The sequence below is a fragment of the Macrosteles quadrilineatus genome, unplaced genomic scaffold (assembly GCF_028750875.1).
Source record: "Macrosteles quadrilineatus isolate MER2022 unplaced genomic scaffold, UCM_ALF_1.0 Scaffold_6__1_contigs__length_79288215, whole genome shotgun sequence".
Lineage (NCBI taxonomy): Eukaryota > Metazoa > Arthropoda > Insecta > Hemiptera > Cicadellidae > Macrosteles > Macrosteles quadrilineatus.
Window position 1 is genome coordinate 78,557,941 of NW_026542599.1, and position 134,871 is coordinate 78,692,811.

Genomic DNA, 134,871 nt, shown 5'->3' on the forward strand with positions numbered 1-134,871 from the left:
ATTGCAGATACCTTAATCTAATCGTCATAAACAGTTCCCGCACTCCGGACTACTCGCCTTGACTACTTCCTTCACCACTTCCTACGTCGCGGACCTGTTTTCCTCCCTTCCCATAGCATTTTAGGATTGCAGATACCCTAATCTAATCGTCATAAACAGTTTCCACACTCCAGACTGTTCACCTTTACTACTTCCTTAACCTCTTCATACGTCACGAACCTCAAGCTAGTGTCGTCATTTGATTATAGTACCTGGGGACCGAGCTTTGCTCGGGGAAAATCATTAGTTCACTCTGAAAGCACCGTAGTATTGGAGATACATAAATCCACACATCTACACCCTACACAATTTCCTACGTCATGGACCTGTTTCCCTCCATTCCATTGCATTTAAAGATTGCAGATACCTTAATCTAATCGTCATAAACAGTTCCCACACTCCGGACTACTCGCCTTGACTACTTCCTTCACCACTTCCTACGTCGCGGACCTGTTTCCCTCCCTTCCCATAGCATTTTAGGATTGCAAATACCTTTATCTAATCGTCATAAACAGTTCCCACACTCCGGACAGCTCACCTTGACTACTTCCTTCATCACTTCCTACGTTGCGGACCTGTTTTCCTCCCTTCCCGTAGCATTTTAGGTTTGCTGATACCATAATCTAATCGTCATAAACATTTCCAACACTCCGGACAACTCGCCTAGACTACTTCCTTCACCACTTCCTACGTCGCGGACCTATTTTCCTCCCTTTCCATAGCATTTTAGAATTGCAAATACCTTAATCTAATCGTCATAAACAGTTCCCACACTCCGGACAGCTCACCTTGACTACTTCCTTCATCACTTCCTACGTCGCGGACCTGTTTTCCTCCCTTCCCATTGCACTTAAAGATTGCAGATACCTTAATCTAATCGTCATAAACAGTTCCCGCACTCCGGACTACTCGCCTTGACTACTTCCTTCACCACTTCCTACGTCGCGGACCTGTTTTCCTCCCTTCCCATAGCATTTTAGGATTGCAGATACCCTAATCTAATCGTCATAAACAGTTTCCACACTCCAGACTGTTCACCTTTACTACTTCCTTAACCTCTTCATACGTCACGAACCTCAAGCTAGTGTCGTCATTTGATTATAGTACCTGGGGACCGAGCTTTGCTCGGGGAAAATCATTAGTTCACTCTGAAAGCACCGTAGTATTGGAGATACATAAATCCACACATCTACATCCTACACAATTTCCTACGTCATGGACCTGTTTCCCTCCATTCCATTGCATTTAAAGATTGCAGATACCTTAATCTAATCGTCATAAACAGTTCCCACACTCCGGACTACTCGCCTTGACTACTTCCTTCACCACGTCCTACGTCGCGGACCTGTTTCCCTCCCTTCCCATAGCATTTTAGGATTGCAAATACCTTTATCTAATCGTCATAAACAGTTCCCACACTCCGGACAGCTCACCTTGACTACTTCCTTCATCACTTCCTACGTTGCGGACCTGTTTTCCTCCCTTCCCGTAGCATTTTAGGTTTGCTGATACCATAATCTAATTGTCATAAACATTTCCAACACTCCGGACAACTCGCCTAGACTACTTCCTTCACCACTTCCTACGTCGCGGACCTATTTTCCTCCCTTTCCATAGCATTTTAGAATTGCAAATACCTTAATCTAATCGTCATATACAGTTCCCACACTCCGGACAGCTCACCTTGACTACTTCCTTCATCACTTCCTACGTCGCGGACCTGTTTTCCTCCCTTCCCGTAGCATTTTAGGTTTGCTGATACCTTAATCTAATTGTCATAAACATTTCCAACACTCCGGACAACTCGCCTAGACTACTTCCTTCACCACATCCTACGTCGCGGACCTATTTTCCTCCCTTTCCATAGCATTTTAGGATTGCAAATACCTTAATCTAATCATCATAAACAGTTCCCACGCTCCAGACAGCTCGCCTTGACTACTTCCTTCACCACTTCTTACGTCACGGACCTGTTTCCCTCCCTTCCCATAGCATTTTAGGATTGCCCATACCCTTATCTAATCGTCATAATAGTTCCAACACTCCGGACAGCTCGCCTTGACTACTTCCTTCACCACTTCCTACGTCGCGGACCTGTTTCCCTCCCTTCCCATTGCACTTAAAGATTGCAGATACCTTAATCTAATCGTCATAAACAGTTCCCGCACTCCGGACTACTCGCCTTGACTACTTCCTTCACCACTTCCTACGTCGCGGACCTGTTTTCCTCCCTTCCCATAGCATTTTAGGATTGCAGATACCCTAATCTTATCGTCATAAACAGTCCCCACACTCCGGACTGCTCGCATTTACTACTTCCTTCATATCACTTCCTACGTCACGGACCTGTTTCCCTCTATTCCCATAGCATTTTATGATTGCCTTTACTACTTCCTTCACTACTTTCTACGTCACGGACCTGTTTCCTTCCCTTCCCATAGCATTTTAGGATTGCAGATACCTTAATGTATTCGTAACAAAACAGATCCTAGAATTCGCACTGCTACCCTTGACTACAATGTATCGAGTAATCTTAAGTATAATCTTTGCTCAATATTAACAAGTGATGTTTTTCCTTTTGTACTGTATTTGTAATTTCCTAGTATACTGTGGGTAGTTGGCTTATTATGAACACATGCTAAAACTTCAAATCTTTTGTTTACTTTTTACTTGTTATTTAATTCAGCCAACATGGTTACCTAGCAACCCATAAGACTAATGTTAAGAAAATGTGATTTTCAGTTTCATTTTTCTACGGATTCCTGAGAGACTTTTTTAACGCCATATAGATGTTGGCACTCACCGATATGGTCTTTATCACCATGCAAAATTTGAAAACGATTGATTCAGCCGTCTAGGAGGAGTTTGCGTATTACGAAATGCATAAAAGTCGACGTATAAGAGCTTCGCTCGCTTCGCTCGCTCCGCTCAATTAAAAATTACTAGTTAACCGCCCGTGCTCCACCACGGGAATATTGTCAGCAATAAAAGAAATAATAATTAACAAATACTGTTTATCTTTGTATTTTATTTAGGGGTTGTTTAATTTTTTACATGAAATAGAACTGATAGTTTGCCTGTATAAACTATTTTATGTTAATCAAACCGATATATTATTTTAACCAAAATAATGTTTTATATTAATTCGAGTTTTATATATTCATTTGAAAAATAAATAGTATACGAACTGGGCAATGCTGATAACCTAATAAGCAGCTATTTATGATATTTAGATAATTTGCTCAAGTATATTCCTATATTCGTCGTGTTTTTTTTTTCATTACATTTGTTGTATAGAATAAAGATAGTCACTTAGCCTACATGTAAATCACGCATCAGCAGTTGGTCACATTTCACGAATCTTTGACCCATACTGTGAGTAAAAGCTGTGTTTACGACGTATATATAAAGTTGGGCATACTTTATTCAATGTTAGAGGGTATTAACGGTCCAATTTGATGGAAAAGGAGTCGTGGATTTTAAAACTATGTAGACTACCACTACCAGAAAGATGTTGATTCAAGTGAGACTTAGAACTGGCCATTTCAAATGCAGATTTGTATTATATTTTACTCAAATAGTTTTTTGTCTCTTTTGACCCTTAATACTTTCTTTATAGTCATTGTTGATAAGATTTTCCATAAACTCAAAATGTTGATAAGGAGTTCATTTTACCTTCCCCTTGTGACAACATAAGGAAAAAATATTTGTGTCCCAGTTAGTCTGTTCTGACTCAAAATTCATAGATGTGCAGTACTGACAAATCCAATCTAACGACCCCAATTCAAAAGAGTTGGTATTTTTTTGTAGGGACTTCCAGAGCACATTTAACACCATCACTGCTCTTTACCTTTTTAGTTCGATTGTTCTCTACATGTTTTTTCGTTCTGTATGTCTCTTTACGCCCGGTTAATGATTACCTTTTCTTTTTCTTTTTGTACTTTTCACATCATGGGGTTAATGATCAAGTTTTATAACGCTATAATGACCCGAGTCAACATTGCCCTTAAGCATCAAGTCAGATACTTCTTCGCCAGAACCGAAATCGTAAGTCACAGTTTCTCAAGCAACTTCCTTGTGTAGGCCCAAGATGTATATGCATCTTGGTGTAGGCCTACTCGAACAAATATAGTTAGGGTATAGTTCACTGATAAATTGTACTGTAGTTCCAAATATCCCAGCGTACTCGCCATCTCGAGAAGGTAAAATTTGGACGTCGAACACTGATCTTGAGTAAGATTAATCACTTACGATAAAATGTTTGTATGTTTACCAATCATTAGCAATTATCTGTACAACTTGTAAGCGGATTTCCCTATGATTGTTCTGATGGCTATAGAGAATAAATTATATTGATCAAAACAATAAGTTTCCGTCCCCTACTATGGGTATTATTTCACATTCCATACTCAAACTTAAACTCAATTACCACTTTCCTTCAGATCACTTTGCAGGAAAACTAAAACATTTTTGTGTCCTAGTCAGTCTGTTCTGACTCGAAATTCATAGATTTGAAGTAGTGACAAATCCAATCTAACGACCCCAATTCAAAAGAGTTGGTATTTTTTTGTAGGGACTTCCAGAGCACATTTAACACCAACACTGCTCTTTACCTTTTTAGTTCGATGGTTCTCTAAATTTTTTTTTCGTTCGGTTTGTCTCTTTACGCCCGGTTAATGATTACCTTTTCTTTTTCTTTTTGTACTTTTCACACCCTGGGGTTAATTATAAAGTTTTATAACCGCTATAATGACCCAAGTCAACATTGCCATTAAACATCAAGTCACATACTTCTTCGCCAGAACCGAATGGTAGGTCACAGTTTTTCAAGCAACTTCCCTGTGTACTTGAAAACAAATTCACTGATATATTGTAGTTCCACGTATCCCAGCGTACTCACCATCTCGAGAAGGCAAAGTTTGGTACCACTGAACGTCTAACACTGATCTTAAGAAAGATTCGTCACCTACTATAAAATGTTTGTATGTTTCCCACTCATTAGCAATTATATGTACAACTTGCAAGCTGATTTCCCCATGATTATTCTGGTGGCCGTAGAGAATAAATTATATTGATCAAAACAATAAGTTTCCGTTCCCTACTATAGATATTATTTCACATTCCAGCAAACTTAAACTCAATTACCACTTTCCTTCAGATCACTTTGCAGGAAAACTAAAACATTTGAAAAATAAGTTAACAAATACACTTTCCTTGATTAAAATCGTGTGTTTATAAACAGAAACTCCAAGTTTAATAATTGCATACTGAAAGTGAGGTTATAAAAATAATAACAAATGTCTGACAAACATTAAACAGCTGACGAATCCTATACTCTAATACGAGCAATGTTTGCTTGTATGTATGTATGTATGCATGTATGCTTGCTTGCTTGCTTGCACCAAGATATCGAAAACGGCTCCGACGATTTTCTTCAAATGTTGTATATAGTTTATTCCTGGCCTAAAAACGAGTTTACTGCAGTTACAACTGTCAACATAAATCTAATTACGTAGAAAAATGAAACTTAAAATCACATTTTTTAACATTAGTCTTATGGGTTGCTAAGTAACCATGTTGGTTGAACTAAATAACAAGGAAAAAGTAAACAAAGGACTTGCAAGTTGTCTGTCGACAGTATACTAGCAAATTAAAAATACAGTACAAAAGGAAAAAGATCAGTTGTTACTATTGAACAAAGATTATACTGAAGATTACTCGATACATTGTACATAGTCAAGGGTAGAAGTGTGGAGTATGGGATCTGTTAATGACGATTAGATTAGGGTGTCTGCAATCCTTAAATGTTTTGGGAAATGAAGGAAACAGGTCCGTGACGTAGGAAGTGATGAAGGAAGTAGTAAAGGCGAGCAGTCCGGAGTGTGGGAACTGTTTATGACGATTAGATTAAGATATATGCAATCCTAAAATGCTATGGGAAGGGGGGGAAACAGGTCCGCGACGTAGGAAGTGCCAAAGGAAGTAGTAAGGGCGTGCAGTCCAGAGTGTGGGAACTGTTTATGACAATTATATTAATGTATCTACAATCCAAAAATGTCATAGGAAGGGAGGGAAACAGGTCTGCGACGTAGGAAGTAGTGAAGGAAGTAGTAAAGGCGAGCAGTCCGGAGTGTGGGAACTGTTTATGACAATTAGATTAAGGTATCTGCAATACAAAAATGTTATGGGAAGGGAGGGAAACAGGTCCGCGACGTAGGAAGTAGTGAAGGAAGTAGTAAAGGTGAGCACTCCGGAGTGTGGAAACTGTTTATGACGATTAGATTGAGGTATCTACAATACAAAAATGTTATGGGAAGGGAGGGAAACAGGTCCGCGACGTAGGAAGTAGTAAAGGCGAGCAGTCCGGAGTGTGGGAACTGTTTATGACGATTAGATTAAGGTATCTGCAGTCCAAAAATGTTATGGGAAGGGAGGGAAACAGGTCCGCGACGTATTAAGTAGTGAAGGAAGTAGTAAAGGCAAGCACTCCGGAGTGTGGAAACTGTTTATGACGATTAGATTAAGGTATCTGCAATACAAAAATTTTATGGGAAGGGAGGGAAACAGGTCTGCGACGTAGGAAGTGGTGAAGGAAGTAGTAAAGGCGAGCACTCCGGAGTGTGGGAACTGTTTATGACGATTAGATTAAGGTATCTGCAATCTGAAAGTGTTATGGGAAGGGGGGAAACAGGTCCGCGACGTAGGAAGTGGTGAAGGAAGTAGAAAGGATGAGCACTCTGGAGTGTGGGAACTGTTAATGACTATTAGATTAAGGTGTCTACAATCATAAAATTCAGTCCGGAGTGTGGGAACTGTTTATGACAATTAGATTAAGGTATCTGCAATCCTAAAGTGCTATGGGAAGGGAGGAAAACTAGGTCCGAGACGTAGGAAGTGGTGAAGGAAGTAGTCAAGGTGAGCTTTACGGAGTGTGGGAACGGTTTATGACGATTATATTAAGGTATCTGCAATCCTAAAATGCTATGGGTTGAGAGGGAAACAGGTCCGCGACTTAGGAAGGGGTGAAGGAAGTAGGAAAGGCGAGCAGTTTGAAATGTGGGAACTGGAAACAGTTTGTAGCAGTTAGAATAATGTATCTGCAATACTGAAATTCTATGAGAAGGGATGGAAAAATGTCCACAACACAGGAAATTGTGAAAGAATTAGTAAAGGCTAGCAGTGCGGAGTGTGGGGAATGGATTCATGTATCTGCAATTCTGCTTTCAGAGTAAACTAATGATTTTCCCCGAGCAAAGCTCGGTCCCCAGGTACTAATTTATAAACTGTGTATTATATTCTTCAATAAGAATTGTATTGACTCGACCTTTAAAGGGCTGCAGGTCGTAGCCCTTAGAAAAAACGTAAATTCCAATGAAGTTCGGTAAATCTACACACTATCCCCTTTAATTTGAGACATAAATCTTGTAGATCGGTCCAGTAATTACTGAGAAAACAGTGTTACAACTGTGTATTAAATATATAGATATTTCGGAACATGTTTCCGAACGATAAAGGAATATGAAGTACATGTCAAGAAACATTATCAACTCTTCCTATCTAGGTCCCCACGGACACTGATTCGTGTCTTCGGGTGACAACGATGTTAAAATTGATTAAGTGCTTTTATTCAATAACTTCTTGGTATATAGGGCCTAGAGTGCCATATTTAGAGGGATTTGACTTCTGCACTGTTGACAAATCAAGTAGAATCCAAGGCCAAATGGTCGGTTAAACAAATTTTAATTGTGTTTTTATTCTTACATCTTGAACAGTGATGTCTGTTGTTGCAGGTTTCAAGCATTCCTGGCCTCGGCTGTGTTGTGATAGCACCAACAATAAACTGCAAACAGTGATGGAATACCTGCAAAATAACAATTAACTCTAGTGTTAATCGAAATCGAGCAATTAATTGCCAAGTATTACAGGAGTTATTAAAACAAACCACTCTCAGTGACTGTTTTTATTTATTTTTTTTAGTTTATTAGACTTGAAGGTTGTACATGTACAGGTAATGGAAATGTCTTTTTAGCCTATCTTTGCATCTATATATTTACGTAAAGCGATTCTTTGCGTCAAAACTGTAGGCGACTGGGAAAAGAACCTCGTAGAACTACAGGAGGAGGCTCAAATTGAAGGCCTCTCTCCCGTGACGGAGGGAAAAATAGTGATTCCCACAATTTTAACACAAAATTAGATTATAACGTAAAATGTTCTCCATAAGAATAGCATTTACAGCAGATTTTTGTTTACTTCAATACATCTGATCGTGATTTATCACTAAGCCAGTGCATAATGTTACCATTTGGATTACTTATTTGCCAGTCAATTCTGCAATGTACTGTATACTATATAAAACCATAAATAACGGGCCTATTGACATTGCAATAAAAACACTAATATAAATATCTTCCCTGTAGCAACAATCCTAAGTACTTAATAAAATAAATTTTAATTAAATAGGAAATAAATCGGACAATTTTTAGGGAATATTTTAGTAGAAATCCAACCAGGTAAATGGGAATTCCCTTAGTTTGCTGGTTTTCTGTGGTGGGTGTATTTTAATTTACAAACAAGTTGAATAGTTAACCGTTTCTGTCGATATTTTTAGACTCAAAAACTCTTTATTTAATTTCAGCAAAATCCTTCTTCTGTATTTTGCGATAAATGCTAAAAACCCACAAACAAACATAGCTCGTATAAGAGTATAGGATTCTAGAAACAAATGGTTAAACACTTACATGGCTCTAACAAGAAACAATATTGTGCCGTTTCAGTGTTACACTACTGCGTACTGTTCTTATCACTTCATCGTTTGTATTTAATTTGCACAGACTGGTGTGTAATATAGTTACAGTCAGGAGGGTATTACGACTTCTACTTATAGCTATAGAGACAATTATTATTGGCACCTTTAATATGATTATCCGTGGTGAAACGTTTGCAGCACAAACTCTTTAGAATTTAGTAGGTCGAAGCGTTGTTGTACGATTAAAGATTACAGAGAAAAACAATTGTTTAAAATTCTTATGCTAATTTTTATAGATAAAAACATTTTGTGGAAGTACAAGGAGTAAGTGATTATTTTAGTCAACATCCAAACTAGGGATGACAATTCACCTATGCAGGTTTGTTGTGGTGGGGGTATTTACCAAGGTGGGCTTTGAAGGCCGTGGTTCACGTAGATGTAAAACTTTGGCCGTTGATGTGGGGAACTTTATTTTGTTCAGGAAAAAAGTATACCATCGTGACAAGCATCAATCATCACGATAACAATAGTTATTTGTGTAACCAGTGCAGCAAAGTTACTTTGCGCTCGCGTTACACATTATATTTTCCCTACAGTTACTATTCAGTATAGAAATAAATCTTTAAAACACTGTACAACCATTGAAATATAGATTATAACTGGAGTCACTACTCTCTGGTTAAACGTTAGAGAAAAACGTGCCACTGTTTTGCCTGGTTTGTTTTTGGTGTTTCGTGTTGTTAGGTTGGCCGTGTGATCGGTTGGTGGGATGCTGTCAAATAATTCCAATTCATTCTAACCTAACCATACTATTTATTTGGGGTTATGTTATCCGTTATTTCAAGGACTTGTATCAAAAACTTATTTAAGTTATTGCACGTTAAAACCTCTGTATTTAAAGTTATTTTGAAACATTATACTTTGTTTTTGTTTGATAGTAAATAAATACTAACTTATTTACCTCTTTTCAAGCTATGTGGTGAAAATAGGCTCAGAGTCAAGTTTCCTGGTTTGGAGATATTGGTTTAGGCCAATAGCCCTATGGCATTTGATTAAATAACGACCATCGGTTTATGATCTTGTTAAAATGGGTTGCTCTTGCTCGTAAAATAAATCAATAAACTTATATTGCAATCATAATGTTGAGTTGGCAGATTTTTGTTTACTATCATCAACAAAACAGGATGACGCCATCTTGATTTTGCCTCTAATTTGACAAGTCCCACCAACCCGATCACCCGGCCAACCTAACGAAACGAAACTCTGAAACAAACCCAGCAAAAACAGTGGTACGTTTTTAAAACACCGAGTGGTTACTCCAGTTATTACTATAGCTCAGTGATGGCAACTAAGGGACCTGCAGTTGCGCTCAATATTGAAAGCAGACAACTTCATTGTACACCTAGTTATAGTACACGTTAGGTTGTGCAAATTAAATACAAACGAAGACGAAGTGATAAGAAAAACAGTACGGACGGCAGTGTAACATTAAAGCAGCCATTCTATTCTATTCTTTCTAGGATGCAGCCATGTAAGTGTTAAACCTTTTGTTTCTATAATCCTACACTCTATCGAATTTATAATTAATTCAAACAAACAATTTTAATCAGCTGATTAACCAGCTAACTATCAAAATCAACGTTAATACAAAAAGGCTATAATACAGGGTGTTTCGGAATTCGTGTCGGATATTTAAGGGTATATTCCTGGGTAAGAAACATAAATCCAAATATCATATTTAAATTGTCCGGAAGTCCTTAATTACTCACACAGCCGCCATTTTTTCACTTATTAATTGTTTTCTTTAAAGTGGTAAGAGATACGAAATTAAAAATTTGCACAAAAAGTTTTGAGAACTAGACAAAAAAATACTCAACAAAATTATGACAATTTTTTAAATTCATAAAAGGGTGGCCATTTAAAAAAGTTGTTTCTTAAATAACTCAAATACCGTTGATTATACAAACAATTTTCGAGAATAACAACTTAATTAAAATCGATTGACACCTTAGTTTTTAAGATTAAGCGAATATTAACAAAGTGTCTTTATGATCAATTATCTATTCTTCACCAGTTCCTAATTTACAAACACTGAGGGAGAGAATTAGAAATGCTAAGGCGTCTGTAACCCAGGATATGCTGGCAAAAAAAAAGGCTAAAACCTGGGACGAACTAAAATGTCGTCTAAAAGATCTGAAGGCCACTAAAGGTGCACACGTAGGGGTGTATTACGTTTGTACTTAGCTATAAACCTTATGAAGTTGCCGGTTATTTCTGTAAATAGATCTTTATACTACTATCACTCGTTTTCATACTACAGTATACGGTTTCCTTATCAGGCCAAGACTTTGTGGACACCCTGTATTTCCATCAGATGCATAATCTTCGAGGTAAGTCTAAGGTCTAATAAACCCATAGAAAATTATAATTGAGAGGTTTAAAATAACTCCTGTAATACTTGGCAATTAATTGCTCGATTTCGAGTTACAGGTAATTGTTATTTTGCAGGAATTCCGTCACTATTTACATTTTACTGTTGGGTTTGTTATCACAACACAGCCGAGGGCAGGAATGCTTGAAACCTGCAACAACCGACATCACCGTACAAGAGGTAAGAACAAACTAGATGCAGCTATTGGTTGTTCAACCCTTTTAGAATAGTAAATTAGTTTCAACCATAGATTCGTAATTTTTAGACGACAACGGTGTCAAAAAAGACAAAACGCTTTTATTAACCGAAATTTTGGCTTTAGTTTCCACTTGGTTTGTTAACTGTGCAGAAGTCAAGTCATCGACTAAAGAACACACACGACGGGACGTTGACGAGCTACAAGGGCGTAGACCTGCAAACGACAGAATGTATAAACTTGAGGAAAAGCGGCGCAAGACGCCGCAGTCAACATGGACTGGACTGGAGTCTCTCGATGACAGTCCATAAGACCGAAAAGTTAGTGAATTAAAGTCAAAGAAAACAAATCTTCAAGCCGTGGTAACCTACGCAGAAAGAATAACTGTAATGATTCTTGGAATGTACTTTATATTTCTTCAACTTTCGGAAACATGTTCCCAAATTATTATTTACAATTTCACTGACATTCGCATGCATGAGTGTTTACCATGCATTTAGTTCTTTCAATCCAATGCTAATTCACAAGTAGGTAGATGACTATTTTGCAAGCGAACCACTTGAAGTCCACCAATCAAATTACAAAGATATTTCGGACAGTTATAAAACCGAAATATACCAAACGTGTTTGTGTTTGTGAAATTTCATTCTCAAACAGTGTAACCTTATAAAAATTTCCAAACACATTTTTTAAACTGAAAATATACTTTGCCAATATTAAGAGACACAATTGGTTATGATTTTGATTGCAGTTTCTGTGCAGTCAACCGTACTTCTTCAGCTTTGCACCAAAGGACGAAAACAACGTTTTATTGGACAATGTTTGTATAACGTTTTTTCCTCTGCCGGACGATCCTGATACTGTTGTGGAGTACGACTCTTTTGTCTAGTGAGTAGAAGAAATATTTTTACTCGTAAACGGTATCAGCAATTTGACACTTACTCCCATAAGCTTGTCAACAACCTTTATCATGGGTAAGCGGTGGGAGTAACTATGATAGGGGGAAATCACATAAGTTACAATAACTTTTTAATCGCAATCTTTTACGGAAATGGGATTTACACAATTTTGTTCATAATTCAAAGGACCATACCATGCTAATTTATTTTAATCAAACCCGGGGAATTTATTTTAGGGTAGAATAGACCCATCTAAAAATATTCTTAGGTCTCCTCTACTTAAAACCACCGGTTAGAAGAATTAAAATTAAAAGGACTGGGACGGGTGGCGTCGTCCTGTAATCAAGCTACTTGGAGGTCACGAATTGTGGATATTTATAGGCATGCACTGTGGATGCGATACTCCCTGGTGTGGTGAACGTCCGCAGTAGTGAGTACTACGCCTATCCGCAGTGCTATCCTGATGATTAGACCAATTCGTTAATTACAAGGCAAAATATGGTTCGGATTCCACTAAGGTCGATTCACACATATCAGTCCAGTTGCGTTACAGTCCAGTCACAGTTGCATCCGCAATTCCTCAGTCAACTTCCAGTCATTTGGTTTCAGTCATTCTTCAGTCTCTAATATTTACAGTCAAAAGATTTCAATTAAAACCCTATGTTCTATCAAATTTACATCGTCCATCTTGTTGATTGCTACAAACAGTGCTCAAAATATAAATGCAATAATTTGAATAACAAAAACGCTATTTTACAACCTCAAACACGTCCATCACGCGTCCGAACAATCCAAAAATATCGCTAGAAATAAATCTGAAATGACTGATGGACGCCAACAGAGCGACTGACGGACCTGCGCCGGAAGAGTGTAGAAAACGCAATAGAAATTCATTAATTCATTAAAGAATATATTGGTTGACTTTGACGTGACTGATATGTCTGAACTGTGAATTGTGACGTGCCGTAACTGATGTGTGTGAGTGAATCGAACTTAAACTGTAGTTCCCTTAGTTGACATTGACTGTATGGGCTATTAATTTGGCTTGAATGGGCTGCGTCTAAGGAACATGTCAACATTAGTCACTAACAAGACTACTAGATCGCGCCACTCATCCTACACTAATCTCCATTCATACTTGGCAAATACCTACATTCGTATGGTCGCCATTTCAAAATAAAGTATTAAGGTATTAAAAGAACAAATGTTAAAAAATCGTGGATATCTAGTGAACGAAGTGAGTTTGGAGTCGAATGCTTGATAATTCCATTGTATTCTTCATTTCCTTTTTATTTTGAGCCATAGATCCATATTCCGAATTTTGGTTGATAACTTGCGAGCCACCCTGTAGTTACAAGCTATATTTACTCTTCGATGCTGCCAAGGTTTAAACATTTCAATCATTTTATTGTTAATATTAATTCCTAGTTAATACGTAGTTACCAACTGGGCTTTTATGCTTAATTCTATAATGTTTAGCTTATTATTTAACATTTCGATGTCTTCATGACTTGTTTTAGCTGTGACGGTTCGAACTACGTGGAATCTTTCATCGCAACTGCTGCTGCTAAAGGAACATTCATCACAGCTAGTAAGTGGTCAAACCATCAATTTTATACCACAATCAAATGTTCTACGATCATTCCCAATTCAGTTTAGAATGGTTATACCCCATTAAGGAATTACTAGCGGAATATTTCTAGCGGGGTCTTAAAAGTGAACATCTCAGATATTTTTCCTGTATTTTGATCAAACGAGTCTTAAATCTGTAGCTTATACCATTGACTATTGGATACAGAAGAAGACATCCCATCTAAATGGATCAGCTGTCGCCAACGTTTTACTAAAAAGTAATGTAGCTTCTCAGCATATTTTTGCTATGCAATCTCATTGGCAAATCCATATAAATCCCAAAGTACCCATGAACTTTTGAGAAAACTAAAAGTCACGCCCCCATAAAACATATATTCAAAGTGTTCGTCATGACAAGAAACCTTGCGCAAAACTATGCATTATTTCATAAATTGCCATTTAGGGTCGTAATTCCTTTCTAAAGGTAACTTTCCATATACGTAATGTTAAAAATACCTCAGCTGTACTTTTTTGTTTTCCTACAGTTACCTAACAATGTACATGTTCTCTCACTGATTTGAGAAAGCAAAGTGGCCAATTCGCTCACCAGTGAGACAATGTTAACATTGTCTCACTCTAATTACTTTGTCTCACTCCAGATTTGCAACGTGAAGGCACGAAATAGTGAGCGCGTAACATGCAGGCAACGTCGTATGCGCGCGAAATACGTTGGCAGCACTGGCTGTAAATCAGCTGGTCAGCTGTTGTACTGTTGTATTTGTCACTTCACATTAAATGTTATATTAAAAGTTCACTTCTGTGTAAAAATAGGTTATGTTTCTTCATGTTTCTTCACAAATGTTTTTGTTTTATGGTAACTGCAGGAAAAGTATAATGTGCAACTCGAGTTCAAAGTACAATTGCCTCACTCGAGAAACCATTCCTCACTCGCCTACGGCTCGTGAGTAAGGATTTCTCTCGAGTGAGTCAATTGCTCACTTTTCTCACTAGTTGCACAAATAACTATTGTTATTCTTTCAATTTATTACCTTATTAAAATCAGGTGTGATTATTTGTTTGTATTACTGTATTATGTTTTGTTTATTTCAGCTTAACTTAACCAATCAATAGTTTTATTAATACCATAGACAAATAAAATTTTGTCTATGTTAATACTTATGATGTCAAAACAGTGAAGCCCCGTGGGTAACAGCTAGTTGTACTAACAATTTTTATAAATAAGAGGTTAATTTACCTAGTTTTCGTCTAGAGGAGGTCAAATTGAGCGGAGCGAGCGAAGCTCTGAGAGACCGGTCAGACCTTATGCAAACTAAGTAATCAATTAAACTCATTAACGGCTGAACATATTTAATCCAAACATTCCATGGTTATTTTGACAAACAGTGTTCATGTTATCAAACAAACAAATTTCAATTTGATAATGTCTCTACAATTTAAAACCAACATAATGTTTTTAGCATTAGCCTTATGAGTTGCCATGATGGTTACGAGATAACAACGTGTATGTAAACAAAGAATCATAGCATAAGCTTGTTAGGTTTTTGTTGTTCAAATTGAAAGTTCATTGTTGGTGATGGTGAGTTAATGTTGTTCAAAGGTTTATTGCGCACATTTTCCATTACGATTGTAAAAACCATACACAACGTTTTGGGATCTGGAATCTGGTCACGCCCTCAGGTGAAAACCTTTACTAACACATTACAAGTAACAATACACAATCGTCCAACATAAGTTGGAATACACTACAGAGAGTAGCAGTAAAAAAACATGCACTGTATAGCAGTCAAGCTGATACAACATGCAAATATACGATTTAAATACAGCACAAAGGAAAAACCACTCAGCTGACAACCTTTGATCAAATAATTCAGAGAAAGTAAAGTATTACAGGTTATTTGGAAACTACCACTGTATTTCAGAGGTAAGAGGATCTGCGACAATTCTAAAATGCTATGGGAAGGGAGGGAAACAGGTCCACGAAGGAAGTGGTGAAGGATGTAGTAAAGGCTGGCAGTGTGGAGTGTGGGATATTTGAAGGATATTTCGTTTTCATAAATGTATAATCCTATACTTTTATATTAGCAATGTTATATTGTATTGATCATTGAACGTTTTTGTTAGTATATTTTTAAATTAATTTATTTAGAATATAATATTATTTGTTAACTATTTTGTTCACTTCGCTCAATTGGCAGACCCATGGTGGAAGTAAATATTTACTTCCACCATGGGCAGACCTGAGAACGCACACCTAGTAATCTCTAGATTAAATCAAGGTAATTCAACCTCCAATTATTAATTAACTGATAGTATTAATAATTAATACTAATTACTTAAGTAATTTAATACTATTTTGACTACATTTTCAGACCCCAGGGTAATTTATCGGGACTACATCGTAGGATACGCTGGGTGTGACATCCAAGTTGTGTACAGATGTCCCCAATTCGGAGGTATGACGTTTTTATAAGTACCTAAACCTACTTATAAGTACCTTAAGTTTCTTCCTAAACCAATATAGTATTTAAGTTCAAAGCTGTTTTGACGTAAATCCCAACTGCCTGGTGGCATGCCATGGCTTTTAAACGCTACTTGGAAGAATTCACCTCACTAAAAAAGGAAACCGGAATGACCCTCCTCCCTAAAAAGGTAAATCACCTATTTGTCTATTTTACATATCAATGGACACCTCATTTGTACGAACATGATATATTAATAGCATTTTCTGAAATGGCTGTAATATTAAAAACATCCAATAAATACCACCTCTATACAAATTAAAAGCAGGATTCATTCACAACGCTAAGAAGGGAAATCAGGAGGGATTTATCTTCCCAAATAGGGAAAGAAAGAAGGATTTCTTTCCTAAAAAGGAAAATCTGGAAGGAGGAGGGGTTTAGCCTCCTAAAAAGGGAAAGCAGGAAGGATTAACCTTCCTGAAAAGGGAAATCTGGAGGGATTTACCTTCCTAAAGAGGGAAATCAGGAAGGATTAACCTTCCTAAAAAGGGAAATCTGGAGGGATTAACCTTTCTAAAGAGGGAAATCAGGAAGGATATAACTTCCTAAAAAGGAAAAGCAGGAGAGGTTTAGATTCCTAAAAAGGGAAATCTGGATGGATTAACCTTCCTAAAGAGGGTAATCAGGAAGGATTTACCTTCCTAAAAAGGGAAAGCAGGAAGGATTTACCTTCCTAAAAAGGGAAGTCGGGAAGGGAACTCCCCCCCCCCCCCGATTGTTCTTATTTCTTAATAGTTCAATAATGGTTTTGTATAATAAGGGGCAGTTGTGTATTATTTATATTATTTTTAACGTGGTGTTTTGTATATTTCAACCATGTTTATGTGTTTGTACAGATACGACACCCCCGTATACATTTGGACTTACCACAAACTGTGCTTCTATGGGATTATCATGCATGCGGAAGGTTGAAGAGGTAAACTTAAACATTTCAATCTCTTCATAAGAGTAAAAATATAAGTTTCCATCCCTAGGTGCGAAAGTGGCTCTTTTTGGTTCGCAACTGCGCGAAAATACGATTAAATGCCAAAAAGACACTTTCACTCCGAGTGATGAACAAATCTGTAAAAGTCGTCATCAATGTTTACATTTCTGTTATTTACAAATATATCTCTAAACATCGTGTAATCAGCAGAGTTTTCATAATGCACTGATACAATTTTGAGGTTAGAGAACTGAAAAATTACCATATTATTTTTTTGGTTTCCTATTTGAAGTTACCCCAAAACGATGAATTGGCAGACGGTTTAGAGAACTAAATACGTCTGCTTTCCGGGCAGTTCGATGAAAAATGAATAATAGGCCTAAGACCGATGTAGTGATGCATTGTTAAAGTAAGGTGAAATATTTTATAACACGCTTATAATCATAGTAAGCACAACAAACGAGAATTAATTTATGTCTTACTTAGAACTACTTGATCATGATTAATAAGTATACTAAATTTTAATTCTAAAATACTTAGCAATGCATTTGGTAGGCATTGAAATTCTCAAAGACGTTTTACAGACAGCTGAACTTACAACTACTTAAATGCTTATATCAACGATTAAGTAGTAGTTCTATTCTTTGCTAACTTTTAAAACAAGCTTGATAACATTGTGTATATGCAGTTCGATTTTTTTAACACCGAGAATAATAATAGTCAGATAAATTCAATGATAAATGCATATGCTTGGAAGAAAATGTTTAAAGAATGGTGACAATCTAAATGTAAATCACTTTCGTTTGATCAGAATATTTGGAGGCATTCAATTTGTGTCTAGTGATTTTAAACTGGAGAATGCACGAACAAACGGCCATACTACCCAGGGATTCAATTAAGAATGTGTTTGGGGTATGTTTAAACTCTGCGTACAAAATTTGAGTACTAAATTGACAAATGATTAAAAACAATATGTATTTCCAGGTGATCGCCAACGCTGGTCTACCTAAGGACGAATATTACATACTTCCCAACAAACTACCTAACCGTTGTGTTACTAGAGCTGCATGTACGATCCATCCCAACCCATTCTTCAACAAACTGGAGCCCACTGTGGGATTGGTGTATTGAAATGGAATACAACCATAGTAAAAATAATGATTTATTAGAGGTTAAACCTTCTTTATGTTCTCAAGTTTAAATATTTTATGATAATCCAAACAATACTAGACAAATATAATTAAACAAAGATGGACAGTAGTGCTGTAGTTAGCATAATTTCTAGCATCCACCGCTAGGAGCACCATGTAAAACATGGTAAAACATGTAGCATTTATTTTTTAAACTTCTTATTAAATAATTAATCAATTATTGTTAAAATGTGTTTCACAATGTTTTATACTTAAATCCAACAAAGGCCCAATTTTGAGGCCCAACGATTCTTTCCTTTGTAGGGCCAAAAAAACATTTCCCAACGTTGGGCCAATGGAGGGTGCTGCTTAGGAGCCAACCATAGACAAATAAAAACGTTGGCCCAATAAGTAAAGTAAGTACAATTAGTAATAAGTTTTAACAGTAACGAAAATTGTGGGTGGAATATCACGACAATTCCCCGACAATGGCCCAACGAAACTACAATGTGTTGGGCGAACAACACAAATACTGCGCTTGGGCCAATGTTGGCAGTTTGTTGGCCAACCCACCCACCATCTGCCAACCACGCCAAAAAATTCCCAACGTTGGCCCAACTAACCTTGTTGATAGGGTTGAGTCTATAAATCGTATCTGCGTTTTCAGCAAGTTCATTGCTAAATAATTCGGATGAGATTCTAATTTTCAAACCCATCTCTCACTTAAGGTCATGATTTCATCATTGACTGTATCTTAAGGACTTTTAAGGGGTATTTAAGTGACAGAAAGATTTCAAACAACAACACTTTATTGAGGAAATTGAGTATTTACATTAAGCAACAACAGTTTACACCTTGACACCCTCAGCCTCCGCCAGACTCTTGTACTTGTTACGGTAGATACCCTCAGGGTCGTACTTCTTCTCCAGCTTGGCGAAGTGGTCTGGCTTCTTCTCGTAGATGAACTTGAGCACCTTCTTGGCACCGGCCTTCTGCTTGTCCGAGCACTTGGCGCAGTCAGTCTGAAGTGCGTCGGGAAGTGCCTCTGAAATGCAGGAATGAATAAATAAAAATACACTGAATTATCGGCCTTTTAGCAAAATCTGCGTCAAGGTATATACACCAAAACACTGTGTACAGCACCAAACGTGTCGCCCTATATCGCAAGCTGAAGTGGAATTAGATCTGTTCGCGAAGAATGCTGAAGTGTGTGGGGTAAATCTTTGGTAAATTGTGGGTGGTAAAAAAGTGATTGTAAGAATGATTAACAAGAAACAAATAGATAAAGACGGAATGGATAAGACATGTTTGTTTTATTACACTATTAGAACAAAATAATATAGACACAAATATTTTTACAAGTTGATTTCTTATTTTCAATGATAGATTGAAAATCTACTCCCAAATAACATTTATGATTCCCAAGAGTCAATTAAAAATCCATCAAAATGCCAAAGAATAAATACATTTTTATGTACTGTATTCTGTATTTCCAAACGCAAGAAATATTTGAAAACTAGTGTTTTTCTTCTGATAACCTAAGGCAACACCGTAAAACTAATTAAACAAGGACAATCACAAGGTCGACATCTGTTCACTAAAACTTAACCAGACACAAAACACAAATCAAAGGTGAATTGGAGTCAACTAATTGACATCTTAATATTTCATTAAGTTTTTAACGTAAAAACAATAAACTAGATTAAATTCAAATGCTTTGATTTTGTCTAATTGAACAACATTAACGGGCGTGGCACAAACAAGGTAATAAATTGTAATGTGATTTACATAACGAGTAAATTACCAATGCAATAGCATGAAACTACTTGGTCCATGACAGTAATACTAGTATAAACGTAAATTTATAAAGGTAAGAAGGAATAATATCAAAATAAATTTAAAACATTTTTAAGAGCTTTCGTGGTCGAAACAAAATTGATTTCACTTATTATTTTTCCCATAGAATGCTAGGCTCTCTGTCCCAGGATATTTTTCACTTTACTTTAGGATAGGACCAAAGGTTGTGGCATCACAACTTCGATAAAATCCATTGGTGATTGGCGGGACTTAAACCCGGGACCTCAGGGACCGAAGTCCCGTACTCTACCACTAGACCAGTTGGCTCTGCATCACTTATTATATCAGAGTTGTTATCGTGAAACAATTTAACATGGAGTAATTTTTAGCCACGCTGCAATAAAGAGATGTTAAATATTTTCGAGAGTGTTATCGATAAAAGTTATAGAATCTTGTCTAACTTCTTGAAAGCAAATATAGTTGAATAATTTAACCATTTATTTGTATAGCTTTCAAGACCACCTTGCAGTTTAAGCCCTTGTTCTAAAAATCACATTAATTCTTTTTGTTAACAGAAGTCTGCCGTTAATTTATAATTCAGTCCTACCTTTCCACTGCAAAAAATTAAGATTTAAAATATTATATTTCATCATTGAAGTGGATTTTATCGTTTTTGACTTTAACGGTCGTACTTTGAGATAATATTATTTTTGTGAAGTATTGAGAAGGAGAATTTATTTTAAAAGAATTGTCAGTGATGAACACACAAGGAAGACTATAAAATTTGACGATTGATTAAATACGTCGAACCATAGACAAGAAGTTGTCAGGAACAAGTCCAGCTAGGCAATAAGGTAGTAACACAACAGTGTAAACGAAAACATTACATTAAGTGACCAAGACCTTGAGATATGCATCTGGTCCTGTTTATCAGGTACTGTACAACCTCTCTCTCTCTCTTTCTAAGAACTGGTTCCACCGCCACGGTTGCAACTGGTTACGTAATTTCACAATGTTAAGGTCACCTAAAACTGTCCGGTCATTCAACTTCCAACCAGAATTTACAAACATTATTTAATTGTAACCTAAGGGATTTTATTGAATACCTTTTACCATAACATAAACCACAGAAATGCCTTGCTAACCCATTATTTATTCCAGAACAAATTCTGGCCTCGATTATTCACACCTTGTGGTTGAAATGGTTGAACATTTGGCTGAAGGAAATTCATTCAAGCTTGGAACAGCTGTTAAATTGCAATTCCATTACTTAATACAATAAGGGGGTTCCCTGTAACATCCCCTTTACAGCTATTCTACTTAACTGGACGTTGCAATTGAAGATTTAGCGTATCTACGAATGGTAATTAAAAAGGCAATTCTCTTAGGGCTTAGCTTCCCTCATGTTTAATTTATTGCTAGAGTCTATTTTCAAAGATTCTATAGCGATATTCATTCTGTGTGAAATAATTACAAACGAATGAAGAAAATCATGACATAGTCAAAACTAAACATTTTAACAAAACTTCTGCATTTGTTTGTAAATAAAACCATAGATAAAACATAATCCCTTAGTATATTTCCCATCCTTATGGAATAGCTAAAGCAAATTTTACTGTTAGTTCTGTCCGTTGTACTGTAGAGTCTTGTTTTGTTTACAATTCGTTTCTTGCTATTTCAGTAATTTACAACCTCGTAAATAACCAAATAAAACTGTCTAATCATAAACAACAACTTGTCCACTAGCTATATAACCAAACAGTGGGGCAAACATCATGAGAAACGAACCCTAAAATAATAGAAACACAGTGTAAACAAAACACGACATCTACAGTACACCAGACAGAACTAACAACAAAATTGGCTTCAGCTGTTCCATAAGGATGGAAAATCTACTAAGAAGTATGTTTTATCATAGATAAAACATACTCGTTTTATCTGTGATGAAACGTTATCAACATATTAGTTCATGTAGTGGTGCAATTATTTCATACAGATTAAACTTAGCCACAGCTGTGATGCCTTTGGTCTATACTTTATTTCAATATTTATTATGTAACAGCTGTTGCTAGTTTTGTAGAAATCGCAACAGCTGTTACATAATAAATATTAAAATAAAGTATAGACCAATGGCATCACAGCTGTGGCTAAGTTAACGCCACAATTCTGTTATGCTGACCATTTTTTTTATAACAGTTTAAACGTGAACTGCAAGACTTACTCTTGAGCTCAGCGATGTCCGGGGTGCAGCCTGATTCGTCCATCAGGCAACTGAACGCCTTCTTCAGCAGTCGCTCGTTGTTGAGGATGTCGTCCAGATCGACATTGTCGTACTTGGTCGTGTATTTCTCCTCAGGGTAGGCGATGGTGACCGCCAGGACAGCGGCAAGAAACAGGACGAAACGCATCTGGAGAAAACGTTCTTGGGTTAGAAATGTTTATTTTGTATCTTATCTTTATGTTCTAGGACACTAGGCTGAACTGTTGTACACATTTCTAGAGGTCTAGAGGGTCGGGGAATTTATACTGTTACATAGCTATTGGCGAATGGTGGGATTTGAACCAGGGACTTTGGGTACCTAAACACCACGCTCTACAATTTGTTTGCTTCCCACCCTTACATTCCAGAAGCACACAACACATTATTTTACACATTTTGAGGCTAGACCCTGAGGGTCGTGGAATTATCAAGCAGAAGCCTTTTGGTATTGGTGTGATTTGAACCCGGCATCTCGGGAACCAAATCTCCACACTCTATCAAGTAAAACAATCTCATACCCCCACATTACAGGAAGATCACATTACAGAACAGTTTTACAAATTACTTGAAGTTAGCCATGAGGGTCTTAGTTCCGAGCAACATACCCTTGGTTTAGCTTAGTGTGAGGGGGTTAGTGATCCGACAGCTAAGTTGGTTGAACAGATTTGAACCCGAGACGTTGGGAACCGAAGCTTTGCGCTCTAAAACTACCCTTCGAATTGGTTCACCCTGGGTTAGAACTGTCTATAGAAATTATGTACAAAATACGCCTTCATTTGTAACCTTTGAGCTTGTGACAACACAACAATTGACACCTCTCAAATTCCTCCCAAACTCTCCCAATAACCTCGCATAATTTCTTTGATCCCTACGATCTAAAACGCACTATGCAATTAATCTTATAATTTCCACACCCTGATACAACCAGTTCTTTAATTACTAAACTCTGTTTTGTTTGCGAGGTAAAACAGAAGTAAAAGTATTTTGTAAGCAATTCCCGAAGACAAAATAAATTCACATTTTCTGATATATTAGACCTACTTAACTCACTAACAATGAAACGGTTATGTCAACTGAATATTCTTAACACATCTCGAATTTCATTGGTCAGTGCAGTACAGTGTACATAGGTATCCTATTACAATATTATAACATAAATTCGATTTCCCCTCTTTCAAAGCATGAAACTTTAAAAAAATCATATATTTTAGATACTATTGTGGATTAGTAAAAAAACTCAAATTTCCCCTTTTTGGGGTTTATTTTGTGATTATTTACCCATACATGGGTTTGTGTACTAACCCTCTTATGCTATATTAGTTACATTATAACCTAAACCTCTTGACTTCCTCTCTTTCAAAATTGTCTAAAATGTTTTACAAATCGTGATGAAAGATACGCACAGTAGTCACATAAATATCACCAACTCGCAACTACCAAAAACGAACTTCAAACAAAAAACCTGACATAAGCTCTCACTGGCATTACTAGGCATCACGTATAGCATTCTTACACAGCTAGAAAGAAAAATGAACCAAAATATTCACACCTACCTTGGCAACAGAGAACTCTTGCACTGCCCAGACAGCTGATCGTCCTGGTCTTATACCCCCCAGCAACGTCATAAACCGCTTTGCAATTACAAATCCATTGCCACCTCCTGATGATTGGGCGGACATTTTGTTTTATTCATCAGCTGTCAAATCATCAGCGATTGCGTGGGTCAGGTGTTAAGAGGATTCAAGTTCTAGTTAGACCGGTTGCTTCTGGGAACTTTTCAGACGTCAGATTTTGACGTATTGCAACGGATTTGGTCTTGTGGCGTTCATTTCTTTTTTTTTAACGGACACACAATTTTTAAAATAGTAAAAAACTAAAATAGTTACTCATCCTTCACTCATATTTGGGTTAAAATACGCACCTAGGTGGTGTATCCATCTTAATTAATTGATAATTGATAACAGCTTTTGGGATTATTTTCATTTGTAAAGTTCAAATTATTTTAAATTAAAGTGAGTTTAAAATACATAGTTAACAAATCCATGAAAAGTATAGGACCAGCTGACTAAGAAACAGCTGTTTTTGGCAACAATGCTTCACAAAGCTACTGTATCAAGTTTTAAATTAAGAATATTAATAACACTTGTTCAGCATTCTTTGGATGGCCAGCTGATCATTTGTGAGAGAGAGAGAGAGAGAGAGAGAGCATATTACAAAATCCCCACATGGCCATAACAATACAATTATACAAATTTATAAATTGTAAACATTCCCTTTTTTAAAACGTTTTTATTAGCTCGCTTTCTTGTCCGGTACAAATTTTGCAATCAATTTTAAACTAACTTCCCGATTAGCTAGAGACTTGAAACTTGAAACATAGCTCACAGATGGAAGACAATGCAATATTATATGATTTGATTTTCATATTTCCCTTGGGCTACGCCCCATGGGCTTGTTTTTATTAACTCGCTTTCTTGCAAATTTTGATACTTCCCGATGAGCTAGAGACTTGAAACTTGAAACATAGCTCACAAATGGAAGACAATGCAATATTATATCATTTGATTTTAATATTTCCCTTGGGCTACGCCCCATAGGCTTGTTTTTATTAGCTCGCTTTCCTAAAAATTTTGATATCAATTTTAAACGAAGTTCCTGGTGAGCTGGAGACTTGAAATTTGAAACATAGCTCACAAATGGATGACAATGCAATATTATATAATTTATTTTCATATTTCCCCTGTGCTACGCCCCATGGGCTTCCAAATTTTTCATGTTTACATTTTGAAAGAATGTAAATATATCAATTAATTTAAGTCAGCTGTAAATACTTAAATTTGACAGTTCGAAGAGCAGAGGTTAAGATGTACAGGTTATGCTCCCAAGAAATTATTTATACAAACAAACATTTCAAAATAAAGATAAACAATCTGATTACATATATAATGGTGTTTGTTAATAATGTTAATTGCTATTTATTTAGTATTCTATAAAGTAAACAATAAATTAAATAGATTGATATATTTATAGTTAGTAGGTAGGCCATACATTCAATGTAATACATAATTATATATTAAAAGAAACTCAAATAAGCCTTAGATTTCCCTCATGCCTCTGTGTTAATCTGATATAGATGCTTGAAATAGATTTAACAACCACACACATTAAAAACTAAAAATTAGAAAATAATTTATAAATAAAAAACTTTTTTAAACAAAACGTTTTTAAACGCACTAAAAAGTATAAAATAATTTATAAATATGTGGAGAGTATAAATTCTTTTAAGATTTAAAACGAAAAACGTGGGGTGCATGCAGCTGATAATAATACATTAGTTCAATAGGTGAAGGTAATTGTAAATTATCTATTGCATGCACCCCACGTTTTTCGTTTTAAATCTTAAAAGTATTTATACTCTCCACATATTTATAAATTATTTTATACTTCTTAGTGCGTTTAAAAACGTTTTGTTTAAAAAAGTTTTTCATTTATAAATGATTTAAAACTGTGCTTTTACCTTATTCGTATTGTTTTTGTGTAACAATATAATTCTTTTCTCCTCTTATCAATTCAATTAACTCTTTCTTTTGTTCTTGTCTAACCTACATTTAAAATATATCACGGATTTTGAAGTCACGAAGTGACGCAGGCTGCTAGTCTTCAGTCATCCCAAGTAAGTATTTTGACTTTCATTAGTCTCAACAAAAATACTATTGAGTAATTAGTGAAAATATCTTATAATCAACAAAAAAATTTACCCTCTTTAAGGAATCATAAGAAACAAACCTTACTCAAATTCTAACAGGATTTCGTGCATATACACATCTTAATGCATTTCGTTATTAATGATGCAACCGGGCAAGGTCGAATGTAGGTGAATTAATTAATGACATGTTATAAAGACTGAGCCATTTGGTGTGAGCGTAACGTAATCCATGACTCACTCTACCATGCCATTACCATTAGCCTTTACCAGTGCTATTATACCATTAAGCATTGTATTCGGCTAATGCCTTTACCAAGGTGGGCTTTGAAGGCCGTTGCTCACGTAGATGTAAAACTTTGGCCATTGATGTGGGGAACTTTATTTTGTTCAGGAAACTTTAAAAAAGTATACCATCGTGACAAGCATAAATTATTACGATGACAATAGCTGTGTAACCAGTGCAGCAAAGTTACTTTGCGATCGCGTTACACATTATATTTTCCCTACAGTTACTATAAAGCATGGAAATAAGTATTTCAAACACTGTGCAAGACGTTTTAGGTTAGGTTAATCCAAGCGTTGAACGAAGATAGAATGTTAATACGAAATAACAGGCTGTAGTATCGACATTCAAAAGGCTGTGAAACGCTGCACCAGCTGATCGTAGTCGTAGTATCTTTAAGTGTTGCCAACTTATTTCCAAGCGTACACATATTACGTTCCTAATAAAAGCACTCTGTTTTGTGTTGTTGTTGAAATACTGGAGTATGGAAAAAAATGAGTGCGGCAAAAGTAATTAAAATCAGCAATTGGCTACTTTGCGTGCTATAATCAGTGCAAGAAAGCCTGCTTTGTCAGGTAACTGTATAAAGAAAGGTTGAAGCTTGTAAAATAAAAATGTTATGTTAAATTATCTGTCCAGCAGAAGAATTAACTAAAATGGAAAAAGGTGCAATCTTAAATTAAATGAGCCAAGATGACAGAATATTTTTAACTTTACACCACACCAGCTGTTAGGCTTAGACACTTCCAAAATGTTAAGAGAATCCCATAATAATTATAATTAAAATCTAGCGAAATTCATCATGAAATCTTTCTTCTAGCCTACATCAAATCATGATTAAATACTAAGCTGAAAATATGTGTATTCAAGAAACTTGACCTGATATATCTAAAAATGTCTTGTATATAGTATAAATATTTTTGAAAACTAAAAGATATAGTACAGGTACAATTATTTTAGTTTCCTGTCGTTTTAAAATTATTCAATAGCTAAACTACTTCATTTTTAGAGGTTTGATTTTTTTCTAGCTCATTTTATTTTAGATTAAACACAACTAAAATTAAAATTCGAATGAACTGTTGAATTGGTAAAGTGCTACTGCATTTATAGAGGGTTAATTTCCCTTTTCCTGAGATAACAAAGAAATTACACTACTAATGACTGAGAAACTACTATTTTCGTCCTATGATTCACGTGATATATAAGATTGCTGGATAATCGACCAACCTTGGAAGGCGTTTGTCCAACACCAACAACAGTTTATTATCTCAAATTAAGCGAGATTTAATTGAGGAGCTTTCATTCATGAAGTTTTGCAATTACAAAAACATAAAAATTTGCAATTAGTTAGAACGTGGTATTCAGTACTAAATGTGTCTTCATTATCAGTAGTGGAAGCTACGCGCAAATTTGATCATAGTCCTAACTCAAAAACTAGATCATTATCTACTCAACAAAACATTTATCAACATTTATACCATATGCATTTACTGTATGCGAAAAAAGAAGGAATGCTGAATAGTCAATAACATGTTAAAGTACGTACCTTATATACTATATTCCAAAATGAGTAGGGGGTTGAATGAACGTACTTATGTATGCTTGTTCAATTATTTAAAAAACATCTCCATAATTTACATATAAACTGTAGATAATATCTTAGGTTTGGGATAAAAATAATATCTATACTAGACTCGGTTTAAGAGTAGTCTTTCGTTAAACTATTTGATTTTTTATACATTGGCGGAGTTTTATAGATAATAAGCTATCACCGTAGGTCTCATGGTAAGACTTACTCCCGGGACTAAATTATTCACCAGAGGCAAAAACACAATCCGTTTTAATTAGTGTAAAGGACCCTTTTGCACGTAGGGTTTAGAGAGAAATCCTTTTTATTGTCAAAAATAAAAAAAACCCTAGTTTTTACCCCAAAAAACCCCGTTCCTATGGGCTGATCATGTTGTTTCGAGATCTCGTTCGAATAAACGTAGTTTTACAATCTTTTTACATTGAAGCACTATTTTACAATTATTAAATAAAGGTAGAAATATAGAAAGTTTTAAAATAATGTACATGCCAAAATCCCATGTTATTCTTCTGGAAAAAGGATAGGGCTGTTGAGGTTTTAGTTTACTTGTTTATGAATTTATTTTGTTCAAATTTGACAAATTTATTTATTTTATACTATACTATTATTGTTCTATAAGAAAATTCCTTCCTTGTAGCAGCAAAACTAAGTACTAATGACCTGGAAATAAAAACTTTAGCTTTTTATGGAAATATTTGTAAAAATCGATCAAGCATTCTATTGTATTAATATTTGTTTACACACTACTCTTTCTTTAAAAGTGTAATTTTGAGTATTTCACAAGAAGTACCTAGTATATAACACCATGCATATAAATTAACAGCTTTAAGGTTGGTAGTTGGTACTACTGAGGACATCCACCTTCCCAAGGTCTGCAAGCAGTGTTGCCAACCAATCAGCTAACTTCCTGGTAGATGCGTGTCTGCGATTTCCACGAGACAATTTGTAGCACATGTCATTGTTTTACATATCTTGTAACACCCAACGTTTTTGTTGTTATTAAGCTTAGACAGTTTGTTATTGTCGAATTGCTGTGATAATCATAGTCGTCTGTGATATCACGAAACTTGATTGAATCACTCGCAAATCTAATACCCATTGAATATAAAACAAAAGTGATTCAAATATCTTCTATCTATCTATATGTTAATAGGCAAGCATGTTTCTTTAAAAACTTTTTTTCAGCTCGTGTACATCGAAGGGAAAATCTACGGATATTGTTAGAAATATATTTTCCTGTAGATGTGGAGGATATCATTAAAATTTAAAATAGACTCAAAATAAGCACAAAAATGAATTTTAAATTGGAAAAAAATAACATGGGCCTCATTGGTGACAAAATAACAATGCAATACAAACAGAAAATAAAAAAATTGAAGAAATTCCAATCACATGTTTTATTTACAGTGTGGGGTGAAAATAGGGAAGTCTGTACATTACATATTTTTGGTCGAGTTTTCGGCCACTGGATGACCTCTAGTATGTATTATTTGGCTAAACCCCATGGTATTAGGAAACATTGAATTATATTATGACGAAAACATAATAAATATTATATTATTTAAAGAAGAAAGAAGACTACAGTGGTTGGATGTAGATCAGTCCAATTCCTTGAGATTGTCATATAGAACAACTTGTATTCAGCAAAACTTGTATTTGTTTCAGTTTAAACAGTAAAAATGTCTTTAGTGTTCAAAACAGTAAAACAAACATAAGCAGATCTAAACATCAATAGCATATCGTTGGAAAGCTTATAAAATGGCGCAGTTTAAAACATATTTTGCTACCTTCTTGTTTACAGGGTGTAGAAAAATACAATAGACTTATGTTTTTTTTATCTTAGACATAAATTGTTATCTCTTGAACTATTTACAATGGAGTTTTTAGTATTGATTCTCCATCATTTTCTATTATTCTTATTCAAAATTTAATGTAGAATACGAAAATGACATCATCTACTCAAATCCATTTACAGCTGATTGAGAAATTGCTGTATTGTGTTTAAAAACATTGTTTTTGAAAAACTTAAAATAATTCTTTGGTAAGCTAATTTTTAGACTTGGAACCTCTTATAAGCATCATCACACTTCATTTAATTTGTACTTACACCAACAAACTTTTGTAACACTGATGACCAGACACCCTATTTTAACATAGTCATCAAAATTTTATCAAGGGGGAAATATTCAACATAGAGCCAGAGTTAAGTGATACGGATCTAAACATACTGTAACTGATCACTATTCCAACAAAAAGCAGAAGATTCTAAACAAGGTGAAATAAAACAACAATAAACGCCAGAAATTTGATTTAATCAGCCTTTCATACAACATCGCCACCCTTATAGATCAAAAGAACATTAACTAAAAAAAAAAAATAAAGTAACAATTCGTTAGTGTAGAATTAATTTTAAATCTTTAAAGATGATGAATCACTCACAAATTCGGTTCCTTGCAAGACTTTTAATGGGTTGATAGATTTTGACATAAATAGGTAAAACTGTGAAAATCGTTACATTTTTACAAAATAAATTACAAACTGAGTTTCTTCTCTATCTTGCACCAGCTGTGCGGTCCTTGTATTTTATCCGGTAAGCTCCTTCGGTGTCGTATTTCCGCTCCAGCTGTTTAAACAAATCCTGCCTCTTCTCAAACAAATAGCGCATAACCTTATCAACAGTGGCTTTCTGCTTCGGCGTACATTTAGCGCAGTCGTTTCCTAGAGCTTCTGGGATATTTTCTGGAAACAAGAAAAACAATATTAAAAAGTGGCCAGTTTGCCAAAAGTTTACATAAAAACAGCTGGGAAACTGAGTCGTTATCAATCACAAGGTAGCTGGTTCGATCCTGAAAAGTCAGTAGCATTTTGATAGATGGAAATCGGCGCTGTTCTTGATCATTGGGATTTCAATAAATGGTTGCTTGAACCAGCTGATCATTGTCAGTTAGAGCTGGCATCTTATCCATTAAATACCCATCCTTCACAAAATCCTGAAGGATGATAGCTTTGTGTGTTAGATTTGTACAATTAATGAAAAAAAACAGCAAACTTTTTTAAATGTTTTCAATGCTTAACGTTTTAGTTTAAAACAATATACTGTAGGATGGCCCATCTAGACAAAACATAATTTTTTTACAAACAACCATGCTTGAAAGTATTTTAGTATGAGATGGTCATCATAGACTGGTAGAGTAACTTGTAGACTTCTGAAGTGAATTACTTTTTCAAGATATTAAGACTTGAAGCCAAAGAGTAAAATCTTTTGCACATTAAATTTCTTATTAAAATATATATAACCTTATATTCTTTATAGATGTATAATTGTGAGTAATTCATACCGTATTTGTCCTGAGTCTGAGAAATCATCAAGATATAGGCTAATCAAGATCGTAAACACAATTTACAGCAAAATATAAAATATCTGACTATGCTAAATATACATACATTGCTAAATGTAAATCTAATTGTTAAATTTAGGAGAAAAATATCCTTCCTTATATGAATTTGATTATAACTGTACAAAATATTATAACAGAAAGTGAGATGACTTTTTTTAGATTTTTTAAAATCTTATAACCAGTTGGGTAGCTTAAAATTAATACGAAAATATTTGGACATTATAACAATTGTATTGCACTTTTAATCTATTGAATTATTAAATGTCTTAAAACTCTTCCTAAAATAGCCACATTTCGCACAACTACATATATATTACTAACGGGTAGGATAGCTTTTGTGTAGTGAAAATACAAAATTTGATTTCAAGATCAGAAATAAATTTATATGTTAAATATTTTGTAATTTTATTTGGACTAATTAATTATTGAAATTTATTCCCCCACTATTTATACACCGTTTGCCGAGCAGCTAAAGTACACAATCCTTGGAAACGTTTGTTGGTATATAGTACGTTATAATAGGTATCAAATACTAACTGTTCCAATAAGATGGCTACATTCATGAAGGGTTTTCAATCACCAATACTTATAGTCTGTTTAAATGGCTGATTTTTATTGTAAAGCCACAATAACACAGTTATTTGTGAGTATTTTAAAATTATTCAAGTCGCCGATAAAAGTTTATAAATTAGTGAACTACAATATGAATCTACCACGTCTGTCATCAAGAAACATATTTGATCAAAACTCAAATAGTACCAATTTCTGCCTTTGTCATAGCAGCAAATAATTGGTCAACCATGGGTTAGGGAATCTCTTCCAGGAAGTTTTTTTTACCAAGGGAGTAAATCTTTCTCAGAGTATGGACAGAAGTACGAGCCCAAGTTAAAGGGTGGCAAAGACATAAGGAGGAAGGTGTTAAGTTCATGGATTTCGAAAGATTTTACCTCAAAACCTTTTTATGTACCAAACAACAGATTTATGTGGATTCACTAGATACGTTGCGACATTTACTTTTGACTATTGATTAAATTACTACTAAGTATACTTTCAATTCCCATTCTAAATCTATATAAATAATCTCTAAATATTTTTACAACAAAAATCTACGTTATCGAGTCAACAATAGAGTAGGCTAAGGAGAAATTATCTACAGATTTCTGCTGAGTAGCCAAACAATTTAACTAATCCTAAATATATAAACAATAATATGTCACATAAATTGTATCAAAAACTAAAGAACATCAAGTTGTTTCAGCACTTCCTGTGAATGGCTGATCCAACTATTTAAAATTTAAATAAAAAATTAGCTACAGCTAGTCAATTTTGGCGAACTATCCTCTTCAGTACTTAAAAACTTCTACTAATAATAGAACTAGAAATCTTTCCCATGTTAAAGCAGTTGCAAGTTTCATATCAAAATTGTTGTAGTTCAAGTGAGCCATCGGCAGACTGCGCTGATGTAGATTACTGATTTATGGCGAACATGCAGACTTTTTCACCAAGTCAGGCTGATAGGACGATTTTTTTTAAGCCATAGCATCTTTCAAGTCAATTTTCTCAGTAGCTTTTGCAGGTAAATGATACAACTTTGGGCACTAGTACAAACTATGACTGGCTCACAGAACTTCAAACAGCTAGTTCAAGATGGGTTGTTCAAATACACAAACGTTAACAGTACACTTATATACTTACTCTTTAGTTCAGCAGCATCCGGAGAACATTTCCCCTGGTCCATGACACACCGGAAGTACGATCTGAGAAGACGTTCGTTCTTCAATATCCGGTCCACGTCCACATTGTCCCAGCGGTTGGTGTACGTCTCTTCTGCGGATGTCGAAGACATCACCACGACGGCGACCAAGAAGATCATCGACATTCGTGACATTGTCTGACAGATCTTCGTCACAGACTAAGCTAGGCTTTCACCACATGTCACACCTAATCATTCTGGCCTTAGACCTTCGTATTGACTTGCTGATCAAACTGGTTGTGTGATGTAATGCTCTATTTCTTGAGGAAAATATTGAATATTAATGGATAAAAACTATGTCCACGTGCTAGTCTTGCTAGCTTCAGTTCCACTCTTTCAACTATTTGTCTCTAGCTTCACATCAAGAATCTTGGCGTTTATTATGATTTCTTCACAAACGTTTTTAAAAAACTTCTGAACATATGATCATTCAATTAGGGAATACATCTGGTATGTTTAAGGAAATGTTTTAAAGGGTCAGAAGAGATCAGGCAAATGGAAATTCGCTTAGTCTACAGATATGCTGTGTCGGGGGTAGGCACATATGTTACTGAATACTGAAACCAGTGAAATTGGTTGAATAAATAAAGGGGTAGCTATTATCAGAAATTACCCGAAGGATCAAAAAAATACTTAGACATATTAGGACTACATTTTTTAGAAAATCCCTTAGAAAGGCATAATGTAGTTTTTTTTAGGAAATCCCTTTAAAATAAGGACCTGTTTAGGCAAGTCAATTAATCAATTTGGGCTTAAAAACACTATCATGTAGGTCGACAAACCTGTTCAAACAGAAAAGATTTAAGGGAATAAGTTCTAATAGTTTTAAAAACTCCTTTATCATATCTGAATTGAAGAACGCCACCTAGACGCAATCAGCCATTGAAAACCGAACAATTGACTTAACTGATTACATTACTATTATTATGTATCTATTATGTTAAAAATAACTGTAGACAGAAAAATCTAGTTATTCTTGTAATTATTTACAAACTGTTTTAGTGTCTTTTTAAGCTTAAAATCTGTATATTTAAACAAAACTGAGTCCAATTCCCACAAAAGTTCAATTGAATCCTGCGTATTTGTTTGAAGCTGATTTTAGTATTAAAACAAAAAAAAATATGAACACACATTGAAAAATGTAAGGAAATAACGTACAACTTGATTAAATTGTATCTATTAGGCAATCTTTCATGGTTTAGAAAGTGGTTAAGACTACATCGACTCACAAATATAGCTCATGAATCTAATACCATATCATATATTGTAGTACTAGAGATTTTTAATTTCTATGGACCAGCCTTGAACACTTTTAGGTTATCCCATGTTATTTATCGATAGAGACTGTTCATGTTTACAGTTGAATGTTGAATGAATCGATGTCAACTATCAATCGATTCGTAAACTTAAACCATTCCTCCAGTACAGAGAGAAAAGAGGACAATGTAACATATTGTCTAAAATTAGGTTGAAACTTCTACATCAACTCTAAGCGTCACTGACAATGATACAAAAAATAGTGACACTCGAACCATTGTAAATATGTAATGTCAATGTTAACATGTTTTTATGATTTGTAAATCTATATTATTAATAGTTATTTGTGTAACTAGTGGTGAAAGTGGCACTTTGCTGCACACGAGAGCAATGTTTACGCACGAGCCGCAGGCGAGTGTGGAATGATCTCGAGTGCAGCAAAGGCCTTTTTTCACTCGTGTTACACATTATATTTTTCCTATAAGTATAAAGCATATAAATAATTAGTCTTTCAAACACTATGCAACACGTTTTTAGGTTCAGCTGGCAACACAAATGGTGCCCTAGAGAAAGTAGTACCCGCGGTCCATATCACTCCGCTATTTTTCCTCGGCAAGAAATGTGCTCCGCGTTTTGAGAATATAGTTCCGTATGTTTTTGTAATTTGAAGTGGTTTCCGCGCCTAAAAAAAATGCTTAAAAGGTATTTTCTTGTTTATTAAGATCGTAGGAAGGTTTTAAAAACGTTTAAAAGAAAAGTCCAGAAAGTTCAGAAATACCGAAACTATAAACACGAAATGACAGGTTAAATCGTAGTTATAATAGTCAATCAGCTGTTCATAGTATAATTATCTTTAAGTGTTGCCAACCTATTTCCAAGCGTACACGGATTACGTGCATAATGGAACCACGCTGTTTTGTGTTGTTTCGTTGGAATCCTGATGTGCGGCAAAGTATAAACCGTACGGCAAAGTATAAACCGTACGGCAAAGTATAAATATGCAGCAATTAGCAGCTTTCTGTACTATAAACAGAACAGTACAAGGAAGCCAACTTTGTCGGGTGACTGTAGGAAAAAGAATTTGTTGGATTTTTGTGTGCAGCAAATCGACCCCTGAATATTTATTTGTATTTATTTGTCCTCTAGATGTGCCTTTTGCGGGTTTGGATTATATATCGTGAAAGCCCTTAGTCATACTATATAGGCTTTTAAAATTTCAGAGTTTGTTCTTAATCATGTGACCTGTTTTAAGTTTACATTTGTTTACATCAAAACGGATGGCCATAATACAATTTTGTTTACATCCATATGAAAATGGGGCTATCTGTAGTTTCAGTTTCAGTGAATTGAAGTAAAATGTTGTAATGCTAATTTGTATAAAATGTAAAGAAGGAAATTACTTACGTTGGATTGTGTTGTGATAGGATTTTGTGTTTTCATAGTATGTTTCATTAGCATTTGTAATTTTACTGAGATGCCTTGAAGTAATCGCGGACGCAATGTAAATAATAGGGATATGATGGGAAACGTTTTCACCCTTATAAGTTACACTATAACGTGTATAACGGATTTTAAAGTCACGAAGTGACGCAGGCTTATTCTGAAACAAAAGACTTTTGTTTAGCTGCTTAAAAAAGAGCTTTCATGACTTTATTCAGCAGACGTTAGGCAGACATATCCTTGCACGAAGACTGCGTCCTGTAGCCTTGGGCCAGATGACTCCCTTTGGAACAGACCTCTCCTCCGGGACCATCGACCTTCCGAGGGTCGTTACACTGTGGAATACTGTTAAATCCTCTCCCATGGATCAACAAGACTTTATATGGAGTGTCGTCGAAAGAGCTATAAACTGAGGAGTGTGCTTTTCCTAAGTCATACATTTTTACAATATTAGCGCAGTATGAGTTCAATGCTAGCAATATCTGACATGAAATTTCTTTTCATAAGTATTATAGCATTGACTATTGGATACTGAAGTAGACTTCCCATCTATATGGGCTGTAGCCAATTTTTTAGAACGTAGTTGTGTGAGCCAGTCACAGAATGCGCTAGTGTGTAAAACTTCGATTTTATACCTTATTTTTGGTTGTTGACCAGGTTGATGAGTCATAACCGGTGCTTTAACTCATCATAAGTCATCCTCTAAGTTTGACTTATTAAAAAGTTTGTGTATTTGACATAATTTAGATCAGCGCAATCTGTAGGTGGCTCACATCAACTACGAAGATTTTGATAAAAAATCTGGCTACAAATTTAACATGGGGATGGAATGGCTAAGTACGGAGTGTTACAGGTATCTCTAAGCCTGTCAATGTCCTTATAGGATAGTATGAAGATGTGCCCATCAAGAAACTTAAGTTTAATTGATAGTCTTGCTCACATAGTGAATTTCCTCCGGGTTTAATGCTACGCATTCGTTTCTTGGTTGGTAGGAGATTGTGCTTAGAGGGTTTTGTACAAATTGGATAGTCAGCAACTTCACAAAGAGCCATTTTATGAACTTTGCTTGTTAAATTCGGAGATAATTAAGCTTAAACTAACTAAATCCAAACTTTGCAATTCATGAGCGCAAAAACACCGGATCCCCGCAAATTAGGAGCTAGCGCCCTCAAGCGCTCATCCATGACTTCCGAGACTTCACTTTAGTTTTTTCCCGCATTAACTTCTAGTGTTAACCACGCAAGGCCACATTGCGCCACGCCGGGTATAAAACAGCTGACAACCAAACAGAATACGAGAAGTTACATAGAGTAAGCAACGATGTACGCGATCGTGTTTTCAGTTGTGGTAGCTTTGGCGGCGTTGGCGGCTGCCGATGATGGGTATACTACGAAGTTCGACAATGTGGATATTGACAACATACTGCAGAATGACCGTCTTCTCAAGAACTACTTCCACTGTTTGATGGACAAGGGACCCTGCACAGCTGACGGCAAGGAGCTGAAGAGTGAGTACAATAAAAATTTAAGAAGGGTTTTTCATTTATTCGACTTTTCGATAGATTTACATGATCACATCTTATGAATGTTATAGCATTGAGTGTATACTTTGTAGACATCCCATCTATATAGACTAAGAGTTGGGAACATTTTCTTAAAAAAAAGGGACATTGTTTAGGTAGAGTTGTGTTATTATTTTGCATTATCACGCTGCCCATGATTTAATGTTTTAATTCAACTAACTTCTGTTCGTATTAAACTGGCTGGAACCTTAAAATAGTAATATAAAGGTTCTAAAGTCTACTAAAGTCTACAGTATTAAAAGGCTGAGAATAAAGAAATACAGTATTGTCAGCTGGGTAGATAGGATTGTTGCTCAAATCAGCTGTTTCCAGGAATAGATTCAAACTGTTCGTGACGTAATCTTTGTAATTTTGACATAATCAGCTTCTTCAATGGATTTCTAACTGAACTTACAGTATACAGTTTAAAGCTATATTTGATTTGTGATTGTTAACACTAGTTTATTCTTAAATGCAGTACTTTTTGTCGGTCTAAATTACAATTCAATCTTCGATGGGGACTGTAGCTAAAAGATTTGGTGTACTCAATTTCTGTAGTGTAAGCAAAATAAATTAAGGTCATTATATAACATTATTTGTTAGTAAACTAAACAGGGAAAATATATTTCAAGTGATTTGAACAATAAATGTCCTAAAAATATTGTATAACTTTCCAAACCTCAAACCTTAATAAATAACGCAATGTTTACCTGTAGGCCTATGTATTCCGGCAACATTTTAATTAACATTCAAATTCGTTTGACACCCAGTATTTTTCATGCAGTAAGCTATTTTTTATGATAAACCATGATTTATTGTTTTAATCTAATCTCCATTACCACATTTTAACATTTTACAAACTTCTTTAACTCAAACTAAAATTTGTAAAAGCTCGAAAGCCTAATAAAGTTTAATACAGTAGTAACTAGTCATATTTGTCCAACCACCCGTATTCGTAAACGAGAAATTCATAATTTTTCAGCGTTGGGTCTCCTAAAATTTAAAAGGATATTTGGAAATTAGTTTTTTCTAGAAATGTTCCAAAAATCTTTTTTCTTTCTGAGCACATTCTATCTTATTGATTTCAGCCATCATTTTCAAATTATGATTATTACTACAACCATTATTGTTTCATTAACGGTCTAAGCCCAAAGGAGCTTTACAAACTTTATTTTAAATGTAACATTATATAGATTACGGTAAAAAAATATATCGTTGGTTGTTTTTCAAGTTAGTTATTGTTTAAATATTGTTGACTTATTTGTTACGATATTCGTACTATAATAGTGTTGAGTACTAATAGTAATTTTTAAGTCTAATGTAAAATTGCAGCTCAATTATAGACAATTATAATTTTTTTATTTAGTCTACGTATTCTTTGTGTCAATGATTTTTATGGTACCGAAATATATTCGTTTAGAGATGAAACAAAATAGTGCAGAAGGTTTTGAAATTTTGCAAACTGGACTACCAGAGACCGGATTAAACCCTACTAATTCAGTTGCAAAAAAGACAAATAGACAATGGGTAATGAAGAGGTTTATATTTTATACAAATCAGATAGCTTAGGTCATCATAATAGTATTTACCATCTATAGCTTTCACTAACCTCACAGCTGACTATTGAAATAAAATGCCAACTGGTAAATTGTGTTATTTGTGCAACTGTAACCTTCACAAGACAATTTAAGGACTCTAAGTCTATAAGGACTTCAAGTCACTAAGGACTTTAATTCTCTAAAAACTCTTAAGTCTCTAAAGACTCTAAGTCTATAAGCACTCTAAGGAAATAATTGTACTAGGATTTTAAAAGATTGTAAAAGATGAGACACCCAAAAATTTCGATAATGTTAATTAATGGTAATGTTAATTGGATGACCATCTAAAATTTCAAATTACTATCATAGTGTCTTTAGTTAAAAAATATATTAAACTTTTAGAGAAGAATCAATATTAGACTATTTAAATTATCTGTAAAGACAAACTCTCTTTAAAGAAATAAATTCTTACGGGTTTTGACCTTGTTTAGTAATGTATATTGTGAAACCTCTTTTAAAAATAAATGTACAGATATTACCTTAAAAAAATTCCAAAAAAAGCTATCGCGTACAGGTAAATAGCAGTTAAACTTTTAAACAATAAGAATTATCTTTTCATCAGAATACTCAAAGCCAAAAGACACTTCACCATAAAATAACCATGATTGCAGAGAATCTGCCAGAAGCGTTGGAGAATGAATGTTCAAAGTGTTCAGAAAAGCAGAGTGTGAACGCTGAGAAGGTTCTTAAGTTCATATACGAGAAGAAGCAAGACATGTTCAAGGAGCTGGAGGCTAAATACGACCCCGACAACAAGTACAGGTAATTATAAAAATATTGTTGTATCACTAACTGATCAATTAGCTTTGATATATAAAATAACGTCCTAACTAATAATTATAATGAAAATTAACAATTATAATACTCAAGCTTTGCGTTTGCAATGGGGGAGGACACAGTTTGATAAAATTTGCTTTTTTAAATTTACAGTATTCTATAGTTATTACACATCTACCAGAGCCATAATATTCTACCACTTCACCTAAACAATAGAGAAAAATAAATTATCAACAATTCGCAAAATATCACAAATTATTCATGAAATTAAAAACATAAACATAACTGTAAACAATCCTACTTTGACAGTTCTCATTGCGAATCACAGTTTTTATTTGCTGCTTAGTTCAAATTATCTGTTTTCATAAATGCAAAAAATATAGTGCTGCTCCCTGTTGGTAAATCTTATAACTTTTTTATGCTTTTCCATATCATAGAACCAACTTTTTTAGTTGAAACAGCTGACTAAATTCTTTAATTCTCTTTAAATATGAATACTCATAAGGTTAACATGGGTATTACAGAGCCACTGGGGCGGAGCCCGAAAGGATTTTTGAGATAAGAATATGCCTATATGTTAATCGGGAATGTAAGCTATCATCATGCCAAATTTCAGCCCAATCCGTCCAGTGGTTTATGCGTGATTGAACTTCAAACAAACAAACAAACAAACAAACAAACACACAAACTTTCACATTTATAATATTAGTAAGATAAGATAAGATTAATGCAATTAGGCTGTATGAGTTGTTGACAAAAGGCATTGATTCTAAAAAAAACGTCAGAGTCAACAATTAACTTATCATTTGTGGAAAATGTGCATTACTTATATCATCAATACCTCCCAAGTAAGGTGTCACTCCATGGAAGTTGACTTAATTAGAGTTGCACCAAAATACCATAATTGTTTTCAAAGACTTGTTTGTAATATTGGTTATAAATATTTCTTGTGTCTTCTTTTCAAATTATCACTTTAATTCAATGTAAATATTTTTGAAATTAAGATACATACATGTTTAGTATTCCTTACAAATTCTTCGAATTATTATTTCAGTTTAAATAGGTCCAAGTATAATTTGGAGTCCTCCAGATCAAACCCTATTTTGATGTAATGGGCAAAGCAACTGAATATAATCTTCTTTTTTTGTTTCAGGATGAAGTACAAGAAGAGGATTGAGGCCGCTGGTGTCAAGGTTTGATTTCGATTTCCTCGCCAAAATATTGTGAAACAAAAATGAAAAAAAACCAAATATTTCCAGTGACGTCACTGTAACTCTTCTAAAACCAAATAAAGCTGCTTCATACCTAAACCCGAGTGACTTTTAATATTCTTAATGCTTGATGCTTAATTTCTAATATGAATCAAGTTGAAAAAATGTGGCTTGATGTGAAGTCTAAATTTTAAAATATATCTTAAAATAGTGTAGTGCTTTGCAGTCTTACTTATTTATTTGTCCATGAAAGAACTGGTTGAAACCATTTTGTAGATGAGGTGTTTTGAATATTTTTGGTATAAAAAGAAAAACGCTAATCCAAGATGTAATATGTTAACACTGATTCAAGTCTATTATAGCTTCGTTTGTGAAATGTACACATTCTTTGAAAAAAGTAAAAAAGTAAGGCTAATTATATCAATAACAATAAACCTTATAACATTAGTTCGTTGATCAATTCAAGCCACAAAGATAATTTGTAAATCTTAAAATCATGAAGAGTATTTTTATCTGCTACCTGTATGGTTTTCTGACTGAGAAAATAAGTTTAATGTTGGTTGACTTGTATTGTTTCAAACAGCCATAAAATATTATTAAAGGTTTAAAAATTATAAGTGTAAATTATTAAACTCAAAAGCAAGGTACTAGTCTCTGAAATTTTGCTGAAACCTTTCCGATAAGTAGGCCTACAATTTAGCTTAAATTGGTTGAACTTCATTTCCTTAATTATAATGTGTTTCTTCATAGCTGGGTTGCTGAGTGAATATAGTAAATAACCCAGTAATATTAAGTTAATACAGTAATAAACCTAGTGGTCGAAAGGTTGCCAGCGGCACTGAGAGAAGTCAGAAGTTTTGTCATAGTTCAAAACATTGGGCTTTTAGAAGATCGTTCTGTAATGAAACAGCTGATTTGGTCAGTAACAAAGCTACGATCACATTCAACTGTCATTTTTCACACATCCTAACCTCAAAATACACATCTTGATTTGTTGCGTCGTAAACTAACCTAGTCTTAGAATACGTTCAATTCCTAATGAAAAGTAGTTGAGTGGTTATAGTGCTCGCCTGGTAATAAAAAGGTTGCCGGTTCGATCCTGAAAAAAGTCAGTAGCTTTTTTATGGTTCGAAACTGGACTCAGCTGTTCCTGATCATTGTGATGAAAATAAATGACCCTGGCTAATGAAACAGCTGATCTTATTGAGTCACAAAGCTACACAGATCATCTCACACCATTCTACACTCATATTTTGGGTTAAAATACGCACCTAGGTGGCGTCCCCATCTCAATGATTGATAATTGATAATAGATTTAAAGTTGGACCAGTGAGTAGTATGGTTGATATTTTATTATTAATACTGGCTACTGGACTAATTCAGCGAGGGCAAGACTTCTTGACTTCATTTGGCTAATTAAACTTTTCCAATGTCCAAGATACTACATAATTCCGATAGCACCGAGTTACAAGAAATATGAAGGGATGATTCGATTCTATAAAATTTCAAATACAAAGTGATATTTAGTTATAAAATAAGGCTAAGCAAGTCACAGTGGATCTCTTCGAATCCTAAATAAAAATGTTCTTTACTTTTCATAAAATCTGTAATTTCTTAGTAACTTTAAGTTAAAAATAAATGGCCCCCATTTTTGAAATTTTAAATTGGGCCAAGTTATTTTTTCCTAGCATAGGTCTTCTACCTAGACCTTCTTCCTTAACATACAAACCAAGTTTCATAGAGATCGATTGGAATCCAAAGATTAAAATGTTTAATATGTAAAAAATACAAAATGTTGGATGTCTAAGAGTCTGGCTGTTTCCTTACAGGACACTCTGTATGTCTTTAACTTATGATAACTCTCAAAAGCATTCTATGAGAGTATGTCTTGTATCTTCACAATAATTGCGTTTTGATCCATTTTAAATGGTACCTTAAAGGAGGTTGGTTTCAGTTAAGCCCATCCTAGTTTGTAAGTAATTGCTTTAGTTGCATTATGGACGTAATTGAAACCGTTACGGTTTGGAATGAATACAGTTTATCCAACTCGTATTCTTTCATTGACAATAAATTCAATTTAGGCAATAACCTTAGGAAACTATTGCAATACTGTACACACACAGAAGTGATCTACAAATGTTCCATAGTAGGTTCAGACTCTTTCATACTTTACTAGTTTATATACAAAGTACTACTAGTTCTGAACTTAGTTATCACAACCTTACTAATGACAAGGAAACTAAGAAAATATTTTAAATCATCCTCGTAGATACTAATACAGTATTGTATATAAATGTATTTAGACCGTACTAAAAAAGATAATATATAAGAGTAAATAAGTATTAATAAAGTGTCAAAATTTGAAAATTCCCATGTATGATTAGTGTATTAAGTGGGTCAAAGTAAGTGCCAAAATATACTTTACTTACATTGCAGGATTTAAAAATCTATTTTAATACTCTATTTATTTATTTTTTTATAACAAAATCGATTTGTAATAATTTTAAAACAAGCAATTTAGAATAAAGGGGGAATGCGGTACACATTTTTACTTTTGGATACTAAATTAGACACCCCATTTACGTGGACCAGCCGAAGATTTTTTTATTAAAAAGAACATAATTCAACCGCTCTCATCGGTCAAAACTCAGTTGTGTATGTTAGATTTTGATACATTGATGTTTTACGTGAAGTAAAATATGCGTTAACAATGAGGTGTCCTTTGGGATTGGCTTGGTTGAAAAGTTGACATATTTAAAAAAAACCCGTAATTTACAGTATCGAATAAATCATGTTGGAAGCCCAATTCAGCAAATGTTATCGCAGTAGCTGTAACAGCAGCAGCAGCTGTTTTTTCATTATTGTGTATCGCGATTTTTAGCTGTTCAGCAGCTGTTGAAAATCTGATTGTATCATAATATTTCAATTGCAATATTGTCTAATGTTACATTTGTAATTTGAGATATGTCTGCGAACACTATGTAGTCACCTTAATAATAAAGAAAATAGTTTTAAGTGGACAAACAGTATTATCAACGGATTAAAATACAGTTAATCATTGGTTTTATTTACATCTTTTGTATATACAATTTACACTCTTACTCCAGCCGCTTCAATTCTCTTCTTGTACTTAGCCCTGTATTTGCCGTCAGGGTCGAATTTGCTCTCCAGCTCCTGAAACATGTTAAAACAGTTTGAATTGTATACAACACTCAGATAAAGTATTAAATCACTCAAACATTGGGTTTACAAGAACTGATTTCTAACACTTTTAACACTTTCCAACACTTGTATTTTCCCAATTGGGCCTACTGTATGTGTATGTTTAGGTTGGATTGGAAATATGTTAGAGCATTTTACAGCAGCAAGTTGAGATAAAGTGGGTGTGCAGATTTAGTGAGCCATAGGTTCGATTTTAACTCCATATCGAAACTTTTTTTAAAAATAAAAGCTAGTGGATGATTTAGATGCTTTTATTAGAAAATTCATCCTAACTCTAGGTTAGGTTATAGACCTATATCTCACAAGGAGTAGGGAACTTTACAGGGTGGCTAGAAACAAATTCCGAGCAGCCTTAAGCCTGTCCTCTAAAACTGGAGTAAAATATCTGAATAAATTCACTAAAGAGATAAGAGAACAGAGAGATGAAAAAATATTCAAGTCACTTCCCAAAAGGTTTTTGGTTGCTTATGTTGTAGTGTCCTAATATTTGAGACGGATGCCATGCAATATGTTAAATTGTTTTTTGATGAAAGATATTCTTATTTTTGGTACAAATATGATCAAATTATGAAGGATTATCAACTTTGAATGTTCAAAGGTAGCAACAGGGAATTTAATACAGAAGAGGACAGTTTTATAGTTGAAAGATGATGTATTAAGTTTTCTTTGAAGTATAATTAAAAGGATTTTAAATATTCCAACCCTTCTTCCATGCCTTTGGTACGGATAGGTAAGATTATTATTCTATAGAAAATATACTGATCGTGATAGGTTATAATTATATGCATATATAAAACTGTTATTTTCACTAGGTTAGCTAACCTGACCAAACATAGAGGATAAAATATGTGGGGTTAAGATAACAGCAAACCATCTTGAAAAATTAACACTTTTCATCCAAAATTATGTGTATCTAACCTACACCACTTTATACGACTAACATTTTGGTGATACTTACAATACTACATAAAAAAATCTAAATGAAATAGCTTTGAAAATAAATTAATTGATCAAACCATAATTTACAGTTATTGAAAAAAAATTCAACGAGTCAGGGAAGTAAACAAACCTTAAACATCTGTGGTTTCTTCTCATACAAAAACTTCAGCACCTTCTCAGCCCCTTGTTTCTGTTTTTCTGAACACTTGGCGCACTCGCTGTCCAGAGCCTCGGGAAGGTTTTCTAAAATAATAGTTAAAGTTAGCCACCAGGTTAGCTATCTAGAGTCTAGACCTTACCATAGAATTCAAATATACTAGCTGCTATACCACGCTTCGATATGGAAAGAGAACGCGGAAGAGAATATTGGGTTATATGTTGTATGAAATAGTTACACAACCACAATTCACAATAATTCGTAAAAAAATTGTTTAAATGTAAATCGTCAATAATAATTCATACAACAATCCTTCTAATCCAAGATATGGTTTGACATTTCCAGCACTATAATACTCCGTTCACTAAATTAAGGCGGTTTTAAGGGAAACGATTCTATTCCCCCGCCAGTACTTTGAAACTACAGACGACAGCTGATCAGCTGATATATAGATTAAGCTAAAAAAAAACGTGGTGGTGGAACCCAGGAAACCATCCCCTAAACCATCTAAATTTTGTGCGCGGTCTATATACAGGGTTAGTAAAAAGTGTGGAGACGGTATTTTTTTAACGGCCCATACTAGAAAAACTAAACTCGGCACACCATTATGGCATGTTATGAAGTACTTTTTGGGCATAACCGCCACTTGGTGTTCATCCCCAAAATGGGGGATTTTGGGGAAAACTAAAATATTTCAAACACAAAGACCCATCGAGTGACCCATCATTTTGAAGGTCCTGGTAAAAGAAAACCAACAACGCAAACTAGAGGTCTCTATCTCAGTGCAGTACAAAATGGCAGCCAATTGAAATTCTCATAAGTTCCCAAACCCAAAATGGGGGATTTTGGGGGGAAACTCAAAAATTTTAAATGATAAGCCCCATCGAATGACCCCTCATTTTGAAGGTCCTGGTAAAAGAAAACTAACAACGCAAACTATATCTTAACACAGTAAAATATGGCAGCCAATTGAATATAAAATTGCAAGTTATTTCCGATTTCTAAAGATTTCAATCAGCTTCCATTTTTTACTGGATTGAGATAGAAACCTCTAGTTTACGTTGTTAGTTTTCTTTTACCAGGACCTTCAAAATGAGGGGTGACTTGATGGGGCTTATCATTTAAAACTTTTGAGTTTCCCCCAAAATCTCCCATTTTGGGTTTGGTAAGCAAGTGGCTATTAGGCTTAAAAAGTACTTCATAACATGAGAAAAAGGTGTGTAGAGTTTAGTTTTCCTAGTGTGAGCCGCTACAAAATTTACAGGGGGTCTCCAGACTTGGAAAGCTGCAAGTTAAATTCAACTTCTGAGAATTTCAATTGGCTGCCATTTTTTACTGGATTGAGATAAGGACCTCTAGTTTGCGTTTTTGGTTTTCTTTTACCAGGACCTTCAAAATGAGGGGTCACTCGATAGGTCTTTGTATTTGAGTTTCCCCCAAAATCCCCCATTTTGGGGAAGTACACCAAGTGACGGTTATGCCCAAAAAGTACTTCATAACATGCCATTAAGGTGTGCCGAGTTTAGTTTTTCTAGTATGGGCCGTTAAAAAATAACAGGGGGTCTCCACACTTTTTACTAACCCTGTATATTAAGGTAAGTGGAGCACTGTAACTGTATAACTTAGTTTGAAAAAAATACTCCTACTTGGAAGGTTCTTACTTTTAAAATCCCCTTTTACATTTTAAGTCAATATATACAAAAGAATCAACCAACAATGTTTGACCCGGACTATATTTGTACATCTTTTCGTCTCCAGATCACTTTTTTACAAAAATGTAAATATCTCTTGTACTGTAAATGATCTAACTACCATTATGACTATTCTCTCAATCATATGTTCTCTGTATCATATTCCGTTTCCTTCTCTTGGATCATACAACCATAGACTATGTGTTATCCATGATAAAGTTATTTATCATATTTCTCATTATCCTCTTAACCTCCAACTCTTCATCGCATCAGTCCATCCCTATTTCTAACCCATTTTACTTATTTTATCTCCTTTATACTACACACCATCATTCCTCCTCAATCTTTATTGCTAGTTTTTATTAAGTCTGGAACTGGTTTTACACAACTTCAGGCTATACCTGGAGGATTTTAGCATCATCACATAGCAACACTTCAGAAGTGCCCATTTTCTTCTTCACTACCTCAGCCTAATTCCTCAGCCTATACTCCCTAACTATCCACTACTCTCTATCCTCTACTTACTCACACCATATCGTCCATTCCCTACCCTCTACTTCTTCACTATCGTCTGGTCCCTTACTATCATCTACTTATTCACATTCTCTACTTACTACCCTCCACTTCACCACCCTCTACTTCCTCTTAGCCTATACTTCCTAACTATCCACTACTCTCTATCCTCTACTAACTCACACTGTATCGTCTATTCCTCTTCTTCCCTACCCTCTACTCACTCTTCAGTTCCTGAGCGTCGGGCGTGCACGGCCCCTTGTCCATGATGCAGTTGTGGTAGTTCCTCAGCAGACGGTTGTTCCTCAGCACGTTGTCCAGGTCGACGTCGTCATACTTTGTCGTGTACTGGTCGTCGGCCGCCACCACGGCCAACCCACAGACGACTAACACTGCTAAGTACATTGTCATCACTTGCACGTAGGTTAGACTGGTCTTGTTATATAGTGTGGACTGTCGCAATCGGCCTTGCTCGCTTATTGCAATTATTGATGACAAACCAGCATTTTTCAAGTTGTTGTAAATAATTGTCAATACTCGGAAGATTTTTTGCATCTTGGAGCCAATGAAAAAATTTTGTTTGTAGTGTTTAGAATCATTTACGTTTTTTATTGGAAAGGCATAAGGTGTTTTATTATTACTATATGACGTCGAACATTGATGTAATTTTGTTTGACTTTTCGTGATTAGGGAGATTTTGAATGTCGCTTTTAAGGGGTGTTGGATAATGGTTATGTGCAGGAAATATGTTCAGTATGGTGTTGAATATATTATTTGAATCATGGTCAACATTTTGCTACAGTTAGTTTATGGGGAACTATCTAGTCTAGTGGTATAGCACGATCATTAGGTTCTCGAGTTCCCGGGTTCAAATTCCGACAATCACCAATGACAAATCTGCTACTCTCTAAGCATAGCTTGGAGAAATTAATAAATCGAGTCCGAGATAGAGCAAAGAGTCCTAGGATGTGAAGGGGGAACAAAATATACAAATTTTGTTGTATTCACAGTTGTATGCCTAGTAGTGCTACCCAAATTAGTAATTGGCCAAATAGTGCTGTATATATGTGGGTGATATAGCTGGTTTTAGTTAAATTTAATGATGTGTGAATTTTTTCTTGCGAAATTCTTAACACATAAACTGGATTTACTAAACTTTTATCATTGATAAGACTTGTTTTTTCATCAACGTCAACCTTAATATAGTCATGCTTTTGTTATATTCAATTTGATTATGTGGTTTTTAATGTTCTTTCTTGATGAAATAAACTAAGTATTCTCAGTAAACTATCCAATCGAATCTTTCAAATTTGTTTAGTTTTTGTAGAATATACGAATTTTCGTGTTATCTGGTTCAGGAATCAGACATATACTTAACACCATAATCATTTTCGAGCTCCACAACATTTAAATATACAATTACGTCACCTCTTGAATGTTTATCGGTTCTAACCAACCATAGCACAATGCTACCATGATCGTGACGAAAACGTTTTGAAATTTCGGGGAAATAACTTACTTTATCACCAAACAAAACCCACTTATCACCATGGAAAATTACGGGTATCACCGCAAATCTATCATACCACTTATTTGCATGTTGACTTGCCAATAAAACTCCGCTATATAGAAATAGTTAAATTAATACGTGTGCTCAAACTCTAAACAGTTTCGGCGCATTTAAATGTACTATTACACTTTACTCATTGTTTCTAACCAACCAACTATTGTATAAATCTTTTCACTTCGGAGAAGTAACTTTGTTTATGTTCCTACGAGACAAAACCTATCACGGAAAATTACAAGTCATCTCTGACAAATAAATCTGTTCATAATTTGCATTTACAAACTTGATCCTGCAACCGGTCCTCGAGGTCGCTAACCGTTTTATCCTGCTTAACTCTTCAGAGTCGTCGAGTCCTTTGGCCACCATGCATCCCAGCCTCCTTGTGGTCCTGGTATGTCTACCCGCGGTTCTTCTTCTTCCCGCCTCCACCTACACGACGAGGTTTGACAACGTCAACATCGACCAGATACTGAAGAATGACCGGCTTCTCAGGAACTACTTCAACTGTCTCATGGACCGTGGCAAGTGTACGCCTGAGGGGGAGGAACTTAAGAGTGAGTTTTTGAACTTTACTTACTTAATCCTAAGGCCATGGATATATAAATATATTTGGCCGTACCAAATCCTCCCCCCTCTCTCTTCTGCATCTTCCTCTGACGCTCTTATCCGCTCTATATCTCAATTCACTTGTTTCCACCATTTTTGTGGGATCCTTCTTGGTTTTCAGGGTTCCTCACTACTTATTATTTTAAACTATTATCATATCCTTCTCAAAACGTGCCTAGTCATGTAATAAATACATTTATTTACATTAACAAAGTACATCCGGATGTTATACAATTGACATGTTTTGGACATGAGACCATTTTCAAATTAAAAATTGAAATCGTATAGTTTACTTAAACACTGCCTGTCATACTTAAAATTGAAGTCGTAATTAATAGGCAAGCATGTTTCTTGAAAACATGTTTTATTTACAACGTTGGGTGAAAATAGATAAGTCTGTACATTACATATTTTAGTCGAGTTTTTGACCACTGGCAACCTTTACTCAACCTGTGTTTACGTTGTTTGTTTTGTGTAAATATCATTTGAATTATACAGATCATTTATAAGGTTGGACAGGATTTGGAAAATTTGTTGCGGCTTAAATTTTGTATTTCATAGACATTCTGTTGTTACTCTTAATATTCCAGTGATTTTAGGTACAAATACCCCTCTACCTGGAAATAATTCGCTAAGTGGTGAAACTTTGCACATATAAAAAAGTCCTGTCCAATGTAGAATTGTTCACAAACAGTGCAGTTAATTTTTTTATTTATTTATTTATTTTGTTATTTTTTCGTAGATATGTATATGTGCTTTATTTACGGTATTGATCGTTATCATATTGAAAGCGTTATTTTTTTTTTAAAGCCAATTTTGTATTCAACATATTGAAAAGAATTTCTTGTTGTTCTCTTGATCGGTTTACTAATGAATTTTTCTTTTTTTCTTTGTTGTGTTCTTGATTTAGATTTTAGTTCTATTATATTATATTTTAGTAATTTATAGTGTAGGTCATGGTTATTTATGTTTTGAAAGGGAACGGTCCATACCCTGGTCTTGTTTTCTAACGTCGACCTTGTTGTTAGATAGCATCATTAATTCATAGCCCAATAACAAATAATGACATCTATGTCTGGAAACGATCTCGCATGGTTTTGAACCAGCGACCTTCAGATTGAAAGGTGAGAACTACAACCACTCGGCTACCCAGATAATTACCGGGATTGACTAAGCCAATTGTTTATACAAAAACAATATTCATTACAAATATATCTTTATACTTTTCAGAGGCAGTCCCTGACGCACTGAAGACGGCGTGCGCGAAGTGTACCCCTAAACAGAAAGGAGGGACCGAGAAGGTGACCAGGTTCCTGATCTCCAAGAGACCTAATCTTTACCAGGAGCTGGAAAAGAAGTATGATCCTCAGGGAGTGTATCGTCAGAGGTATCGAGCCGAAGCAGCACAACATGGCATCAAGGTTTGAGCGAATCAAATGAACAATTCATCAAGAACAGTTCTTCAAGAACAGTTCTTCAACAGTTCATTTGTTACTCAACATCCGCGTATACAGTTTTAGGGTAGACTTCCGTATCTGTTAGCACAAAAACCGAATGAAAATATTGATTGATATATCGATTATTCGATATATCGAACGAAACAATCGAACGATCGATATTTTCGTTCGGTTGTTTGTGCCAACAGATACGGAAGTCTATCCCAATTTTATGCAAGAACTTATGATTGAGATTATGATCTAATTATGATATGAAAAATTCATTTAGGAAGTAGTTCTTGAACTCTTTTTTTTATTAACGGTTGTGATGAGTTAATGAACGATTCAGAAGAAAACATCGCTGAAGATTTTTTGATCAACAACATTAGTCAATTTAATAAATTTAAAATAAGTTGTTTCTTCTATATTTGCTATCGAGAGACATTTTCCCTTTGTACAACTATTAAAAGGGTTTTCTAACAACATTAATAAGTTCAGGAGTTTTTTTAGAACATTTAGTGATTAAATGTGGCGTCCATACAGTTCTTTATTGTATCCTTTTCACTTATAAAATGCCAAAATAAATTACTTTTAATCACCTACTTGTGTTTATTTTCTTAATAGTAAATACACTTTATAACTAAATCCACTATTTATTATTGCCGGTTTTTTAGTTTAATGAAAACACGAACAATTGATTACACACATAAATAAATACATAATGTAAGATATTTTATTTTGAACGTTTACTTAAGACCGTTGATTTGTTTTTGCCAGGACCATTTAATTAAACCCCAATGATCAAATGTAGCTGAGACCTTAAGCATTTACTGACTTTTCTCAGGCTCGAACCTGCAACCCTATGTCTATAATGTGAGCACTTTGTTCACTAAGTTGTCCCAGCAAATATGATGAGCTATGTTTTCAACTAAGGTTATTGTTTTCCAAATCCATACGGAAGAGCAATTTGTCTTACACAGTCATGTGTGTCGCGCCAAATACGGCCAGTGGCACTGAACGTCCTCGGGAAAAAAGATGAACTAGGAACCAGGAGCAGCCAAGGTCACTCGGATTCCAACAGCTGATTGTCAAGTGTAAAACCTCTAGTAATTGCATTTGAGTGTGATAATTGTCATGTTAGGTCAGAATCAATAACACGTGGACATTCTTTGTCTGGAACAATTAGTAAAGCTCTTCAAAGAGCTCACAGCTGAAAGATTCCAGAAATAGCAAAGTAATCAGAAGGTCGTCGATTCGATCCGGACATAAGTCAGTAGCTTTTTGGTGGATCAAAATAAAATTGGACCCAGCTGTTCTTGATAAGTGTTTGGAATAATTAGTGCATTTTGTTCATTTAATCTATTTTTGCTTTGCCAGTGGCATTTTTATAATTAGGTAAATCAATGGAAACACTTTTAGGGGAAAGCGGTCCAAACTCATTAAACCTAACGTGACCTCTAACCTATCCTAACCTAACCTGACCTAACATAACCTAACCTAACCTATTCAATTATACAGTCAAAGATGACCACCACTTGCGGCCCAGATAATGAACTTATGGGGTTCCTCCCTGGAGTAGTTGGCGCAATTCAGGAATACCCGACTATCGGTTGGCGCAATTAATGCCCACCCGTATAAAATATTTAGTTCAATCACTATGCAATCCCAAAAACAACACCAATAAACTCACTTATTTACTAACACATAACATTTAAGTCTTCGTGCGATAGTGCACTCTCTACTGGCTTGAGAAAAACATGGTTAAAGGACAATGGTGGGTTAATGCAGCTTGGAAAACCCTAGTGGTAAAAACTATTGTTTAGAATAATAACAGTCTATATAATTAGTACCACTTCCTGATGCATGTAATAATCTCATAAACTGCTGACTTTTCGCCAACATATCGTACACTTAATATAAATTTAGAAACAATAGAAATAGAATTGTATACATCCTCAATCATTGACTTTTGGTTGCTGAAGTTTTTATACGGACCAACCACTTTTTCATTAAAGAAAACAGTTAAATGAGACACTCACCAGAGTGTGCTAAAGTCTAAAATTTTACTTCCCCAAGTTTTTGTTAGGGTTACAATTTATGTGACATAAAAGATCAACAAAAATACTGTTCGTTCCAAATTGTTTTACTTTCTCCCCCTATACTACGGTATATGGAGAAAGTATTGTTTTCGTCAAAATGTTCGAGTTTGAGTTTTGAGTGGATGTATCCGTTTTTGCCCCACTGGACCAGGCCATGCTGCAGGATCCATGACGTCACACTAGTGGATAGATTTCATTGATAAATTCACTACCATCACCATTCCCATATGTTTTAGGTAAATAAACAAGCTGGCTGTTTGTAAGATTTTAATGGTAAGAGTTTAGTACAACTATCCACCACTGTGACGTAGTGTTGCACTGCCCGCGCTGCAGCATAGCCTGTATTTTCTATTGGGGCCTTGCCTGGACCCAAAAAAGTGGTTTTCGAAGTGATGTTCTAACTAATAAAACAGCTGATTTTAGTAAGTAAGAAAGCTACACAAATATTCTCACTCCATTCCTCACCTACCATGCTTACATATTCAGCTTAAAGTAAGCTCTCAAGCGTGTAGTGCTGTCTCAAAGAATTGCTAATTAAAAATCATTGATAATCAATAATTCTGGACCAGGAACAGATCAAAAACTTCAAAGAAGTTTTCATACGAAGCTCTTGATATCGCTATGTTCTAGCGGTTCCAGATATAAATCAGAAAGGTATTAACATTGACTATATAACCCAATGGTATTAACCAGATGTTCACTCACTCTAGGAACACGCCGTGGGTTCTTGGGAGGAAATGATCCTCATCCGACATGCTAGTTTATTCCACTGGAGACCTTGAGAATTATTCATTAGAATTAGAAGTTAAGCCTAATAACAAACCAGAGGTCGCCAATTATTGTTGTTTGGTGTTTTCTTCTGACACGCCATGTAGTTGTAAAACATCAAATGAAGATTTACTACGAAAGCTGAACAACACATGTCGGCCTAGACGGTCGAAATTATTAAATGTAATCAAACTTGATTGTTTAAGAAGCTATCATAGTTTAAGACTTTAACGTTTCCACAGGAGTTTCATAACATTTAATTGTAGAACCCTCAAGGATGGATCTTCTCTAAAGCTTACCTACCATTTGGGATGAATATATTATGCACTAAAATAAACTGTTTAACTAAATAATACCGACATAGTAAACCCAAGGATGTAAATAAACTTTAAATCATTTTTCAAACAATATTATATATTTAAAACTTTAATTCGTATGTACACAATACAAATTGATAAATAAACATTTGACAGCTTCATAAATCATTTGTTGGTTGACTAAGATCATGACTATTAACTAGTATAAATCTCATACCAATGTCAAATTGGGTCGTCAGATTGAGAACAAAAATTGACCTAGCCATAGAGAAGTAAGATGGGATTATATTGTATGTAAACTATTGTATAGAGAAGTGTTTCTTTCTTACTTCTCTGTGACGTAGCCTGTTTCAGTATAAGCCACAATCATGTGTATTGATAAAAAATTACTGATTTCTATCTATTACGCCAACTTTTAACCAAGCTAAATTGAAAGGACGAATTATCATAAACTATAGTATCATTTGTTACATCAAAATATCACATTACCGAAATCTAAAGAGAAAATCGAATGTTGACAATAGCACACACTAACCTATTTGAACAAAAAAATGACTAACGGGTCCTTATAGAGGAATTCAAATTTAGGATCAAAAGTAAAAGATATAGAGACTGATGCTTATGCTACTGTCACCAAAAAGTTGATAAATTAAAGTGTACTAGAATCCAATCAAATTCTATAGAGGAAAGAAATAATTTCTAATTGGTAGATACAAAAATGTATTTTATGGTGAAGCATTTCGCCTCAAACAAAAATCAAGTAATCGAGGAAGGAAAAGTAAAAACTTCAAATGCAATTGACCAAACAGCAAACTATAATTTCAAATTCGTTCCACACTATCAAAAACCTTGGATATGTTTCGTTAAATGACCAAGCACCGATTATGAGCAGTGGGAAGCTGTCTGGCCACGGGAGGTGTTTCCCCACCCTGCCATCCAACACCCTGACCCCGTCTCTTGTACTTGCTCATGAACCTGCCTCGGGGATCGAACTTCTTCTCCAGCTCCTGGAACTGCGCTGGCCTACACTCCATGGCCAACTTGAGCATGTCCACGGCGGAGCGCCGCTGGGAGGCCGTGCATCTTGCACAATCATTCTGCAATGCCTCCTGTATCACATCTGTAACAGATATGTGTTCAGTGCCTCCTATATTACGAAACAGATATGTTTTCAGTGCTTCCTATATTACATCTGCAACAGATATGTTTACAGTGCCTCCTATATTACATCTGAAAAAGATATGTTTTCAGCGCCTCCTATATTACAACTACAACAAATGGGTTTTCAGTGCCTCCTATATTACAGCTGCAACAGATAGGTTTTCAGTGCCTCCTGTATTGGGACCTTAATTACTTCATGTTAGTAGATGAGGTATTAGTTTTAAAAGGAAATCAGCTGTACATTTTATAGTTACGAAATTCATCCTTTCATTTTGACGAATGAAATAATCTCGTTTAACAGATATATAATTATATCATTATTACTTACCTTTTTGTTTTTATCGTATTATTAAATTATATATTTCAATACAAACACAGATTCAGATTTAGAAAAGTTAAAATACAAAATAATTTCACTGGTAGTTTGTATTTATTATTGTGTTAGTGTATTTGCGAAATATTACTTTTAAATACCATGGAAAGTAAAAAGAATAGTCCAATAAGACTTGAAACACGTTTACACTTATATTGTTCTAACAAGACGGTAAATACATATAAAAGGTGGTAGTGGATATCAAATCTGATTGGACACTCCAATCATCATCAGACCCAATAGACGATCATCAAAATCAAAAAGCACCACCATAATTTGATATACATTTATGTCTCTTGTTAAAACAGTATTAGTGTAAATATGTGTTTCAAGTGCTATAAGACGTATTTTCGTTTACTTTCCGTAAACATAATAACACGTAATATGATGATTAAGAAATAACTTCAAAATAACAATAACAAAACAAGAAGAAAATCATATTGGGAACTAGTCAATGCAGAATGCAGATAAACAATGTATTATATTTACGTCTAGTGAATTATCCAGCTTGAACATTGTGCAGCGACGTAAAATATAGGGTATTTTCGACCCTCACTCATTATTCGACCTCGGCTTTGTGTTGGTCGTTAGACAAAATAATTACACTTGATACTTTAGGGTACTTTAAGAATTTAAACTTTAGGCCCTGGTGACTAACCTTTAAACTGTAAATGTACTGAATGTATAACTTACTGCCCCTTGCAAATAAATAATTATGAAGTAATGTTAGGTGAAATTTTGGTTATCACACGACTTTTTGAATAGTGAAAGATTACCTAATTTTCTCCAGATTTGGCTCTAAGCTGGAAATGTGTTAAATGTTTGATCTATTCGACCCACCCAGATTCTCCCTCGACCCACCCAGATTCTCCCTCGACCCACCCAGATTCTACCTCGACCCACCCAGATTCTACCTCGACCCACCCAGATTCTCCCTCGACCCACCCAGATTCTCCCTCGACCCACCCAGATTCTACCTCGACCCACCCAGATTCTCCCTCGACCCACCCAGATTCTACCTCGACCCACCCAGATTCTACCTCGACCCACCCAGATTCTCCCTCGACCCACCCAGATTCTCCCTCGACCCACCCAGATTCTACCTCGACCCACCCAGATTCTACCTCAACCCACCCAGATTCTCCCTCGACCCACCCAGATTCTCCCTCGACCCACGCAGATTCTCCCTCGACCCACCCAGATTCTCCCTCGACCCACCCAGATTCTACCTCGACCCACCCAGATTCTCCCTCGACCCACCCAGATTCTCCCTCGACCCACCCATATTCTCCCTCGACCCACCCAGATTCTACCTCGACCTACCCAGATTCTCCCTCGACCCACCCAGATTCTCCCTCGACCCACCCAGATTCTCCCTCGACCCACCCAGATTCTCCCTCGACCCACCCAGATTCTACCTCGACCTACCCAGATTCTCCCTCGACCCACCCAGATTCTACCTCGACCCACCCAGATTCTCCCTCGACCCACCCAGATTCTACCTCGACCCACCCAGATTCTACCTCGACCCACCCAGATTCTCCCTCTACCCACCCAGATTCTCCCTCGACCCACCCAGATTCTACCTCGACCCACCCAGATTCTCCCTCGACCCACCCAGATTCTCCCTCAACCCACCCAGATTCTCCCTCGACCCACCCAGATTCTACCTTGACCTACCCAGATTCTCCCTCGACCCACCCAGATTCTCCCTCGACCCACCCAGATTCTACCTCGACCTACCCAGATTCTCCCTCGACCCACCCAGATTCTCCCTCGACCCACCCAGATTCTACCTCGACCTACCCAGATTCTCCCTCGATCCACCCAGATTCTCCCTCGACCCACCCAGATTCTCACTCGACCCACCCAGATCCTCCCTCGACCCTGCCTACAAATATTGCTATGCTTGTCTGTGCTAACACCGTAGTAAGCGTCCATTCAAGCAGAACACCGTCTATTTGGGCTCCTCAAATCATTTCTTCTTCTTCGAGACGTTCCAGTCCAGTGAGCTGAAACCCTCTTGGACTGAGGCTGTTTTAGGACTTTGTCCTCTTCAGCCAGGGAAAGGATAACAGCTAGCCTTTAACCAAGCTTAATATGTTTTGCACACGTTTAAGGAGTCTGCCCGTTCTTATCCTAACCTAACTTAACATAATTATTACCTAATTTACGTAACCTCAATTTACACAGTGCAAGATATAGTAGTGGTCCCTACTTCAAAACACCCTTTAGTATCTAACGGTAAAACTACAAACACTACCTTTCAACCTCTTCGTATCCTGGGTACAAGGGCCGCCCACAAGGCACTGGTAGTACTGGTCGAATAGTCCTTCGTTATCCTGGATCCTCTTGACGTCTTTGCTGATGTCCTGAAGACCGTCCTCGGGGGGCGAAGTCCCCAGACCATGGAGTCCGCCCAGGGAGATATACAGGATCACAACCGACCAAGACATTGTAAAACACTATAGTGTTTCGATGACACACACTTGACCTTCAAGAGGAATTTCAATATTTGGGAAATGTTGCTGTGCGTAGTCATGAAACTTGGATAAAAACGTGACCTGTGTACGCTTGTTTATTTAGTTTATCTAGTAGTATGTTTATCTAGTCAGCTGTTTTGTTGGAACAATCAGCTGTTAAGGTAAAATAAATGGTTTTCCGTTATACTGCAGCAAAAGCAGCCGTTTTAAATTCGTTGAAAGTCTAAGGTAGCATTTTGATTTTACCCCTTAGGGAAAAGCGTTTTAGCCCCTAGGGAGTAAAAATCAGTTGTGAACTCAATTGAAAATTTCTATTATAAACAATTGAAAGTATGTATAGATTGTTTAATCGCTTTTAGCTTAATGTTGCCTTCTAGTAAAAAGTTCTACATATTGATAGTATAATGTAGACTAACACAATCGTAATAGACGAAACGATTGAATCACTTACACATTGATAAACAGCTGCTTGTTTGCATTAGAAAATTTATTAAGAACACGTTAGAAGTAGATTTGAGAGGTTATCTTTGAATTAAAACTATTTTAGTATTTAAATTAGTTTGCTGAAATAATGGTGCAATGGGTGCAATGGGACTAAAAATATAGTTCGTCACAAGGGGAGAAAGTGACTTTTCAACCCTCGCTCATTTTCCGGTGGCAAAGAGACACTTTTTTTTACGCCCTAGTGATGAAATACAGTACTATCGCGACTTTTTGTCCTTTATTATTTCCCTTCTCGTTGAGTATGTATCTACGGTATTATCACTATTCATAAGATTAGTACTTGTATATTTATCACCTTCACATTTTGTTCAGCTTATCCATTATGATGATAGCGGATAGCCTGAAGAAAATTTTAAGGTTGCTTCGTCCGGTTTAAAGCGGAACATTGTTTACAACTTGTTTGAACATTAAAATGTGGCTAAATAACATATCACTACATGAATAAATGATCACCAGTAAATACAAAATTAATAAAATTAGAAGGAAAATTTGTCCACATAGTCTTATAACCAAAACAAATCGTAAAACTTCACTCAAAAAGAAAAGAAAAACGGTTTGCCAATATATTTACAGTTACCAACATGAACACACAAATCAAATAAATCTTTAGTTTTCACAACAGAATGAGAAATGTACTTGTACTAACTAAAATCAATGGCATAACAAATTGCTCATTAATTTTTACGACCAATAAGTCTTCATTGTGTTGAGCAATACCTTTGTTCATATTGTTGTTTCCTTAACTGAAACTTAATTTTTGGACTCTCACGAAATATTTTCATGGTTTCTTTAGACATCAAGATAGTTTTTACAAACGCCTATCAAACGTAGTTTGGAACTTTAAACTACGAACTGTGAAATTCTATGAAAAAATATTCGGAAAAGTAAGATCGATTACAAGACAAGACAAGATAATTCAGCTAAAGCTCAAATAGTAATTGGCTTCTTAGTATTTAGTGAAGAACCCGTCACTAAATCACGAATAGACAAGCCGTCTTCTTACAAAAAACTATACACTTCTGATGTTAATATTCTACAGACTAAAGATGCAGCTATTTGCTAAGGTAAGCCGTTTTACTTGCTTACATATCTACTATCTACTACCTTTGACTGCTGACATAACTGGACATTCCCAGGTTAGAGTTGTAGCCAATTTCATAAAAAAAACATTATTGAACAGTTGATCCGCCGCCATTCTGTCGAATCTGCCAAATTAATCAAGGTCCGAGACCCAAGACAAAAAGAAAACTCAATTTAAAGTGAGCTGTAGCTTCTTCCATGTCCGATCAACTAACATAACAAAACGTTGGGAAGAAAACAAAATGTTATACTAAGGTATACTCTTTGAGTGGCCTAAGTAACTAAGTTCTAAAAAAGTATTCTTAGTTGCTCTATTAGGCTGTTAGAAAATTAATTGTCTACAACAGTATTCAAAAGTCAATACTACTATTTTCAAAAAACAACACTAAAAACACAAAACAACCCAACAAACTCCTATCTGAAAGTATAATTCAGTCTATGATTACATTATTGATATAACTCTTAGCCGTTGTCTAATCTGTTTAGTAATTTGTCTTCACGATCAACGCCTGTGTTTGACCTTCAAGCCATTGTTGACACATCAGCTGGTTCAAGGTCATTGCCAATGTTTAGCTGGTCAGCTGATTCAGCTAGTCCAGCAAAACAATCGTATTTACTAATTTCTAATAAGTAAACAATTGCCTTGGTCAATACGCTGCGTCTTTGAATTACATTTTTGGACGCCAATTGAATTAAAGATGCTAATGGGATGATTTAGCTATTATATTTAGCTATTTTTCGTCATGTTTGAAATTGTGTTCACTCGCCAAAGATGTTTCTCTGATCTTTTTCGCCCTTGAAGTTTTTTTCGCGCTCTAAGCACAGTTTATGGTAGCTATTACCACGAAGACTGAAAGTCCATTTGCGTCAGGTTATAATCACCTTCATCAAAGACAGGAATCTTAATTGCAAATGCAGATGTGCAAAAAGTTTGACGTCGTCTTTACGTCATAGCCTGTGTACGCAGTGTGTTTATGCTGACAACATTGCTCTATAATCATACAGTTATGGGTATTTATAGACACTTTACTGGCGTAATAAACCCTTCTGAGAATGAAATACATTATTTTTTAAGCAAAAATTGGGCAACATGGTCCTTTCTTACCTTTCTTAACCTATAATACAAAAATATAATAACTTAAACAATATGAATTAACAAAGTAACAAAAAGAAATCATAGATACAGAAAATTACACACTTTTAAATATCCAAAAACAAACACATAAACGCTTGCACATCTATATTGTACTTTTCTCCTGCATCGATACCAAAACCAAGATTCCATAGCTAAATCCGTTGCAAAAATTGGTCAAAACAATTTTAACAATTTTTTTCTATTTTGGTAAAAAAATAGACCTGTTTTATGTGAGACATACCCCCAACTATACATAGGATAAACGTAAACGAACAAATTAAATGTTTTAAAGTAGTAGATTAAAAGTGGATGTATAAAAACAGTCATTATACGTGTATTTATTAAACTGCAAGGAATTTTCGTAACTATGGAAACTAACACAAATATCAAACTAACATTTTCTCGACAGACAAAACAAATGTTGCTGGAATTAAAAACAAAACGAGTACAAATAAATGCGAAAGCAAGACTGGCTTGGTCAACATTTCGAAAGGATCAATTTCAATCTTTGCCCGTGGACCTCCTCACAATGAAGCCATCTCAGCCCTCCTTGGTAAGATATAGGAATTACCCATATGGTAGTATAACTAACGTTGTCCCCATCTAATTTGGTAATGGTTGTGGTGATGGTAATCCTGATAAATATTTCTTAGTTTTTGATAAAATGCGTGTTCGTTCCTGCGGGACCAAGGATGAAAGGACCTTTCCTATATGTTTGTTCACCTAGTTTACATAATATTCTGGAACCTCTTCCACTTTTCATTGGACTACTTTAGTAAAATATGGAAGTTAAAAATATTAAATTATTGTTAAAATTCTATATTTCATTTTTAGGAGATTTGGATGCAACCGAAGATTGGCGACTCACTCAAAGGTCAAAGGGAAGAACTTCTTCTTGAACCCCGTCGTTGGTCTTGAGGATCTCCAAACTCTTCTGGGACTTCATGCCGGGGAGAGCTACAACCAAAAGATAAGTACATTATGTGTTTCTTTATTTATAAATTACTTTAAAATCTCAACATAATTTCACGCCGTCAACAAAATGGATACCATACAATGGACACCATAAAATGGATACCATACAATGGACACCATACAATGGACACCATACAATGGACACCATACAATGGACACCATTCAATGGACTCCATTCAATGGACACCATACAATGGACACCATACAATGGACACCATACAATGGACACCATACAATGAACACCATACAATGGACACCATACAATGGACACCATACAATGGACACCATACAATGGACACCATACAATGGACACCATTCAATGGACACCATTCAATGGACACCATACAATGGACACCATACAATGGACACCATACAATGGACACCATTCAATGGACACCATACAATGGACACCATACAATGGACACCATACAATGGACACCATTCAATGGATACAAAGCATACAAAGTAGCTGCGTCGTAGGAAAATGCTCGTTCGTCAGTTATCCAGTTAGTTCTCATACTTTTCGACTCTGGTCGCTGGCAATGTGAAAGCTTCCAAACAGGAATTTTCTGCTACAAATCAGGAAGTTGTGCAATTGTCAGTGGCCAGGTATCCAGCATCGGGACATTCAAGATAGTGATCTTAATAGTTTAATTTATTAACACTACAATACACATTACATGCAACATGTCTTATGTTGATTGTAAGTGTACACAGTACTAATTGTTTGATTTTTCCAGCCCATGGCGAGGAGATCAACCAATTCCATCGGATGAAGTGGACCAACTCCCAGGGACTCTGTGAACGGACACACTGGATCATCTCGAAGATTGTAATGAAAGCTATGGTCAAGCATCAAGCACGCACACGTCAGATGAGTGTCTACAGGCTGCTCCTCTGGACTTGGCAGTATTGCTTGGCTGCGATCTCCGTTCTTCACTTCTAATGCACTGGCTAGAGGAACTAGGACTTCCACTGAATCTAACAACCTTAAAAGAAGTACCTGAAATACGCTACAAGAGAAACTACATGTGCCTACTCACCTACACACGATTTAATAAAAGCATGAAAAACTCAACTTGAAGTTACAACTCATTAGCTAGGATGCCTAATTGTTGAATCAGCACCATGCTGGAGGCTGGCCGCTCTTGCCGTTTTAGTTTGTATGTTGGAACCTGCCTCTTGATCCACCTTCTTTCTACCTGGGTGAGAACCTTTGGCCAGTCCCCAGCTGGACAGAGGGCTTAGAGGCCGATTTCATTATACAGACTACAGAGGATATTTTGTGATTGAACTTGACTTTTTCTAGCATTTACTGGATACTGATTTGGATATCCCACCTATGTGGACCAGTGAAGAGCCAATTTTTACTTCAAACAGAACATGGTTGAGCCTCTTAGAGAGGGCTGTTCAAAAATTTGATGTTCTCGGTGAACTAACAATGATATTATTTTGATGTAATGTAAAAGATGTTTTATACAAAGGTCTCGGTAGAACATATTTATTCTTTCTTTTTTTACCTAAGACGTCTAGGCACGAGCCTGATATTATTTTTCAAATTACTTCAGGCTGGACATAGGGGTTGCGGCATTATTACTTAGATAAAATCCATTGGTGATTGGCGGGATTTGAACCCGGGATCTCAGAGACTGGAGTCCTGCGCCATAACCGTTCTAACCGCTAGACCTGCTCGGTCCCCCAATTGGTAGAACATAGTACTGTTCGTACTGTGTCATAAAACAATAATTTACTTTGCAAAAAATTTACTATTGGTTTTATTTTTCGTTCTTGAAATTTTGATGATTTTATTCCATGGCGAATTGATGAAGTGAAGAGTGTGTGAAGTTATTTAGCTGTTCAAAAAGATGTCTATCAAGATTTCATTATATTCAATATATTCTAAACCCATACATAGCGGCGAGCCTGTGCAAATGTGCCATATTGACTAAAGAACGAATAAACTACGATTAACGTTGAAAAGCAAGGAAAAAAGTACATTAGTAAAAATATTATATTGAAAGTGGTTATTCCCAATGAATCCAGGATGCATTGATATTGTAACCAGAAATCTATTTTCGTATCTATAGAAACTGAACCAAATATATCAAAATTAAAATCGTTTCACAACGGACAAACCAAAACTGCTGTTGATGAATTAAAAAAAGTATACACAGGTGCGAAAGACAAAATGAGGGAGGGTTGTTAAAGATGTTCAACGAAAAGAACATTCCAAAACCCACCAGTGGATTCAGACTTTACAACAATGCAAAAGGCTAGCTCGGTAAGTTATAGAAATTACCTGTTGGTTATCATAATTGATACTGATTTATATGTTTATGCTTTATCGATCTTGCGCAACTAAGAAGGGAGAAAACCTTTTCAACATGTCTGTTCTATATAGGTATCCGAAAAAGTTCACCCACATTTCAATTGAATATTAGACTACAGTTAAATATGGGAGTTGTAACAATAATTCTGAATCATTTCATTTTTAGGAGGCTTATTTGATAGAACTGAAGAGGACTAGAATGATTCTAAGGATAAAAGGGAGAAGAACTCTGGATCTACTCTGAACCCCGTCGTTGGTCTTGAGGCTCTCCAAACTCTTCTGGGACTTCACACCTGAGAGAGCTACAACCAAAAGATAAGTGCATTATGTTTATTTTATAAACTACTTTAAAATCTCAACATTATTTCACGCCGTCAACAAATATACAAAGACTTACAAAGACAAAACAAAACAAATAACAACAAAAACTGACGACAAAACATACAAAGTACCTGCGTCGTAGAAAAATGTTCATTAGTCAGTTATCAAGATATCATACTTTTCGACTCTGGTCGCTGACAATTTAGACAGCTTCCGAAAAGAAAATGCTGCTACAAATCAGGAAGTTGTGCAATTGTCAGTGGCCAGGTATCCAGCATCGGGACATTCAAGATAGGGACCTTGATAGTTTCATTTAGGAGGAACACTACAGAACACGTACACAGATATAAGCAGCATGTCTTTTGTTGATTGTAAGTGTACACAGTACTAATCATTGTATGATTTTTCCAGCCCATGGTGAGGAGATCAACCAATTCCATCGGATTAAGTCGACCAACTTCCAGGGACTCTGTGAACGAAGACACTGGGTCATCTCGAAGATTGTGATGAAAGCATGGTCTCAAGCAGCAAGCATGCAAACGTCAGATGAGTGTCTACAGGCTGCTCCTCTGGACGATCTCCGTTCTTCACTACTAAGACACTGGCATGAGGAACTAGGACTTCCACTAAAACTAACAACCTGCAAAGAAGTCCCTGAAATACGCTACAAGAGAAACTACAGATGCCTACTCACCTACACACAGAGAGGCACAATCTTCATTGTACGAGTTTCCAAGTTCGAGTACGAGTACAAGTCAACCAACTCCCAGGAACTCTGTGAACGAAGACACTGGATCATCTGGAAGAATGTGATGAAAGCTATGGTCTCAAGCAGCAAGCACGCACACATCTGATGAGTGTCTACAGGCTGCTCCTCTGAACTTGGCAGTATTGCTTGGCTGCGATCTCCGTTCTTTACTACTAAGGCGTTGCCATGAGGAACTAGGACTTCAACTTACAACCTGTAAAGAAGCCTCTGAAATACGGTACAAGAGAAACTACAGATGCCTACTCACCTACACACAGAGAGGCACAATCTTCATTGTACGAGTACGCAGACATTGTATCCAATAAAATAATGTAAACAAACACAGCATAGGATTTTCTGAAGTTTTTGTTGTTATCTTAGCTAGCGTATTTAAGCTTTGAAGAAGGACTATTTTAAACAGTTCTATTTTGGAAGTAACTTATTGAAAAAATTAAAGTAGTAGTCGTTGCTTACTTAATTTGTTAGACCTCAAGGACCACCTTTCCAATTGTTTCTTCGTTTCAGTTTAGTTAGGTTAGAGGTACATTAACAGGTGACGTATTCACAAATTAATTATTCTTTCTAAGACTTGAAGGGAGTATAAAATGCCGCTTAAGAAAACTTAAGATTCTATTCAATGTATAAACTGTGTTATTCTCTATTCAAAATGTGTCAAAAGCTACAAATATCAAATCTGTTTTGTAGGGATCTATTACAGTATTTATGAAAGATTTTGTTTTGTGTTATGTTATGAAAACATGATTTGTAAGCTTCCAACTGTACAAACGAAAATAATTTAGGCAACAGTAAGCGGCAAGCGGCTACTACTGTAGTATAGCAGAGCAGTGCCTTCAACTAATATAAACGGTAAGTACCACAAGTAAGTGTTGTTCTGAGCTCCACCACTATCCGCAGGCGCTTTACTGTTAGGAATAACCATTGACTAACATAATTGTTTATATATACAGTTGTTTTTTTTACAAATCAAACTCCACGGACGCATCACTGAGGATATTTTCTCTGCCTAGGATACAAAGGATGAATCAAATAATGCTCAGTTAAAGCTACTCAAATTTACTCCCTACATTCCATGGTTGTACATGGTACTGTACATGACGCAATGTGTTCTTTGCCACAAAATTATAATTCTACAAAAAAAGACAGTTTAAAAAAATTTGTTAGGTTTACCGATTCTGTTAAATCTGCTTCATTAAGTGTTAAAGATTAGTTATAGAACCATTGTATCGATAGATTTATACGTCCGTAAACGTGATAACTTGAGTAATTTTTGTCCGATTTTTATAAAATTTGGCTTGAGATGTAGGGCGGGATCGCGAACCAGCATGATCGGACGATGGGATTGGGGTTTTATGGGGTGGATTGGGTTTTCTCTTTTAGACCATAAAAACTTAAAATTTCCCAATTTATCTTTAAAACATTTTAAAGAGCTTTAAAAAAACAATTTTGTATATTGAAGTGTTTTCATACTTATTTTTTATGGATAAGATAAAAAAAACTGAAATTTAAAATTCTTATTTTATAATTATGGAGACTAAGTAAACTGTTGTGGTTTGATTGTTTTATGGATGTATTTAAACAAACTTGGCAAATTTATTTATTTACCAAGCTATTAATATTTTACAAAAAAACACACACCTTATTACCTTCCCTAATCAAGCATACCTAGGTACTTGTTAAACCGAATGGTATTTAAATGGATTCAATTGAAAATCCAATAAGATAAATGGAAAATCACTTAGTCTGCAGGTTTGCTGTGGCGGAGGCATTTTTGTACACATTTTACTTCTAAAAGTTTTACCATTGCGTTAAACAAAAATAAATTATAATGAAATCGCAAGGGTACATGATAGTCACATAAGGGATTTCATCGAAATACTTTACTTTTATGTGTTTTATTGAGAAATGTTATAAAGTGAGCCCATCGCAGTTAATGGAGTCTATAGTGTATCTGGTATATCAGTACAAAGTGATGAGGAAAGCCACTTAAAATACATTATGAATCGGGCCTAGTTAAGAATTTTTTATGAGCTCAGTAAATTCGTCAAACACAATTATACAGTCTATTTAGAGGGATCCTGAGAGTTTAAGAGCTCAATTTTTAGTGGGATTCATGTACCTATTTAGATTTGTCTCAATGGCTCTTGTTGGTTGTGGTAAGGTAGACTTTTATTATATTTTATTATTTTCATGAGTTTACCGACTTCGGACGTTAACCTATACTTCAGCCCCCGTCCTCAGTTGAAGACTTGACATTTGTGTGCAGTAGCACTTGATGACTATAAGTGATTTCAGAGCTTGAATGAATATCCCTATGAAGAAAATGCACAAATTTAGTACATAATTTAGTAACAAATTTGGTAATAATTTAGTAATAGGCTACAACCAATTTTATATAACATGATACCAAAGATTACATGTAATCTTTTTCTTTGATAATACTAAAAAAACTTTAACTCTAATCAGATCAGCAACATTCCTACTCTTATGCAGTAGTGATTGTAAATATTGTGACAACTTTTTGTGCATGTTTTTACTTTTTATTGTGACGAATATTTATCTCAATTATGGAAAGTAAGTGAAGCTCTAATCAATTTTAAGAACCTCTATTGATGTTTTTGCAGTAACAGTACCTATCATACTAATCATAATTATTCATTAATAACAAAAAATAAAAAAGGCAATCACCATTCTCTGAAAAAGATAATAAATTCTATAAGAAATAATAATTATAGTTCATTTGTTTTTTAGATTCTCCACAGATTCAATATTATACTGTACACTGTTATTCATTTGCAATCAACTCGTATTTTTAAACCACAAAAATAGTTTTTTCACAAAAATTTGAACGATTACAACATTATTTGGAAATAAAACAAAAATGTTTAACCATGAAAATAATAACAATAATGCCATTCATTAAACTAGTATTTATTGGCTTAGACTCTTATATTTCTCCTTGAAAGACAATTGCTTCCTATAATAGTTCGTTATAATAATTTCTTATAACATATATTACTTATTAGTAACACTTATAATCAACGAACTGAGTTATGAGGTTATTTTTTCCGTGTTTTGTTTTCAGCTTTCTACACTCGATTTCAGTAGTCCTTGTCTTCTGTCAAACTGTTTTTGTTTGTCGTCTGCTAGTACACTTTGCTCTGTCTGTATTCTGTTCTATTTGCCTGTTGCAGTATGCAGAAGGGTGAATTTTCGTAAATTTTAAGAAACAAATCTTAAACTGGCTTTGCCTTTGACATATAAACGCTGTTGTTCTTGTTCAAGAACGGTTATATTGTGATTTAGTTTATTTTAAACTGTGGTATTAATATTTTAAAATTTAAGTAGGTTAGTAGGGTTAGAATAATTGTACTCAAGATGGCAAATCCTTTCCTCGGTGCAAATGTCTCAATTAAATGTTTTGATGGACTTGGTGTGTATCAAGGATCAGTTTTAGATGTTAATTCTGAGAATCAATCCATTTGTTTAGGAAAGCCGTTTAAAAATGGTTTTGCTTGCACTGAGCCTCAAATCGTGTTAAGGTGAGCTATTGTTAAACATTAAGTTACTTAGACTAGAAAATCAACAAGTTGTGCTACAGTACATTGATTCAGCTTCTGAGGTAGTATGACGACAAAGTACTGCACTTAAATTCAACACACTACCGCTGCGTGACGAATTCCTTTCCATGCAAACCACTACCTTACATTATGTGTTATGTGTCGCTCGCCTTAAAGGGTGAGGGTCTCATACTTTGATGCGAGAGAAACAGGTTCGATCCCCGGCATCTACTCTAGGCTAATTATTTTGGCATAACTGGTATCGGATAGATCAATTCATCAATTTTTCTTACTAACTTAATCGATCTTAGCTTTATTGGCGAGTTATCAATTGGGCTTGATTCTATAACTTGATAATACGGTACATGTAGGATATTATGCATTTGCTATTTTTGTTGCCATATACCTTGTGATTTTGTTAAATTAGGTTACCCCCTACTTAGTTTGTTTTCGCTTAGCCTAAATAGGCTACCGTACTCTGTGAATGATCACATTGAAATGGTATATGATCATTTTAGAGTACATTAGAATCCTTCTTATCCGGACACCTTTTAACCGGACATCGGTTTAACCGGACTACACTCGGTGGTTTGGAGACATCCCTTTAACCGGACAATTTTTACCAGCACATTGGTTTAACCGGACTAGATCGGCAGGAAGTGGGCAGTACTAAAACAACTGTTCTCTTGGGGGTAAGATTTGATACCAGTGATCACGTGTCTAAATACAATGCTCTCCTAAATTTAAGTCGAATGTCACAGTAAACAGTCCGTTTTAACGAGTTTTTGGGGACGTCAGTTTAACCGGAACACCCGTTATCCTGACTGGCCTCGGTCCCAGGAGCCCGGATAAGAGGGAGTCTACTGTAGTCAATCTACTGGTAAAATTGAAAACAGACTTAGGCCTATCACAATGGAGTCGGATGAGTATCAAAGTTTTTTCTTTCACAAAGCTAACTTTTGTGAGGTTATATTTCTTAATTTTCAAAGCATAATTTGGCCAATCATGATATTTTGTTGATTCTGCTTAAAAATTTCTGTAATTTGGTGTTCAAACTTTACCGCATGTTTTAGTGCTCACATCATCGAGAGTATCAAGATAGTTGAGAATATAGACGAGCCAGATGCCTCAGTCGCCAGTACAATTTCAGTTCCCAAACCTGTGCCCAAACGCGCACACAGGCCTGTGAGTGAAAACATTGCTCATTTCAAACCAAACGTAAACACAACACCGAACAAGCAGTTTGCTAAACCTGCGCCTAAATTGAGTGAATCTCCCAGAAAAGCTTTGAATGATGCTGATACATTTCAAAGTGCCTTGTGTAAGTAGCTAACCTATAGGCTACCTTTTGTGTTATATTTTATTGTATCTAGCGAGTTCCCGTACAGGGAAGAATCTACTAACGTAGGTGGCACAGCCAATTTACTTTTACATTTTATGTCCCTTTTAGGTTGAAAGTCAAATTTTTGTGCATAATATACCATCAACATTTTACCAAAATCCCCTTTTCCTTCCCCGTTGCAGCAAACGTAAATAGCCACAAAATTTAATGTCTTTTTAAATAGGGAATAAATCTGACAAGTTTAAGGGAATATTTTTTGAAAATACAATCAGACATAGGCTTTGGAAATTTGCTTAGTCTGCAGGTTTGCTGCAGCGAGAGTGTTTTTTATTTATTGAAAAATTATGCTGCAATGGTTTATATCTGGCTGTCAAGAGTAACAACCTAACGTTCACTTAGCCTACTACCATTGACTATACACAGCGTATACTTAATCCAATGAAAAACATTTGACGCCAAAAAAACGTGGTGCAATCTGTTGAGATTGTCTACCAACTAATGACAATATTCTGTTGTCAAGTTATAAATTAATCAGCTGTTAGCATGGATTTTAATTAATATTTAACCCAATGTGAGATGGTCCTGAACTTGATGTAGGCCTATTTACTTGGCTTCAAGTTTGTACATTGGATGGGAAGTCTACACTGTGTATAGTCAATGCTATTACTATTTAATTACTGTGCGAGTTAGTTTAGAACTCAGTAACAGGTAAAACTCAATTGCAAGTACCGGTAACATCTTGTGACACTAGCATGTAGAGTGTAAACATTTTGCAGACTGGAGGGTAGGTTTTTTCTTTAGCACTCTCACTGAGGCTGTTTAAAACCTTTTGCAACTAATCTGGCATTTTTTGAATACCTTATGTTTTTTTTTTATTGATTTCAAAGTTGTTTGAAGGGTCGAAGAACGAGGTTGAAGTTGATTAGTGATTAGGCTAGTGATGAAACAAAATCAAATAATTTTGCGCAAATTGAATGTTTTAATTTGAAACATTCAAGACTTTGAAATACAATTATCAATAGGCATACATGTAGGCCTAACTTAATTGTAACAAGCATTAGTATATTTCATCACTAGGAGCGAAAGTTGCTCTTTTTGGTACACAATCACTGACCTTGGAAATACTATTTCGTACCAAAAGGACACTTTCTCTACGTGTAATGAACAACTATTTTCATCATACTGTGGAAATAACTTTCTAATTGTTACAAAATTAGATCACATAATTAATTTGAGGTTATACAAAGTCGTCATCAGTCATGTTTACACTTCTATTGTTTACAAACATAGCTTGTGCTATAAACAAATTTTGAGGTTAACTGAATAAGAATAAGAATCGTTTATTGCCGTTAAACATGTACATGCAATGAGCAAAGTCACATTTTAGGCACTCGTTAATCGTCTTATAATAATTTACCATATGTTTTTTTCTGTTCACTATTTAAAGTTACCTGAAAACAATGATTTTGTGGATGATTTAGACAGCTAAAAACAGCTGTTTCCGGACAGTATGATGAAAAATATATTTTTAATTTACTTGTACACAAAGCTTAGTTGCATAGATTCTCAAAATGAGCTCGTAACGAGACAATTACAGAAGTTTTATTTAATTTTAAACTTTTCTTTGATTTTTTTAGTTGCCAACAGCAACAAGAAAAACCCTCGGCACAAATGGACGGAGAGAGACGAGGCTTGCTTTGGCGAATCAATAAAACCTCATCAAATGATGAAAGAATTTGACTTTGAGAAAAACCTAGCGTTGTTCAACAAAAAGGTATGTTTGTTATACTTTTTTCAACCCAGTTGATAATTGTAAACAGTTTTATCGAGATGTTTTCTCAAACACCAACGCCTGATTTTAAGAAAATTGTAAAAATCTGGGTCTATGAGAGTCTACTGTACAGCTCGTAACATGTAAGCTGGCACTTGACCGATCACTACTAGCCTGGTTATGAAACAAAAACTTGTTGTGCCCTCATGCGAGTTGCTTCAACTGTCCTCGCGACCCACGGGAAGGCGCTCAAGTATATGAAACACTGAAAGTCAATCCCATGAGTCAGCAGAAATGTTTGCAGTCCAGTCTTTTCCTTACCTTCACCCTCAGTCTACACTGCCAGCTTACGTCCAAGATGTACTTAATTTTTCCTTATGTTATTTGAAGAAATTGGTTATAGATACATGATCTCTTCTATTGCCCTCTGGAGAAATTGGTAAATTATTTAAATTTCTTCTTTGGATGAATTGCTCTCAAAATGCTCAATTTTACTCATGTTCTTTGATTGAATTGCTCTCCAAGTGATCAACTTTTCTGATGTTCTTTGAATGAATTGCTCTCCAAGTGATCAACTTTTCAGATGTTCTTTGGATTAATTGTTCTCCAAGTGATCAACTTTTATAATGTTCTTGATTGAATTGCTCTCCAAGAGATCAACTTTTTAGACGTTCTTTGGATGAATTGCTCTCCAAGTGATCAACTTTTCTGATGTTCTTTGAATGAATTGCTCTCAAAATGCTCAATGTTACTCATGTCCTTTTGATGGATTGCTCTCCAAGTGGTCAAATTTCTGACGTTCTTGGATGAATTGCTCTCCAAGTGATCAACTTTTCAGATGTTCTTTGGATTAATCACCCTCAAAATGCTCAATTTTACTTATGTCCTTTTGATGGACTGCTCTCCAAGTGATCAACTTTTCTTACGTTCTTTGGATGAATTGCTCTCAAAATGCTCAATTTTGTAAACTCATGTTCATTGAATGATTTGCTCTCCAAGTGATCAACTTTTCTGATGTTCTTTGAATGAATTGCTCTCAAAATGCTCAATGTTACTCATGTCCTTTTGATGGATTGCTCTCCAAGTGGTCAAATTTCTGACGTTCTTGGATGAATTGCTCTCCAAGTGATCAACTTTTCAGATGTTCTTTGGATTAATCACCCTCAAAATGCTCAATTTTACTTATGTCCTTTTGATGGACTGCTCTCCAAGTGATCAACTTTTCTTACGTTCTTTGGATGAATTGCTCTCAAAATGCTCAATTTTGTAAACTCATGTTCATTGAATGATTTGCTCTCCAAGTGATCAACTTTTCTGATGTTCTTTGAGTGAATTGCTCTCCAAGAGATCAACTTTTCTGATGTTCTTTGGATGAACTGTTCACTAAGTTTTAAACCTGTTAACTCATGTTTAAGGCCGTCTTTGAAGAGATAAACGCCAATCAGAGGCCAGACGTTGTGAAACAGACTGACCGACCAAATCGCAACTATAAAAATGAGGAGGTCCAGTCTCGCTTCCGTCAGATCGCTGTTCCTCAGACGTACTACAAGGAGTATATCACTGGTATGTTTTATTACCTAAGTTCCTAAGTGTCAGTTAAATGTAGGATTTTTAAATAAATTTGACACAATCTACCTAATATTTCAAGAATAGAGAAATGCATTAGGCCTACTAGTCATATCAGTTCTGTCAGTATTATGTAAAATCAACATATTTCATACAAAAGAAAATCTCTTTGGAGAGTCTTTTCTCAGAGTAACAACGATTTATTGTATAAACTTTTACTAAGTTAATATCTGGTTTCCTTTGATCAGTATGCTTGTACCTTTATTTTTGGAAATCACCTTCTGCAGACGATTGGGCCTTTGGCCTTTAGGCTTTTAGGGGTTTTACAGTCCCGAAATACTCGACAACTAGGGGAACTACTGGAGCTCATCGCCAGAGTTCCCTAGTGTCTAAAAACTAAACAGCCTTTAAAATTATAACCCTAAAAAACAATCTTACACCCATAGATTAGATTAGTCATACTGGCACAAGAGAGTTTTATTCTGTTTTGTCGTGTTAACTAGACGAGGGGATGGTAGTGCCCAGCCTGACACCCAGTTTACTCTCGCAGCTGTTGGTAGCCATGGAGGAGGCGGAGCTAACGTTCCCTCGTCAGGCAGAGCTGATGGGACGAGCTGTGGCGGAGGTTTCAATACCCTTACTCGGCGGACCTCACAGGTACGATAAGTAACATAAGATTAAATTTTTTCAACACTACTGAAAAAAAACAAAAAACTGTTAACTGTCCAAAAGAAGTCTTTGCAAACTTAGTTTAAGTGATAACGATCTTCACTAGGCAGAACAACTGATACAGTGAGAGGTTAGATGTGACTTAAATTCTACTCATCGGTAGGGTATTATTAACGTATGGGGAGTTGTTAAGTATTTCGGAATCAACTATACAATATTTGTCTCAGGGTGTTTTTGCTAGGGTTGTTTGGATAGCTCCAATCAATTTAAACAAATCTTACAGTGGAACAGTGATAATAAGACCCTCGATAACAAATGTCATTTCCAAATACCCTTGATTTTGTACTCCTATTCATTTTGATTTGATTTGGTACAGTAATAACCATTTACATTGAAGCAGTTAATGCACTTTGCTAACCTTATCATTTGCAAACGTTAATTACACATGTTATTATTGTTGTTATCCTTGTTAGCATACTTGTTATCAATAACCAATGTATTATACAGGGTTAGTAAAAAGTGTGGAGACCCCCTGTTATTTTTTTAACGGCCCATACTAGAAAAACTAAACTCGGCACACCATTATGGCATGTTATGAAGTACTTTTTGGGCATAACCGCCACTTGGTGTTCATCCCCAAAATGGGGGATTTTGGGGGAAACTAAAAGATTTCAAATACAAAGACCCATCGAGTGACCCCTCATTTTGAAGGTCCTGGTAAAAGAAAACCAACAACGCAAACTAGAGGTCTCTATCTCAGTTCAGTACAAAATGGCAGCCAATTGAAATTCTCATAAGTTCCCAAACCCAAAATGGGGGATTTTGGGGGAAACTCAAAAAATTTAAATGATAAGCCCCATCGAGTGACCCCTCATTTTGAAGGTCATAATAAAATAAAACTAACAACGCAAACTATAGGCCTCTATCTTAACACAGTAAAATATGGCAGCCAATTGAATATAAAATTCCAAGCTATTTCCGATTTCTCAGGATTTCAATCAGCTTCCATTTTTTACTAGATTGAGATAGAAAACTCTAGTTTTCGTTGTTAGTTTTCTTTTACCAGGACCTTCAAAATGAGGGGTCACTTGATGGGGCTTATCATTTAAAACTTTTGAGTTTCCCCCGAAATCCCCCATTTTGGGTTTGGTAAGCAAGTGGCTATTGGGCTTAAAAAGTACTTCATAACATGCCAAAAAGGTGTGTAGAGTTTAGTTTTCCTAGTGTGAGCCGCTACAAAATTTACAGGGGGTCTCCAGACTTGGAAAGCTGCAAGTTAAATTCGACTTCTGAGAATTTAAATTGGCTGCCATTTTTTACTGGATTGAGATAAAGACCTCTAAGTTGCGTTTTCGGTTTTCTTTTACGAGAACCTTCAAAATGAGGAGTCACTCGATAGGTCTTTGTATTTGAAATTTGTTAGTTTCCCCCATTTGGGGGATGTACACCAAGTGACGGTTATGCCCAAAAAGTACTTCACAACATGCCATAAAGGTGTGCCGAGTTTAGTTTTTCTAGAATGGGCCGTTACAAAAATAACAGGGGGTCTCCACACTTTTTACTAACCCTGTATACAGTGTGATTGCAAAGTCCCGGAACAGTTAAATATATTTTTTACCGTTGCAGATAAAGTATTGAGACTTGGTATATCAATAATAACCATAATGTCTACTCTTTTTTTAAGCTATTATCACTTTTTTTATCCCTTTTGGGGGATGGCCCAGGAGGAGTCGGAGAAAATTCTTAAATATCAGCACAGGTTGAGTTTGGTATCAAATTAAAGGTCTTATTTAGTAGAACACATTGCCACAAACCCGAACTCAAAAGAACAACTGAGTCAAAAATGGCAGCTGTTCAAGGATATTAGGACGCTAACCTCCTCAAAGGGGCGACTGCGAGAATTCGGAAGAAAATCGTAAACATAAGCATAGGTCGATATCACATCAAATTAAAGGTCTTTATTAGTAGAATACAAGGCAGCAAATTTGAGTTCAAAAGAACAAACAACTGTGTCAAATATTGAAGACATTTTAAGATTTAAAAAGGCAGATTCGAGAACTATTTGAACAGCTGCCGTTTTTGTCTTGGTTGTCTGTTTGAGTTCGGGTTTATGGCAATGTGTTCTAATAATTAAGACCTCTAATTTGAAACCAAACTCGACCTGTGCTGGTATTTAAGAATTTTGTCTGAATCCTTGTGGGCCGTCCCCCTTAAGGGATGACAAAGTGAAAATAGCTTTTAAAAGAGTAGACATTTATTGCTATTAAATTGATATACCGGTACTAAATCTCATTACTTTATCTATGAGTAAAAAATATATTTCACCGTTCCGGGACTTTTCAATCACACTGTATATACATTGGTTTGGTTTCACAGTAGAACCTTGATAACAAGTATGCTTACAAGGATAACAAAAATAATAACATGCAATTAAAGTTTGCAAAGTGCATTATAACTGCTAAGGGGGTTGCACTAATTTGTTTAGAATTATAAACACCATAACATACTAATTTTAGTCAAAATAATTTTTTTCAAAAACTCAATTTTTCATTTTATTGTTTGGGAAATTAATATTAGTTACAATTAATTTTTAAACCTAATTTATACAGCTATTGGAGTTGTAAGATTTTGTTTAGAATTTAAAGGGATGTAACATAGGTAAATTTGTATCAAAACTGTTCCGGCAATTTTTGAGAAAATTCAATTTTTCTTTATTTTATGGGTTTTTATGGAAAAATCATTATTAAAAATTAAAATTTCTAAAAAGATAAAAAAAACACTGGGGAGATACCATGGATTAGTACATACATACTAAATTTCATCAACCCATGTTAACCTTATGAGTATTCATATTTAAAGGGAATTAAATCATTTAGTCAGCTGTTTCAACTAAAGAAGTTGGTTCTATGATATATAAAAGCATTAAAAAGTTACAAGATTTACCAACAGGGTGCAGCACAATATTTTTTTGCATTTATGAAAGCAACAAAAAACTGTGATACGTAATGAGAACTGTCAAAGTAGGATTGTTTACAGTTATGTTTATGTTTTTAATTTCGTGAATAATTGGTGATAATCTGTGAATTTTTGATAATTTATTTTTCTCTATTGTTTAGGTAAAGTGGTAAAACATTATGGCTATGGTAGATGTGTAATACTATAGGGTACATTGTGAATTTAAAGAAGCAAATTTTATCAAACTGTGTCCTCCCCCATTTAAAATCCAAAGGTTGAGTATAACTGCAATAAGAATTTTTTACTTATATACCAACCCCGTACAAAGGACGGGTACTCTGCTAGTATACATATAATGTATTTTATAATTTACATTTACATGGATTGGTTATACTTGTAAATATGTGTTGCATATTCGGAAAACAAAATTGACATTGCAGTATTTCTAGGGAAACTATTTTCTATTGAAACTGCTGTGGCTTCATACCAATGAGTCATAGATTTGTTGTTATTGTCAGCTAACTTTCGCTGAGCGAGCGTTGACACTTGTAGTTCTGTTATCAATAGTCTACGTCATTGCTTCTTATTTCTTACCTCAGCAGCCTGAGCTACTTTGAGAAAGAGAGCAAACTATTTGAATTGTTAAACAATTCATTTGTTAATATAAAATTGTATTTTTTTTTTGCAGAATTTGTTGGGTTCTTAATAATAAGGCACAGTTTTTGTAAATTTTAGCAAATGTCACTGCTTTCAGTTACTGGGCAAGAGAAACATAATGCAAATTTTCTACCCAGCATTATTTTCCAAATGTAATTGTGGTTTTGTTGAGTGTCAAAAAGTATTTAACACATCCATTTTGGGTTTTGATGGTTCGTAGCATAGAATGTGTGCTCTGATTGTTCTTCTGACAAGAGGTGTCAGCATTTTGTGTGTGTGACGGCCGAACCGAAAAGCGTTAGGCATTCAATTATGTTCAAAATGTGGGAGGTAAATTAAGAACTCATGGTCACAACTATACGCTGTCTTTTCCTCCATTTGTCCTCAGGGTGTAAATATCTCACTGAAATTTTTCTCTTTGTAACAATTACTGATTACTAATGAGTGGTAAATTATTCAAATTAGTATTTGTTAAACACTAAAAGAGGTATTTAAATATCAACTCAACCTTTTATTGAGCTTCCTAATACCCGAGGTCGTCAACCAACCCTAACCAATGAACTGTTGACAGACTGAACCCAGTGAACAGCCAGCAGTGTCCGGTGGTGGTGGTACTCGCCGGTTCTCACAGGCCCGGCGCGCTGGCTGTCAATAGCGCCAGGCAGCTGGCTACCCAGGGCGTGGACACCATGGTGTTCCTCAGCCACCCTACGCTGTATGACGAGAACGTCAACAGGGAACTCAACCTGTACAGACTCACAGGGCAGAAAATCACTGACAATGTCAACGGTGAGTGAAGAGAGAGTAGGAGAAAGTCAAAACATTACAGTAGAAGGTATCGGGTTTGATCCTAAGAAAAATGAGTAGCTTGATGGTGTGAAACTGGATGCAGATGTCCTTGATCAAAGAATATGTTCATTTCAGGCAGTTATTATATGGACAAAACTACTAATTTACTGTCAATTAAATTTGTAGATTGTAGATCCACAACGTAAATATTGATTTACTTACATCAATCAGGTTATAAATCAAAGGAGCCTCTTTGAAATTAATTTCATAAACGGTTTTGTCTCTTTTTAAAGTCTTACTGTGGTCAAATAGTAAACTAGATTAAAATCATTTCAAAATGTTATACAGAAAGTTAGTCAGCATCAATGGATCTTTAAAAGGGAAGTGTAAACATAAATAAAACAATAGAACTATGAGCCTTGTTACTCTAACCCTACTCAAATAATGTGTGAATCGGTTCCTTAGAGCCCGCATCCTAGAATGCGAAAATACTTTTACTCCCATGGCCATCGATACCTAGGGCATATTTGGCCTTGCCAACTAAATGCCTCCACTTTTTTCATACCCAGTACCTTCTTCCATGATTCCCATCTTCCTTATATCTTTGGACACTTCATCTCTCCACCTCTTTTTGATACTCCCAGGAGGTTTTTTCTTTCAGCATTATCTTTTAACACCTGCTTTATCAATGCAGTATCCTCTCTCAGTATGTGTCCGACCCATCTTAGTCGTCTGATTTTTGCTTCTGCAACAGGTCTCTTAATTCTCCATTGTGTTTCATCCTCCACTCTCCATTTTCTGCTTTTAGACCAAAACTTTTTTTAACTTTATTTTCAAACGTGAGGAGTTTGTTTTTGTAAATATATGAATATAGTACATAACAATTTTGGAAATTATCTGCTACAGAGCTGCCAACCTCCAACGTAGACCTGGTGATCGTGGGACTTGCAGATGAGAGGACAGTTAAGATACCTCGGCCCATCGTCTCATGGGCTAGTGATAGCAAGAGTGTCATGTTGGCTATTGAGCCTCCGGGATCCGGCACTCCAGGAATTCCTGTCAAACACTCCCTGATGTCCGGACTGCCTGTCGCACACTGCCAGGACAACGGCAACCTGTTCCTGGTCAACCTGGCAATACCTCAGATGGTATGTTTTTGTTTAATTTTTTTGAATTATTTTCTGTTGGCCTAACCAAAGGATTTTATAGAGCAGTTATTCGCAAACTATGAGTCGGGAGCAGTGGGTCGTGGCAAGACATCAAACATTGAAAATATTTTTATTAACTAGACTCGTAATTTTCACAACCCAACAGTCCGGTGAGCACCAAAGTTGTACTGACTGAATTGGTAGCAAAGGGCAGATCATTACATTAAAATACTTTATCAATATGATTAATGTGATAAATGTGAATTTCTGCCTTAACTAAGATTTTCAAATATCTAAGTTTAGGAAATTGCTCCAGATTTCAATTTTCATTTATCACAGATTTGGGAATTCAATAGAGCATTATTCCTTTCAAAAAATTCCCAACGAGTTTTTTGGACAAAAGATTTACGATATTGCCACAGTCAGCAAAGGGCTAGCATTGGACAAACCCTAACATGGAAATTATCATGATGTTAAACAAACACGAGAGATAATTACAATGTTACTGTGATCTTTGGAGATCATCACATTAGTACCTTGATCACAGATTGAGTCTGGGAAGTAGAATTTTAAACTCCTAGCATTAATTTGAGCATTTTATAGTAAAATTTAATTAACAAGTACGCTTGATTAAGTTGGAAATTGGAGTTCCAGTTGTAATTGGTTTCTGCAAGGCCACACTAAAAAAACTGGCCGTAACGCTCGCCAAGCATGACGTCACGATAGAAGACGGCAATGACGTGGGTATTTATTTACCTATTTATTTTCCAAGGAAAGATTCAAACAAGCAGCTGATCACAAACGGAAAACATTACGTCATCGCCGTCTTCTATCGTGACGTCATGCTTGACGAGCACTACGGCCTGTTTTTTAGTGTGGCCTTGGTTTCTGACATTACAATTCAAAAATGTACATTTTTGAGCTTACAAAGAAAGTGTAGCCATTGTGAAATGTTCATCGACTATCTCACTATCTTTTGTAAACGCTAGATATTAAATTTTGTTCATATTTAGCTGCACTAGTAGGCTTTATTTACATTAGTACTTGACTAAAAAAATCCGTAGACCACTACTTAGATGAAATTGAAAAAACAAACAAAATGGTTGTTCAAACCAAGAAAAGTTTAATCAAATCAGTAGTTTTGTAAAGATCTACTTGGGTTCTCCTCAACGTATTCGTCCAATGTAATATTGTATTATGGTACTGTATTTACACCAATACAGTCACTAATTTAAATGATCTCTCGATGGTCTGGCCTTTTACTATACGGGCTACAAACCGCTAGATTAAGCCCAATTTTTTAGGGACTACTGTATTTAACTTTGTATACAGAGATATCAAGTTCCATTTCTATTTTGGTCTTGGTTTTCTTTTTATATTTTTCAGCCCTGGTTAAAACTTACGAGAAGAATTTGTGGATTTAATAATTTTTGTTTTATAATTTAACCTAATCTATACTTGGCTCATAATATTTAGGTGGTTTGAGGGGAAGTTCCCTCTCACCACTTTTTTGTATTTAATGTATATGTTGCTTAATCAGCTGTTGAGCTCTTATTTTAAAGGTAAGGGTCAAGTGGAGGGGACAGATTTCTTCCCGTAAAACCGACTAAATATTGTGAACAAAGTATAATATTACACGATGTACCATTTAGTCAGAGATTTTTTTAACATGTTCGCTGCGGCACTTCAAGTGGCAGGCGTATCCCCAGTGCGGCGCCGCCCTCAGCGTCGAACAAACCCGATTTCCGTGTGTGATTGGCTTTTAAATTTCGGTCTGACGAATAGCAAATAACGTGCGGGGATGTCCTGCTTTACGATGAGAGTCGATGTAGTTCGCTAAAACACCCACAGATAGCAGCAGTGCTTGGAACGTAGCCGGTCCCATTGTGATTGTATTGCCAATTGGAGGGAGAAAGGCGGGAGAACCAGTTGATTTTTAAGCTTGCCAGACGGGGATTTTATGGGGAAATTTACTACCAACCTACACCATAACAAAAAGCAAGTCACACACTACTTACTAACGTGGTATAGGTCCGCATTCGACCGATGCTAGAACAAAAACGAAGATATACGAAAGGCATTGCCGAGCGTTCCCAATCGGGTACGGACACCGAGCACCTAACTTGATCGGGAACGGCCGCACAAAACGTGTTAAATTGGTTTCTTTGCTGCTTATTTGTGAAGGCTAAGCGCTATTTCCCATCCTTGTCTGATTGTTTAGCAAATTTTTAATATTAAATACATTTATTTCAGTGCTATTTCTAATTTCTTAACATTTTCATTTCAGGTCTTCTCCCGATTGAACATCCGCTACCGATCTCCATTTGGCTCAAAATTTGTGATTCCTCTTCACCCAAAAGAATGAAGACGTCCTTGGCCCTAAGGAGTCGGGCTTTAAAATTTGACTTCAGTATAGTTCATACCACGAATACTAGAAAAAACCCAGAATGGATTATAAACATAAACAAATGACGTTTTTGGCCCGAATCATATACTAAAAGCATTAACATATGGTTTGAACAGTTCCATTGAAACAATTTTAAATAATGTTTTACTTTCGGGCCAAAAACGTCATTTGTTTATGTTTATGATCCATACTGGGTCTTTTCTAGTAATCGTGGGTCATATAGGCCTGAGATATAAGGCTAAAATTTGACTACAGCCTTGCTATGGCTGGGAATTAAACTTCTTCGTAAGAAACTAATAATACTCTAATTTTTTAGGTGATAATATTTACACAAAAGGTTATTTATTGTAGTTTTGTAAGTCCATATGACAGTTTGTTTGAGAAATAACAAGTCGCTTGTACATAAATGGTTCTGTAATGCTAAGCAGTAGTTTTTACGGATGAATATTAAATAATAAACGTGGTAAAAATGTAATTTTATCACGAAAAACAATCATTGTCTATTTAAAATGTGACTAAAATTATATACATATATATTTTTATTTTTTTATTAAATGTTGGTGCATGTAATATTTGTGGAGTTGTGTTAACTGGTTTGTAGATAAATTATTTTGTGTAAATTGTTTTTGTCTTAAGTGTTTGTAATCAAGTAAATAATATGGATCTATAAGTTACAAATTTTGAAAGAGCTTCTAAACGTGCAGTTGAAATATGGTGGGATAGTAGTAAGCTATTAAGGCTCTAGGAGTTGATCAAATGGTACTCTGTTATATTCTGTATAAACATTCAACCATGGGTTTGCAGCAAACCTGTTGACTAAGCGAATTTCCATTTGTCAGAGTAAGATAAGATAAAGGTAGTCTAGACATTAATTTTAATTGGTGTGTCGGTGTGTGTATGAATATATTTTGGATAACAAATTGTATAGAGTACAGAATGTACCATGGTACAAATCTTTTTTATAAAAAAACTAAAATGCTGAAGCAAGTTTGTAAAACAGCTGATTGTGATAATAACAAGTAGTGAATTGTGAAACAATACTTTTATCTTTGAGTCAATTTGTTATGTTATTTTGAAAATGTTTTTGGGTTATATTTTGTTGTGTAAAAATTATTTGTTTCGGTTGTAACTATGTTAAGACTAGTTTTTGAGGTTGATTAAGGTTAGATTAGTGAAAATAATATTGAATAGTCCGATCTCAACACATTTATATCTACTAGCTTACTTTTATAGTATAAGAAATTAATTATTTTTTTACAATTTAAATATTCCTGTATTTTGGTAGTTTGTCCATGTCCAGACGGCTTTAGATTAGGCCAACAATATTGTAATTTTTATGTCTAGCGATAGCTTTAAGCAGATAAACACTAAACAGACAGTTAATTATTATTGCAATTATATAAAATATTTTTAATATAATTGATTGGAATTCATTAAGTTATTTATTCTCCATAGCTGGAAATTAAATTCTGGTCAAAGTTTCATTCTACAGTAGGTCCTTACAAAGGTCAATAAACAATTGAAATTTATTCAGTTCTGCTATTTTGAAATATTAATGAAAGAAAAACTATTTATAGTCCTCGCCACCCTAAGTTGAGGCAGCCAAAGGCCGCACTAGATATACGCCGTGCAACCTTAGGCTGCCTCAACTTAGGGTGGCGAGGACTATAAAAGTAATCCCTTATCACTGCAAAGTGGGAATTGGATTTAAATTATTCCTAAAACTACAATTTATGATCAGAACCTTTAGCTGTAATAAATTTCAATTATTTAAAAAGCGATCAGAATAGATCATGTTAATTTATTAAAATAGTAGTAAAATGGTTTTAAAAAGAAAAAAAACATGAAAACGATTAATTTGATCAAGCTGGAATTTAATTTTGAGAGTTACTTAAATCCTCTAAAGTAAAAAAACACCAAATCAGCCAGTTCATTTCCGATCACATTGACAGAAAAGGTGGATGAAAAAAAAATACTGTTTACTCAAATAACTACATATTAGTAACAATTCTATGAGAAAACTGACATTTAACAACTTAATTAATTTAACCTCTGATTCTAAAGTTTGAACACTGCCCGTGGGACTTTAAGTTGACATATTTATTAACATTTCAAATGTTTATTGTAATATTTATTTTTTATCAAACCCAATCTGATAGCTTGTCATTGTTTGCTCATTGACTTTAAGTACTCAGCTTAACACCCTTCTTGGCTAATATACCACCTTTTTTGTATTTGTATAGTATGTAACAAAATACTTTTCCCGAAAATTTTAGTACACATTATTTTTGAGTTATAACATTATTTGTAGTATTTTTTTATAAAATTATTTACATTATCGAGAAAAAAACACTGTTTAGTTCTGAATATCATATTTTTACAAAAAACCAATATATTGTGCAAAACATTGAACTCAAATAAAAAAACTGGGTATTTTGGTATAACAATTTTTTACTTTCCTTAACCTCAAACAATATTATACATAGATTTATACCAACAATGGACGTAATTTTATAGTTGGCATTGAATTGAATTATTTCAAGCTTAATTATTTTATAGGCTGTTTATAGTTTATTGTTGGTTACAATAACTTCAAACAAATTTAGAAAAAAAAATTTCAAATTTATAACTTATCAATAAAGCTAACAGGTGAAAAAGTTGTCTCAATAAGTGTGCACAAATTGAACAGTTTTGAGGGTCCAAAACTTGTTTTCGAGACAAAATTTATACATTGCAATACCCATTTATCTTTTCAACATGTTTGTTTGGAACAGTTATTAGATAAAAAGAACTAATAATTTACTATAATTTTATTTTATAATTAGTGATTCACCTAGGTACCTCAATCAGGTCACAGTTTACAAAAATTAGCCTATTTAAAATATATTTAAATAGGGGCAAAACCCTAAATACTATTTGCAGGTGTGCTTTATTAAAAATAGCTCAATGGTAAAAATCGGTTTAGTTGGACGGCTGGAAAAGGGATGTAACATAGAAAACACTTACTGTACTAAGTATTATAGATGATGTATTTAAATCAAATAATATTATAGACGATGTTAAGGATTTTTCAAGAAACCAAAGTTGAACTCGATGGTTTTATTCATAAAGGTAACAATAAATATTACGTCAAGAAATATATTTGTAAAACAGAGATAGAATCGTCTGGGCACTGATAACACGGGAATACCTTGGTCAGCGGAGATGCCAGAAACATTACACCATCATGCATGTCTCTGAGCTGCTATCATACTTCACTTCTGTGAAATGTGTGCAAAATGATTGGCCACAAATAATATAAGAAATCAAATAAAATTTACAGGTAATCATACACACAAACCTTATCCTACCAAAGTTCTTTATCTAACTGTCTTAAACGATTGGGCTGAGTTAGAGGAAATTATTAAGGATTCTATCTCTTTAGGAACAATACTAACCAACCAGTCATTCAAATTATATTATAGAAGCCACTAGCAATATGGAATGAAAACTTTTTCCTATCAAAAATTATTGTTTACAACACTAGGTTTAAACTGTGGCATAAGGAGCTGAGTTTTGGACTTCTTCAGAATGCATAGTTAGGGGTATTTTATTAAACCTTCCTCTCTAAAGAAGGGCTACTTCACAACGTTGCTTTATTGTTTTTATTTATTTATTTTATTGTTAACTAAACCACAGAGAAATAAGGTACTGAGGAAACAGTCAATGGTGCAAGTGATATCTATTGTCTAGCACCAGTCGCTGGTGTCGATGTACCACAACGCTCAAGATGAAGGAAGACCATGGGCTGGGTCCGATAGGAACTTTCGCACATTGCTCGCCGCTCAGGCTCTTCCTTGCTCGTCACAAGTAGATTTTCCCTAGCGTGTATGTATGCGCTGCACACATATAACAAACTAAAGCTGTCGTCTCGTAAGCAAGTCTCCTATGTACCTTTCTTCTCTTTGACCAAACCTTTTATTTTTCAAGTAACAGTGAGGAATAATGAAAAAAAACAGCATTTTATTTTTCACTCAGCCTGCTTTTATGAAGTTAATTTGAGTTTGGATCAGATTACAGTTCCATAAGGAAAAAAGGATTTTCCAAATAAATTAAACGTTTCAAGGTTAAAATATATAATTCATAAAAGTACAAGTGTAACAAATATGCCCAATCAAATAGAATGTAATTTCAAATCATTGAATCTTTATATGTCTGCACTAGTGTTACCCTCCTTATTGTTACCGACTCCTTCATTTGCTACAAGAGAAACTTCATGAAGTTCGATTTCTTGACTGTAACTTTCTGGAATACTAAAATGCGAAAGAGAAGTCAGCAGTGTGATCGCTCTTATCAGAGAATCTGGGGGATCCAAGTCTGTGACCGGGGCACCTTTAATATTTTCAGGAATATCATCAAATGTTTTTGATAAACTCAACAAAAAGTCTCCAACATTTTGTACTGTCAAGGAAGGAAAACTCTTTTCCCTCTTAAACTCTGTACACAAGTTTTCTTCTACACTTCCACCACCATCACTGTACAAGATGTCTAAAGCTTTCAAAAAAGAATAAGGGGGGTCAAGGTCGAGAACCTTCATTGACTTAAGTCTCTCTGGAACGTCGTTTAAAACTGTTGATAGATATAAGAACATGTCGGAAACATCTTGTATTGTCATTACAGAAGCTGATAGGCCTATGAAATGCTCAAATTTGGAAATATTCTTATCTAAATCTTCAGGTCTTTTTTTATCTCTGTTAAAAGTGTACAATTTAGGTGTGCGGAAACTCTCTGTATCTAATGAGGAATTGTTCTGTACATTAAAATTGTCTTTCAAATCTTTCGGTTTATTTTTACAATTGTTTAGTTCAAACTTGCTTTCCAAGAGCCCTGTAAGTTGTTCTGTGTTTTCTCCTCCTGATTTAAAACAATCTCTAAAATAAGCTGTTGAGCCAAGAGCATAAATGGTCTCAATCAAGGATTTGGGCGGTTTTAGAACAGATATAGATTCGGATTGTATATCCACGGGAGATTGTTTCAAAGAAGTAGACAAGAAATAAAATGTTTCAGCCAAACCTTTCACTAATAAATTTGTTCCATCAGCAACTCTTTTCTTTTTTTCAACATTTGAAAAATTCATACTTTTTTCCAACAAATAGTGGCTACAAACTTCGTGGGATTTCTCTTTGGGAAAGGACTTCAGTCTTGTCTCTTGTAAATATTCAGGAAGGTCATTAATTTTTATTGAAATCTTCATTAGTACGTCGGATAACTCCCCCACTGAGTAATCCCATGGACAAATTTCATAAGGATTAATTTGTATAGCTTTATCTAATCCTCCCACATCGCGTTTAGCATTCTCATTTCCCTCAGTGGTGTCATTAAAACTTGACACAGCTTGGAGGGTTTTGAGCATTTTGTCAATTTCTGATTGAAAGTCACAACTATCGGAAGCCTCTCGGTAAACCCATTCGGAATTAACTCGCTCAATCGTAGTCTTCCCACTAGCCAGCTTTTCACTTTTGTACTGGTGTTTTAAACGAAGTGTCAAGGTCTCATTGAATTCTTGAATATTGGATTTACTGTTTGATGAATTTAAAGGGCAAGAAGAACTATTGTTCTCTTTGTTTGTAAAATCAACAGACTTTTCTTCTGGCTTGTCATAGCTAGTTTCCTCTTCATCTTCATCTATTTTTTCCATAATTGTTATATAACATCCTTGAGGTCTGTAGTATAAAATATCTTCATCAGCCAATTGTTTTCCTTCTATCTCAGTCTTAAAATCATGTATAAACCTTTTAGTTTCTTCATCGCGAACGTCGTCTTCATCATCATCATCTCCAAAATTTGAAGTTGCACTTTTATACTCTACACTCTCAAGTGAACTACTGGGTGTCTTGTCTATTCTTATTACTCTTTCAGATTCTCTATCTCGATTCAAAATTTCTTCTTTATTCATTCTCATCTTCAGTAATTCTTCTTGTACCAAATTTTTCAGTTCCGGTCTAATGTTTTTAATCTCATCTGAGTTCCCGTTTGAAAAACAAACGTCTTCACCAACAGCGTTCAAACTGTACTTGTACTTTTCCAAACCGTCTCCAGCTTTATTTTTTAAACTTGTTCCCTTTATGAGTTCCTGATCATAGGATCCGCCATCTCCAAAATCACTTCCAGATTTCAGTCTTTTGTCACAACATGATTTTAACACCTCTCGAACTGGCTTTGGTATTTCAAAATTGCTTCGATCTAAAGTCTGTTGGGAAATTATTCTCTCCACCTCTAAGGCTGCTTTCTTGACCTCCAACTTGTTTTTGGACAAAGTCCTTCTCAACTGTTCCAGTTTTTGTTCCAGTTCCTTGAAGTTGTCTGGTTCAATCCCCGCCTCTGTTCTCACCATTTCCCTGATGACCCTGATGCGTTCCTTGCTTTCTTCACTTTGCACTGCTTGGTTTGTCACCTCCTCCTCGACATCACTAGAAGTCATGCTTTGCAGTACATTCATCACAAGCTCCTTGAAATATCTGTCTCTGTAGCTGCAAAATAGATTTAAGTTTTTTAATCAATTTTGTCAATTTTTTGACATGTAATTTAAATACCAACTATAGTTCGGCCGCTTAGAAAACGACCTGCGCGCTAATGCTAAGCCAATGCTGGAGGAGGTCGCTTTCTAAGCGGCCGAACTATAGCAGTTTTACCATGATTTGGAACTCAGTATGGATCTAGAATGAATGAAAAATGTCATTAGAAGCTGATTAAAAACAGCAAGAAGGCTACTAAAATTGATTTTACCATTTCTCATAAGCTTTATGTGGTAACTTTAGAAGTGAAGGGGGTGAGTCCTAGATTGAAGTTTAAAAGTATTAGTCATAAACTTTCCTATATAGCCAACATATCTGGACTGTCTCATCAAAGGTTCTCTTTAGATTGGATCCTTAGAATAGACCTATGTTGGACAGAAATTTAGGTAATCCAATTTGAAATTTCAAAATGGTAGCAATTTAATTTGTTATAAATTAAATTGCTAAAATAACATGGCAGATTATATAAAAAATGTCTAATACACTTTAATTTTTCATTTAAAATTTCCTATCAAATGACACCAATTAAAAAATATCAAATAACAAATAGCTGAAATATTACGAGTTTTAGGTTGTAAAGCAGACAAAATAGGGTGCAACCTGACGACGAGCTTCACCACATTTTACAACTCAAAATCGTGATATACCAGCTATTTTTATTTAATCTTTTTGAACTCAGTTATTATTTAAATTTGAACCCTGGTTTGATAGGAAATTTCAAATGCTAAATAAAGTGTTTTATAAATTTTTTTATAATCAGCCATGTTTTAGTAATTTATTATGTCATAAAAATTAAAATGACAATCAATTTTAAATTTCAAATTGGTCCACCTTAATATTTTTTTCCAACATAGGTTTCTTCCGCCTTAAAATACATAATAAGTTTCATAAACATCACTTAGAAATGTTCAAAGAAAAAATTGTATGTAATAATAATTAAAATGGTGGGTATCACGTTAACGAGGTTTTGGGGAACATTTCATTCTTGATTTTATTTTAATTTTGACCCATAAAACAGTTTTCTGGGGTTTGGCTGTTTACTTATGGGATATGAGTATATCCCTCTGATATGTATTGTTTTCATTTTGTGATTTGAAAAGGATAAAAGTTAGAAAAGGACATTCCTTTGAATACACTTAAGCTAAAACTGTTAATAACTGAACATAAATTAGTTTTCACAAAAAATCACGGATAAAAGCCATTAAACGTTCTCAGTTTTCCAGAATCTATATTCTAAAATTTTAGATAAACTTATAGAAGAAGTAAAACGGAAAGCTTTTAGGAGACAAATCAAACGTAAACGTTAAAATATTGTATAGTTTCTAGTTTCTTATCCATAAAAAATATACATTTATTTCCCGAACTTTCCCATCAGAACTTTGAAAATCTAGAACAGCCTTAGGTATAAAACTAACAATATAAAACTAGAAACATACTTATAGCCATCCTCAGTACAGTAGTTATTTCTGTATAAAATTTCTGTTCCATTGAGCCTTACTTTTTTTTATAAATAGATTTATAACAAACATTTAATTTTTTACAGGGTGATGAGATTAAAATTTAAGTTGGTAACTCTATGCAAGATAAACAGCTAATGTTTCGTAATTGCACATTAAAAAATATTATATTCTCTGTTAGGGAGTGTAATGTAATAAAAAAAATTTATAATATTTCTACTGTTTTGAATGGGAAAAAGATTTTGTGCAATGATAACTTAAGCTTTAGAAAATACATCGTAGCAAGGGATAATAGTAATCATATTTGGCAACGGTGGAACGCACGAATGTGGTTCCGAAAAATTTTTAATTCGACCTTGGATAATGATGAATGGAATTAACTGGTAGCAATAAAATTAGCAATAATTATTTTAAAATAAGGTCCCGGGTTCAAATCCTGCCTAACCAACAATAGATTTTATCTAAGTGATATTGCGCAACCCCTAAGCCTGAATGTGAAAAACAATCCCGGGCTCGTGGGACTAAAAAAATCTGGTGTCCTGGGACAAAAAAGGTAATTATAAGTAAGTTATATGTTAATATGCATTGATAAACAACACAGGACAGCATGCATTTCACGATTTGATCACGTGATGATTGAAAGTCTGGACTGTCACATGTTGATCAGCTGATCAGGTGGTATGTTGTTAACAGCTGATTCAGCACTGATAGCAGGCAGGACAGCTGACTGCCTCGCTCTGCTACCACGGCAACAATACCGTGAACTGATTTAACTTAATGTTCCTAAACGTTATTTGTACGTTTTATAAAAAATAAGACAGAGCATAGACGTAAAACATCTTTATGCTATGGAATTGTTTAAGGCCCAAATATTTGTGTTGAGTGAATGACAAGCAAGTATCTGAGAGTGTTAAATGTACGAGGCATGTTTTTTAAGTAAGTACCTACAGTTTTTAAATTTCTCCGTTCCAGCACTGCGATTGGCATTTTCGACGATTGCGCTGTGTTTGGGAATATTTTGGTAAGACCTAGCAGGAAAATTTAAGAACAATCGGCCGTGTTTACATCCGGTTTCGAGCATTCAAAATGGTACCGCCAATTGAGACTGCCGCCGGGCGCCGACTGTGAAGTGCGCTCTGTAATTATATTTTTAAGTGCTAAAGGTGTGAAAGCTATTGAAAATCATCGACAGATTAAATAAATGTATGGTGAGAACATTATGAGTGACGGAATGGTACGCATGTAGGTAAGGGCATTTTAAGACGGCCGCATCAACGTCCATGATGAGTAACGCACTGGGCGGCGTCATTACCCAGTACTCAGTGCGTTACTCATCATGAACGTTGATGCGGCCGTCTTAAAATGCCCTTACCTACATGCGTACCATTCCGTCACTCATAATGTTCTCACCATATATTTATTTAATCTGTCGATGATTTTCAATAGCTTTCACACCTTTAGCACTTAAAAATCTAATTACAGAGCGCACTTCACAGTCGGCGCCCGGCGGCAGTCTCAATTGGCGGTACCATTTTGAATGCTCGAAACCGGATGTAAACACGGCCGATTGTTCTTAAATTTTCCTGCTAGGTCTTGCCAAAATATTCCCAAACACAGCGCAATCGTCGAAAATGCCAATCGCAGTGCTGGAACGGAGAAATTTAAAAACTGTAGGTACTTACTTAAAAAAGCATGCCTCGTATTAGTTGAGCCTACTGCAGCACTGGGCTAGGATATCTGCTATCATAATTTTTGTATAACTTACTTATTACAGTAACAATACACCAGGTAGTTGCCAGGAGGAAACATTTGTGTTTTCTCCGTTGGTACACCTGGCATACGAGAACTGAAGAGTTGGTACAACTGACCAGACTGTGGTGGCCGAGCTTGCCCTGATGAAGGACCGTCGCTCTTTCAGCAGATTCGGGTTGAGTTTTCCTTCTTCATAGAGTTCAACGAGTTCCTCCAATAGTCTCCTAAAAATCAAATATTTTAGTTTTCTCATATTTCCCATATAGATGAGGCTGTTTTTAATCCTAACATTGTATTTTTTGCAACATTTTGCCTAATTTCTTCCCCATACTTATGGAGGAAGTATTGTTAAAAAAAAATTGAGTTAGTGTTTTGGGTGGAAATAATTGATAAACCGAAATAGTGTATTAAAATATAACTGTAGGTTATGATTTAATTTTAAAATACAAGTTCATTGATATAGCCTAAGTGTGCCAGCTATTTTATTCTAATGTTATAAGAGATATAACAAAATGTCAAATTGTAACTGTCTTAGATTTTTAATTTAAACAATTTTGGTCAAAGTTGAAAAATTATTTTAGCCACCATTTTTCCAATATGGCCGCTAACTTTGATTATTTTATGGAAGGCCCTATATTTTATGATTGTTTTAGAAAGTAAATTGCTGTTCATAAAAGGCACCTCTTGTCGGGACTACAAAATTCGTTAGATATTTTGTTCTCCGTAAACTGAACTATGTAGTTCTCTAAATTACCACAAGAATGAATTAGAATTCATTTTTGGACTAAAGTCTGTTTATAAAGTGAATATTAGTAATGGGACCTCTTGTAGTTATGATGAAATAACATGAGCGAAAAGAGGTACCTTTTTCTCAGACCGTGCATAGGCTAATAAAATGATTTATTTCGACCTTTTACATCTTTAATTCAATATTTTAACCAATACTGTCCTGTCCTATGTTAAATGAGGTAGGTATATCAATCGACAAAAACCCGAATTTCGTTATTTTCGACCTTATTAATTACTTATATTGGCCGTACTGAAAATTTTGAATCTGTTCGTGTTCTATGTACTTATTTATCAAATGACGACCTTCATATACGGAGATGAATAACGACGCCTTGTACGGCCTGAAGATGGTTCCCTGTGAATCGAAACTATAGTTGCCACAAGCAGCATTTTGGATTACTGAATGCAGGTACAGTATTTAAACCATTATAAATATTCAAAAGTAATCCGGAGGCTAACAACTCTTTAAAAATGATATTATTTTTGCCTAAGTTAAACAAGAATAGTTGTAAATTTGTATCTGCGTTTGCAGAAGGAATGTGGATCGTACATGAAATAAAAATATAGATATATCGAATAAATTCACCGACAATAATGAATGTTTCCTTTAACAGGAAAGTGTCAAAGTAACTTTTGAAATATCTATGAAAGGACTAAATACTTTTAAACCCTCGTATGTATTTCCACCCATATCCTATTACGTTCTTCCTTACGTACATAGGCCTAATCCTTACGTTCTTTACTACCAACACCAACACCTACTACTTTAGATTCTTTAGTCAAAGATTCTTACCTAGTAGCTGCTACGAAACCTTGAGAATAAGCCGGATCATTAACAGCGTCACCAAGAGAGTTGGATATCTCCAGATTTAGAAGAGCTTCTAGAGATTTGGTTCTCACAGGCCTTTTAGAGTCAGCGATTTGGATAATAGACCTAGAGATTCCTTCAAACTTTGAAGAAAACTGATTCAAAACATCTCTTAACACTTCTTCCTGAGGAGGCGGAGTTGATATTGGGTTCTTCAGGGGTGACTGCTTAGACGAAACATCTAAGGTATTTCCGAAAGTTCTTTTTGAGACAGAAGAAAGTCTAGAGTTTGCAGATGTGGCATATCTAGGTAATGGTCTAGTAGATAAATTTGGTGCTTTACACTGGTTCAGTTGCTTAGGGGAAACACTTTTATCCGCAAGTTTGCAATTTAAGGGTTTTGGATCATTGTTGTATCCAATCGAGGTTGGTTTATGTCTCAAATAAGTTTCAGGAGTAGGTGAGCAATTCTTATGAAACCCACTTTTTGCAGACGGTGGTTTTGTTTTTGTTTCTTTCACAAAGGAGTATTTTCTAGTCTTCAAAGGCGAATTTGCTGGACGATTTTGCATACTTCAACTGCATCGATTTGATTGGGTTTTTAGAATTTAAAACACAGGAATTTAGAATATAGTTGTTTACTAAAAGGTTAAAAATTGTATTTTGTTTACAACATATGTTTCAAAGAATGTTAGTCTTCGCATTGAGAACTAGCGTTGACTTTGAACAGTACACTTTCTCATCTAATTGTAAACAATCTGAAGTTTATTATGTGAGTTGCGTGTTTGTGACACTTGAGCGCTAGTGCTAACCAAACTTTTTCATGTTAATTTAGGATAAATTTTCGGATTATATTTACTCTTCGGCTATTATCCAAAATGAGATGCAATGGTTAATAAATAAATGGTATAATATGGCTAAATAGGTTTAAAACATGTTTAATTAAAAGAAACAAATATATAAGTATAAAGAAGTCCCGACTTTTACTTTGAGTATAGTATTGTTTTTGACCCGATATGCAAAGTGCCTTTAGGCCTTTCTGACTACAAGTGCTGAGCTTGGCTTTGAAAAATGTTTAAGAATCTCACACAAGCAAAATTGTTTAACATATACTAAGTTTCACAATAAAAAAATATTGTACCAGGGTGCATACTTGCATTAAACATATTTTCTATCAGTTTGAGGGTTACCTGAAGTGTGTATTTAAATTCCGACTGGCCATCATAGTTCAACATACCTTAGTTTACTTAAATTTTAAATTTCAAGAATCAATATTTTATTCCGTTAGACATGTACATGCATTTGGATATGTTAATAAAGTTGATTACATGCAATAAAACACAAGTCAAAGATAAATTAATTACAGTACATAAACAAATCAGGCATTAACAAACAAATCAAATAAGATACAAAAGGTAATTTAGATGGCACAGTGAAGACTATGGTAAAATAATATTTATATGGTAAGCAGTGTTAGATAGGGAACATACAAATAAAAGATTGATAATTTGTACTTTAAATTATAATAAACTAGCTGTAACCCGCGGGCTTTGCCCCGTTTAACTTCTTAATTTTCAAGATTATCTCGTTCGCATGGCTCAATCACGTCATGGTTGAAGTTTGTTCGCTACGCTCACTCACCTTTAGGTTGGAGCTCGTTCGCTACGCTCACTCACCTTTAGGTTGGAGCTCGTTCGCTGCGCTCACTTGCCTTCAGGTTAGCTCGTTCGCTACGCTAACTCGCCTCCAGGTTGAAGTTCGTTCGCTACGCTCACTCACCTTTTGGTTGCAAATTAGCTGTTGTCATAAATGTAAAATAAATAATAGTGCTGCACCCTGTTGGTAATCCTTGTAACTTTAATGCTATTGAACATCATAGAACAGAACCAAACAGCTGTTAAGATTCAATAATTCCATTTCTCATAAGGTTAACATGGGAAACTCCAGAGCCACTGGGGCGGAGCCCGAAAGGATTTTTGAAATAAGAATATGCCTATATGTTAATCGGGAATGTGAGCTATCATCATGCCAAATTTCAGCCCAATCCGACCAGTATTTTTCGAGTTTACTTTTCCCATACACAAATACACACATACAGCAACCACCTCTTTTTTATAATAGTATAGATAGATTAAATTACATTTTACATAATATTTCATTTATTTTTGTTATACATCAATAATATCCCTACTATATATTACTGCAACAAAAAAACGGTACAATTTTGAACGAAGTTGAGCCACTGACAAAAGAGCGCTGATACAAATTATTACTAATTTCTGACGAATACAAGTGTTTAACCATAGATAAAACATTGTGTTTGTTTAGTCTATGGTTTAACCAAGTCAAACTTATATGAAGACTTATTGTAAGCTATGAATTCCAATTTTAGACTGTAGGTGTACTATTTAAAAGTGTTATTCAATTGTGTATTGTTTTAATAAAGTACTGTATAGACTTTTCATCCCACTGTTTAGATGTAAAGCCCATTGTTTCATGTCTGGTTCGTGTTGGTGACACTGGGCGCTAGTGTCGACAACATTTTGTTAACCTTGTTTTAAGATTCATGCTTTACTTTTCTATTCTGAAACCATAGGATGAGCTATTGTTTGTATTTGAATAGTTTTTTTCCTAAACTACTTTTAATAATTGAAATAACATGAAACAAATCGTAAATCAAAACACGCCTCTAGAGACTCCAGATGGGACTACCGTCAAAATGTATTGTCTTCATAAAGGATGACAAATCTAATAAGGCTAAGTATGTTTAATCTATGACAAAACGTAGGATAAAGCAGGTCCATATCTTTGGGATATTTACTTCAGCATCCAAAGTATATAGAAGACAACATATTTTCAAACTACAATAATTGACTACATGAATACATCATCAGTTGATTTCGGAAATTTAAATGCCCAGCATTGAAAATGAGAACCTCGAAGAACAGTGGATTCTTTTTTCTTTACAATTTTGAAAAATATTTTCTTATTGCTTTTATACGCTGTAGGAAAGCGTTAATCCCGAACTTTGTTCTGAGTTTATTTCCTTCACCAACTTACTTTTATTTAGATCCCGAAAAAACTGTACATCTAAGTTTAAGAGGTGCAAAGCTTTTAATTCAAAGTTTAAGGTGGAAGGAACTATTGGGGAATCCTTATATATAATAAGTGAAGGCGATTTCTACGAAACACTACTCCTCCAATAATGGACGGATTTTTACAAGCGAGGTGTTAAAATTAAGTAATTCTTGTGTAGACGCCTCCTTTCACCAATTCCTGTAATAAAAGTCCTCGGGCTTTGCCCCACATGCCATCAAAATCCCAATGTATTTCTTTTGAAGAAAATTTACTAACACAGCTGTTTAGTAAATCTTACTTCAGTAGTGAAATTTGTCAAGTGTCAAGATATTATGCGTCATATCTTTGACTATCAATACAATAGTCAATGGTCATATCATAGACAAAAAGAATTGTCATGTGTACATGTTTTTTGTTGAACAACACACGGTTTAATATTAAACAAGTATTGGGTTGGATACAAATTAAAACGCAGTATCTGTAACTTTAAAAATACATCTTGCACAGTAAGCGATCCCCGCCATTGGTCAGGTGACAATAGTACTCGTCTGTGATTGGTCAACCTGACAGCCAATCAGAGGCTGGGCAAGGTGTCGTATATAAACTCGCTACTCAACTCCCCGGTGTTTTACTCCTTTCAAGTGCGCGATATTTAAAGTAATTAGTGAGTTATTAGAATTGTCAAAAGTGAAGTGCAGTGAGTGAACTTGAGTGCTTAAGTGTTGTGAAAAGTGAAGTTCAGTGAGTTTTAGTGAACTTAAGTGTTGTTAAAAGTAAACTTCAGTAAGTTTTAGTGAATTTAAGTGCTTAAGTGTTGTGAAAAGTGAAGTTCAGTGAGTGATGGTGAATTTAAGTGCTTAAGTGTTGTGAAAAGTGAAGTTCAGTGAGTGTTAGTGAACTTAAATGCTGTTTACGAACTTCAACTAGTGCTGACGAACTTCAATCGTTGCTGAGGAACTTCAACCACTGCTGACGAATTCAAAATGTTCTTCAACTTTGGGTGAGTCAATTTTCACTTATGGGTTTATTTGGTGTTTTTTCTGTTGTTTTTTTTTTTTAGTAAACATCCTGGATGACTGACGCAGGCACCTCTTCCCACAGGATGACTAGTATCAAGTAAGTTCAAGTAAGTTACTGTCTCATTTGGTATTCTGGTACAGGTAAACGAGTGGCGTGCGAACCTCCCCTGTCAACTTAAAACACAACTTAATAGATTAAAATGAAATCAAGAGCTTTTTAAAAGTTAAAAAAGTTTGTAATAATAAACCAGGGGTCTCGTATCTGGTCAAGCTCGTAGAAGCCTGAATGGGACAGTAAATAGTTTTAAGTCTTAGTGATTAATTGATTTCTTAATTGTATCAAAGTGAAATATTTATTTGAAATAGTCTACGCAGTTATATTATAAAATTTAATACGCGGTATAATTTCTTCAAACCTACAGTTTAACTTAGTTGTTTTGCTTTCATCGTGAAATATTTATGTTAAATCGTATACAAGTAGTCATGTAATTTAATACGTCAAATAAAATCATTTATTGAGCCAGAATTAACGATGTAAACAAGTTGTATTGATTAGGTTAAAAGTTTTCTTACGTATACGTTATGTTGTTGTTTAAATCTATGGGTTTGCTTAATTGTTTTACTGTAAGAGTGTTAGCTAGAAACATTTTAATTATATTTCGTCTTCACAGTGAACTATATATTTTAGTTCTACAGTTTGTCTTAATTGAATTGCTTTCCTTATGAAATTATTATGTAAAAACTATACTGATACATAATGTAATTTTTTATATATAAATTGATCCTTAATTGTTTTACTGTAAACTTGGAACATTTTTATAAGATGTTTCCTTTTCAGTAAAATATACGTCATAAATGTTGATACGTGTCATAACGTTTTTATATCACCAGTTAAAAAAAAAACTGTTTTACTGTCGTCACAAAATATTTAAGTACAATATCGTGTACGCAATAAAATGAAGTATTGATAAAACTATCGATTTGTTAAAGTTAACCTGAAATAAACAAAACAGAATACAGTAATACAAACAAATAATCATACCTGATTTTAATAAGGTACAAATTGAAAGAATAACATACAAATAAGTACAGCTGAGTTATTTTTAACATTAGGTATGTGGAAAGTTCCCTTTAGAAAGAAATTACGACCTTAAAGGGCAATTTATGAAATAATGGATAGTTTTGCGCAATGTCTCTCGTTGCGAACATTTTAAGTATATTGTTTATGGGGGTGTGACTTTATGGTATGTGGTTTATGTGGGGTTTTTTATTTTTATTAGGTGTATGAATATAGCCTACAGTGTGTACATTAAGTCTTGAAACAAATATGTATGTTTTAAACCGAAATAGATAGAAATATTCTGTTTGTGGCGTTGATTGTTAACAAAGGTTTAGTAATTTTTTACATCAAAAATATTTTTCTACTCCCCTAACAGGGTAAAGGGTAGGGGGTGACTTTTTTAAAATTAACAACCCTTATTGAGTGACCTCTCTTTTTTAAGGATTTCTCAAAAGAAACACAATGACGCAAACCCGATGTGTATATTTCACCCCTAGCCAAAATATCAGATATTTCAAAATGTGATTTACTGTATTTACTGTAAAAGCACCAATTTCACAAATTGTTAAACAAATCTGTATTTTTTTACCGAAATAGATCGAAATATTCTGTTTGTGGAATTGATTGTTAACATAGGTTCCGCAATTTTTTTACATCAACAATATTTTTAACCCCTTTAACAGAGTAGAAGGGGGGGGGGTGATTTATTTTTTTAAATAACACCCCCTACTGAGTGACCCCTCATTTTGAAAGGGTTGTCAAAAGAAATACAATGCCGCAAACCCGAGGTAGATATTTTATCCCTAGCCTAAATGGAAGGTATTCCAAAATTTGATTTATGTGAAAAATCACCCATTCACCATTCACCATCCATCCATCTAAACTTTCTCACTTATAATAATAGTAGGATTTACATAATGAGTCTTACACTGGAAAGAGTTGTAAACGTCTGACCAATGTGTTAATAGATTTGTGGCTATAAATTTTACAAACCTGCACTGATTTATATACTGCAAGGATAGTTTTGGCCCATGTTGGTCACAAATACTATTTAAAATGGAACGTTCATCCTTTTAAATATTGTTGGCCGGAAGGTTATTTCACATTTTAGATCAATAAATTGACAGATTTAAATAATCAGAACTAGATTACGACAAAATTATTGGATATATTATTCATATTAAGAGATCAATATTTGCCTTTGTACATAAACAATATGTTTTTTCATCGTCATGAATTCAGACAAAATAAAGCTTAGTATAGCGCTATAAATTACTAGTCATGAGGTAGTACAAGCCATTTATAATACATTTTATATATCCATACACAAAAAAATAAACAAACATATTATTCGCCATAATGTGGTTTAGTCTAGTATAAGTCCATCGCAGGATAAAGTTATGAAGGACCATTAACGTTTTCTTTGTTTTGCCAAATTAAATGTTTTGCTGTTGTAGACTGTAAAATTAGATATTTGAATAATAAAATTAAAAAAAAAACACAGTACGACATGAAACATTTGCTCCAAAATTAAAGCAAGATCAGAGAAGCACTCTTATAAGTTAGGGAACTGAAAAATAATCTGTTATGCTACTTTTCCTGTAAAAATTTCTGTAAAATATACATTATTGAAAATGGTAGTAAACTAAATTGATCATTTATAGATGTCTTAAATTCTCAATTTAAAAAAATCTCTACTGAATTAAATCACGTGCATGTGTGATTATTTGTTTGTATTTCTGTATTCTGTTCTGTTTATTTCAGCTTAACGTAACCAATCAATGGTTTTACTAATACCACGAATACTAGAAAAATACCGGTATGGATCATAAACATAAACAAATGACGTTGGCCCGAATCCTATACTAATAGCATCGAACATATGTTTTGGCAGTTCCATGCAATGTAAAATAATGTTTACTAGGTGAAACCCGTCGAAATCGACGGTTACTTTCAAGGCTTGCAACTGATATAACTGCGACAAATTGAGTGAAATTATACATATTTTGAGCATTTAGCATTGTTTAAAGAGTAATAAGTGTAAAAACAATAATGATATTAATTGCGTTAGTTGCCAAATATGGTTGATCATTCAATGAATAAAATATTTCCCATACTGTACATCATCGGAGTTATTATTAGTATGTTAACTGGTACATCTTCTTTTAGAAGAACCTTTAAATAGTATTAAAATCATATTGGTGGATCTTTTGTAGTTAAAACTTCCGCGATTTCATCTGTCTAATAAAGATTAATCTATGATTTTATTGGAGAAAAATATCTGTTTATTGAAAAGACACGTTCTGACTTTAAAAGGGAGGTCCATCCGTTGCAGTGCAAGTTTGATTTTTCCTTCGTCACGTCACGTCAGTTCATATCGTACTTCTGTGCCAATAAATAACCCTCAAGCATAGTTTTGGGAAATTGGTTGGGGGGATGTTGAAGCTAATAAGACACTTCTGCACTTGTATTATTTTGCATTTTATTACACAATCGAAGATTTTTCCAATGATTTAAAACATGTATGGCAATAATCTTATAGTATGACAAAATATAGCCAAAAGTGGTGAAAAAGACAGACACCAACCCGTACAATAGATATAAGATAGTTCAATAAGAAATAATTGTTAAATAACAGTTACTGTGATAAAAGGATTTTCCACTGATTTCGTAATGGAACGTTATATTGCAAAATATGACATGATACAGAAGAAAATCAATTTTAAAATCAGAAAATAACATTGCAAATACTTCTTTTGGACAATTCAGTAACTCCCAATAAATGTGTGTTGTTTAAAATACAATTTTAAATTAACAGCTGTTTCATTAAAAAGTATTATCCACATGGACAAAATGTAAACAAATCTGTGGAGGGATCTTTAAGGGCTTCTGGGGCAGAGCCCTAACGGGATTCACTTAGTTTTTATTTTGGTAACTCATCTAGGGACCAAGACCTTTCTTTGGACACCTCTACCAAGTTTCTACGCCCAGTCGTTCTCTCAAATTCATGGAGACAAAGTTTCCAATTAAATATTTAGATTCCCCCATGTTAATCTTATGGGAGAAAATCCAACTTTGGTGGAGGATCCTGCCCAAACTAATAAAGATTTCAAAAAACGAAAAAGACTTTGCAAAACTACAGATCAGGGCCATTCATTTGACACTTTAATCATCAAAATCGGTCTAAAAATGAGGGAGGAGTTCTGTTTACAAAAATCGGCTTAGCGTATTATATATATAGATTTTCGGGCCAAAAACGTCATTTGTTTATGTTTATGATCCATACTGGTATTTTTCTAGTAATCGTGACTAATACTAATGAAGTAAAACGGGGTGAAACCATCGATCTCTATTTTTTAATAATAGAGATCGTAGGGTGAAACCCGTGGGTAACAGCTAGTTTTTCATAAACATCTTTTTGGTTTACTGTAAATCAGCTGTGACCCAATGTAGATCAATTTTGTCCCCGAAAGAACTGGGTTTCGTTTCAAATTCTTGTCAACATTTTTTTAGATGTTTTATAGATGTTTCAGAAGATTTCTTAAACAATTTGATTATTCTTATAGTTAAACTGGTTCACCAATAACCTTTCCCACAGTGTTAATTTTAGTTAAGTTTATTGTTTTTGATCAAATAAAAGCATTTTTCTCGAATATAAGAAACTTAATGAACTTTTTAAAATACAATTCAACTATATTAGATCCACGCCACATATATATTGTATATATTGGTGTATATTGTATATCTTAACTGTTAAGCTATTAACTATTGCACAGCTCTATCCCTTATATGATTTACTATAGTTTTTATCATATTATGTCTAAAATTGTATCCACTTTTGTTTTGTGAAACAGTAGGCCTATGGTTAGGTTAGGAACAATTCCGTGATAGGCACTGATCACGATTTCTTGGAATTTTATCAGTGCATTGTGAAGAAATAATTTAGGCCTCGTGGTTTCTCTACGCTCACTAGTATATTTATCAAAAACAATTTACAAACAATTTACAAAAACATTTTTTATTTCAGAAATACATCATCACATACAACATTATTATTACGTATCAAAAACGATACCATGATAATTTAATCTTCAAAAGATGTTTATGCAACGAGCATTAAAATCTACAATAAATAAATAACGTTAATTGTCCAGTTTCCCTGAAATGGGGAAAATATGTTTTATATGTACAAGAAATAATTATGTTTAATGTTGGGGTCTAGTGGTAGAGCATGGGGCTTCGGATACCGATGCTTTATTCTTAATGTCACAAGTAATACGATGGTTATCAATAAAACTTTCATGTATTATACTATTTTAAACGGGGTAGCGGATTTTTATCCCCCCTGGAATTTTACCCCCTGGGCGAACTTGACGTCACAAACCAGGGGGTAAAATTCCGGCCGCGAACTTTTGAGTTTTGCGACATCAGTTTGGTAGATTAAACGCGGAATTAAACGTATATTTTCACGGTTGTAAATTTAATCAGAACACATCAAATTATAAAAACATAGAGTGTACGAGCCGGAATTTTACCCCCGGAATTTTACTACCTGGCCTAGTTACATAAATTAGTGAGAATGGTTAATTATCTTCATTCAGTTTTAATTTAATAGTAAACATTTTGTTATTAAGTAGCCTATCTTAATTTATTTGTAACATCAAAACAGCGAATTCTGTTTACTTAGAAGACATTACAAAATAAATAAATAAAGATAGGCTACTTAATAATAAAATGTTTACAATTAAATAAAAAACTGAAATAGGAAAATCAATCATTCTTAAAAATTTTATATCCGGCCAGGGGGTAAAATTCCTGGGGTAAAAATCCGACCCGTACACCTGTAGTTGTCTAAACTCTAGTTATATTGACAGGGGGTAAAATTCCGGTTTTTATTGCTAATCTAATTAACCACGTTCTGTCTATTTTCATTAGACTTCCAAATCCGCGGGGGTAAAATTCCGCTCGCGAACAAACTTTTGAGCGCTCAGGATACTACGTCATAGTGACGTCAGCTTTGCCCAGGGGTAAAATTCCGGCGACTCTTTCAAACATCATACGAGTTACTTATATCCTTTAAAAATTTATATCCAATCCATAGACAATCCAAATAGCTATTTCCTCCTTATCAACCTGGCTCGAAATAGGTACGCGACGTAGACAACTGATAACATAACTTCTGTGTTAACGCTTGCTCAGCAAAACAGCTGACCATCATAACAAACCTGTGACTCATTGGAAGACGCAGCAGTTTCAACAGATAATAGGTTAACTTGAACATGATTTTAAATTTGTTTTTTTATGCAACGTATGTAATCTTCTTTTGTTTTACATGAAATAATGTACCTTTGCTTATGTTTTATTGGGTAGCTGCTGTACCCATGCTTTGCAACGGGAAGAAAAATCAGTTTCGAAATATATTCAAAATTTATCTTTCATAAAGTTTTAATTTAAATAATCCTACATCATAGTAAGTTGTGTAAAATATATTTAATTTCTTTGGATCATCTGTCTGAAATCGTGAAGAAAAGCATTTAGCAGTTATGATTGTTCACACTTAAATGTCAACGCAAAGGTAAACAAAGATTGTGAATTTTTTCATTCTTCCATGGATTCTAATATTTACTTTTGATAACCTCACCTCAAAACTTTGGACATCCAAGAGGCGTAGCCCGAGAGGAACTCAGGGATGTGAATAGTGCTATGACATTTCTAGGCATGTGGACAATCTTTGTTCTTAATTTCGACTGTATGGGTTTGGGTTTAGTATTTTAGTCGTGGCAGCCTGACAGACAAACACCACCTCAATTATAATAGTATAGAATAGAATATAGAATAGATTGATAGATTACCAAACCATTTATTTAATTAAAGAGATATTTCTATTGTGGTCCTGTTTTCGTCTTCAGGAAACTTTGGGAAATTCACTTACATAAATTCTTAACATGTTTTCCCACATACCTGGGGACAAGTAGCCTATCTCTTATCTGGGGTTTTTTTTATTTGTATGAAAGTTTTACGAAAATTAATAATGAAAAGAAGAAAGATTTACGTACCGTATTTTAATCATATAAATTCATCACACCCTAAGACATTTTCTATTCACATATTTATCCATACTAGAAGTCGTCCAGTGGTCGTAATCACGACCAAAAATATGTAATGTACAGACTTCTCTATTTTCACCCCACGCTGTAAACAAAACATGTGATAATAATTTCTTTAATTTGTTTTGATTTTCTGTTTATATTTCGTTGTTATTTCGTCACCATCATAGTAACCCATAAGGCCCATCTTAAAAATTTTATATTATAAATTGTTATGTTTATTTTTGAGCTTATTTTAATTTATAAAGGGATTCTGCCTCAGTTATGAGTGTTCTCTGCCTCAGTTGCCAGTTGCTTTATCCTCAATAATAATACAATTCTTTTTACTCACGACCGTTTTTTAAAGTAGCCGTTTCAGTTCAGCTCTTAGAACTGAAAAGTTTCACATAACAGTATTGTTTACTTTCATATCAGCATAGTTTTACTCATAACAACACGGGCAACAGACCAATAAGGTTCAAGGGTTGAGTGAGAGGAAGTAAAATGTAATAATTTGAACTTAACTAATCAGCTGTTCAGGCCAATTTAATAGTTGAGTGGTGCAATTACCAAATACCGGTAGTGTTTGGTACAATGTTTCGTTGCATCACTCTCAATGGTAAGAGAGGTTATAAACGAAAACATAACTCCTCTTAAAAGTTATGAGTAGTGATTTTTAGTAATTAAAATACTGTCGTATGTCAAGTAGTGTACCACGCAACTTACGTACGACTACAAAGTAAACCTATCAAAACGTAACACAATTTGGCAATTTAATTTAAAATTACTTTGTACTCATATAAGAGGAAGATTTTGCTTTATTCCTCTCTAGGCTAAACAAAAAAGAATTGTTAGACCGGTTTATCGTAATTAAAGGGTTTTTTCATATGCCATAATGTATTTAAGATTTACTATATAAAATAAGTTTGAATGATTAAAATGTTATACAGCCACACAACCACCTTAAAAGGTTAGCATTATTGTTAATCTGTTATAGCTAAGACCTACTTGTGCTACTTGTACTTGTGCTTGTACTTGTGCTTGTTCCTGGTGTGTGTTGTATGTACTGTTACTTGTTGATCAAATAAGTGCATATCTTATACCTCAAAATGCTATTGTACATGCCAACATTGTTAATTTTATTATTTACAATCAATTAATTTTAAAGTATTATATCGTAATAAATAAATAGTTAGATTTCAACAACAGTTGTTTGTACAACTAGTAAACAATGTGGGTCTGTTTTAATCGAGAGAAAATTGGGTATTTTATTGCCTTTAAAACATACACTTCGATCACGAATTTAACGCTATGTTTACTCTACAGTTGTTACGTTGAGATAAAAAAATCTTACTTAAATTTTAATAATAAACTCGTTTAATACAGTAGTATCAAGGCCACACTAAAAAACAGTATGCAAACTTACAATAAAAAAGTCTGATTCTTAAACCAAATTGTCCTAAATTAATTAATATTGACAGATTAGCAATAAATGTGGAAGTAGCATTGCTGTTTTTGGAAATAATCAAGTTTCCATCCACAGATAGTAAAATTTTGTTTTGTTCAGTTACCATTCACATTGGTCAAAGTAGTGGAATAAGTAAATCAGCTGATTAAATGATAGCTGTGTTTAACACTATTGAGAAATCAGCTGTTTCACAAACTGATTCAAGTAAATAAAATGTCACTTGACAACTAACTATAGACTAAATAGTATTATAGTTCTAAAGCCCAAAATTGTTATTGTTATAGTTTTTTTATGGATTATGTTCCAATTCACTGGGTGAATTCTTTTACCTATGCGACAATATTGACTAGCACGGCGCACCACCAGGCAATCGAGCTACTTGCGCGTATGACGGGTTGCATACAGCGCCTACTGTTAGTATTGTTTTAATTTACTCACCACACCATGAATGACAACTGAACATTACACAATCCTACACTGTAGGCTACTGTTCTAAAACTAAAATTGTACTAAAATAATCCTTTTTAAACCAAAAATCGTTATCGTACTAAACAGCTGTTACTATGTTGCTGGGATAAAGTAAACACCTAATATTGTATTTATGTTATTTTTATGAAGTTATCAAACAAATGTATCCCTGTGTATGTATGTTTACTTTCAAAGAGCAGGATCATGATTTATCTACTCTAATAATAATTAAGTTTTTAAAATCTTTGCACTTCTAAATCTACCATTCTACTGGTCCAATTTTATTAATTAATAAGTCATTGGAAAACTCACTCAATGTAGATTTGCAAATAATTATAGAAGTTTGTTTTTTGTTTGGATTTAAGGTAAAGCAACATGTTTTCCATAACAATTACGTGAAAAACGAGGGGTTTTATGTTTTTTATGTGGATGTAACTTTTGGCTGACTTTAAATTGTCAAGAAATATATGGTATTAATAAGTAGGAAATTGTATTCTCTTTCAGGATATACATTCCACTTTTCTCGATTTCTTTACAATTTAAAAGTTAACTGCTAAAAAGCTAAGCAAACCTCTAAATTTGTAGTAGTGAGAAAATACGGAATTATAGAATATATCTTTGTTAAACTTTCTTTGGACGACTAACTCTAAAGTTCTACTAGAGTAATTTTATTAATAATAAGTCAATGGAAATCCTTGTAGATTGTACATGTAGATTTACAAATATTATGAAAGCTTGATTTTTTTAAAGATTTAATCTCATGGAACAGGTGTTAATAATTACACAGTTGCGGTTAATAATTACAACAGCTGATTGTAGTGTTGTTATTTCCTTGATTTTTCTTTGTTTATATTTTGTTGTTTATAATTTAAATTTGTGGTTAACATATGGATTTCATAACCATAAATTGTTATTTTAAACTGTGTATAATATGTTATTTTGATCTGTGAACTAACTTCTCTTATATAAAATTAAATATTTTACATTAGTTAAAAATTAAAAAGTGTTATTATTAGGAGTGTCTCATATCAAAATGTCATAAAAATGCATATATTGTGTAACGTATAAAGCATTTATTACAAACCGTATATTTTTCTATAGACCGTTCATTAAAGTACAACGGGCTCTGTTGCTAGTATAAATAATATTTTATTTATTTATAAAAATAAAAGCTTTTTTTGTGTTATATAGTTATGACCTAAGGTTTCAAATTTTGGTATTTTTCTTTTACCAAACAAAACATTAGCATAAATACCCAGTTTTGAAATTGTTCTTCAACTAAACTTTTCAAAAACATGCTTAACCTGACTTCAACTTGCATTTCCTGTCAATGCTTATGACAGTTAATATAGTAAAAGAGAAGTCAAATTTCCCAAAATAAAATAAAATGGAATTCAAATATAGAAATAAAATAGTAAATGAAATTCAGGACATTACCTTTATTCATTTAGATGGAAATTGCATTAGATGTATTTAATTCTATAGTTTATTGAGTGATCTCAGTTTAGTTATATTTTAATTTTGTGATCAAGATTGTTGTGGCAATTTTTAAAAACTACCTTAGTGATACCTTTTAATAAGATCCCAATCAACTGCCCCAACTTGTGTTTGCGTGTATTCAGTATATTGCTTGAGAATTAGGTTTCTACACAAATAATAATTTCACTATAAAAGGTGTCCCGGAACTCTCTACCAATATTTTAGCGCATTGTTCCTGAGAATTAAACGTAAATATCATATTTAAATTGTGCGGAAGTCCTTAGTTACTCACACAGCCACCATTTTGTTTTTTTTTCTTTTTTTTAGTGGTTAAAGATACGAAGTTGAAACTTTGCACAAACATTTACAACAACTAGACAAAGCTACAAAAGAATTATGACAGTTTTCAAATTCATATAACAAAATAGCGGCCATTTAAAATGTTTGTAAAATCAATGGTGTTTTAGTTATTTAAGAAACAAAATTTTTAATCGCCATTTTGTATTATAAATTTTAAAAAAAATTTCATAATTTTTTTGTAATTTTGTCTAGTTATCATAGTTGTTTGTGCAAAGTTTCAATTTTGTATCTTTAACCACTTAAAAAAATAAGTGAAAAAAACAAAATGGTGGCTGTGTGAGTAACTAAAGACTTCCGGACAATTTAATGATGGTATTAAGATATGTTTCGTACACAGGAACAATGCCCTAAAATATTGGTATAGAGCTCCAGGACACCCTGTATTTAGTCCTATTTCATTCATGAAATCACGGATACTTTATCATAGACCTGCCGGTCTCTGCCTAGTAGGACCCAAAAGCCATTTATAAAATACTTTCCCAACATTACTTCTAGTGAATTACTACTCTAAACCGTTAAATATGTAAAATAGTAAACTTATTTTTAAATTTAATACGCGGATCTTGTAATTCAATTTGTAACCCAATCGAAACTGGCGATAGTCGAGTGTTCAATTAATTTGATTGATCAATTATAAATTCAATGGGAAAATATTAAATCGGCATTCAACCTGATGGTAATTTATCTCACCATGCAATCCATAATTACTTCTCCTTGTTATCTATACCAATCAGGTCCTAAAAACTATGAAGGAATAATTATCTTGTTTGCAAGGTGGTCGTTTTGTAAGGGATAATTTTGTGTATAGCTTAGATACGCCACAACGAGGCACTAACCTCTTGGCAACATTTGTGAACAGAATTGAAACATTACAGCTCTTTGGCTAACGTAAACAAACACATATGAACGCACGCCTTCTCCTAAATATTCCACATGGCATTGTTAAGTGTCATACGAGTATTTTTTACTGAATTGGTTGATTAGAACACCGTTCACGCTTTGTCAAAAGCTAGGCAAAATACACACGGAATAATTTTACAAGGGTGATGATGATATAGCTCCTCTTAAGCGTCAGGAATGACTGAACGCTTCTAGAGCTCAGAACCCTTTGTAATATTTTACGTAAAAGATAATTATTTTAAAAAATTCCACAACGGTATCGACCCGTGTGTTTCAGTTAGCTTTTACTGAGGACCCAAGGGAACTATTTTAATTGTGACTGTTTTTAGGGGTGGCTCTAGTCTGTTATGTGGACACATTTAACACCCACGCCTAAAATATACTTGATAACCCATCCCTATTGATATGTAGATCAAAATAATATCACAAACCTTGATCTTTTTTTAAATATTTATAACACCATATTAAATTGGTAGAAAATACAGACGTCATCCGTTAAAAAGATTTCCACACGATGCACAAATTAAACTACTCTTTTATATCATCATTTGCAAATATAGCTTATAATAATATGTTTACCTAAGTGTCTCAAGTATTCTTTAGGAGTAGTGTCATAAGAATATAATTGCTGTTTCATTCTGGTCATATGCTCCTATGACACTGTTCTTTTAGAACATCATCTACAAACTACGCTTAAAAAACTAGGATGAAAACATCAGGGCAACAAATATCCTAGAGAGGCAGTGTCCGACCCACATAATTGCCGTTTTATTTAGCATTATGTGCCTAAGATACTGCTTTTCTAGGATATAATCTTCAATCAACACATCATCAACAAGGATGAAGACAACGGGACAACTCTTATCCTAGAGAGGCAGTGTCTTACCCACATAATTGCTGTTTTATTTAGCAATGTGAGGCTACGACACTGCTTTTCTAGGATAACATCTACAATCATCGCATCATCAACAAGGGCGAAGACAATGTGACAACACATATCCTAGAGAGGAAGTGTCTTAGCTACATAATTGCTGTTTTATTTAGCAACATGTAGCTACGACACTGCTTTTCTAGGATATAATCCACGATCATCAAACCATCAACGAGGATGAAGACAACGAGACAACAAAATATCTTAGAAATGCAGTGTCTTACCCACATATGTGCTGTTTTATTCAACCATATGTGCCTAAGACACTACCTTCTAGGATTTCACTACTTTTCTAGGATATATTCTTCAAATCAAAGCATCATCAACAAGGATGAAGACATCGGGCCAACTCATATCCTTGAGAGGCAGTGTCTTACCTACATAAGTGCTGTTTTATTTTAGCAATATGTGCCTAAGACACTGCTTTTCTAGGTTATAAATCTTCAATCAACAAATCATCAAGAGGGATGAAGACAATGCATCCTGGAGAGGCAGTGTCTTACCCATATAAGTGCTGTTTTATTTAGTCATATGTGCCTACGGCACTGTTTTTCTATGATATAATCATAGATTAAAACAAGTAGACATACTATACTCCTATACTTCATTTATCTATGACATAATCTACAAACCACTAATCACGAACAAGGTTGAAGACAAGCGGACAACAATATTTTCGGTTGGTTCTCATCTGCATACATCAAATTATTAACTAGAATAAAGGCATCACATTTTTATGTATACATTACATTGTAACTAACAAAATATAGTAGAACATTGTAGTAATTAATGTAAAGCTGTTTAATTCGTTTAACAGAATTTAAACAATTCCAAGCCTTCACCAGAAAGTATAGGTAGTCACATACTTCAGACTGGTAAACTCAAAAATTATCTTAATGTGTTAAAATTAATGAAAAGTAAATAGAAATACGTCTAATAATGGATATAAATAGATATATATATATATAAATAATACAATGATAGATATAAATCAATGTTTCTGTATGCTGTATGTATTAAATTAATCTTTGCTCGTATACTATTCCCACCTATTCTTTAAGAGTTGTATCATAGAAACATGATTGCTGTTCTATTTCGGTCATCTGTACCTATGATACTGCTCTTCTAGAATATCAACTACAAACCACTCAACATCAACAAGGGTGAAGACAACGGGACAACACGTATCCTAGAAAGGCAGTGTCTTACCCACATAATTGCTGTGTTTTTAGCATTATGTGCCTAAGCCACTGCTTTTCTAGGATAAAATCTTCAATCAACGCATCATTAACAAGAATGAAGACAACTGGACAACACATATCCTAGAAAAGCAGTGTCTTACCCACATATGTGCTGTTTAACTCAACCATATGTGCCTAAGACACTGCTTTTCTAGGTTATAATCCACAAACCACTCAACATCAACAAGGATGAAGACAACACGGGACAACACAAATCCTAGAGAGGCAGTGTCTTACCCACATAAGTGCTGTTTTATTTAGCATTATGTGCCTAAGACACTGCTTTTCTAGGATATAATCTGCAATCAACAAAGCATCAACAAGGGTGAAGACAACGGGACAACACACATCCTAGAGAGGCAGTGTCTTACCCACATAAGTGCTGTTTTATTTAGCATTATGTGCCTAAGACACTGCTTTTCTAGGATATAATCGTCAATCAACAAGGATGAAGACAACGGGACAACACACATCCATCCTAGAGAGGCAGTGTCTTACCTACAAATTTGCTGTTTTATTCAGCATTATGTGCCTAAGACACTGCTTTTCTAGGATATAATCTACGATCATCAAACCATCAACAAGGATGAAGACAACGGAACAACACATATCCTGGAGAGGCAGTATCTTATCCACATATGTGCTGTTTCATTTAGCACTTTGTGCCTAAGACACTACTTTTCTAGGATATAATCTACAAACCATCCATCATCAACAAGAATGAAGACATCGGGACAACACATATCCTAGAAAGGCAGTGTCTTACCCACATAATTGCTGTTTTATTTAGCATTATGGGCCTAAGACACTGCTTTTCTAGGATATAAATCTACAATCAATGCATCATGAACAAGGATGAAGACAAGAAATGCAGTGTCTTACCCACATAATTGCTGTTTTATTCAGCATTATAGGCCTAAGACACGGCTCTTCTACGATCAAATCTACAGACAACTCATCATCAACAAGGATAGAGACAACGGACAACACATATCCTGTAGAGGCAGTGTCTTACCCACATAATGTTTTATTTAGCATTATGTGCCTAAGACACTGCTTTTCTAGGATATAATCTACAAACCACAAATAACCAACAAAGATGAAGACAACGGGACATCACGTATCCCAGAGAGGCAGTGTCTTACTCACTTCCACTTTAAACTTATGTTAAAGCTTGTTCACTCGTCATTTATACGTCAATGTTAAATATGAAATAAAATACCGACTTAACATAATATCCAAATGAAAATTGATCATAAAATGTATCTAAGTAAAAAGCTATTTAATATTAACAAGAATGAACTGTTAATTTAATTTTTCACTTCCACTTTAAACTTATGTTAAAGCTTGTTCACTCGTCATTTATACGTCAATGTTAAATATGAAATAAAATACCGACTTAACATAATATCCAAATGAAAATTGATCATAAAATGTATCTAAGTAAAAAGCTATTTAATATTAACAAGAATGAACTGTTAATTTAATTTTTGCAATTAGTTGTATAAGATAGTATGTTATATTGTTCAGTTCTATGATTATCATGTCAAGTAGGCGATCATAACGTTACTTATCCTTTAACGTTTAACATAATTGCTAGCATCCAACGGCAATTTGAGGAAACAAGTTTTATTTTCCTTAATCGACTGCAGGCTAAAAAATATGTCGGACTTAAATATATATCGCGGCTAGAGTCATACTTTTTGTTTAATCTTAAGATATTTTTATCTTCTTAAGATTTTCAACAATCTGTTCCTCTGTGTTTTGAATGTTGTATATCATCCTTAAACATTAAAATATTAAAACCTGTTGTTATAAAGTAAGACTAGTAATTTCACAACAGTAATATGTATGTATTAAGTTTTATACTATAAAATTATTTTGTAATACGATGCAAATATAATTCTTTTTATTATTTATGAGGAGATTAATTTAAAAAATAATCACTCCAAAATTTGGCTAAACTGATACTATACACTTAACACATTTTCAAGGGTGATGATGATATAGCTCCACTTGAGCGTCTACAGGATTGCCTGAGCGCTTCTAGAGCTCTGAACCCTCTACTGTATGATTTTGAATAGATGAGTCTATTGTTTGATTTTGCATAGATGAGTCTACTGTATGATTTTGCATGGTTGAGAATTATTCAGAAAAATTAAGTCCATATCAATCGTGTCAATATATTATTTTCGAATGCTTCTTCTGAGCACTCCAGGAGTGTAATTTAAATATGGCTGGTTCTAGGGTGAGGTTTTGTTATGTTTTGGAAACACTTTAACCCCCTCCCCCCTTCCGAAAATATACGTTATGTCCGATTCAAATTATTGAAAATTTATTTACAATGTTTCTAAGATCCCTAGATGATCTTTCTTGAATATCAATAACACTATATGTAAGAAATAAAAATCTAAATGCATAATTCTGTACAATAAATATATCTCCATGTTTCTGATAGCTGTATCGATTAAATTAATTGTCAGTGTTATTGTCAGCTAACCAAGCTTCAATAATAAGATGCTCGGATAAAATCCTCACGTATTCTTTAAGAGTTGTGTCATAGAAACATGATTGCTGTTCTATTACGGTCATCTGTTACTATGACACTACTCTTCTAGAATATCAACTACAAACCACTCAACATCAACAAGGGTGAAGACAACGGGACAACACATATCCTAGAGAGGCAGTGTCTTACCCACATAATTGCGGATTTGTTTAGCATTATGTGCCTAAGACACTGTTTTTGTAAGGTATAATCTTCAAATCACGCCATCATCAACAAGGAAGAAGACAACTGGACAACACATATCCTAGAAAGGCAGTGTCTTACCTACATAATTGCTGTTTTATTTAGCAACATGTAGCTAAGACACTGCTTTTCTATGATAACATCTACAATCAACGCATCATCAACAAGGATGAAGACAACGGGACAACACATATCCTAGAGAGGTAGGGTCTTACCCACATAATTGCTATTTTATTAGCATTATGTGCCTAAGACACTGCTTTTCTAGGATATAAATCTACAATCAACGCATCATATACAAGGATAAAGACAAGAAATTCAGTGTCTTACCCACATAATTGCTGTTTTATTCAGCATTATGGGCCTAAGACACGGCGTTTCTAGGATTAAATCTACAGACAACTCATCATCAACAAGAATAGAGACAACGGACAACACATATCCTGGAGAGGTAGTGTCTTACCCACATAATGTTTTATTTAGCATTATGTGCCTAAGACACTGCTTTTCTAGGATATAATCTACAAACAACAAATAACCAACAAAGATGAAGACAACGGGACATCACGTATCCCAGAGAGGCAGTGTCTTACTCACTTCCACTTTAAACTTATGAAAATTGATCATAAAATATATTGAAGTAAAAAGCTATTTAATATTTACAAGAATGAACTGTGAATTTAATTTTTGCAATTAGTTGTATAAGATAGTATGTTATATTGTTCACTTCTATGATTATGATGCCAAGTAGGCGATCATAACGTTACTTATCCTTTAACGTTTAACGAAATTGCTAGCATCCACCAACGGCAATTTGAGGAAACAAGTTTTATTTTCCTTAATCTACTGCAGGCTAAAAAATATGTCGGACTTAAATAAATATCGCGGCTAGAGTCATACTTTTTGTTTAATGTTAAGATATTTTTATCTTCGTAAGATTATCAACAATCTGTTCCTCTGTTTTTTTAATGTTGTATATCCTCCTAAAACATTAAAATATTAAAAAATGTTGTTATAAAGTAAGACTTTTAATTTCACAATAGCAATATATGTATGTATTAAGTTGTATACTATGAAATTATTTTGTAATACGATGTATTTTATGCAAATATAATTCTTTTTATCATTTACAATGAAATTAATTTAAAAAATAATCACTACAAAATTTGGCTAAACTCACACTATACAATATAAACACATTTACAAGGGTGATGATGATATAGCTCCATTTGAGCGTCTACAGGATTGCCTGAGCGCTTCTAGAGCTCTGAACCCTCTACTGTATGATTCTGCATAGTTGAGAATTATTCAGAAAAATTAAGTCCATATCAATCGTGTCAATATATTATTTTCGAATGCTTCTTCTGAGCACTCCAGGAGTGTAATTTAAATATGGCTGGTTCTAGGGTGAGGTTTTGTTATGTTTTGGATACACTTTAACCCCCTCCCCCCTTCCGAAAATATACGTTATGACCGATTCAAATTATTGAAAATTTATTTACAATGATTCTAAGATCCTTAGATGATCTTTCTTGAATATCAATAACAATGTATGTAAGAAATAAAAGTCTAAATGCATAATTCTGTACAATAAATATATCTCAATGTTTCTGATAGCTGTATCGATTAAATTAATTGTCAGTGTTATTGTCAGCTAACCAAGCTTCAATAATAAGATGCTCGGATAAAATCCTCACGTATTCTTTAAGAGTTGTGTCATAGAAACATGATTGCTGTTCTATTACGGTCATCTGTTACTATGACACTACTCTTCTAGTATATCAACTACAAACCACTCAACATCAACAAGGGTGAAGACAACGGGACAACACACATCCTAGAGAGGTAGTGTCTTACCCACATAATTGCTGTGTTTTAGCATAATGTGCCTAAGACACTGCTTTTCTAGGTTATAATTAACAAACCACTCAACATCAACAAGGGTGAAGACAACGGGACAACACATATCCTGGAGAGGCGGTGTCTTACCCACATATAGTTTTATTTAGCATTATGTGCCTAAGACACCACTTTTCTGGGATAACATCTACAAGCTATACACATCATCAACCAGGATGAAGACAACGGGACAACACATATCCTAGAGAGGTAAGGTCTTACCCACATAATTGCTATTTTACTAGCATTATGTGCCTAAGACACTGCTTTTCTAGGATATAAATCTACAATCAACGCATCATCAACAAGGATAGAGACAACGGACAACACATATCCTGTAGAGGCAGTGTCTTACCCACATAATGTTTTATTTAGCATTATGTGCCTAAGACACTGCTTTTCTAGGATATAATCTACAAACCACAAATAACCAACAAAGATGAAGACAACGGGACATCACGTATCCTAGAGAGGCAGTGTCTTACTCACTTCCACTTTTAACTTATGTTAAAGATTGTTCACTCGTCATTCATACGTCAATGTTAAATATGAAATAAAATATAAAATACCGTCCCCCTCCGGTATAAAAATTTTAACATTTAACCTTTAGAACATTCATTGTACTTCAGATATAAAAGAATGCTAAAATTTGGTCATGCTGGTCTTGTCAAAGCTTAAATGTTAATCAGAAATTGACTTAACATATATATAATATCTAAATGAAAATTGATCACACAATATATCGAAGTAAAAAGGTGTTTAATATAAACAAGAATGAACTGTTAATTTAATGTTTGCATTCGTTTTATAAGATAGTATGTTATATTGTTCAGTTCTACGATTATTATGTCAAGTAAGCGATTATAACATTACTTATCCTTTAACGTTTAACATAATTCCTAGAATTGAACTGATGTTAGAGGAGGCAAGGTTTATTTCCCTTAATCTACTGTAGGCTAAAAAAATGTCAGACTTAAATATATATTGCAGCTAGAGTTATATTTTTTGTATAATGTTGAGCTATTTTTATCTGCTTAAGATGTTCAACAATCTGTTCCTCTGTGTTTTGAATGTTGTATATCATGCTAAAACCTTAAAATATTAAAACCTGTTGTTATAAAGTAAGACTTGTAATTTCACAATAGCAATATGTATGTATTAAGTTGTATACTATGAAATTATTTTATGCAAATATAATTCCATAAAAAATGAGAATAATTCAGAAAAAAAGTCCATATCAATCGTGTCAATATATTATTTTCGAATGCTTCTTCTGAGCACTCCAGGGGTGTAATTTAAATATGGCTGGTTCTAGGGTGAGGTTTTGTTATGTTTTGGATACACTTTAACCCCACCCCCCACCCACAATATACGTTATAACCAATCCCAATTATTGATAATATGATTACAATTATCTCTCTTAAATATCAATAACACTACATGGAAGAGAAAAAATCCAAAGGCATAATTATTTACAATGGATATAACTGAATGTTTCTGTATGATGTATCTATTAAATTTTTGTGTTATAGTCAACCAATCAAGCTTCAATAGTAATATGTTTGGATAAAATCCTCTCGTATTCTTTAAGAGTTGTATCATAGAAATATGATTGCTGTTTTATTTTGGTCATCTGCTCCTATGACACTACTCTTCTAGAATATCATCTACAATCAACGCATCATCAACAAGGATGAAGACAACGGAACAACGCATATCTAAAGAGAGGCTATGTCATACCCACATAATTGCTGTTATATTTAGCATTATGTGCCTATGACACTGTTTTTCTAGGATATAGTCTACGATCATCAAACCATCAACAAGGATGAAGACAACAGGACAACGCATATCCTAGAGAAGTAGTGTCTTACCCACATAATTGCTGTTTCATTTAGCACTTTGTGCCTAAGACACTGCTTTTCCAGGATATAATCTACAATTCACTCATCATCAACAGGGATGAAGACAACGGGACAACACATATCCTAGAGAGGCAGTGTCTTACCCAAATAATTGATGTTTCATTTAGCACTTTGTGCCTAAGACACTGCTTTTCCAGGATATAATCTACAATTCACTCATCATCAACAAGGATGAAGACAACGGGGCAACACATATCCTAGAGAGGCAGTGTCTTACCCACATAATTACTGTTTTATTTAGCATTATGTGCCTATGACACTGCTTTTCTAGGATATCATCTTCAAATCAACGAATTAATAACAAGGATGAAGACATCGGGACAACATATGTCCTAGAAAGGCAGTGTCTTACCCACATAATTGCTGTTTCATTTAGCACTTTGTGCCTAAGACAGTGCTTTTCCAGGATATAATCTACAATTCACTCATCATCAACAAGGATGAAGACAACGGGGCAACACATATCCTAGAGAGGCAGTGTCTTACCCACATAATTGCTGTTTTATTTAGCATTATGTGCCTATGACACTGCTTTTCTAGGATATAATCTACAATTCACTCATCTTCAACAAGGATGAAGACAACGGGACAACGCATATCTAAAGAGAGGCTATGTCATACCCACATAATTGCTGTTTTATTTAGCATTATGTGCCTAGGACACTGCTTTTCTAGGATATAATCTACAAACCACATAATACAAGGATGAAGACATCAGATTCACAGTATTTTAGCGGAGTAGTGTCACAGTTACATAATTGCTGTATTCTTCAGCTTTAAGTCCCTATGACACTGTTCTTCTAGAATAACACCAACACGCTATCAATGCCACTATTAATATTTATTTTATTTTAATTAGTTATGAAAATTATGATGTTATATGGCAAAGTTTATAAAATATTTTGACATTTATTATAACGCAAATTTTTGTTGGTATATTTTAACTTTAATAAAATGTAGCCCAAGTGCTTTAATTTACGTAAAATTAAACCGACTAAAAGAAAGAAAACGTTAAGTTCTTGTTTTGTCTCTAGGCTAAAAAATACATACTATTACGGAATTAAATGTATAAATCGCAACTAGAGTCATTCTTTATGCTGGTTTCTTATTGGGAATAATCTATTTGATTATTTTATGTTAGAATACTTAATGTGCTTATTTTGCACACAATGAGCTCAGTTTTTTCAAAATGTTTTATTTGCATGGAAAGATATTAAAAGGAGCTATTGCAATGGTTAAGACTTGTAATCTCACATAAGGCAAACATTTATATGAAATTTGGTTGTATACTTATAGATTATTTTGTAATACAATGTATATGCCAATTACATGTTACATGTTAATTATTCACAATATATAAAATTCCAACCACCAAAGAGTAACATTTTTTATTCAACAGTTACTTATTAACTAAATAGATATTTAGGCTTCGGCCAGAATGTTGTGATTGTTGGGTGCTTTTGTGATTAAATTGTGTTCTAATTCACTGAGTTTAATGAATTTAAACCACGTGACTAAACTAAATGAAGCACAGTGCACCGACAAGCAATCAAGCTATTGGATGTATGGTGGGTTGCATAATGAATAAAGCGCCTGAAGTAGACTACTGTTCTAAAATTGTACTGAAATGATCCTGGTTGCCAAATTCACTACAATTATATGGTCCGCACTATCCACAAAATATGCACTTTGTGTAATCGATACAGCCGAGATGCAATGGGCTGCAGTAGTTCTCTGATACTGTCAGATTTTAATTTCCAGTCCAACGGGTTTTGCTACAAGGGTTAACCTTTATTAGAGCGAGGGTTTGGAACTCTGACACGAGGCCGCAGGTTAAAATACAGTCTGGTACAGAAGTATGTACCTTGTCCCTACTACCCCGGGCGTAGCATCTAGTGCTGGTGACACAGCATCAAAACCACAAATATAGGGGTCGAGGTTGTCTTCATAAAATAAATTAACTCGGAAAATAAAATAAAACTTTTATATCATTACCATTTTCGTATAACCTAACCTACATATGTGATTTTGATGCTGTGTCACTAGCACTAGATGATAGGCCTGGGGTAGTAGAGACAAGGTAACATACTTCGCCACCAGACTGTATTTTAACCTGTGACGCTCGCATCGCTAATGGAAGTCAACCCTTTGGCAAACCCCGTTGGACTGGAAATTAAAATCTGACAGTGTCAGAGAACCAAAACCGAGGCAATGGACAATCACATTTCAATAAATTTTGGCAGCAACCTCATGGCACGATTTCACAAAATCATTCCAGAAATTAATAAATTAGCAAGAGAAGGAATAAAACTTGCACGTCGAAGTAAGAATGCTAATGTTCTCTGGAGAACATATATTTTTATCAAAATTTGTGTTAATAATTTATTTAAATTTGTATTTAATGCGAAAACCCTAAAACAGTTTCATGATGCTAGTTTGTAAAATAGTTGTCGTGCTGTAGCGAAAACATCTGTTTTAACAACATATGTTGCGGGCCTCTGCCTGTCGGTGAACCATTAATCAGCTCCGTAGAAAATTATTACTTTTTAAAATTATTGATACTGAAAACTACTCTTTGCCACGTTAACAAAATCTATCTTCACCGTCATTTATACAAATTTTGGAAAATGTAACATGAGTCTTATGAAATGGTTATTTTCATCATGGCCGTAAATAAAATCATAATTGTAGCATACTTTTAAACAGTGGAAGTAAAGAAATCTTATTAATACCATTAAGCATATTTTACTACAAAATTACAACGAAGACAATACAACGAAGTACTCTTAACTTTTATCCATCTCGTACCTTTAGAGAACAATAATAGCCTATATTGCACAGTGTTATTTAAAATCGGCCTTACAGTTTAATAGATTTGCACAACCCATTCGAGCATTTGTTGGGGTTGGTTTGAGCGAAAATGAAGTATAATGTAAAATCCACTTCTAGGTTATCATGTATGATTTGGATGCTACAGCTTGAGTACTATTGATGATAACCAAGCGTAATGAACAGTAGGTAGAGAGTGAAAATTTAAAAACGTACGTTTTCATGTCCCTGGCCTTTTACTTCGTAGATACTGGATTTGTAGTTTATTATTATGTGTTTTAATATTTTTTGAGACGGGGGCAACATGTTACACACATTTATTTGGTTTTAAATAGGTTCTAGGTATTTTTTTCGTATTTTTAAAGTCTCTAAATTCACGACCATGACGTGTCCCTAGGGTACATTTTCCAACTTTCACGCTGTTTTTAGACTAATTATTAATGCCGAAATATATAAAGCCATATTTTTATGTCATCAATGGTTATTAAACTTACAAAAAAGGAGCATATTATAATTTTATTGTCATTGCAAACTGACTACCATGACAAAATAAGTCTGTCCCTCGATTTGGCGTCACGACTATTTGGGAAAAATTTTCAACTTTGGAGCATGACAGTGGCAAGCCTGGCGTCGATGGAGTCAGTTGGTTTTAGAGACTAGTTCGGGGTGTACGTCAGGATTGTAGTGCCGGTCGTTTCGAGTTGAAAGGAGGAATTACAAGATTAATAAAGGAAAGATTGTGTTTTTTGTAATTTTGGTGTGTCCATGACCGTACGTAGTCATTCGATGAAGTAGACATGGTGTTAATTTTTGTTTATAAGATATTTCAATTGCTAGATTAACCTAGAAGTCCACTTTGTATCCTCGAACATGAGGTGCAGGGCTACCGCCAGAACAGAGCCAAATAACACGTAATTTCACGACCAAAGTTTCACGACCATCGCGGGTTTTTTCACGACCAATCCAGCCTTATGGATTATAGTGTGTTTGGTCGTGACAATAACTTTAATATAATTATAAATTGAACAGTTTAGTTCAATTGAAACACATATTTTTATTATAACTAACAGTATAATTGAAGGATTGCTTGGAAATATTTAGATTATTTCAGAAAATTCACGACCGTACCGCTTGTCCCTGACCATCACGTTTACGATTTCTATCATAAAAATTTCAAAAACTATAATATCGTCATATTTCAATGTTTTATACACAAAAGAAGCAGACCTCTATACAAACATAACGATTTTTCGGGTCTCAGGTAAGTTTTTTCGGAGTTATACAAACTTAAAAAGATTTTATTGGCTTTTTTCAATTTTTTGAGTTTTTTTATTTTTTTCTAGAAAGACCAAATATACCAAAAGCTCAGTGACCTTTTTATTGTATAATGGTCATAAAAGTAAATTATTTTATAGCAAAACATAGTTATAAAAATAACATTAACTATTTTTAATATTCATTTAAACGTCTGTTATGGTCGTGACAGGATTTTGTGTTTTTCCAATAAAGATGCTTTTTTAAAAAAAAACTACCAAAGATATTGCGTTAACATGGACATTTTATAAAACTTCAAATGTTAAGGAAATAAAAAAAATAATAAAAGTTTTGAAAATGGTGAAACAAATTTGCAAAGTGCTTTTCCTGAAAACGTACGTTTTTAAATTTTCACTCTAGAATCTCTCAACCACATTAAAAAATTATTTTTATCAACAATAGTCATGTAGCCTATACTAGTTACTATACTTTACTGCAAATCAAAAAGAAACAAAACCCCCTGCGGCAGCAAACTTGCAGACTAAGCGAATTTCCATTTGCCTGATTGGATTTACTCTAAGATATTTCCTTAAAAATATCACATGTATTATTTAAATAGTATTGGTTTCACGAGTACTTAGGTTTGCTGCAAAAGGGAGGGTAAAATGGGTTCTTTTGTGTGAAATTTTAATAGTTTAGTATGAAATAAATATATATTCAAAAATGTATCAAAATGTCTCAACAGATTACTTATTCTCCTTAAACATAACATGGTAATTTTTAATTTAATTTTTTTTTTAATTTTCTCCGTCACTATTAGGCGCATAATAACGCTTCAATATACTAAATTATTTGTTTTTTAAGCTCTACAAAATAGTTTGGAAATGAATTTCAAAATTTTATAATTTTAGGGTCAAAAATGGGAAAAACCAATTTTTACCCCCATAAACCCGTTCCCATAGTCCGATTATATTAATTTGAATGGATCATGTTTTTAGCCTCTAGGGACCTCAAAACAAAAAGTAAATCGGTCCCGGGTTGTGTGTACGTGTATGAGTAATAGCTTATTCAATATATGGAAATTTCGCTAAAATATTTCTGTTGACACTAAAGTAATCAGTTCTTATAGCTTTTATAAAACATACTCCCTTAGTAGATTTGTCATCCTTATGTAACAGCTGAAGCCAATTTTATTGTTAGTTCTGTACGTCCAACTGTAGAGGTTGTATTTTGTTTACAATTTGTTTCTTGTTATTTCAGTCATTTAAAACCTCATTTAACCAAACAAAACGATATAATCATAAACAATAACTGGTCTCCTCGTTATATAACCAAATAGTAAAGCACAAATCATGAAAATAACCCTAAAATAATAGAAACAAAGTTTTGTCTACCCCAGCGATCGGTGTGGACGTACATGAACTAGTCATAAAAAACTAGCTTCAAAATGTACAATGGGATGAGGAGTCTACTTGTGTTGCTTAGTCTATGCTTTTATGTTCTAGTTATAAAGATAAAGTAGACTCGAACTCAGTTGATGATGTGATTGAAAACAGGTGTTAACAATTTTAAAACATTTGGTAGCGTTTGGCAGTAAACATTGAATTTAGTGTCTTCTGTTGGATAGATCACTGAAATACTGATTTGATGTGTGCTTTCATAGGACAAGCTAGACGTGGACATCTTAGTTTTGCCAGTGTTGACATTGTTTGTGTCTCTACAACTTCTACAGGTGGTGACCGCTGACCCTTTGCAAGGTGAGAATGATGTTGTTGAAATAGGAAAATGTATATTACACTCCTTACATTATAAGCAGAAAAGCACTGAAGCCCTATACGACTTCACTAGAGTTGTTGAAGCCACAGATATATATTTTTGGTTTTTCAAAAAAGATATTTTGATTGAAGTTTGCGGGTGCGTTAGAGAGTGGTCATTGTCACTTTCAGACCCCGTGTTGGAAGAGTTCTCTTCAAACAAAGACCCCTACTTTAAAGGAAACCCTTTCTTAAAACTTAAATTCAAAACTGTGTTGCACGTTAAGTCATTCTCCATGTCACAGCGAATTATCAAGAAACGAAAGTATCACGTTGGTCATTGTTGCGATCTACCACCCTACTCTACATTGCAAGAATTTGACGTCCCAATTACTATGAGGCTGTTCAAGTTGGAGATAGCAAAAAAGTCGAAAAACATCGAATGTAGCCTTTCCTGTGATGAAGAAATTAAAACTTCCAAAAGATTTGATCTATCTGTACTTACTGAACAGCCTCTTCCACCAGACTCTGACAAAAGAAGTGAAGAAGACGAGCCAGAGCGTGATTATCGTAAGAAGTATCTTTTTGGTGTGGTCAAAAAAATTTATGATACAGAAGAATTCCAGGATATTATAAAAAACATGTTCACAGAAGCCACCAAAAATCAATGCCAGTCATTTGAGAACAATTGTTCTTAAGCTGAGTAAACAGGTATGGGAAAATTTGCAAGGTAATAAACTGCAGTTTAGATTCATACTTGTTTGATTTATTGCCCAAAATATGTCTTTAAAATTGTCTAGATATATTTTTTAACGGATTCTCTACAAATATATTTATTTTAAAATGTTGCTTATAAAACACTTAACTCCTTAACTTTGAACTTCAATTTGATCTCTTTGCATCGTAAGGATTTTATAATCATCCGATAATACTGAGCTAATATAGAATGCAAATTTGTGGGATTGACAAGAAGTAATGTCTTACCCTAGATTACATGATTCATTTCCAATTACATTGCATCATAAGTGAAACAAATGTTTCGATGTAGATGTAATCCATTAAACTTTATGTTTAGAATTTAAATACCTTTAGATGTTGCATCACTAAAATGTGCACCAACGTTCTCTTCAGTAACAAATCATCAGGGGACTGAGCCATGGCTCGGTGTAGTTTATTTCGTTGTAAAAGCAATATAAAGGAAACTCACGTTTTATTTACAACTAATTTATTATTGAAGTTTTAGTGGACTTTCAATTTATCATGATGAAATGTTTTCCGAATACAACTGTCCAAATTATGTACACTATAAAAAGTGCATATACAATTATAAAAACTCATCTAAACTATTAATATAAATACCCCCAGCAGCAAACCTGCCGAATAAAAGAATTTCCACCTGCCTGAATTGTTATTCAATTAAATCTATTTCTAAATAACATTAGGTTTGATGAGTACCTTGGTTTGCTGCTACAGGGAAACTAATAAAGTGTGTTTTTAGTAAATAATAATAGCTTAGAAAAAATAAATAAATTTACCAAGTTTGATCAAAATATATCCATAAACAAGCAAACTACAACATTTTACAATATTCACCATAAGAATAACATGGGGATTTTAAATTTACAAATTTTTGAATTTTCTCCGTTACCAATAACTGTACAAAAACACTTTAAATTATTTGTTTTTTAGGTCTTTAAAAGTCTAGAGAGAAATTGGGAAATTTTGTGTTATGAGAGGCCTTAAATGAGTAATGAGTAAAACCAATTTTTACCCCTAACACCCCCCATAAAACCCCGTTACCATAGTCCGATTATATGAATCTAAATGGATCGTGTTTTTAGTCTCTAGGGAACTCAAAACAAAAAAGTAAATCGGTCCCGGGTCGTGTGTACGTGTATGAGTAATAGCTTATTCCCTATATGGAAAATTCGCTAAAATATTTTTGAAATATTGTCCCGTTATTTGACACTACAGTAATCAGTTCTTATAGTTTTTATGTTCTAGTTATATAAAGACAGCATCCATAAAAATTGTGACTGTCGATCAAAGTAGACTCGAACTCAGTTGATAACGCAATTGAAAACAAGTGTATACAATTAAAAAACATTTGGTACCGTTTGGCAGTAAACAAGTTTATGAATTTAGTGTCTTCTGTTGGGTAGTTCACTGAAATACTGAGTTGATGCAAGATATCTTGGTTCATAGGAGAGCTAGACGTGGACATGTTAGTTTTGCCAGTGTTGGCATTGTTTGTGTCTCTACAATTTCTACAGGTGGTGACCGCTGACCCTTCGCAAGATGAGGAGGATGTTGTTGAAATAGGAAAAGGTATCTTACATTCCTTACATTATGAGCAGAAAAGCACTGAAGCCCTATACGACTTCACTAAAGTTTTCAATAAATTCCAAATAAATTATGGGTTTGGGAAAAAATATCTTTCTTTTGAAGTTTGCGGGTGCATTAGAGAGTGGTCATTGTCACTTTCAGACCCCGTGTTGGAAGAGTTCTCTTCAAACAAAGACCCCTACTTTAAAGGAAACCCTTTCTTCAAAATTAAACTCAAAACTGTGTTGCATGTTACGCTATTCTCCATGTCAAAGCGAATGATCAAGGGACCATCTATATTTGTTCAATCACCATCAGGACATTGTTGCGATCTACCACCCCACGCTACTTTGGAAGAATTTGACGTCCCAATTGCTATGAGGCCATTCATGTTTGAGATAGCAAAAAAGTCAAAAAACATCGAATGTATCCTTTCCTGTGATAAAGAAATTAAAGAAAATAGCCCAGTCAATAAAGGTTTTATGTCGGAACAAATTAGTGACAAGCAAAACTATATACCACTGGATAGTACACATAGAGATGTACATTTTCCCAAAAGTCCCCTAAAATCCCCCCGGTGCTTTCCCCCCCACCCCCCCTCAAAGTCAGGAATTGCAAGGTTTTACTAAATGACGCTTAAGTCCAGTATGGTTTATCCGATTGTAATCATTTATAGCTCGTTATATTCCTAAATAAATTGTCTAAAATAAGTTAATTTAAATCTTTAAGCCGATATTTCAGTTTTTCTGCCGTAGTTTTTTAAATAGTAGAAAAAATGAAAAACGCCTATTCTAAAGGTTGTAGAGAATGTCTTTCTGAACATTTTCATATAAATAAGTATAGGATTGTGATATAAATATGGGCAGGGGAACGGTAAAACGAGACGAGAGTCTGGGCCTCGACGACGCAGCAGCCGTCGTGCCGCGCGCCGCCTTATAACCGCGAGTGAAGTTATCCACCCAGGGTAAGGTACAGAACAGAATGAGTTTGTTATGCAAAATCAATTATCTATTAATGAGGTTTATCTATTAATGAAAAAAATGGAGCATCTGTAATGTGGTTTTCAAATGCACAGGGTGTCCACAGAAATTTTGTCATTAATCTCCCTGACTTTCCATGACTATCCATGACCATTAACCATTGATTTCCATGACTCGCGAACTTTACTCAAAAATTATAATATACTGTAAACTCACAAATAATACTGCCTAGACAGAAAATATTGATGTACGTATTAACAGATAACAATGGCGTACAACAGGTACAACAATGAACTAAATACAAACTCAAAACCCATAAACTAAGACAACTGTATAAATTGAATTGCCGAATATTTGTGAAAAATTCGGAAAAATGCTACAATAGTTGGGGTTACGGCTGACTAGATCATTGAAAGGACCCCTGAAATCCATCCATCATTGGTGATTTCCATGACTTTCCATGACTTTTTGCCTATTTCCATGACTTTCAATGACCAGAATTTTTTTCCATGACTTTCCATGACTATCCCTGACTTTCCAGAATGTGGACACCCTGAATGCATGTCCCAGTCTCCAGATCTTTCTGCAAATATAAACTGCAAAATAAGATCTATGCATTTAAGCAAGTTTATCCATAGTTTTGCAGTGTGACTAGATGCTGCAATTTTTTTCATCGCACAATCAATTGCATTGCAGGCATTAGCAACATCTCTTTCAATCAGTGCATCTTGAGGTTTAATTTCGTGGCCAATGAGAAGGGTATTGACGTTTTCTAGAGTTGCAAGATGCTCATTCAGGTTTTCGTCTAGGGTTGCCATAACTTTAAAAATTGCAGACGCAGTCAGTGTGTACGCTCTTATACACCTCGCATAGGCATGGCCTCTGATCATATTTTAAACTGTGTTTAATCCATATACGGTCTCCCATAAGGATTCAAGACCACTTTCCTCCATTAATAGTCCTACAGACCCCATAAATGACATTAATAGATGGAAGCCACCGAGCCGTAAAATAATTTTAGAAATCTCACTACTCTCTTCAGCTGCGGCGACAATTTCTGACGCCTTTAGAAATAGGGGCTGGTCGAAGGTAACAATGCATGTCTGATTTTGTTTCCTACTTTGTTCACAGGCAAATGTCAATGCTGAGAATATAGTGGACATGTTTGAAGCATCCATGTTAATAAAAGGTAGCTCCATGATGTATGTTGACTGGACGTTTTCCTTTGTATGGATTGTTTGCATAAAGCCATTCCACCCGGGTTGGGTTTTCACTCCCGACAGCCAAATAGTGTTGAGTGGGAAAACCAGGGTGTCCACAAAAAATTTGTCATTAATTTCCATGACTTTCCATGACTATCCATGACCATTTACCATTGATTTCCATGACTCACGAACTTTACACGCAAATTATAATATAACATACACACACAAATATAACTGCCTGCACATGTTATTTTGCAGAAAATACTGAAATATGCAATAACAGATAACAATGGAGTACAATAGGTACAACAATGAACTAAAACAAACCGAAAACTCATGAAATAATACAACTGTAATAAATTGAATTGTCGAACATTTGTGAAAAATCCTGAAACATGCTACAACAGTCCGGGTTACAGCTGACAAGAGCATTGAATGGTCCCCTCACATCCATCCATATTGGAAATTTCCATGACTTTCCATGACTTCTTGCCTATTTCCCTGACTTTCAATGACCAAATTTTTTTTCCATGACTTTCCATGACTATCCCTGACTTTCCAGAATGTGGACACCCTGGAAAACAGCAGATAATGTGAAGTCGCCACAGACATTTAATTGAGCAGTTAACTGCGAAAAACCAGCCACTATAACATTTTTCAGTCCAACGCGGGATTGTTTGTTTGCGTATGATTTTATACTTATAGTCTCGGCATTGAAAGTTCCTGTGGCAATCCTATCAACTTTTGTTTGTATTTCAACGCTAGATTTTGGTATGATACATTGAATACCTCCCATAGCGTGGAATGTATTCAGGCCATCTAGTGTTCTCACATTAACATCGGCGTTATCAAAAACATGTTGTATAAAGGCTTCTTCCTTTATTACAGGCTATCCCGCAGTGATTAGTGAGTTTAAGTAAATAGACGTTTCATTATAGGACGCACAAATTCCCATTGAATTAAGCATGTTTATTAAATGCTTGGATCCAAATAACCTATGAAGTGTTAGACTGAGCCCCAATTGGACTGAGGACAGAAAAGATCGTGGCCTGACAGCTGAAATGATCGCATGATTAATAACGATACGTTTCCTTTTTATACTACTTTGTTCTGATGACGTTCTTTTCTTCGTAAGCCTACTTGTGAAGAGTGCCAATGACTCGGGAATCAAACTTTCATCTCCACTTTTGATTTCACCGACGCCTGGATAAGACTGAGTGTCATAAGTCATCTTTTGAACATCTTCCTTTATTATATCAGCTGCTTTTGTCACAATCCTCAATTTTTCAGCCTGCTTGTCAATCTCTCGATCTCTGTACCAGCTATCTATAATTTTATTAACTGTGTCAGACAAGCAGATTAAATTTTTTTGCCTGACACGCTAGACACAGGGCCGATTTACCGAATAGGCACGGTAGGCACGTGCCTAGGGCACGAGGCAATTGGCTTTTTTGGGGGCGCCAAAAATATGGAAATTAAAAAAATTCGTGGTACTATTTGCATGCTATCGCGGTAAACTTCTGATAACCCCTCGCGGCCGTGTAGGCATCGTATTCGTCTCTTGCGTTTGCGGCAAGATTCTTACTATTTTCTGCAGTCAGGTCGTTTGGACATAAAATTGTCTTCCATGACCGAGGCAATATATGAACATATCCCGCGGTCGTGAGGAGATTATCATCGTCTACCGCAAATGAGGCAAAATTCTGATATTTTCCCGCGGTCGTGAGAACATTATCCTCGTCTTGCGCGATCGCGGTCAAATTCCGACCACCCCTCGCGGCCGTGGAGACATCTTATCGTCCCCCGCGGTCGTGTGGAAATAGTAATCACCTCCCGCAATTGTGGCAAAATGGTAATCATTTCCCTCGATCTTGTGGAGATTATCATCCTCTTACACAAATTAGGCAACATTTTGACCTTCTCCCGTGATCGTATGGTCAACATCATCGTCTTGCGCGATTTCGATAAAATTCTGATCACCCCTCGCGGCCGTGAAGACATTATTATATCGTCCCCATCGGTCGTTTGGACATAGTAATCGCCTCCCGCGATTGTGGCAAAATAGTAATCATCTCCCACGGACATATGGAGATAATCGTCTTCGGCGAATGAGGCAAAATTCTTATCTTTTCCTGCGGTCATTTGGACATTATCATCGTCTTGAGCGATCGCGGCATTGTTGTTTGCCGCGGTTCTGTAGACATCGTAATCGTTTCCCGCAGTTGTGAAGACATCGTTATCGTCTCCCGCGATTGCGATAAAATGTTAATAATGTCCTCCAGTCGTGTGGAGATCATCATCGTCTTCTACGATCGCAGCAAAATTCTTGCTGTTTCCCGCGGTCGTGTGGAAATTATCATCGTCTTCCGTGATCGCGGCAATATTCTGATCATCCCTCGTGGCCGTGTAGAAATAGTTATTGTATCACCCGCGGTCCTGTAGATATCGTACGTATCCCGCAGTCATGAATCCATGGTAATCGTCTCCCGCGATTGCGGCAACATTTTAATCATGTCCTGCAGTTTTGTGGAGATCAGCATCGTCTTCCGCGATCGCGGAAAATTCTGATCATCCCTCGCGGCCGTGTGTAGACATATTATCGTCTCCCGCGGTCACGGAAAATTGAAAACTCCAGGTAGAAATACAAAATTCACGGTTCAAAAATCTCCCACATGATTCCCGGATTTCCCGGTCGGTGTATACCCTGTTATATATATATATTGTAAAGGGGCGCTACTATTAGACGTGCCTAGGGCGCTGACAGGGTCAAAAACGGGCCTGGCTAGACATTAAGATACGATCTTCGAAATGTTTTACAGGACACTCTTTTAGCCATCTGTCTGAATACATATCCGTTGCTCCCGTGATTCTGCTCAGTAAGTCTTTGAAGCTCCTTAATAGTGAACTGACATTCGTCACTTTCTTCCATGTAGTCACACAGCTTGGCAAAATGATCTTCGGCAGTAGCTGGCCTTCCAACAGAGCCCTCTCCAGAAGAAGAAAACGATGTGAATCACTTTTTGTGATACCGAGCCTCAGGTGCAACAAGGTCATTCACGTTCAACAAACGAGCTCTTACTCTTTCTCCCCAATCATCCCTCCGTTCGTCACATTTCTGAAGGAAATTCTCCCTTATTTCTAGTGTTGCCACAACTCGAATTTCTTTCCTTCGGTCCAGAGGAGTTTTGGAAGTGACTAACGCCGAATCTCCACAGATAAAACATTTAGTTTTGAAGTCAAATACTTCCCCTACGCTTCGCCGTGTTGATGTTGAAGGGATACATAGTTCTGACACCCCCGATGACAAAACCACCGCGGCAATGCTTGAAGGTCTGGTGTAATCCTGCCTACACTTTTTATGAACTTTAATGGTCTGTTTACCTTCAATTTTTTCGTGAACACCATCTTTTCGCTTTAAGCTACTCTGTACAATAGTGTTAAGTCCTTTTGAGACTTGTACAATATCACCGTCCAGGCTGTTGTCACACAACGGACAAAGGGCGTCTGCATCATACATGTTGAACAAAAATTAATTACCGTCCAGACATGAATGAGGGAATCTAAAAACTGCAAAAAATTAATCCTTAAATGAAAAAAAAAAATGTAGATTGTCATAGCTAAGACGTTAGATATTCTGGTTTTTATATACATTTTAAAGCTATTCGTTATTAAACTGTTATAACCAACCTTCTAGTTAGAATATCCAAAAACTAAATAGTGTCCAATCACAATCACTTGTCAAAATTAATTGTACATCACGCCACTACTTCTTGTACTGTCATACGCCTTTCACTGAATTACTTCTTCAAACCGCACATTAAAGTTGAAAACTTTTTAGCAAATCGAGACTTTATCAGCACCGTTCACAATAACTCTCCACCTAAGACTGACGAGACACCGTTGCGAGACACAGAACTTCAACAGCTGTTTTAGGTGCTAAAAGCGAGCCACCGAACTTGATTGACACGTCATAAATGGGGTAAGTGTCAGTAGCCCCACACTCTCACTGAGTCTCTAGGCCTTCCGTCTGGAACCTCGCAACGTGTGATTGTTGGAACAATATTCTCTATCTATTATCTTAAACTATAATTTAATAAGAGTTCATATAATTAATTACAGGCATACTGGCATTTGTAATTAATTGAAACTAGGGCGATATTTAAAGTTTCATTTAAGATTATAAGAAATTAGATAAATAAATAAATAATAGGTATAACACTAAAGTCTACTATGTAGTCTCTGACAGTATTAGTTCAAACCTCATTAATAGATAATTGATTTTGCATAACAAACTCATTCTGTACTGTACCTTACCCTGGGTGGATAACTTCACTCGCGGTTATAAGGCGGCGTGCGGCACGACGGCTGCTGCGTCGTCGAGGCCCAGACTCTCGTCTCGTTTTACCGTTCCCCTGCCCATATTTATATAACAATCCTATACTTATTTATATGAAAATGTTCAGAAAGACATTCTCTACAACCTTTAGAATGGGCGTTTTTCATTTTTTCTACTATTTAAAACTACGGCAGAAAAACTGAAATATCGGCTTAAAGATTTGCTTATTTTTAGAGTTTATCATTAAATTTTGAAGAAAGTTTTGTATTTACCGCAAAAGTGTAAATGAACGTATTTTAGACAATTTATTTAGGAATATAACGAGCTATAAATGATTACAATCGGATAAACCATACTGGACTTAAGCGTCATTTAGTAAAACCTTGCAATTCCTGACTTTGAGGGGGGGTGGGGGGGAAAGCACCGGGGGGATTTTAGGGGACTTTTGGGAAAATGTACATCTCTATGTGTACTATCTAGTGGTATATAGTATTGCTTGTCACTAATTTGTTCCGACGTTGGTCGTTTTTGTGTCTTTATTGACTGGGCTAAAAGAAAAGATTTGATCTATCTGTACTTACTGAACAGCCTCTTCCAGGCTTAATTTCCTCTGTCAAAAGACTTCTTCGTGTAGAAGACGAGCCAAAGTTTGATTATCGTATGAAGTATCTTTTCAATGTGGTCAAAAAAATTTATGATACAAAAGAGTTCCAGGATATTATAAAAAACATGTTCACAGAAGCCACCAAGGATCAATGCCAGTCATTTGAGAACAATTGTATTTAAGCTGAGTAAACAGGTATGGGAAAATTTGCAAGGTAATAAACTGCAGTTTAGATTCATACTTGTTTGATTTATTGCCCAAAATATGTCTTTAAAATTGTCTAGATATATTTTTTTACGGATTCTCTAAAAATTTGTTTATTGTAAAATGTTGCTTGTAAAACACTTAACTCCTTGACTTTGAACTTCATTTTGATCTCTTTGCATCGTAAGGATCTTATAATCGTCCGATAATACCGAGCTGATATAGAATGCAAATTTGTGGGATTGACGAGAAGTAATGTCTTGCCCTAGATTACATGATTCATTTCCAATTATATTGCATCATAAGTGAAACAAATGTTTCGATGTAGATGTAATCCATTAAACTTTATGTTTAGAATTTAAATACCTTTAGATGTTGCATCACTAAAATGTGCACCAACGTTCTCTTCGGTAACAAATCATCAGGGGACTGAGCCATGGCTCAGTATAGTTTATTTTGTTATAAAAGCAATATAAAGGAAACTCACATTTTATTTACAACTAATTTATTATTGAAGTTTTAGTGGACTTTCAATTTATCATGATGAAATGTTTTCCGAATACAACTGTCCAAATTATGTACACTATAAAAAGTGCATATACAATTATAAAAACTCATCTAACCTGTTAATATAAATACCCCCAGCAGCAAACCTGCCGAATAAAAGAATTTCCACCTGCCTGAATTGATATTCAATTAAATCTATTTCTAAATAACATTAGGTTTGATGAGTACCTTGGTTTGCTGCTACAGGGAACCTAAAGTGTGTTTTTAGTAAAGCCAACCTAAAGGTGAGTAAGCGTAGCAAACGAACTTCAACCAGGACGTGATTGAGCCATGCGAACGAGCATTGACATAAAACCAAATTAGGACAGAACGACGTCTGTCGGGCCAGCTAGTTTAATAAACATGTTAAGGTGTTAAATGTTATGAGTCACTCA

At 34.7% G+C, this 134,871-nt stretch overlaps 8 protein-coding genes and 1 long non-coding RNA gene across 10 annotated transcripts in view; 4 read left to right on the forward strand and 5 right to left on the reverse strand.

Moving 5' to 3' along the window:
- LOC128997660 (uncharacterized) overlaps window positions 1–8,846 on the reverse strand; it is a 13,652-nt gene extending 4,806 nt beyond the window's left edge. Inside the window, exons 1-2 of the mRNA XM_054423299.1 lie at window positions 8,778–8,846; window positions 7,801–7,900 (exon numbers count right to left, since the gene is read on the reverse strand). Coding sequence (XP_054279274.1) covers window positions 7,801–7,900; window positions 8,778–8,779 — 102 coding nt within the window. The 5' untranslated portion in view covers window positions 8,780–8,846. The remainder of the gene's footprint in view (window positions 1–7,800; window positions 7,901–8,777) is intronic.
- Window positions 8,847–12,167: 3,321 nt separating this feature from the next.
- On the forward strand, window positions 12,168–16,360 carry LOC128996289 (uncharacterized). The gene is made up of 3 exons (XR_008491039.1): window positions 12,168–12,300; window positions 13,832–13,902; window positions 16,274–16,360. It is a non-coding gene; the product is annotated as an uncharacterized LOC128996289 (long non-coding RNA).
- A 2,909-nt stretch (window positions 16,361–19,269) lies between these two features.
- Window positions 19,270–24,152, reverse strand: LOC128996378 (ejaculatory bulb-specific protein 3-like). Its single transcript, XM_054421676.1, has 3 exons — window positions 24,089–24,152; window positions 22,497–22,683; window positions 19,270–19,523 (listed from the first exon to the last, which is right to left on the reverse strand). Exons 2-3 carry the CDS (start codon window positions 22,681–22,683, stop codon window positions 19,327–19,329), a joined length of 384 nt encoding a protein of 127 aa, XP_054277651.1. The 5' UTR covers window positions 24,089–24,152; the 3' UTR covers window positions 19,270–19,326.
- A 6,253-nt stretch (window positions 24,153–30,405) lies between these two features.
- On the reverse strand, window positions 30,406–48,040 carry LOC128997661 (uncharacterized). Its single transcript, XM_054423300.1, has 5 exons — window positions 47,854–48,040; window positions 45,399–45,511; window positions 44,210–44,281; window positions 33,206–33,422; window positions 30,406–30,851 (listed from the first exon to the last, which is right to left on the reverse strand). Exons 1-5 carry the CDS (start codon window positions 48,038–48,040, stop codon window positions 30,664–30,666), a joined length of 777 nt encoding a protein of 258 aa, XP_054279275.1. The 3' UTR covers window positions 30,406–30,663.
- On the forward strand, window positions 37,240–41,206 carry LOC128996379 (ejaculatory bulb-specific protein 3-like). The gene is made up of 3 exons (XM_054421677.1): window positions 37,240–37,467; window positions 39,731–39,881; window positions 41,050–41,206. The coding sequence occupies exons 1-3, from the start codon at window positions 37,281–37,283 to the stop codon at window positions 41,093–41,095; spliced, it is 384 nt and encodes a 127-aa protein (XP_054277652.1). The 5' UTR covers window positions 37,240–37,280; the 3' UTR covers window positions 41,096–41,206.
- Window positions 48,041–49,507: 1,467 nt separating the features above from the next.
- Window positions 49,508–51,832, forward strand: LOC128996377 (ejaculatory bulb-specific protein 3-like). The gene is made up of 2 exons (XM_054421675.1): window positions 49,508–49,750; window positions 51,033–51,832. Exons 1-2 carry the CDS (start codon window positions 49,561–49,563, stop codon window positions 51,227–51,229), a joined length of 387 nt encoding a protein of 128 aa, XP_054277650.1. The 5' UTR covers window positions 49,508–49,560; the 3' UTR covers window positions 51,230–51,832.
- A 3,391-nt stretch (window positions 51,833–55,223) lies between these two features.
- On the reverse strand, window positions 55,224–59,270 carry LOC128997223 (putative odorant-binding protein A10). Of its 2 annotated transcripts, XM_054422831.1 has the most exons (3): window positions 59,239–59,270; window positions 58,220–58,450; window positions 55,224–55,542 (listed from the first exon to the last, which is right to left on the reverse strand). In XM_054422831.1, exons 2-3 carry the CDS (start codon window positions 58,410–58,412, stop codon window positions 55,286–55,288), a joined length of 450 nt encoding a protein of 149 aa, XP_054278806.1. In that variant the 5' UTR covers window positions 58,413–58,450; window positions 59,239–59,270; the 3' UTR covers window positions 55,224–55,285. The 2 variants fall into 2 exon arrangements, with proteins under 2 accessions (XP_054278806.1, XP_054278805.1); XM_054422830.1 differs by lacking the exon at window positions 59,239–59,270 and having other exon boundaries at window positions 58,220–58,535.
- A 9,454-nt stretch (window positions 59,271–68,724) lies between these two features.
- LOC128997082 (enhancer of mRNA-decapping protein 3-like) lies at window positions 68,725–82,446 on the forward strand. The gene is made up of 8 exons (XM_054422659.1): window positions 68,725–69,091; window positions 70,183–70,430; window positions 72,089–72,225; window positions 73,638–73,785; window positions 74,292–74,445; window positions 78,641–78,858; window positions 79,765–80,006; window positions 82,294–82,446. Exons 1-8 carry the CDS (start codon window positions 68,928–68,930, stop codon window positions 82,369–82,371), a joined length of 1,389 nt encoding a protein of 462 aa, XP_054278634.1. The 5' UTR covers window positions 68,725–68,927; the 3' UTR covers window positions 82,372–82,446.
- A 4,065-nt stretch (window positions 82,447–86,511) lies between these two features.
- LOC128996645 (uncharacterized) lies at window positions 86,512–94,415 on the reverse strand. Its single transcript, XM_054422065.1, has 3 exons — window positions 93,759–94,415; window positions 92,293–92,400; window positions 86,512–88,922 (listed from the first exon to the last, which is right to left on the reverse strand). Exons 1-3 carry the CDS (start codon window positions 94,343–94,345, stop codon window positions 86,600–86,602), a joined length of 3,018 nt encoding a protein of 1,005 aa, XP_054278040.1. The 5' UTR covers window positions 94,346–94,415; the 3' UTR covers window positions 86,512–86,599.
- Between the last annotated feature and the right edge of the window lie 40,456 nt (window positions 94,416–134,871).

Coding starts and splice junctions, on each gene's coding strand:
- LOC128996377 (XM_054421675.1), top strand. CDS start 49,561: ATGCATCCCAGCCTCCTTGTGGTCCTGGTATGTCTACCCGCGGTTCTT. Junction 49,751..51,032: donor TGAGGGGGAGGAACTTAAGA/GTGAGTTTTTGA, acceptor TATACTTTTCAG/AGGCAGTCCCTGACGCACTG.
- LOC128996378 (XM_054421676.1), bottom strand. CDS start 22,683: ATGCGTTTCGTCCTGTTTCTTGCCGCTGTCCTGGCGGTCACCATCGCC. Junction 19,524..22,496: donor GGACATCGCTGAGCTCAAGA/GTAAGTCTTGCA, acceptor CCTGCATTTCAG/AGGCACTTCCCGACGCACTT.
- LOC128996379 (XM_054421677.1), top strand. CDS start 37,281: ATGTACGCGATCGTGTTTTCAGTTGTGGTAGCTTTGGCGGCGTTGGCG. Junction 37,468..39,730: donor TGACGGCAAGGAGCTGAAGA/GTGAGTACAATA, acceptor CCATGATTGCAG/AGAATCTGCCAGAAGCGTTG. Junction 39,882..41,049: donor GACCCCGACAACAAGTACAG/GTAATTATAAAA, acceptor TTTTTGTTTCAG/GATGAAGTACAAGAAGAGGA.
- LOC128997082 (XM_054422659.1), top strand. CDS start 68,928: ATGGCAAATCCTTTCCTCGGTGCAAATGTCTCAATTAAATGTTTTGAT. Junction 70,431..72,088: donor TACATTTCAAAGTGCCTTGT/GTAAGTAGCTAA, acceptor TGATTTTTTTAG/TTGCCAACAGCAACAAGAAA. Junction 74,446..78,640: donor TTACTCGGCGGACCTCACAG/GTACGATAAGTA, acceptor AACTGTTGACAG/ACTGAACCCAGTGAACAGCC.
- LOC128996645 (XM_054422065.1), bottom strand. CDS start 94,345: ATGCAAAATCGTCCAGCAAATTCGCCTTTGAAGACTAGAAAATACTCC. Junction 92,401..93,758: donor GGTTTCGTAGCAGCTACTAG/GTAAGAATCTTT, acceptor TTTGATTTTTAG/GAGACTATTGGAGGAACTCG. Junction 88,923..92,292: donor AGCTCGGCCACCACAGTCTG/GTCAGTTGTACC, acceptor TCTATTTTGCAG/CTACAGAGACAGATATTTCA.
- LOC128997223 (XM_054422831.1), bottom strand. CDS start 58,412: ATGTCTTGGTCGGTTGTGATCCTGTATATCTCCCTGGGCGGACTCCAT. Junction 55,543..58,219: donor GGATACGAAGAGGTTGAAAG/GTAGTGTTTGTA, acceptor TATCTGTTACAG/ATGTGATACAGGAGGCATTG.
- LOC128997661 (XM_054423300.1), bottom strand. CDS start 48,040: ATGACAATGTACTTAGCAGTGTTAGTCGTCTGTGGGTTGGCCGTGGTG. Junction 33,423..44,209: donor AGAGAATTGAAGCGGCTGGA/GTAAGAGTGTAA, acceptor AGCCTAGCTTAG/TCTGTGACGAAGATCTGTCA. Junction 30,852..33,205: donor GGATGCTGCTGAACTAAAGA/GTAAGTATATAA, acceptor TCTTGTTTCCAG/AAAATATCCCAGAAGCTCTA.